The 144,179-nt window shown below is 41.4% G+C and overlaps 1 pseudogene across 1 annotated transcript; it reads right to left on the bottom strand.

Moving 5' to 3' along the window:
- Positions 1 to 43,212: 43,212 nt before the first annotated feature.
- LOC148010180 (flagellar radial spoke protein 5-like) lies at positions 43,213 to 110,295 on the bottom strand (annotated as a pseudogene). The gene is made up of 9 exons (XR_015689768.1): positions 110,023 to 110,295; positions 64,622 to 64,706; positions 64,344 to 64,460; positions 64,140 to 64,204; positions 62,146 to 62,234; positions 61,923 to 62,002; positions 61,654 to 61,765; positions 61,427 to 61,546; positions 43,213 to 43,853 (listed from the first exon to the last, which is right to left on the bottom strand). The product of XR_015689768.1 is annotated as a flagellar radial spoke protein 5-like (transcript).
- Positions 110,296 to 144,179: the final 33,884 nt, after the last annotated feature.

Genomic DNA, 144,179 nt, shown 5'->3' with positions numbered 1-144,179 from the left:
CAGCAGTATGGTCTTGATTATGAGGAGACTTTCAATCCTGTAGCAAAGATGGCTACAGTTAGAACTGTGATTGCCTTGGCAGCAGCTAGAGGCTGGAAACTATGGCAGATGGATGTAAAGAATGCATTTCTCAATGGAGAATTACATGAAGAGGTTTACATGGAACAACCTGAAGGCTATGTACATCCAGAATTTGCAGCACATATATGTCGGCTGAAAAAGGCACTATATGGGCTGAAACAGGCACCCAGAGCATGGAATGCTCGCATAAGCAGTTATTTGCAGCAACATGGTTTCCGATTGGGTGATGCTGATCATAGTCTGTTTGTAAAAAAGACAGATAGTGGATATGTTTTCCTAGTTGTCTATGTTGATGACTTAATCATTACAGGAGATGATGAAAATGGGATTGTTGAAATAAAGACATGTTTACAGGCTGAGTTTAAGGTCAAGGACCTTGGAGAGCCGAAATATTTTTTGGGGATTGAAGTTGTCTCTACACCTCAAGGCATATGGCTGCTACAGAAGCAGTATGCTCATGACATGCTACAGAAATATGGTATGGCTGATTACAAGCCTATGGATACGCCTTTGGAGCAGAATGTCAAGCTACAGATTGATGTTGGGACAGAGATTGAGAATGTTACTATGTACAGACAAATGGTAGGCAACTTGATCTATCTCACGATCACTAGACCTGACTTGAGTTATGCTGTGGGGTTGATCAGTCAGTTCATGCAGAAGCCTCGCAAACCACACTTGGATGCAGTCAGGAGAATTCTGAGATATGTAAAGAGTACCACAGATCATGGGCTGTTTTATGCATATGGGAAACCCCTTGACTTGATGGGGTACACTGATGACTGGGCTGGTTGCACGTATGATAGGAGGTCAACCAGCAGCTATGCATTTGGATTGGGTAGTAGCATGATCAGTTGGCAGAGTAAGAAGCAGCCTACAGTTGCAATGTCTAGTACAGAAGCAGAGTATCGTGGTGCGGCCTTAGCGGCCTGTGAAGCTAAGTGGTTACAGAAGTTGTTGAATGACTTGGGAGTACACTTGGACAGCAAAGTCAAGCTGTACTATGACAATTTGAGCAGTGTTATGTTAGCAAGCAATCTTGTTTATCATGCAAGATCAAAACATATTGAGGTTCACTACCATTTCATCAGGGAAATGGCTTTAGCAGATCAGATTGACTTGGAGCATGTGAAGACTGAAGACCAGGTAGCAGACATTTTTACCAAATCACTTGGTAAAGATAAGTTCATTTACTTTAGACAGCTACTTGGAGCGATGCAGATGATTTGAGTTTTTTTTTTTTAGCTTGAGGGGGAGTGTTAGAAATCAAGCTCACCATCAGTGTGTCTTTATCTATGACCGACATCTATGACAGCTAGTGTGTGCAACTGTCTACATGTGACTACATTAAATAAGTCGGGTTAGTAGTCAGTTAGTGACCTGACTAGAGTTAGTCTATCTAGTCTATACTTACACTAGGTCACTTTATCTTTGTATTGTGTGTGATTTTCAGTTTAGAGTGTGGAACATGAAGGAATGACCTTGAGAGCCTGAAGGCTCAAGAAAATAGAGTTTCCATGTCTCTCTCTCTCTCTCTCTCTCTCAACTTTGAACAAGAAAGCCATTAGTCCAAGGGCTAAGTCTATTATATAGCCTTAGCCTTCATTATTAAGTCCATTGATTGTCACTTCTCCTCTGCATAATGTGCTGATCGTCGAGCGATCATATCTATACTTTGAAGGTGAGGTTGAGCATTTTGATGGGGTCGATGTGGTGGCGATTAGTTCTTGGTCTATTCATGATGGTGGCTCAAGAAAGTAATGGAATGATTTATGACGGTAATTAGGTGCAGTTTGAATGACAATTGGTGGTTCATAAAAAGTCTACGTGTAATAACTTTAAATATTAAGGCTTATAACCCTTATTCATGTGTAAAAAGATCGTATGTACACGACAAAAGAGTCCCTTTTATGCACGAGGCCAACCACACTCTCCTCCTTAGAGGAATCAAGATGTTCTCATCTTGAGAGAAATTGAGGGTGTTATTCTCTAGGAGAGGTTGGATTGTAAGTCTTGTGGGTTAGGACCCACCATGCTTCTGCTACGCTACTCTATTTACACACAAGTTTGCAATCTTGGAAGTAAATATATTTTTTATCAAAACATATTGCAGCTCAATTGTTATTGCAAAAAGTAGGGTTCATTACAAGTATAAGGCTTATTGTATCTCATAAAGATCCTCTTAGAGTTTCTACTTATCTTCATAGGTTATAGTGGGCTCTAGGCCTTCTGATATTCTCGAAATATGCTGAATCCTAAACTTGTACTGCTTCTTTTCTCTATTGATTCCTCAACTTGTTGATCTAATTCAAGACAATTGGCTTGGATATACCCTAGCTCATTGCAATGGAAACATTGACAAGTAGGGCATCTCCTCAACATGTGCTCTAATTCTCGAAAATTGTGGCACTTCTTTCCATGGTTTTTTGGATCAACAAGGACTTCCCTAGAGCACATTGAGAGGCAGTTATCTTCAAGACATTAACATTTACTTGAACTAGTCACAACTTTGGCTCTTAAAAGGGCATCTTGGAGATCTGTAGATCACAATGCTTCTAACTGAGTATCCAATGGAGGTTTCAATCCATGGTAGAACTTGATCGCCTACTAGCTAGTGTCCATAGGTGGGGCTTACGAACTAAGAGTAATAGGCCTCCATGCTTAACCCAAGGTAAAGAACTCATGCATCTTGATAGAACAATAGGAAGGTAGCAAGTATATATACTTTATAGCCCTCTTGATATCTTCCTAGCTTTCAAGGGCTTCAGTGGTAGCATTATCCTTGGCACCACAACTTCCACCACAAATGTGTCTTGCCTACTAGCTGCAGCTTTGCAATCATGGCCTTGTTAGCTATGCTTGTTCTTGCTACATCAAATTAATCTTCAAGGATCTTGATCTAGACTTCTACATTAGTCTCAACATTAGTTCCTTTTCCCATGAATTTTGGCAATTTGATTTGCTTTAGGAGACAATTCTTCTCCTACATCTTGATAGGATTAAGGGTAGATGCAACACCTTGAATTTACAACACATGTATAAATTATTTAAGTTTTTGCTCACACTTTTACACAATTGTGATGTAAGATGCAAGGAAATAATATCAAGAAACTTGATTTTGCATAAATTAACCACACAACATGAAATGAGAATTTGTGATATCTTTATTATTCATAACTTTCCATGGGAAAAATGTAATACATCAAGATAGATATTATTTTGACCAAAGTAGGGATCTTTTTTTATTATAATGGATTTAACCATGGAAGTTAGATACATCAATTGTTTTGTAAATAGGAGGTTCAGCATAGATATCTAGGGTTCAATATTGAGACGGAAGGTCTAGGTAACTTTCTTATTGCAATGCGAGCATCCTAGAATGACAATGTTAAGATGTTGAGCTCTACATGAGCTTGCATCCACTACGTGCCTTGGTGATGTGACACAATATTATTCACTAATGTATTAGGTGACCAACATGAGGATATACCAATGATTCTATAGCCGGACTACACCCATGTAGTCCATCCTTTTCTTATTTTATCATATTGTAGACTAAGTTCTGTTGTGTGAAGAATAAGGAAGAAGAAGAAGAAGTTTGCAACCTTATCTCAATGTGTGTGCTCAAGTTTCCATTGCTTTTGTGTGTGTATACTCTTGGGTACTTCATCTCTCTCCCCTCTTGTCTATTTTTATGGTATCGGAGCCGTCCCCCCACCACAGCTATACGGAGCCCGATTGAAGGCTGAGGTAAAGGCATTGGAGCAACAAAAGCAATCAGGCAACAAATACGAAGCTCTTCCACCTTGCTCGATTTGCTTTAGGTTATAGTCGTAAGAGGCTCTTGAGGCGACTAGCAGGGTTGCAATCACCGATTATAGTGAAACTTAGTGAGCAATAAGAGTTTTGTATATACTACAAATAGCTCTTTAGGAGGCTCTTGAGGTTGGCAGTGCTACAATCTCCAATCATAGTGAAACTTAGTGAGAAAGAAGAGCTGTTTATGTACTATAAATATCCCTTTAGGGCTTTATCACTATGACTTTTAGCATATGAGGTCATTTCGATCTTTGTTTTGGACCAATAACTGGTCATGACAACAAGTTCTGAGTATACTATAGTTTTGGTTATGTCCACCATTTACAGGTGCATAGGTTATAGATTTTGAATCTATAAGGTTTCATGTGTTTCCAAGGTTGCAGACATAAAAGACATTTACATAGAGATTGCAAATTGTAGTTATTGTTGTGTAGTCACTAAAAAAGGTTGTGTGTTTAGTAGTGGTGCACTTGGTATCCGCTTATTTGCAGATTGCAGGTTTTGTAAGGTTTTAAGTTTTCTCAAAATGTCTAACAACTTCAACTAGATTGTTAGCGTGAAGCTTGATAAGAACAATTATCCTACATGGAAGCTCAAGATGACAAATTTCTTGAAGGGCAAAGGTGTTTGGAATTATGTTGAAGGAGACATGGCAGTAGCACCTGAAGTTCTTGCATGAAATGCTACTGTGCAAAACAATTAAAGGCTAAACAAGATTGGGAGCGGACACAAAGTAAAGTTATGTATTGGCTGTCTATCATTTTCATAGATAACATGATGCGCTATTTGTAGGAATCTGAAATCTTCGCTATTATGTAGAAGAACTTGGCAAGGCTGTTCGAAGTAAATACAAATGCCAAAAAGTTATAGCCCAAGTCAGAGCTGAATTAAGTGAAAAGAGAGAACCTATCCATGAAGTTGATGACAAATTTCTTGAAGAGCAAAGGTGTTTGGAATTATATTGAAAGAAACATGGCAGTAGCACCTTAAGTTCCTACATAAAATGCTACTACATAACAGTTAAAGGCTAAGAAAGATTGGGAGCAAACATAGAATAAAGTTATGTATTGGTTGTCTATCATTGTCACAGATAGCATGATGGGCTAATTGTAGGAATCTGAAATCTTTGCTATTGTATGCAAGAATTTGGCAAGGATGTTTGATGTAAATACAAAGGCCAGTAAGTTGTAGCTCAAGTCAGAGCTAAATCAAGTGAAAAGAGGGAGCCTATCCATTAAGTTGATGATAAATTTCTTAAAGAACAAAGGTGTTTGGAATTATATTGAAAGAAACATGGCAGTAGCACCTGAAGTTCGTGCATGAAATGCTACTGCAAAATAGTTAAAGGCTAAGAAAGATTGGGAGCAGACACATAGTAAAGTCATGTATTGGTAATGTGTCAGCGTCACAAATAGCATGAAAGGCTATTTGTAGGAATCTAAAACCCCTACTATTGCATGGAAGAATTTGGTGAGATTGTTTGAAGTAAATACAAAGGCCAGAAAGCTATAGCTCAAGAATCAAGTGAAAAGAGGGAACCTATCCATCAATAATTATGCCTTCAACATTAAGAGTATTGTGAAAGATCTTGTATCCATTAGTGTAGTAGTAGATGATGATGATATTGTGTGTGCATGCTTAAATAGACTTGAGATGAATACAAGAGCTTCATGGCATCTATCAATACAAGAGATGATATCCCTAATTTTGCAAACTCAATTTCTATGTCAATACTTGAGGAGAATCTTGGCTTGGATTCCTCTTCTTCTCAAAGCAAGAATAAGTCTAAATAGGTGTTCTACTCTACTAGCAGAGGTAGAGGTTGTGGTAGATGCCAAGGTGGTGGTCGTGCTCAAGGTTATGATACACAACAAAATAGAAGAGGACAATCCCAAGGAAGGAGGAGCCAAAGAGGACAAGTTGCAAATTCTAATAGGCAATAAAATTGTAATGATAGTAGAGAATGTTGGCATTATAGTCAGAAAGGCCACATTTCTAAAAGTTGCTACAAAAAGAAGGCTGAAATTAGAAATGGGAAAAAGCAGCAAGGTAACTATGCATCCAATATAATAAAACAATGATAACAAAAGTGAACAGTTGTTTTTTATGTAGCACTTTATGAATATAATGACTATTAATGGTTTATCAAAGAGTGATGTATGTATGTAGATTCAAGTACCTCTAACCACATGACTTCTCATGGAGAGTAGTTTAGGAAGATGCATAGCCCAGAGTCTACAAGCTATATGGAGATAGGGGATAACATAGCTCACCCCATTCCTCATGTTGATAATGTTCCTTTGAGTATGCAAGATGGAAAAACTAAGTACTCGACTGATGTGCTACATGTATCAAATATTACAAAAAGCTTGGTTTTTGTTAGTCAAATGGTAGAACAAGGACTGCATGTTCAGTTCACATATACTGGTTGTTATGTAGAACATCTAAAAAATGGTTGTAGATTGATTGCAAAAGGGAATGGTGCTAGCAAATTGTTTACTCTTGATGTAAGTCTACCTAAAACGGATGTTGCCATGTTTGCACAAGGTTTAGGTGTTGTGGCCGATATTGAAATTCGGCATAAGAGAATTGGACATGTGAATGTGCAATGATTGAAAGGCATGCAGTCAAAAAAAATTGTGGATGGCTTGCCTAAGTTTAGAGTTGATGGGATGGACAAAGTATGTGAAGTATGTCAACTTGGAAAGCAAGAAAGGCACATGTTTCCACATGAAAAACATGTATGCAAGAAGCCACTTAAATTGATACATTCTTATATGTGGGATCCTACAAAGACTGCAATTTTGAGTGGTTGCATGTATTATGTTTCCTTCATTGATAATAATACTTGCAAAGTATGGGTTTACTTTGTGCATGAGAAAAGTAAGGTATTCACTCACTTTACAAGCTTTAAGGCTTTGGTTGAGAAGGAGATAGGGTTGCATACTAAATGCCTAAGATTAGATAGAGGGGGAGAATATCTCTCCAATGAGTTTTTGATTTTTTATAGAAAAATGGTATCCAAAGGCAGTATACATGTAGATATACTCTATAGCAAAATGGATTTGCTGAATGGAAAAATGGGCATTTTGCAGGGGTGGCTCGTGCATTGATGTCAGAAAAAAACTTACCTCATTACTATTGGGCTAAATCATTTGCTACTGCTATATACATTTAAACAAGACACCCACTGCTATTGTACATGGTATGATATATGAAGAGAAGTTTACAAGTAAAAAGCCAAATCTATCCCATCTAAAAATATTTGGATGTATTGCTTATGTGCATATTCATGATGAGTTGTGCAATAAATTGGATTAAAAAGTATAAAAATGGGGTCCACCTCAATTCGGGTTGACTTGCATAAGCCACTGCCTATGATTAATGTTAGGTAAACTGTTAGAGGTGATCTTGGTATTGTTTAGGAGCCTTATTTTCAAGTTGATCCTCGTGGGAATAGGTCAGAGCTTCCCTTGTAAGATGGATTTCAACTATCCTAGGTAGCAAAGCCCATGATATTTCAAGGGAGTTTCGGATGGTGTCACCTAGGTCTAGGCTATTGAAATCATGCCATCAAGGGAGCATTTGATAGGCACACTTCCTCAATATTAGAGTAGCATCAAAATTGCAGTAAATAAATCTTAGGAAGATTTATTTGCAAAATTTTTAAGAAAAATTAGGTGCAAGTTGAATTATTACTAATAAATGGTAGTATCTTTTTAAAGAGTGATGAAGCTTGAAGAAGTTCCTTGTATTCCAATCTATGTTCATGTTAGCAATGCACTTTGTAATATTTGATAGGATAGATCAATTCATGCTTATCTTAGATCAAAATTTTAACCTATCTTCATTGTATTGTGAAAGACATTAGACATGATGAAATATATTGCTTCATCAATGCTTATAATCTTGCTTACATCCAAAAAAACATGAAGTGGATTTAGTGGATGGAAATGATCACGATTGTTTGCTTATTTATTTTTAAAGAATATAAAATAAACCCTACCTCTTGCATAGATGGACAATGGAATCAACAAAATCACTATGTCTATGAGCAGGTGATTTAGGTTAACTAGGTGAAGTGTTGCTTGAAAATAGACAAGATCGGAGAGAGATAAAGTATCCAAGAGTACATACACACAAAAGTAGTGGAGACTTGAGCACACACACAAAGATAAGGATGAAATTTTCTTCTTATTTAAACAAAAAAACTTAGTCTACAACATGATAAAAGACTAATATGAAAGTACCACAATGTATATACATGTGGTCACTAAGTGTGAACTTGCTAGGGGAGAAGAGATGGCATAATAAATATGCCATAATCAAGGATGGACTATGTTGATATAGTCTAGCTATAGAATCATTGGCATATCCTCATGTCGGTCACTTAACGTGCTAGTGAATACTCGACATCTCAACACTCCCCCTTGAGCTCAAGATGAGCTCGTGAACTCCAAGCATAGTCCTGAAGCATTGAAGTTTCTCAACTCCCAAGGCCTTGGCGAAATGGTAAGTTACTTGATCCTCTATGCTAACATAAACCAAGTCAATATCAACTGCTGCTAGAACTTGCTCTCGAATGAAATGGTAATGGATCTCTATGTGTTTGGTCTACGCATGATACACTGGGTCCCTAGCCAATTGAATTTTATTAAGGTTATCATAGTAGATGATAACCTTCTTATTCACCGGCATCCCCAAATCACCAAGTAGCTTGCATAACCAAGTTACCTCATATGCTGAAATTGAAGCATCTCTGTACTAAACAAGGCAACTATTGGTTGTTTCTTGCTACTCCAAGTAATAGCAGCACTCCCAAAGGAAAACATAAAACCACTAGTAGATCTCCTATTTGAAATAGTACTAATCCCATCTATATTTGTGTAACCATGCAAATCCAATGGTACACCTGCACCGTAAAATAATGCATAGTCCAATGTGGACATGCATCCAAATGTAGCTTCTATGGAAGCTACATAAATTGACTCTCCAAACCAACTGTAATAGTTTAGGTTTGGCATCAAATAGGTAAGGCTATCCACAATCTTTTGATACATAGTGACATCCTCAATCAAGTTACCATCATGTGCACTAAGCTTAGCATTAACATCCAAAGGTATAGAGATAGGCTTGTAATTAGCCATACCATACTTCTTAAACATATCTAATGCATACTATCTCTGTGACAACCATATACCCTTTGGAGTCTTTATTATCTCTATACCATGAAAATAGCGTAGCTCTCCGAAATCCTTAATATCAAATTCAACCTTGAGAAGACCCTTCACATTGTCAATCTTTGTTTGACACCCACAATGTTCAAATCATTTGCATACATAGTAATGACCACAATACTTGCATCACTCTCACATACATAGAGTGAGTGATCAGCCTATGCTTTGCGAAATCCAATGCTAACAAGGTATTATGAAATCATGTCATGCCATGCCCTAGGTATCTACTTCAGCCCATACAAGGCCTTACGAAGCCTACATACATACTTTAGATTATTCTCATTCATATAACAAGGTGGCTACTCTACATAAACTTCCTCTTGCAACTCTCATTGTAAGAAGGCATTCTTAACATCCATTTGATGCATGATCCAACCTTTCAATGCAGCCACTCTCATGATAGCCCTTATAGTGGCCATTTTAGCCATTGGAGCAAAGGTCTCCTCATAATCAATACCATGAGTCTACATATACACTTTGGCAACCAACCATGCCTTATAGTGCTCAATAGATCCTGCTTGACCTTGTAAACCCATTTATAGCCAATAGATTTGTAAGGTGTCCGCTCATCGGCGATCTAGACACGCTTTTAGTGGTCTATTGAGAAACAAATCTAAGTGTCGTTGCCCAATACTCCCATGGAATGTTTCGAGTTTTGTCGCCTAGGGTTTCTCGAATCCGCCTTGCAATGGAGCGTTCATGGCCGCAAACCCACTAGGATCTACCTAAAATTTGGGCTCCTAGTGGCCAAGGTCTCCTAACAACATTCTAGCGTCAGATCCTGGACATCCTACTTTACGCAGAGATACCCAAGTCGAACTAGACCCATGCTGCACTTGGTTCAAAGAGAATGGGAAACGAAAGGGATGTGCCACTCAACCTCTCTGCCCATAGGGCATAGTCCCATTCCAGTCCCCTAAAACGGCATGAATCGGGTTCTAACCTAACAATACCTAAAGATCGAACAACGGTAAAATCTTGTGAGAAGCCTCCCAGTTCTCTGGGACCACCCTACCATAGGACAGACCTATTGTGGGTTCCACCTACCCGCTTCCCTTAATAGCTTTAGTTTTCTAATTAGCTCCTACCACATTTATGTGTGACACTTAAAGTCAGCTTCATTAATTAAGTCTTTTAGGGAACATGGTTCGTTCGCATAACTTACATCACAGACACAAAAACAGAGCAAAGCAATCTATTGACAAACAAGTTCCTTAACTTATCTTCAAGTTAATCTTTGTCTCCCGCCCATATAGGAGAAATTATGTATCCCTTCTGTCCAACAGAAGTATCCCTTCTGCCCTATAGAAGTAACTGGTCCAAATCACATGGCACCACAAATTCAATCCTTTATCTAGAATAAGATCTCTCAACATGCCTAGACATTGGGGTCCACGGAGGTCTTAAATCCATTCTAGACCTAGCAAGGGGTGTCTAGAGCTCCACCTAACCCGCAAACTGTCTAGGAGGGAAACATCATTCTCGTGGTTGGCCTTTTCACCACTCGACCTTTGGCCCATGAATCGAGCAATGCTCTCTTCGGGTTAAATCCGCGGTGTGATCATGGAGGTAATCCACCCATGCAAAATATCATTCCTTAATTAAATCCTTTAGGAATCCAGCACAACAACGCATTCAGCCCTGATATCAGTTTCTAGGAAAACATTCCTATATTACCATGGCAACTTGTCATCATAGACCCTTGCCATGCATTTACCATAAATCGCAAGCACTTGGAACAATCATCCAAACAACAAACTAACAACCAGTTGAATGTAAAAGCATTTAGGATGTTGTTTGATCAACCAACAAAAAAAACCAATTGTATTCTTCCCAAACAATGCAAGAATAGTCACGATAATATTTCCATCGCATATCTGCTCTTCCCCTTGGGATCAAAGAGTGATTCTATGAAAAAACTACTTAACTCTTGTATGCACAATTTTTAATGTCATGATTATGCCATCCATAACCCCTAACCAATTCTTCCTTGTAATTGCTCTATCAATGAATAAGATAGTTGCAATTAACTTTCCTTAATACATGCACTTTGTAAGCTTGATCTTTTGAATACGTGAGATAAAATTTATCCCTTTTGATGACCTATACTCGTGCATCATAGTATGGGGCCTAACGTATCTCATACGAGAATCAAAACAAGCATCTATCAATTTGGAAGTACATTACTTATGACCGGAACTGCAGTTGGATTGACTGTGATGCCTTTGCCCAAAGCTTCGTTTTCCATTGTGGGTTTACCATCTGCATGCAACATTCTTTGCTTGGAGGCCATCATCTGCAAGTAGATTCAAGAGATAAAGAAGGCGGAATAGATTTGAGATGGGAGAGTGTAAGAGAAGATGGCTAAGTCAAGGATCGAGACAGAGGGAATTGTGCAGTCTCTTGGGGTAACTCCTCTCTCTCTCTCTCTCTCTCTCTCTCTCTCTCTCTCTCTCTCTCTCTCTCTCTCTCTCTCAAGCTCTCTCTCACAATCTCTTGAAGGGTGTCCTTTCCTCTACCTCTCTCTCGCAACCTCTCGGGGTCTCCTTATGTTTTTTGTGACTCCCCATGCCTCATATTTATAATGAATTAAAGAAGCGGCTTGTAGCTGAGAAGAGGAGCTCTTCGTGGAGGGGGATCTTGGAAAAATCAGTGATTTGATGCTCAAATCATAAATCTGATGGTTCCATTGGCTCCGAAAGGAGGGTAAAATCCCAAGACACTTAGTTAGAAAGCTCTCGGTTCACTGCTTTTTCTTTTCTCTGTTCGAAGTGTTGTTTTGTGTCTGTAGACTGCAATCGCGACTCGCGCGATCTCGTGAATCTCTCAATTTTTTTCTTTTTTATAAAATCTCCAAAACTAACTAAAACATCACTTGTCTTTTCTTTTAAATGACATCCAATTCTAGAAATCTCCATGTTTTTTAAAGATAATATCTAAAATATACTATTTTTGCCCAAAATCTAATATTTTTGGACCATCCAAACTATACAAATTAATACTAGTGATTAATATAGCTCATAAGTCTCGTTCACGTTGTAACTTCCATGAAGGGTGGTTACAATCCTTGTTGATCCGAGAAAAATATCGGATTTACGACTCTCATTTTTTTAACATATATTTTTAATTAAATAAAAATCCTTAATTATTAACGTTAGTTAGTTTTTTTTAATTTAGTTAGTAATCTTACTAACTTATTAATTGACTAACTAACTTTCAAACTAACCAACTTGTTGAGATATTTGCAATCACACCTACTTTAGTCCCTTTGTATAGGATAGCTAGGCTAGGAAGATGCAGATCATACTAGGAAGAGAGACAAATCCCATATGCACAGTGGATGTTAAGTGCTACCAAAGAACTCTATATAATGATGTACTTGAACTATCACTTTTTTTCTATCAAGTGTCTATGTCATTGTTGTCCATACACAAGATTGTGTTTATGAGTTCAAGTCTCAATCTTGAAACCTAATTCACTTGTATAACAATTGTCTACATTGTCATGTCAACATGAGTTGTGTCTTTATCTTCCATCCTCTATAGCTTCCGCCTTTGCCATGCTCTAGATCCCGCATCTTTGACACCTTGTCGATCCGAGAAAAATATCGGATTTACGACTCTCGATTTTTTAACATATATTTTTAATTAAATAAAAATCCTTAATTATTAATGTTAGTTAGTTTTTTTTTCTTTAGTTAGTCTTTAGTTAGTAATCTTACTAACTTATTAATTGACTAACTAACTTTCAAACTAACCAACTAACTTTTATTGTGTGGAAATATTACAAGCTTTCTTGCCTTCAGGTAAGGTTACTAACTCCCATGTGTCATTATTTATAAGTGTAGCCATTTCTTCATCCATAGCATGATCCCAATGCTCATTACCCACAACATCCTTAAAACAAGTAGGTTCTAAATCTTGCACAATCTTAGCCATGTATGCATAGTGATGAGCTACATAGCTATCATGTATCAATCAATGAATTAGGTTTCTCACTCTACTTGACTTGCATGGACTTGGATCACTACTAGGTGCTTTAGCATCCTCTTATGCCTTCTACACACCAGGTGTTTTATTAGATAGAATCCCAAACTCCTCATCCAATCTTTGCTCAGAGCCATCTGAATCAACATCAACATGAGAGAAACTTGGTGATGAATCTGTCACAATAGGTGATTCCCCAACTTTCTCTTTACCTTTTCTTGATATCTTTGATGTACTTGATTGTGTAACCTATGATCTCAATTTGTTGCTCCAATGTCTATAAATAGGACCTTGACTAGCAAACTCTTATGGTCCACTCAATGTTTGTGACTGTTGATCTATTTTTTGCACAACCGCACTCTCATTCTCATCAACCCTAATTGCATTCTGCACATTATTGTACCAGCTACTCATTTCATTAAAAACAACATCCTTGCTAGTTGTCAACTTGCGTGTAACACAATTATAACATCTATATCGCTTTTGCTCAAGAAAATATCCAACAAAGGTGGATTGTGTCCATGAAACTTGGATATGGTATTCGAGTACTTTGGATATGGTCTTGATGTAGGGACGAAACGTGGGGATTGATGTTGCACCTTGGAGAAGGTGTGGATAAATACATTATTGTCACTGTTTTCCTAAGAATTGTTTGAATATGTCCTTGTGTTGTACCTAAATAACATTTATGAATCTTGTGCTTAGTAGGCTAATTAAAGATTTTTTTTAAATATGTCAAATTATTGTGCTAGGTAATTATATAATTAAAAGCCTTCATCTTCAAAATGAAAGTCGAAGAGTAGTAGATCCTCGACAAATCTATCCTATGGCAAGGTGGTCTCTGTGACTCGATATTTTTCCTTCAAAAGGATTAGACGTAGGATGTTTTAGGATAATGTTGGGCTATGATTGTCCTAGGAAATATTATAAAGTTTATCCTTGTGTCATTTTAGGAGGCCAAGGTGTGAATATGCTCTATGGGTAGAGGGGTGGATACTCTAGCTCCTCCTTGTTTCTCACCCTCTTTGAAGCAAGTGATCCAAGCCTTCCAAAATAAATTTTATGGCCTCACAGGGTGTCTACTCTATCTAATTGGTCCACTATCAAGCATGCAATGGAAAGTACAACCAAAGTCCAAGGTTTCCACACACCTCAAGAGTAGAGTCAACCACTACAAAGAGACCTCTCATCATCCCTAGAGTCGGTCCTAGCTTCTTCTAGGATAGAACTTGATTCCTAGTGAGGGAATCCAATGAGAGACTTAGGGTTTGTTAACTCACCCCTCCTATCACACTAGTCCATGTGAGTTTGATAATAACAAAACTTAATGCAACCAAGCCTAACTCAAACTAGGAAACCAATTCTTTTCCATGCTAATAATTAAAAAATACCCTTGATGATTCCACAAGGGATAACCAACTTTATTCAACATAATCTTTCAAGGAATGCAACTACTTGAGAAGTGATGCATAACATCCCCTTTTATACTTAGGTTGTAATTCAAAGATAACATATATTGAGTCCTTCTCATCTATCATAAGTTTTCCTCCAAAAGATGTAATACTTTATCATGCACAATAACTTTCTTATTATATCACAAGGAGTCTATCTTTCTTTCTAGCATTTGACCTGGGGATCACTAGGCCCCTTATAGATGTGTCCCATACTTCAAAATCCCAGCTTGAAGATTTAGGAATCTAGCTTTATATTTAATCTTTTCAAGGGACCTAGATTTGTTTCCATTCTCTAGGTAAGGTGTTGAATAGTCATTTCTCTCCTTTTTTCTTGGGGTCTAATGATGCAATTCAAATTCAACTTAACTTCCTTCATAACAATTTTCTTAGAGTGGTACAATCTACTAGTATAAGGGGAAGTAGGAGTTCCATAATCCTTCTCATGGTAGTGCCATATCTAATGCTTCTTTGCATAATCTAGAACTTGCTATCTTTATCAACATTATTATTCATCGATACAAATATTCTTGCTCAAATTTACAAGATATCATGTAATAATTAGGATCTGATCCCATCATAGAAGAGAGTGTTCCTTCCAGAAACCCACCTCTAAGGTATCATAAATTTAGGGTCTTGACTACCGAGCTACAAAGCACGATAAGGTGTCCAAACTCAGAAGTCGTATTGCATGCATGTCTAACTTAATTAAAACTAATAACAAACTTTGGATTATGGGAAAAACTTGGGGTTTGCTTGATGTGACATTTTTTACACTTGTAACCTCTTGTCATACTCCCATGGTTTCACAAGTGGTGATCGAGACTAACCTTGGTCACAACCCGAAAACACACAAGAAAAAGGAGCACTAATAAATTGAATGACTCAACAAGAATTATTTCTCGAACATGAGTAAACCAACGAACACTTATGCATCATGTAGCTGTAGAATATAAACACATAAAAGAACAATAGATACATAAGCAATAAAGATCATACATTGAGTTCTCAACAAAATTGCAAATCCACAAAACTTGTTACTTCAACAATGCTCGAACATCAAACAGACCAAGATCAACTCAAAAATCTTTAGTCTTTGCAATCTATTTTTTCTTTCATGTGACCCTCTTCTCCTCACATAAGCATAATTGTTTAGCAAGAGAAGGGACCTTAGCTCTAACCCTTCAAGGGTTTATATAATTTCCTACTCTCTCAAACACAAACATGCTTTTTAACAAAGCTTAAAGCTTCACATTGTCATTTAAAAGCCTTAATGATTTTTTATCTTTCTTTTTTAGTTTACTTTTTGTAGAAAACAGGACGCCATACAACACCAATCAGCCACCACAATTGCAAGTACGTCTCCCTCAAAGACATTAAATGGCCAAACAGAAGAGCCTTCTCAGCATTATGTTTGCCATTTTAACTACACCATGTCCTCTTATGAATCTTCTCTTTGCTATGAGCCTAATCTATCAATTAACTTCAATTCATCCAAGAGCATTTGAATCCATAACCCCTCTGCAACCAAAGAGACTACCACATATTCGGCTGAAGATAAAGTCACATCATTTGCTTTTTGGATTGCCATGTAATCGATCCACCAAATAATAAAAAGACAAAGCCAAAAGTAGATTAACATGTGTCAATACTCCCCCCCCCCCGCCAGATAGACCACCCTACTAAAGTAGAAACATGAGGAAGGGCTTGATCATGCTTAAACTGAATATCTAGATTACCAGTGTGATGTGGGTAACACATGACATGTAAGAGGGCCTTCCAATGTTTGGAACCCTGATTGTGCATAAAATGGGATAGGTAATTGATGGAAAAGCACAAATTAGGACGAGTTCTAGTCATTAAATATAGCGGAGTTTCCCTAGCAATTTATCATATGGAAACTGACGCATATAGGCACGATCATGAGGAGTGGATGGACAATCATCTAGTGAGAGTTTGATGGAGGGAGGCAAAGGATTAAGGACAAGTTTGATGGAGGGCCTTCCAATGTTTGGAACCCAGATTTTGCATAAAATGGGATAGGTAATTGATGGAAAAGCACAAATCAGGACGAGTTCTAGTCATTAAATATAGTGGAGCTTCCCTAGCAATTTATCATATGGGAACTGACTCATATAAGCATGATCATGAGGAGTGAATGCTAGCAAGAGTTTGATGGAGGAGGCAAAGGATTAGGGACAAGTTTAGACTGGTGAAGACCAAAAGTCTTAAGGATGTCTATAGCAAACTTGGTCTGATGGAGGAGTAATGTACCGCTTGAACAATTATGAGAAATTTCTAACCCCAAAAGATAGGTTAGGGGTCCTAAATTAGTAATGGAGAAACGAGAACCCAATTCATACTTAGCTTGGTTAACTACATGGAGACTAGACCCTAGGACTACAATGTCATCGACATGGAGGGCACCAACAAGTAAGGAATCAGTAGTGTGGTGAATATAGATGTTGGGCTCAATATGTAATTGAGTGTAACCATGCTAAATCATGGAGTAAAATTTTCGAAACCATAATCAAGGGGACTATTTTAGACCATATAGGGATTTGTGGAGATGGCAAACAAAATCAAGGGTACTAGTGGACTCAAAAAAAGGGAGTTGAATCATGTAGATTTCCTCAGGAAGTTCACCATCAAGGAATGGAGTCTGTATATCCAGATGACGTAACTCAAGGTCCAAAGATACTGCCAAGGATAGTTGAATATGAAAGGATGCCATACAAAGCACACGGGAAAAGGTTTCATGATAATCAAGGCCATGGACTTGACTAAGCCCCTGCACCACAAGGCATGTCTTATAGCGTTCTATAGAACCATCAGGCCGATATTTCCACTGAAGGAGCCAACGGCAGGAAATGGGTTGGCAATCAGGTGGACATGGAACCAAGGTCCAAGTTCCATTGGCATGAAGGGAGTGGAGTTCAGACTCCATTGTTGCACGCCAGAGAGGAGCCTCCTCACTGCGAAGGGCATCATCAATTGATATGGCTCCAGCAATGTCGATAGTAGTGGGAGGAGGAAAAGTAGCTACAAACACGTCACTTGGTGATGATAGAGCTAAAGTGGATAACAAGGCAACATCATCATCAGAGTAGTGCTCATCCAAAATAACATCAAGCCTTGTAGTGGACTCATAAAGGTTAGCAAGGGAGCATTGAGGACGTTCCACTATAGGCGATGTGGATGAAGAATTAGTCGAGGAGGAAGAGGGGGAAAGAACTGAGGATGGCATGAAGTCACCAAGGGTAGTCCATGGGGAGAAGAGAGCTCCAAAATCTTTTTAGAGGGAGCTTGAACCTCATTAGGTGATAGAGGTGGTACATGTCCAAATGAAGGGGAAGGACATCACGCGGAATCACGAGAAGATGACCATTGGGTGTGTGGTCATGTGGTCAAAGGGGACAATCCATGTGCTGGATAGGGGTGTCCATAATCAAGGTGAGTATAAGTAGTTTGCCGGACATGGGGAGATGTCCTAACTTGCTTGCCTAGGAACTTTGACAAAGTGGTAGAAATTGGACGAGAGGTGGCTTCACTTGTATGACGAGTGGAAGGGACAAACACATGAGGTGGAGGCACAGGTAGGAGAGGCACAGTGGGTACTACATTAGGGCCATGAGGACCTGGGGGTAGAGCCTGGAGGAGCGAAGAAGAGGAGATGCTAGTGTGGTAGATGACTCATTTGAAGAGGAAGCAATCAAGGGTAAGACCTGGACATCTTTTGAGATAGGTGCTCCAAATGTCAATGGAGACTCATCAACGACTGTGGTCCAAGTAAAGAAGAAGGTACGGCATGTTGGACAATAAAGACAATAACCCTTGACACCATACAGTTCACCATATCCCACAAAAATAGCTTTGACATCATGATCATCCAATTTGTGTCGATTATCTGAGGGGATAAACACATAAACTAGATAGCCAAAGACACGTAAATGGAGGTAATTTAGTTTACGTTGGAACCAAAGGGTGTAGGGAATGACCTTGATAGAGCGATGATACACTCAATTTTGAAGATAGCAGGTAGTATTGATGGCCTCATCCCAAAGGAATGGAGGCAAGGAAGCAACCTTGAGCAGGGACCGAGCAACTTCCATCAAGGTTTGAATTTTGTGCTCGACAATACCATTTTCTTGTGGATGATCGGGGATGATGAGACAATGTTGGATGCTAGATGATATACAATAAGATGAGAAAATCTTATTGGCATACTCCCCACAGCTATCTAATTGAATAGCCTTGAGTTTGATACCAAGTTGATTTTCCTCTAAGGTATGGAAATTAGTAAAGGCCTTAAAAATGGTGGCAGGTGTCTTATTCTTAAGTAGTTGGACCATGGTGAAGCAAGTATAGTCATCAATGAAGGTGATGAAATAGGAATATTTGGATATGGAAACAATAGGCAATAGTCCACAAAGATCAGAATGTATGAGCTGAAGTAGAGAGGTAATGAAGTTACAAGATGGTTGGTATGGTTTATTGGATAGCTTCCCATAGATGCATCCCTCACAAAGGGCTACCTTTCCATGAGAAGGCAAAGCAAAATCTTGAGCAAGATAGTGAGAATGGATGTAATGCATGGTTTGGAGATTTAGATGACCAAGACGATAATGCCACAACAAAGTAGAATGACAGAAAGAGGGAGAATCCTGTGAATGATGAGCCTCAACTAAGGGTGGAGTTGAACCTAAAAGGTAGAGCTTTCCAATCCGAGGACATTGTGCCACATAGATACAACCATTGGAAAGGCTACGGCGGATTAAACAATGATCATGAAAAAACTCAATAGACGTGGAGTTGTCAGTGAGTTTACTAATGGAGATGAGATTTTTGGCGAGTTGTGGCACATGATATACTCTGTCAACATCGACAATATTGCCATCCATGAGCTGTATGTGGGAGTGCCAACACCAAGGGCATGAGTGACAACATTATTGCCAAATCATATAGAAAAAGGTTCGGTCAAAGGCTTATAATGAGAAAGCCAATCAAATCGAGAGGTCAAATGGCAGGTTGGACATGTATCTAGCACCCACATGGTAAAAGAGGATGAGACTGAAGAATCAATTGCCATGAAAGCAAGGAGAGCATCATCAGAAAGAGATGCAGTTGACTCATAAGAACCATCAATTTTAGATTCACATGAGTCTTCAAGGTCATCCTCATTAGTGAGATGTGTGTGCCCCCATCGACGAAAATTAGGATGCCCTTGTCGTGAGTTGCAAGGACGACAATCACGAGTCAAATGACCAACTTTGTTGCAAATTTTACAAAAAGGGTGTAAATTGAATTTTCTCCAAGCGGGATTGGAAAATTGACGGCGACGAGACGAGGTCATCCTTGAAAGGGAGGATGGTGAAGTCTGTCATGAATTGTGGGTAAACATGGCCAAGGGAGTAGTAGATTGAGATGAAGATGCATTGGATTTAGCAACAGTTTGACGCAAGGTATTATCTTAAAGAATACTTGGGATCAAGGTGAGTACAATCAAGTTCATAGACACCTTTGTTGTAATAAAAGGCTACCATGAAGGGGGTAAAGTAAATAATAAAAGCATAGCTTGAATACTAGCAGAAAGATCAAGTCCATAAGTAGAAACATGATCCATTGACTATTGCCAATTTTGGATAAACTTGGGAACATCTTCATCTTCAAAGAGATGAATTTGAATTAGGCATTTCAAGCTTGATACTTGAGCAGAACAGTCTGTAGGCTGATAAACAACCGTTAGTTGATCCCACATGGCTTTAGAAGTGGTGAGGGTTTGAAAGCTGATAGTGTTGGGCATTCACTCAGATGGAGAAGAAGCTCCAAACGAGCATTCAAATATTTTGTGATCCAATCCATAAAGGTAGCATCAGTAAGATTTGGCCGTGCTATGGTGTCGTGATGCTACGCATCCACCACTGCAAATTTGAGAGCGGAGTTTTTCGCCAAGAATTTGAAAACATTAGTCTATGTCATTAGGGATTTATTTTCCACTGTGTGCATCTTTTATGTTTGCATTTGCTTGACGCACAAAGCACTTGTAGTTAGGCTAGGCATGATTTCTTCAATGCATTCATTTTTTTTTATAAGCATCTCTCGATTGATTGCATAGCATGGATTCTAATTTGCAAATTGCATGAGTGATTGGGCGCGAAGTTCATTTTCAAAAAAATATTCTTGATAGGGCACATTGCATGGAAAAACATGTAACTCTTTTGAAGGCTCAAGGATCCAAGGAAAAGACCATCTTGGTTTTGGACTTTGCTTGTGTGTCAACACTTTGGAGAGGTTGAACTCATGGTGTTCAAAGAGGTTGCAAGATATATTGCGTGGCTTCACCAATGGGGAAATACTTTCTAGAAGAACACAAACAACAAGCTTTGAAGATGGAAGTCATGCATTTGAGGCAATTGGTTTACTGCTTGGAATGGAGGATCTACCAGAGAATAAGCAAACAAAGTTCTTGTCAGCTCTTCTGGTGCCACTATGTAGCCAAGTGGATTCACTGCTACTCAACCCTTCCATTTCAATTGTTGGCAACTCATTTTGGTGCTGATATAGCATATGGTGAAGAGATCGTGGACCATAAACTGATCAAATGTAACTGTCAAGAAAGCGGTGTGCTTGTAACTGTTGATTTTGTGAAAAAGACATCAAAAGAGGTTGTTTCAGAACTTTGAAAGTGGAGAAGCATCGAGTTGTCTATCAGATTGAAACAATAAATGCAACAAGAGCTTTATTTGCTTCTCACATTATGTGTCATAATGTGGCTGCTATTGATGTGAACATGTGATGCCCAAAATCCTTTTCATTAAGTGGAGGCATGGGCACATCACTTTTATCCTGACTAGAGATCATACATGACAAAGATTGTTAGTGCATCAAAGATGCAACTAGGAACCTATAAAGAGGAGGAAAAGCGTAAGTGCTGATGTCAATGAGAGACATTATTAAGAGGTTTTTTTTTCAAATCTTGGTGCCAGTATTAACAACGGCGCTTCCATCGATTGCTTTCTTGAAGCTTTTTCATGGTGGTGGACAACTATAAAAGACATCAGCAAGCTTTGTAGGGGGGAGAGAAAAACGAGTCGACGGCATCAGCAAACATGCGCGGCCAGTAAAAGGGACGAAGAAGACCGGTCGACCAAGCCTCCAGAAGACTGCAACGATGACAACAACGAGGTGAGATGAGAACGCATAGATCGATCGAAGGAACAAAGAGAATTGAAGAAGAGAGTTAAAGTCGACGACGGTGCTAAAGACGGAGTCGATGACGGCAACACAAGAGAGGATGAAGCGTTGAAGCAAGCTGGAAGCAAGGGCGAACTCTGCATGGTTATTCTAAAGCTTCTGAGTGAGGTGCTATTTTATTTTTCACGTGGAGAGTTAACACAAATGAAGATTAAAGAGCTGAAAGAGTCTTTGAACAGTGAATTCCATCTTATCCATGATATGTGCTTGTTTGTTCTCTCGATCTCACAACATCCGGAGCTACATTAGGAACTCTGTAAAGTGACGAAAAAGAAGCCGATGGCAGATGGGTGACAATGAAATCCCAAGGTGACAAACGTGAAGCCTGCAACTTGTCATGACTGTTAGATATGCTTAATGCCCCACCTTCATAAGGTGCCACCAATGATCTGTGGCGCTCAAAGTTGTAAGGCCCCATTATGAGGAGAAGCCAAATGTGAGCCCGGACATTGGTTGAGTCCTGACTTATATACCAGATGAGGTCTATGTGACCAGATGGCAAAAAGGTGACCATTGTGGGTCTAATCTTTGGGTTGGACTAAGTAGTTAAGTTGGTAGTAACTCGAGGCACATTGCATAGAGTTGTGGGGTAAGGGAGTTAAAAGGGGTCCCTATTTTGGGGTCTGGGGGCCACGAAAGCGGCCCCTAGCATTGCCCCCCTGGCGGGGGTGCCCGATGATAAAGGGAATATTCTAGTCGCCTTCACAGGCTATAAAAGCTAAACCCCTTCACAACCATTGATCATCTATCTTTCACCTAGTTAGAGTTGTTCTAGTTAGCCTTAAGCTCTTCACCTATCTTCTGTCTAGATCGCCATCTAAGCTTCACTGTGGAAGCACATGGTTGGACAGAGCCATCTCTATATCAGCTGTTTGGAGCTAAAGAAATTTTCTAATTCTCCTCTTATCTGTTGTAATCTCTATCTCTATCTCTTTCTCAGATTCTGTTCACTGTGCCGTGTAATTTTTACATGGTATCAAAGCCCAAGGGGCTCTAGGGATCAAAGAGTGCACAAGAGGCAAAGGCTTCAATAGTAAAGAGGAACTATGTCATCTTTCGGAAGTAGTTCTGGCGCATCAGGAAGTGATACAGGAGGTGGTGCTATTGTACCAGCTATTCAAACACTGAGGATTCGTCCACCAACCTTCAACGAAGGAAAGTTAGATGGTACAAACTATACCTTGTGGAAGTTCAAAATTACAACTATCATTGATTCTTATGAGCTTTTGGAGACTGTGCTGGGGACTGATGTAGAACCACAGCCTACCCCTGACCCATCAAATCCTAGTGTGATGATTCCTCTGAATGCAGATCTTCTACGAGCTTGGAAACGAAGGAATGCAGATGCATTGTGTGCGTTAGTTACAAGCTGTTCTAACAGTGTTCTGACTTTGATTCATCATACAGCCAAAGCATCAGAGGCTTGGAATATACTGAGTCAATATGAAATGCGAAACGGTACAAGAATTCAAAACTTGGAGAATCAACTAGCAGTGGAGAAGTTTGCTAAAGGAGAGACAATTGAAGCATTCATCACTCGGATTAAGAATCTGCGCGACCAGATGGCTGGTGCTGGGATACAAAAGACTAACGAGGAGCTAGCTTGGAGGTGTCTTTGGATTTGTCCAGAAAAGTTTTATGGACTAGTAATTGCCCTTAATACTCAGGTGAAACCTCAAGCTTTGAGTTTTGAGGAGTTTCTACTGTTAGAAGAAAGGGCATGCAATTGCAAATTGTCGCGTCAAGAAGGCAGATGAAAAAAATTGTACCCTTAAAAGTAAAGGGAAAGAGACAGCCAATACGACTGAAGCAGAGTTGGAGTTATTCATGGCGACCATTGAGGAGGTGTGCTCCTCGACGCAAGAAGAATGTACCACTGACTCATGGGTGTTGGATAGTGGGGCCTCCCGTCACATGACCAACAAGAAAGGTCTATACAGTTCTATGCAACCTCTACAAGAATCCATTACTATGATGGTTGGAAATGATGCAAAATGCCCTGCTGCGAGCACATGTACTATTTCATTTGTTGCTACAAATGGTGATGTCAAAAAGCTTTCAAATGTGTTGTATGTTCTCGAAATTAGGAGAAATCTGTTATCAGTTGTTGCCATAACTGATCTTGGTCATGAAGTGAGGTTCAAGAAGATAGGTGTAAAAACTCTTAACAATGATGGCAAAGTTGTTGGCAAAGGAGAAAGAAGGAACAACCTATATAAGCTAAGTGCTTTTACAGCCACCGTTGGAGTGGGCACAAGTAAGCTTTGGCATGAAAGGTTTCGACACATTGGATTTGTAGTGTTGAAGGAGATGCACAAGCAAGGTATGGTTGCTCACCTACCTGCAATGACTGAATTAAAGGAACCTTGTGAAGCTTGTATGATGGGCAAGCAACAAAGAAAGGCATTTTCACAAGAAAGCAAGAATAGAGCACAGGCTTCTCTAGAGTTGGTACATGCTGACTTGTGCCGAAAGAGGCCTACACAAGCCTTGGGGGGATCTTCTTATTTTATGTTGATTGTCGACGACTATAGTAGGAAGATGTGGGTGTACTTCCTTCATGATAAGGGTCAAGCTTTTGGTAAGTTTAAAGAATGCCTAACACTTGTTGAGAAAGAAACAGGGAAAAGTGTGAAGAAATTTAGAACAGATGGTGGTGATGAGTTCAACTCAAAGGAGTTTGAAGACTTTTGCAAGAGCAAAGGGATCAAGCATCAATTGACGACGCCTCACACACCTCACTAGAATGGTGTTGTGGAACGCAGGAATTGCACCATTGTGGAGATGGCAAGATGCATGCTAAAGGGAAGGGGATTGCCTAACCATTTTTGGGTTGAAGCTGTTAATACTGTAGTCTACATTTTAAATCGGAGCTACACAAAGGCTCTCAAGGAAAAAACACCTCATGAGGCTTACACTAGTAAGAAACCATCTGTCTCACACTTCATAATTTTTGAATGTGAATGTTATGCACATATTCTAGATGAGAAGAGAAACAAGTTATAACCAAAAAGTAGAAAATGTATCTTCTTGGGCTATAGTGATGAGCAGAAGGCTTACAAATTATATGACCAAGAGGCAAAGAAGATCATCGCGAGCCATGATGTGGTGTTCAAGGAGCAGCTACATACAATGGAGGAGGAGAAGGCAAGATCTTGCACTTTATCATTAAGCGATGAAGTAGTCCACTATGAACCTGTCCCGAGAGCTGTCCCTTAAGGAGGAGGAAGCATCATCTTCAGATGATGTGGAAAAAGTTCACCAACCTGACATCACCCCATCGGAAAAGCCATTGTCGCATTCGATGAAGCAGCTCTATGACCACAATAATCCTATGCCCACATCTATTGAGGAGAAGGCAAACGGACCAAGGAGATCTCAGAGAATAGAGGAGCAAAGGAGGACTTCTGCTCACATAGTCAATATGGCCTTGATGGCTAAGATTATGAGGGAAGTAAATGAGCCACCTAATTTAGAAGAAGCACTTGCAGATCCAGCATGGAAGGAAGCTACGCAAGCCGAGTATGAGAGCATAATGAAGAATGACACTTGGGAGCTAGTGGATTGGCCAGTAAAGCGGAAGGTTATTGGCACCAAGTGGATCTGAAAGGTAAAGTACAAGGCTGATGGTACTTTAGAAAAGTACAAAGCTAGACTGGCTGGACAGGGTTTTTCACAGGTTGAAGGGTTTGATTTTCAAGAGTCATTTGCCCCAACTGCCAGAATGATCGCTATTCGCATAGTTCTTACAATGGCCACCCCCAAACAGTGGCCAGTTTACCAAATGGATGTTAAGTCAGCGTTCTTAAATGGTGACCTCAAGGAGAAGGTTTACGTGGCTCAGCCACCAGGGTTTGAGGCCCCCCATTCTGAGAACAAAGTGTATAAGCTGAAGAAGGCATTGTATGGGCTCAAACAAGCCCCCAGAGCATGGTACCAATGAATAGATAAGTTCTTTTTAAGCTTAAACTTCAAAAGATGTGCCTCAGATGCTAACTTGTATATTTACAGGGATGGTGAAAAGTTTGTAGTGATTGTCCTATATGTGGACGACCTTCTTATTATAGGTGACTATGAAGATATTATCAACCAAACTCGAAAGGCTTTGAGTTCTGAGTTTGAAATGACAAACTTGGGCTTGCTGCACTATTGTTGGGGAATTGAAGTCTGGCAAGAGCCAGGAAAGATCTTCATCTCTCAGAAGAAGTATGCATGGGAGATCTTAAAGGCATTTGGCATGACCGAGTGCAAGGAGATAGCTACACCTATGGAGGTGAATGCAAAGTTATCCGTTGAGGATACATCAACACTGGCAGACTTTGGGTGGTTTAGGAGGATGGTCGACAATCTAATCTACTTGTGTAATACCAGACCAGATATCAGTTTTGTTGTTGGTATTTTGAGCAGGTTCTCAAACAAACCTCGTGAAAGTCATTGGAAGGTTGGGATGTGGGTGCTCAAATACTTGAAGGAAACTCTTGACTATGGTATCACATACAGTTCCATAACTTCTCTTGTGGAAAATTGTGATTTAGATTGGGCAGGAGACAGATTCTAGGAAGTCAGTTTCTGGTTATTGTTTCTCTTTGGGTTTAGGAATTTTCTCTTGGATTAGTAAGAAGCAGCCAACAGTGGCATTGTCTTCTACTGAAGCAGAGTACAAGGCAACTTGTTTTGCTGCATGTGAAGCAATATGGTTGAGAAGGATCCTATGGCATATGGGAGTGAAAGATGAAGAACCAACTGTGCTGAGATGTGACAATCAGAGTTGCATCACCATTGCAAAAATCCCAGTGTTTCATGCACGCACCAAACATATAGAGATCCAATATCACTATGTGCGTGATTCGATGGAGGATGGGATAGTGGAACTGGTCTACTGTCCAACATAGGAGAATGGAGCAGATATATTTACCAAAGCACTTACGAAGGATCTGCTTCAAGTTCATCTTCAGAGACTCGGAATTGGGCCGAGGAGATAGTTCACCTATGGGTGGACATTGAGGAGGGGTGTTAGATATGCTTAATGCCCCACCCTCATAAGGTGCCACCAATGATCCATGGCGCTCAAAGTTGTAAGGCCCCCATTATGAGGAGAAGCCAAATGTGAGCCTCGACATTGGTTGAGTCCTGACTTGTATATCAGATGAGGTCTATGTGATCGGATGGCAAAAAGGTGACCATTGTGGTCTAATCTTTGGGTTGGACTAAGTAGTTAAGCTGGTAGTAACTTGAGGCACATTGCATAGAGTTGCGGGGTAAGGGAGTTAAAAGGGGCCCCTATTTTGGGGTCCGAGGGCTCATATGGTAGGTCGGTCATACCGACCTAACCGCCTTCACAGGCTATAAAAACTAAACCTCTTCACAGCCATTGATCATCTATCTTTCACCTAGTCAAAGTTGTTCCAGCTAGCCTTAAGCTCTTCACCTACCTTCTTTCTAGATTGCCATCTAAGCTTCACTGTGGAAGTGCACGGTTGGATAGAGCCATCTCTGTATTAGTTGTTTGGAGCTAAAGAAATTTTCTAATTCTCCTTTTATCTGTTGTATACTCTCTATCTCTATCTCTTTCTCAGATTTTGTTTGTTGCGTCGTGTAATTTTTACAATGACAACTCTCATGCGGCTATGGTCTACATATTGGGTATAGAAAGTAATTTTATGATTGCTGTGGTATCAAGGACCTAGGGAAGCAGAAGAAGGTGACAAAGGTGCAGAAGACGAAGCTGTAGGAGAAGAAACGATCACCCCTATGTTAATGCCTCATTCGAAATGGCCTCATCATTCCCTGACCTAATGGGGGAAACAAATCTTCATCCTTACCCATCCTCTTCACCATCTAAATGACCCTTACCATGATGACAAACTCCTTTGACTACACAAACCTGAAAGCCACCATGAATTGCCGTTACTCACTACCACCCCTTCAGCATGGCAACGGCTAATAAGTCCGGCTGTGGGGATATCAAGGAAAAAGGGCTAGATGTGAAACAATAGTCCTTAACTTGTATGAAAAAGGATAAAGGAAGATTAGCTCTACATGTGCCATTGCAAGGTGGTGACAACGTCAGCTTGTTTCTGAGAAAGATGTTCTAAAGAAAAGTTGATGGTATGATAAGAGACGAAATAAATATGTCTTAAGAAAGAGGTCATTCTCAACCTTGGAACTTTATCAACATTAACACTTATACTTTCAATTTACTTCTCTTTCATGTATATCCATGACATATGATGGTCTCTTGTGACTAAACTTTGAACATCGCTTGTGATTCGATTCATTGAACTTAACTATTCTTTTATTACAAGTATTTACCTTGACTCCCATCTTGTTAAGTGTCCCTGTGAGTGACAAGTGACTTCACAAACCCTCCCGCGTGACCCTATGCAATACCTGATGAACCCGACATGAATCTAACACGCAACTTTCTGCTTGTTGACATGAATCTAATACTCCACTCACTTCATCATCGAGTGCTTCTTCCTTTTCGACCAATGAGATAAAGAATTTATTGCAAACTCTTTCTTCAACCATTATGATGCAAAATCAGTAGATGCAGTTATCTATGTAGCAGCAACAACAGTTACATAAGCAACAATTAGATCAACAACAAATGCTGCATTAAGAACAAGAGCATACACATGGTGCAACCAAGGTGATTGAGGCTATGGTAATTGAGCGTAAATTATTTGATGGCAGGAATGTCTCAGTCTATCTTAAGGTTTTTGAAAGACAAATGCACTTCTCTGGAGTTCCTGCCAACTAGAGCAACTATTTCTGACGACTTGTCACACCTGTTTTGCGGGTTAAAGTGACTGATTTATTTGTGCAAGACTCAAAATGAACTCAAAGATGAAAATTTTCTGGAGGATTATGGTATTGCTACGTGGAAGACATTCAGAGAGTGGGTCTATCAGCCCAATAAAAGACTTATTGCTTCTAAGTTATTGCGCGAGTTTGAAGAAAGTTACAACTAGTTGGATGCACTTGAGCAAAGAGCCCTAAACTTGGAGAAAGTGGAGTTGTTCTTGCAGGTGACTGATCCTGCACTTCAGGATGAGTTGGGAGAGCTTCTTGATGACCGTATCCAGCCTATGGGTTTGAAGATGGATTGGCAAGATGCTGTTGATGCGGTTTCCACATTGACGAAGGGGTGGAGATGGAAGGTTCACTTGTTGCAGAATGGTATGCAAGCACCTCTAGCGATGTCTTCTCCTACCTCGACTTCTCCTACTTCCCCTGTTGCTCCTTCCACTTCTTCTCCTACTTCTCATCCTGTGTCTATGCGTACTCCTATGCCTATGCCTATTCCTATTGCAGTTGTTAGATCATCTGCCAGACCGACTGTCAAAGACATGGTGGAGGAAATTTCAAAGAACTTGAAAGATCTTCAAATTAAGATGACCAGAAGAGAACAACAACCACTTAACCTAGCTCCAACTTCTATCCCAACCTCTTCTACTCCTATGAATTCTTCGAGAAATGATCGTGTTCGTCATTGCATATGGTGTGATAGTCCAGACCATGAGTGAAAGGATTGTTAAGACTTTGAAGAGGAAAAAAGACTAAAGTTGGTGGTCTAGAAGGACAAGATGATATGTTTTGGAGATACAGCTCAGCTGCTTAAAACAAATTTTGGCAAAGGAGGTATGAAGAAATTATTGGAGGAATCTCTTTTACGCTCTTCTTATGTGAAGCAAGAGTTGGCAAGAGAAACTTCTGCCTATGGTCTTCAATTGGAGCACTTGCCAAAGGACAAGTCCCCTTTATGTTCTTATACACTGCATGCAGAAAAGAAAGGTAAAGCTTCATCATCTGAACTTTCATCCATAGGAGATGCAATTAGAAAAGGGACTAGATGGAATGATCGCATAGATGTCTTTTCTATCTATGCTTACATTGCGAAATCTCAAGGATTTGAAGCACTTGTTGAAGAAAAGTGGAAAAGAGATAATGATCAACTTGAAGGATTGAAGAGGGAAACTAGGAGGAGTGAACCAAGTCTTCAGCCTTCTTCTTCAAGACCAGAGCAGAGTATGGCTGATGTATAGAAGCCAAAAGTGCAAGAAGATCATAAGGCCCCAAAGACAAGGGATCCGAAGCCGAAAAAGTAACCTGGATTCAAGCTGCTATCCAACACCGAGATGACCACAGACTTGAAAAAGGTACTTGAGGATCAAATTCTTAATTGCAAACTTGAATTTACTATTGGAGAAGTCTTGGGGATTACCAAAAGAGAATTTCATGATGTTATCATTGATATCATAAAAAGAAAACAGCAAGTTATTGAAGAGCCAACGCATGATATGATCCATCGAGAGGCTTTAGCTATTGCCAAGGCTATTCTCTATGGGTTGCAGATTGAGGAGGTTGATTCTGATGAGGAGACTATTGAGGAGTCTACAGATGGAGCTCTATGTATACAATCCAAAAAGTCTCTTCATCCTTTGCTTCAGCCTGTACAATATGATGAGAGTCAAGATGTGCCTAGATTAGTGCCTCATAGCCATTTTTCTTGAAGTCGTTGGGCTTGTGCGACTAGTGAAACTATCATCAAGCTTGGTGAGACTGAGACTCCTTGTGTTTTTCTTTTGGATCATGGTTCCAAGTTTAATGTCATAGTGCAAGGTTTATATGATACTGGTAGGTGGCTAGTTGATGTGGATCATGGTTGGCACATGCGTGCAACCAACAACATTGCAGGAGATTTGTATGGTGCTTGTCCAAACTTGCAGATTTCTATTGGAGATATGGGTGAGTCTTAGCATTTCTTTGTGTAGTACTCTTATTCTTATCCTATTATTTTGGGGCTGCCATTTATTTCTGAGTCTTGGATGGAGACTAAAATTTTGAATGATGGGTCTGCCTATGCACGGATCCGAAGTAAGGAGGGAAAGAGAGCTGTCCAATCCGTTTGTATCAATCATCAACAAAATAAGGATTCCTTGAGGGATTCCTATATTCCAGTAGGAGAGCCGGATTTTTGCTAGGTACCACTGTCTTGTGAGACGATGGTGGTATGAGTTAGGGAAAGCTCTCACCTCCTAGCACAGTGACAGTTTTTCCTCATGTGTTTACGGTGTATCCACTGAAAGTACTTTGTGTTTTCAATATATTCTAGATATGCCTAGAGCTGCCATGTAGTATGTAAAAAGAAAAGAAAAAGAATTGATGATTGTAAGTGTTTTGCCTGAAGAAGACCATATAGATGGTATCTAGTCACCATTGGACTCCTCAGGCTGCATGATATTTATCTTAATCTTTACGCTTGACTTTGTAGGTATAATGCTACGATCATTGGATTTCTTCTGCACTTTTTCTTTCTCCTTTTCTTTGCACTTGTCATCATGCATCTTATGGCATTGTAGTCGTATGTGTCCTGCTTTCCCACAATACACACACACGGGACTTGATGCGTTCACGTGACTTAGATTGGGACTTCTGAGAGTCCTTCCCATGACAATCACTATCTTTCTTGCCACTTCTACCACCTCTAACGGATAAAACATATGAACTGCGAGAAGTATCATTGTTTTTTCTGTTAATTTCTTCAATTAAAAGACCACTCTCTACATCTTTCAATTTCAGCCCATCAAGTTTGTTGGTACAGGTCACTGTGTGAAATACATCCCAAGACTCAGGTAAAGTGCCAAGCAGAAACAAAGGATGCCAATTATCCTAAAACTCAATACCCTATTGAAGCAAATTCTTCATGATAGAATGAAATTGGCTAAAGTGAGCAAACAACTGGGTCCCCTCCTTCATGCAAAGATCTATCAACTGCTTAAGCCAATACATCTGTGAAGCAGGGTTATGCCTTGCATAAAGTTCTTGAATCTCTTCCCATAGATTCCATGCACTTTGATCTTCATCTTAAACAACATTATTGTGGACCTCTTTAGAGAGTGATAAAATGATAGTGGACTTGCATAGTGCATCTAGATCACCCCAGTCATAATCATCCATATTCTCGGGTTTACATTTGTTTCTTAGTGGCTTAATTTGTAATTTTTGCACCAAAACCTACCATATTTGAGACTTCCAGTAGCCATAGTTGGTGCCATCCAACTTGGCAATGTTAAACAAAGCCGTATCTTTGAGATGACCGGCCATAATGAGTCAAACAAAGTTAGAGTATGTAAAAAACAACCTACTGTAATTAGCAATAAACAAGCCAAAACCATTGCCAAAACAAGCTGAAACTAAGAGAAATTACTAAAATGACAAGCTATCCACCAAATAGTACGAAAATTACATCAAAATGACATGATTAAGCTCAGTAGATACATCACGGTCCATATAAAACAACTTGTTGTAATAAATCACAAGATTGAGAAAAAAAGAGCAAACAATGAGCTAACAATGATCCAAAGTCAAATATGACTACCAGGTTAGATCCTGCATGAAGCAGGCACGTAACAAGCACTGTAACAGCAAAGAACCATGAGCCAAACACCCAAATACCTGACAAAGGTCGGTGTGTGCTCAAAGAGGAGACAGATCAAATCAGCCCAAAAGCATCCAATGTTGACAAGTATCTATCAAGAGCATAGATATGTAAGAGATCCTAGTCTCATCTACTCAAGAAGCTCAACTACATAAACCACAAGCCCTGCAATATCCAGTGATAGCATGAAGCTCCCACTGGTAGAAAGATCAATGTCAATCGAGTAACCAAGCTCAAAGATAGCATGTGACTGCATAAGGCATCATGGAGCCAAGACGGAGCATCCAGAGCAAGGGATTGGTCAAGCATCACCTATAACATCTAATACATCATGTATCAATCAATGTCAAATCTCTAACAACCCAAATGAGCATGCAAGAGCTCCAAAGTATACAAATGAACACCCAACTGAAGCTCCAAGTGTCAATCAAACACAGACAATGTAAGGAGCATGCATTTCTCGCATATGCATCAAAGCATTTATTGAAGAGTCAAGCATAGACCATAGTCATAATTACTGTCACAAAGCATGCCACTATACATCAATGTCAATCAAATGCCAACCAAGACAGAGCTCGATCAAAGCTCAAAAGGCACTCCAAAGCAATATAAGACATATGTCAACCTCTGTATATATCCATGTAGTCATATGAGTCACCCGGGAAGCACCCGTGACCAATAAGTAGAGCATACACTAACCAAATAGGCTTCAGCCGTGGTTTTTACAGTAATAAATTCACTATCAAAACTGAGTAAATCAATCCTCAAATGAAGCTCAAATCCACCTCAAATCATGGGCATATGATATACCAATGTAGTAGCATCAATGGTACAAATCAAGAGTGCATATAGAACACCCAAATCATGGCCAGAAGCAATAGGCATATAAAATCCCTGTTAAAAGAGGTTTAGCTCTATTGCGTATAGCAGTGAATACACCATCAAACCAAGCTATTTCAATACCAAAATTAGCTCCAAATCCAACCCCTTCAACATAATCGAGCATCATAAGACCAACAAACCTAACTATAGAAGCATCAAATAAAGTGTTGACCTATATTTCCAGCTAGCAAACCTCAACCAAAACAGAGTAAATGAAGTGGTTAAATCAATCCAAAATCAACTCCAAGCAATGGCATAGCATCCTTGAATATATAAGCATCAACTAGGCATAACTAGGTATCATCAAAGATAAGTGTAGACATCAAAGATAAGTACTTTCCTAATTTATGACAGTTTATGGACTATTATAATAGTCCAAAACTAAATCTTAGCTCTCAAATGGAATGCCAAGAGTGGAAGGATCAATGCCAAGCATCAAAACCAAGTGTATAAGTGCTTGTAAAGCTGCCCAATGAAGAATTTATGCTGTAGGAGATGAAAAATGTGAGTTGCTACTAAAAAACGGCCTGTTCCACACAACATGATGCTGCACCAGCAAGGTGAGGGCTATGGGGGTTGCTCCAACTTACTCAAGAAGGCTCAAAGAGTGCCCAAGAAGAATCCAACCGATAGTAAGCTCGAACGGAGTGGCTATGGCCGCCAACAAAGAGATGACCGATGTAGGTATTCAAATGGAAGTTGAGAGTGTGTCAGACCAAGCTTGAAAGCTTGCGAAGAAGAAGGCTCTGATACCAATTGAAAAGAGGTGAGCCCTGAAGTGAAAGCACGAGCGGGAGCAAGAGCTTTGGTGGAAGGAGCAAGAGCAAGAGAGAGACACACACAATGTGGGAACTCCAATAGTCACAATGTGTGACCGGCCTTCCCTTTATTCAAATGTCAATGAAATAATAAAGAATGAAGTGACAGTGATGGGCGCCCCCCGCCACTTGCAGTGTGCATGTGCAGGTACTATCAGTGTAGTAATACACAGGCCATTAGGCAGAGGTGCCTTTACCCCCAACAATATTCTCTTTTGATTTCAATGTTTCTTTTCGAAGCTTCGCCAACATAATGCAATGCACATGATCAAAATCCATCGAGAATACATATTTCACCTTCTAACCTAACTATGCATGTTTTGTAGTGAACATGACACACAAGTGAGAGACCAATTCCTCACAGATTCCTCTCATCATCGATATGCACAAACTCTCCTAACAGAATGCAAGCACCTTGGTTGGTTAATTTCATTTATCTTGGCAATGGAATCAAACTATTCGACTTTACAGACACTCAATGATAAGACACGGATTGAGCTCTTATTTGCTAAGAGTTTGGCTAACTTTGGCTAACTATCTCTCACCTACTTGCTTACCTTCCAATTCTAAGTCATTGCACTCTAATTAAGAGTCATTATCTCTTACCTACTTGCTCACCTTCCAACTTGAAATCATTGCATTCTCCTCTAACGATAACCTTACAAGAAAGAAAGCTCAATGATACAAGAGAATGTAATACACAAACCTCTCCAATACTTTCACATTGTAGCCCTTACTTGAAGATAGAAGGAGATGGTCACATGATCCTTGCTGATATGCCTTACAAGCCAAGTTTTCAATCCAACACCTTTGAGCCTCCCCCCAAGCTTTAGCAATGCACATTACAAGAAGAAGAGGGGGAGATATGTAAGAGTGTTTCACACACACACACACACTCTCTCTCTCTCTCTCTCTCTCTCTCTCTCTCTCTCTCTCTCTCTCTCTCTCTCTCTCTCTCTCTCTCTCTCTCTCTCTCTCTCTCTCTCCACACACATACACAATAGATTGATGGAATAGTTCATGATTTCATATCACAGATTGATAGTGCTTAAGATAATATATTGAAACCTAAAATTTAATTCCATCTTTAAATAAGTATTGAAACTTGTCTTGCATGCTTGTTCAGTCTTCAAGGGTTAATACAGAAACTCGTCTCGCATGCTTCTTCACTTTCAAGGGTTAATACCTAGAGACCCATCAATTTGGTATCAAGGCCTAATCTTCATGGGTTTATACTTATTTGATAATAAGCATGTGAGCTTTAATAAATGGCCCATTTGATACACAAGATTCTTCTAGACATATATTTCAAATATGTGACTATGTACAACTAGCTAGTTATGGTTATTTATATGTATGATCACTAGGAAAACCAAAGAGCAACCTATGGGCATCTGCTCATATTCATCCAAGGAGATCGAATCTTTCCACATGACTTCAATCACACTATACTCTTTGGAATCAACCAATTATAGAATATGTATTAGCTAGGCATATTTAACAAGTCACCTTAATACTTCTACAAGATCGTGAAACAATACATGGGGACTATATGACTGAGGTAAGATTCCAACCACCTTCATGGATCGTAAGTAGATGACAATTCAACTCATATTATGCAACATGACTACTCAAGCATAAGTTTTGAGGATATTATTTTTCTCTACCATACTACATTTTGTAGTGCAAAGAGATATACAAGTATAACTTCATGACACACAAACCACCAAGTTGTGGGAATTATGTGGTTGGGATCATTAGTATGGGATATATGCTTGTTTTTTAGGTAACTTAGCATAAACCCTTATATTTTTATAGCTAGTTGAGTACCACCTCATTACCCTATATATGATACATTGATCCTCTCTAAAGTTCACAAATATGTAAGTTGCAATAGAGAAAATGCTATCTTGACGAAAGATCCGCCACTTTTCTTAAACCCCTAATGGCCATAGAATTTAAAGCCTTCATGCTAGGTAACTTGCATCTATACATTCAAACGTACAAACTTTAGCATTTTACAAATGATGTTTATGCACACTTTTAGGCAAGTTATGTATGTGTGTTTAGCACATATATCACACCATCAAGTTTTTATCACCCTATCTTTGCCCACTTAGTTTAGAGATCATTTAAAGTTTACATAGATATGTCGCATCTATTATATGAATCAAAATGTGTTTAACTTCTTTATGAAAATATAAATCCCTATTCAATGTTGAAATGAACTTTGAAGTATGTGATTGTTGATTATCATTTTATATAATCGATAATATACGTTGATATTCTAGGAGTAAGATTGATTAGGTGGTTGGTTACCATAAATAGTATTTCATGTGTTATATACCCATTAGGGTACACAATTGCTCAATGATGGATGCTTAACTATGGACCATGTATATCGAATTCTTGCACTCTCCTATCCTGAAGAATCATATCAATAATACCGCGGATACCACTTCTTTGTCTAACTCATAGTAAGAATAGGGTAGACACTAACCTTATGTACATTCAAATGGCATAGCAATTTCTTGTGATATAACCATTCATACTCTATTCTCTTGTGCATTTGTGATGTAATCTTAGCTCCACAAATATGTCACATATACAAATAAAATGTTCCTTTTCTTCCAAAGGATAGTAGTATTGGTGAGATCCCTTAGGAATTTCCTAATATTGCCAGTATTTATCAGCATCACCATTTGGACACTTGGGAAGCTTCCCTTCATTCCTTTAGACTAGATAAGGAGTGAGACCATTGGTAAGAGATACTGGATTATCATCCTTGTGAATTTTCTTTTTCTAACTTGGTGCACACCGCTTGTGTCAAGTTTCCTTCACATATTCTACATATGGTATTTTTTATCCTACCATACTTTTTGCAAGTGTGTTTTACTTTGAATTTTGAATCAAAGAATACAAATCACTCTGAGATATTAGATTTAAAGAGGTTAATGTGTTCTAACTAAAATCTAAAAGTGAACAATTGAAGAAACGTTAAGATTCCTACTTTTCACTAAACCTAAAAAGGGATTTTCCTTCCTATCTCAAATGAGAAAATGAAAATACTATTTACTAAGCTCATATCTAAAGGGAGTACACATGCACACACACACACACACTCTCTCTCTCTCTCTCTCTCTCTCTCTCTCTCTCTCTCTCATTTCCATGCATTAGATGATTTAAATAGAGCTAAAAATAGTAGTTGCATGGATGCATACAAAAGTACTACAAGAAGTGTACTATTCAAGTACTTAGTATAAGGCGCTTTTAGCTCCAAGGGGAATTTTGAATCTCAAAACGTGGGCGATGACTTTCCAAACAAAAATATGTGTTTTAAGAATGCCGATTTCACCTCTCAAGAATTGATTCATGTGAGAGAATTTCGATTGCCTCTCTCTCCCCCCCCCCCTCTCTCTCTCTCTCTCTCTCTCTAGTATAGGAGGTAAGTTTCTTCCTTGAGACCTTATTAGAGGAGGTAAGTTTGATCTCCCTCATCTTAGAATTCTATGATTGCTTTGCAAGGACATGAGTCATATTGCAAACCCAAGTGTGAAAAGGTCAACCAAAGAAAAAGGCATATCCTATGATGAACTAGCTCTTATTGAGGAAGTCAATCTCATTGGACGATGGAAACCTATTTCCTTTTTTCAAAGTAGAGGAGATGAGTTTTGATTTTTCTCATCCTAGAATATCGAGTTTGCTTTGCATTGACACAATATAGTATAAAACAATACATATCATTTTCAAATGCATAAAGGAGAATGACAATTTTCCCTATAATTATGGGGAAAAAAAGAGTGTTATCTTGAAAACTTTGAGCTAACTTCCACATTTGTTTGTTGTTAAAGCTTTTACCTTGAGAACTTTGAGGAACTTTCATGTTTGTTTGTTTTAAACATACCATTCACCATGAGGACAACACATGCTTCAAGAGAAAGGTACCAAAATTTGGCTGGCTTCATTTCATTGTAGGTTCTTTTTAGCCTATGCACACCTAATATCATAGTCTAGAATAAAATGCACCTCGCTTTCACCTTGAAGGATGCCATTAACTAAACCAGACTGCATGTGTCTTACTAGTTGGTCCAGACATCTTGCACTACTAAAGGCGTTGCAAGATATCAAAAGAAAAATTTTAACGCATCAAAGAACCCCCTCTGTCACATGTGCACAGCACAAAAAAGGCTTGCCATAGGAGTTTGCTTACACTAGGTGACTACGACATCCACAACCAATAGAGTAGGTCGTAATTGAGGTTGTTGGAAAGGTGAGGGGGTAGAAGATGTGCAAAATTCACCCTGATTTTCACAAATCCCAGATGTTAGCTACTCCTTGGAGTGCCAAGCACATCTACTATAGTTGCTGTTGCATCAATCCAACTATACTCTTGAAGAGTGTACAAACAAAACTTTGAGTTCTTCATTGCAATCCACGCATAGCCACAACTACTGCTATAGTACAAACATGACATGCATGTGCTAAGTTTTGGAATGCCTGGTATTTAGATATCATGTAACAAGTATGTTGGTTCTGATTTCTAAAGATCGATCCACTTGCAAGTTGCACTGTCTCAACATGCAGCTGGTTGAGTATACCATTTGGTGTGTACAAGTTTGGGAGACTGACTTGACACAACCAGCATATGGCATTCGTTTTGGACACTAGCACTAATGATGGGCTCTTCCACCACCCTAGTCGCTGGCCCTACTGATCTCTCTATGAGATAAATCCACCAGTCTAAGTATCAAAGAGTTGCTGTTGGTCCAAAATACAGCAAATCTGTCACCTTTGTGTCAATGTAGGGGGCATGGCATTGTTGTTGCATGACTGTATCAGGGTTAGATTACTTCATACAGCATTGCAGTTCAAAGATGAACCTCAAAACTTCTCTAAAGCTGGCTCATCACAGAAACAGGTGGCTCAACTGCATTGGACTGAAAAGCACACAAGAATCATAGAATCTAGAATCTTAATTTCATCACAACCCTATTTTTTGTGCCCTAAATTCTGACATTGTTCTTCATCCACTGGTACATCGTAGTATACCAATATTTTGCCTTCACAAACTACAATGACTTTCAACATGCCTCTTATGCATTGTCATGACATTTCAAGTTTACATAAGCGAACAAACATAGTCCATAGATAAAATATCTAGGAAGACCATTGGTTTGAAGACCAACTAGGTGCCTGTTGGGTATTTGACTCACGCCTCACTTACGCCTACGCTCATATAGGAGTGTCGGTGATCAGTAGGACACTGGGGCACTTTTTACTCTCGGTAGGAGAGGTTTTTCCCCCAGACTTATAGTCTTATTGTCGTATGTGCTTATGTGCTTATGTTACACACTTATGGGCACTTAGTGTGTGTCGGGTGTGAACACCCCCTACAACCCTAAGGTTTAAGGGTTGTACTTTGTACTTTCTTTGTACACTCTTTCAGTCTATTGGATTGGGTGTCGTGCTTCACTCTGTCTCTCTCACTCTCACACTGTCTACTGCACTCTCAGCTGCATCTCGATCCTTCCATCCTCACATTTGGTATCAGAGCTCAGCTCTGAGCTCACCACCTGCCTGCAATCTGCAGCCCACGCCAGTTCTGCCCCAGCCGACAGTTCAGCCCAGCGTGCAGCTCATCTGCCTACTCCTGTTCGTCAGGTCCACCCGTCCTGCTCGACAGCTCCTGTTCATCAGGCAAGACCTGTAGCTCGTCACCCGTACTGTTCCTCCGCCCTCACCTGCCTGTGCAGTCGCCAACAGGCCTGGGCGTCGCCTGCCTCCAGCACGCCTGACTCCAGCGTCGCCTGCCTCCAGCACACCTGCCTCCAACTCGTCTGCCTGTGGCCAACACGCCACCTGTCTGGTCGCATCGTCGACGTTGCAGCGCCACGTCATCTGCATGCGAGTTAACTGTCCGCCTTGTCTATGCTACCCGCCCAACTGCCCTGTCTGACCAGCGACCTGAAATTCGATCGTCCGCCTGCAATCCACGCCAGCAACCAGTTGTTTGACCGGCGTCCGCCCTGACCACGTCAGGTATATTTTTTTTTAACAAAAAAAAATATATATATATCACTTTATTCCAAAATAAATTGCTAGCACACCTGACTCCAGCGTCGCCTGCCTCCAACACGCCTGCCTCCAACTCGTCTGCCTGTGGCCAACACGCCACCTGTCTGGTCCCATCGTCGACGTTGCAGCGCCATGTCATTTGCGTGCGAGTTAACTGTCCGCCTTGTCTATGCTACCCGCCCAACTGCCCTGTCTGACCAGCGACCTGACATTCGATCGTAAGCCCTGCAATCCACACCAGCAACCAGTCGTTTGACCGGCGTCCGCCCTGACCACGTCAGGTATATTTTTTTTAAACAAAAAAAAATATATCACTTTATTCCAAAATAAATTTCTAGCAAAGAGGAAGAATCGGTCACTCATGGAGATGGCTAGATGTATGCTGAAGGCAAAGAGCTTGCCTCATAGTTTTTGGATGGAAGCAGTCATGTGTGCTTGCCATATTTTGAACAGATGCCCTACCAAAGCCTTGAAGACCATCACACCTTTTGAGGCTTGGAACAGTCGTAAACCTTCTGTTGGCCACTTCCGTACCTTTGGGTGTCTTGCCTATGCCCATATTCCACAGGTACTTAGAAAAAAGTTGGACAACAAGGCTGTTAAGTGCATTTTTATGGGATATAGCAATGAGAGCAAAGGCTATAGACTCTATGATCCCGTTACAAAGAAGGTTTTTGTCAGCAGGGATGTTTTTTTTAATGAAAAATCAGAATTATCCTTGGCTGGTTTGGACACATATCAGGCTGCCCGTGATGTTTTTGAAGGGCTGCTGCCCATTACTTTTGGTGATTCAGCTGGAGCTTCAGAAAATGAACCTAATATTCAGCCAGCTGCTCCTATGGAAAGTGCAGAAATTCAGCCATTCGCTAATCGGAATATTCAGCATAATGCTAAAACTGAAATTCAGCAAGAGCTTGCACACAGTCAGGAAGCTAGACAATTACCTAGATGGTATTTGCAGACTATGCAAGATAGTCCTTTGGATGCACCCATGGCTGGTCGTACTAGAAGGCAAACTCGTTTGCATGATTCAGCACATACCATGGAGTTTGTTATGGCAGCAAGTACTTTTGATAATGAAGAGCCTGAATGTTTTGAGGATGCACAACACAGTGTGCATTGGATGGCAGCAATGCAAGCTGAATTAGATTCTATTACTAAGAATCAAACTTGGGATTTGGTGTCCTTGCCATTTGAGAAGAAAGACATTGGAACGAAATGGATCTACGAACTGAAAAGGAAAGCAGATGGATCCATTGATAAATACAAGGCACGGCTTGTAGCTAAAGGCTACGCACAGAAAAAGGGCATTGACTATGAGGAAACATTTGCTCCTACTTCCCGTATGACGACCATTAGGTCTATGATTGCTTTGGCTGCACATTATGGTTGGACAGTACATCAACTGGATATCAAGACTGCATTTTTACATGGGGACCTTCAGGAGGAAGTTTATGTACAGCAACCCATTGGTTTTGCAGTTGAAGGCTCAGAACATTTGGTATGCAAGCTCAAAAAGGCACTATATGGTTTGAAACAAGCTCCTAGAGCTTGGTATGCAAAAATAGATGCTTTCTTGCTTGATTAGGGGTTTCTAAACAGCTCATCTGAGTCTACCCTTTACGTATGTAAAGAAGGGGGATCTATGCTGATTATATGTCTTTATGTTGATGACCTTTTGCTCACTCGAACACATGCTGATCAGATTTCAGCATTCAAACAAAATTTGCAGCAAACTTTTGACATGTCGGACATGGGAGTTTTGCATTACTACTTGGGCATCCAGTTCATACATGATGCTCGCAGTATTGGGCTATCACAGTCAAGGTATATTGAGCAGCTTCTTGAGAAGTTTGGCTTACAGGATTGCAAGCCAGTTTGTACCCCCATGGAACCTGGACTGAAACTATCATTACATGATGACAGTGATTTGTTTGATATACATACATATGCTCCTACAGTTGGATGTCTTATCTACCTATGCAACACTAGGCCGGACATACAGTTTGCAGTTTCAGCTTTGAGCAGGTATATGCATCAGCCACGTATGTCACATTCGCAAGCTGTCAAGCGTGTTTTTTGTTACTTGCAAGGTACTCAATCTCTTGGGTTGCTTTATGCCAAGGGGGGACCACTATAGTTACATGCTTACAGTGATTCCGATTGGGCTGGTGATTATGATACACCTCACTCCACTAGTGGCAATTGTTTCTTTCTTGGCTCTTCTTGCATTTCTTGGCTTAGCAAGAAACAATCCACTATTGCCACATCGTCATGTGAAGTTGAGTACAAGGCAGCTTTCACTACCACAGTTGAATGCGTATATCTTAGACGCTTGCTAGCTGATCTGGATGTATCTGTTACGGAGCCTACTCTTTTGTTCACTGACAGTCAGAGTGCCATTGCAGTGGCACGGAACCCAGTGTTTCATGCCCGTACGAAACACATTGAGATCCATTATCACTTTGTCAGAGAGAGGCTACATGCAGGTGATATCAGCCTTGTCTATTGTCCTACCACCAGTAATGTGGCAGACATCTTCACCAAAGCTCTTCCTCGTGACAAATTTGAAGCATTTCGTGATGCTTTAAATTTGATATCCTTTGGTGGCGGATGATCCTTGTACTCTTGATCACTCTTCACTCCAAGGGGGTTTGTTGGGTATTTGACTCACGCCTCACTTACGCCTACGCTCATATGTGAGTGTCGGTGATTAGTAGGACACTGGGGCACTTTTTACTCTCGGTAGGAGAGGTTTTTTCCCCCAGACTTATAGTCTTATTGTCGTATGTGCTTATGTGCTTATGTTACACACTTATGGGCACTTAGTGTGTGTCGGGTGTGAACACCCCCTACAACCCTAAGGTTTAAGGGTTATACTTTGTACTTTCTTTGTACACTCTTTCACTCTATTGGATTGGGTGTCGTGCTTCACTCTGTCTCTCTCACTCTCACACTGTCTACTGCACTCTCAGCTGCATCTCGATCCTTCCATCCTCACAGTGCCCCCAAGAATGTTTGAGATCCTTAAGAGAGAGTTTTTCTCATTTGCATTTGGTTTTAACAGTACACAAATTTCGTATTGTTAAGCACTTTTAGGAAGCTATTACTGAACCATTCAAGCAAGTTAAAAGCCACACACTGCAAAACTATCTGGATATTCCATGTCCAAATATAGTTTACAATATTAAAACAGATATTTTGCAAAAAGGGATTTGTAAATGTACACATTGGAACCACTCTGTTACATGAAACCCCCCATCTCCATACAGTCCTTGACCTGAACTGGCCAATCTCTACTACCAGGAACATCATCTTCCCTTGTTGACCTGATATCATCTTGACAATACTTGTATATGAGGACTTTGAACCATATGGCTTCAATGTCTTACTTCAACGTCTTGATCCCACTGAATTTTGAAACAAGGTGTCATCTATGTGCATGCCTTGGTATACCATATTGGGTGGTGGTATAGTGCAGGCAGGTTATGGTAAGACTGAAGAAACTGATGAAAGGTTATGATGTACCAACTTCTGGGCAGTTATTGACACGCTTCATCCTGTTTTGCATGATGTTAGCTAATCCATTTTTGCTGAGCATTGAAAATCAGAACTCTTTCTCAGACCCTCCTGTATTCATCACCACAGTCACCAATAACTTGCAGTAGATTTCTGCCACGAGTGGACACCTGTTCTATGCTTGCACAGTCTTCTTCATCGAGCTGCAGGCTGAAAATTGATCGTGTATCCTTGATATGCTCTGATAAACCCAGTCTTACTCCTATCATTGAGCCTGCCACTGCTGGCTGAAAAGGAAAACCATGTTAACAAAACTCTTGCCCTCCCTCCCTATGTTTATGTTTTTATTCCAAAGAAAAGGAAAATTACATTGATGACACCTCAGAGAAAATAACCCCAGAGGATAAGTATGAAGTACAAAGAAGACCATGTAAAGAGCAGCTGAGTACTTTCATAAATACAATGGTTGTGTGAACAATGGATCTAGGGGGCTATATTGCCAGATCAAATGAGGGGATAGGTAAAAGAGATGCCTGAATCCCTTGTCCACATGAAAGCATCTCTCCTGCTCCTCATAATCTCAGAACCACTCTACAACCTCTCCCATCTCTCGTGGAGAGTATGGATTATCTCTATCCAAATCCTAGAAGAGTCTCTGCAGTGGAAACATCCCAGAGGTCAATAGCATGGCTACACCTCACAGTCCAAATATACAAGCAATAAGCTCCCATTTTTGGCAGTCTCCCTGAGTCAGTATTTGGAGTAATCTGGATTGGTGGCAAAGGATTCCCCACATGCCATAAGAATCCCCTTGCTAGCACACAGTTAATAGAGGCCTATGTGAGGTTCCCCTAGTTGGGCCACCAATACCATAGTGCCAATCCAAACGGCAAGGAGCCCCATGGAGCCCAGCATTAGCTACAAGACTATCAATGATTGGCCATATGGCATACACTAGCCATGATGTTTGATTCTATTTAGCATTGGTGAGCAAATAGGCTTAAAAGCCACGGGAATAGATTAGTTGGACAAGATGGCTTCAAACAAGGATACTCCACCCTTGACCATACTCCACCCTTGACCATATTGGTAGGGCATAAAGATGGAGGATATATTGCAGCTTTCTGGATGTCCCTAAAGGCAGTTGATGCAGTAGCACAGCCAGGCTGGTACACCAACTTTGCATAGAAGTAGCATAGAGATCACATGGGAATGTATAGGCCCCAAGTGGGATGTTAAAGACATAGTCCGAAGCATGAACAATGTGAAGCAGGGTTACCTCTTCACCCATTCTCCTTGGACTATACATTATGCTGATAATTATTGTGCTGATTTCAGATTCTCACAAGGGATTATAGCTCCATCTTGATGTCCTGCAGGCTTTCTACTAAGAAAGGGACCTCACTATCATCTAGGGAAGAAAAACTACATGACCTTTAATATCTCAGCTACTTGAATTGCCACCTCAGCACCACAAGTCATCTACCAGGGGGACAATGAACCATCCTCGTACAGCCACCTTCTTTGGGCTCAAGTTCTCCATGAGGAAAGCTGCAAATGCTACACTAACACAAGGATTTGTAGCCCTCTCTAGCTGGTAGAGAGAATATACCCAGATCCAATTTAAGGGGAAAACGTCAAAGCTATAGCTTTTTGACACTCTCATAACCCCAATCTTGATGTATAGAGCTACCTTCTAGGAACTAACCTCTAATGACAACAATCTTCTTGTATGGAGCTACTTTCTAGAAACTAGCCTCTACAATGGATCAGAGTGGGAGAGTGCACAACAGAAAGAGGAAAGTGAACACAGAGAGGAGACAAAGAGAGAACATGATAGACAGAAAGAACAATGTGACTGCAATGGCTGAAGCTACAAGGCTACAACAGTCAGCCCCAACATGCAACTCCACATGTGAGTGTGGGCACCAAACGATAGCAAGGGGATGAGAGAATGAGGGCTGGCTGATCACGAAGGATCAATGATGGAAAATGAAAGTGGGAGGGCAAGCCTATATATAGGTAAAAACATGGCAAAACCCTAAATAGAGTCAAGACCCTAAAAATGGACAAAAGTGCACAAAAAGAAATGCACTAATATGCCCTCCCTCTAAAGTGTCTAAAACACATAAATGACAAACAAAGACAATGTCAAAGCTCCTATGTCCTCGTCTGACTCGGATTGAAGCTCACAGACAAGAGATAACCACACAAGACACACGACTATTAACACCTACTCTCAGATCCTCGATGTGGCAAAAGGCCAAAGGAGATGCAAATCTGAGGGTGGCAAGAAGAGTACCAATGCCGATGAAGTCCATCAATGAAGAAAGCTAGCCAAGGAGCAAGATTCCCTCTCCATAAAAAAATCTGATCATACAGAGGGCCACCAAAGGTCAAGGGAAACAGAGAGGCCTCGGATGGATCACTCTTGTAAACTCCAGTCTCGAGAATGGGTGAGCCAAGCCTCGAACCCAACTATGAGATGATAACGAGGAACTATTGAAGACACCATAAGCTACATAGAAACAATAGGGACCAAGGGCCAAGTGGCAAGGGATGGTGGCTTGATGGCAAAGAAAAGAGATCGCCACATAAAGAAAAGGCCCAAAGTAAACTAGAAACCCTAAAGAAACGCCTCACAATTCTAGAAAGTCCCCCTCTCAAACACAAAGGGCCAAGGAATCCACAATCACATCATTATTATTGTCCCTCTTTGAAAGGGATGGAAGGTACAAGAGAACCACCAAAGGAGGTAGTGGAGGAGAGGATGGAACATGTGGGATAAATGATGCACAATCGAGAACGGGTGCGGCAATAGAAAGTTGCCTCAAAGGGCCTTGCACAAAGGAAGGGGCATTCAACATAGATAGCCCCTTCTCTTACTAGCTTGTCACAAAAGCGGCTCCTGTAGTAGAATTCTCAACAAAGACAGTCGGCTCGATGAAGACGTCGTGGGTCCCGAGTCTAGGAAGGCCATAAACTGAGAGAATGGGAAAGTCCAAGTCAAAAATATTTAGGGCCTCAAAAACGGAACTCAATGGACGGTCAAACAATAGAGGCAAGGTGCCAACACCACTAATAGGCACCGAAGAGATGTCACCAATAGTGACAATATCCTCTGACGGATGGAGATCCTACAACAAATCACCTAGAGGAGCCGTAGAACTACATATACCACTGTCAATGAGCCAAGGTTTCCTAGAAGACAAGACACTTTAAGAAGGCTCCTCCACTTGATAAATGTGTAGAAACACGGACTCAATGGTAATAGCAGGTGACGAAGAAGAGGTAGACAAAGGCTCCGATGTAGATCCACCTTCGCTCTGGGACAAAGGTGAGGGTATATCCTCAAGACTTCTCATCAAGGTGTGAGGTCTTCCCACAATGAGGACACATGGGATATCCTCTACGCTTCCCCACAAAATCTATATCAAAGTTGGAATATGACTCCAACTTCTTGCTCTTCCTTTTCTTTTGCTTGGCTTGTCTTGTACCTATAGATAAGGCCACATTAGCACGGCCATGTGCTCAAGCTTTGCAAGAATCCATCTCATTATGACACGCATCCTGCTCAAGCACCAATGGGACTAGCTCCTCCCAAATGAGAGTCTCCCAACTACAAGAAGTGAGAAAACTCGTGTAGAACACATCAAATGTCGATGACAAAAGATGGGAGAGAAGTATCACAGCTAGATCCTCTAAAGAGATGGCTGTACCAAGGGATGGAAGCTCTTTCTAAAGCTCCTTCATCTTATGGATATGATCCCTCATCGTAGGGGAATCTGCGACAAAATCTGGACTCGGAAGAGAGATCCCAATCTTTGCCAAACCGCTACAACGGCGCGGATACATCTAGCATGCACGAGCACAGAATATCTATAGCTCAAAAAGAGAAAAGAGTCGACTCTGACATTCAACTAATCCCATAAAGCTGCTGAATCCATGGTCACACCATCATGAGTATCCACGGTAGGCTGGGGTATAGGGATAGTAACAAAATCCCAAAGGTCATAGTTCCATCAAGCTTGTCGAATGCGGATAGAGAAGGTAGGGCTGGCACCTGCTTAAGAGATGCCATCAATGCCAATTGGGGACTAGAAGCCTTAGAGAAATATAACGGGAAGGAGTGATAGAATGGTGGTCAGTTTGAATAGTCCCAAACAACACAATCCCCCATAGCAAACAGGTCGGCCATAGATGTCCTTTAATAAATACCTGCAAAAAAACAAAGCAGATGTTTCCATTAGAAGGAAAGCAACCAATAAGAGATGTCCTCGGGATAATTGGGGTCCCTTGGGCCACCCTATACAAGGAGACTAATGGAGGCACTATAGACGGGGAGTATTCAAAGCTGAAAGGAACACACAATGCCAAGCAAAGAGGGCTGGCTGCTGTAAATGCAAATATCTAGCCAAGAAGAGAGAAAGAAGACTCGTCTCACCTTGCAAAACACACATCAATGGTTGTGTAGGTCGAAAGACCCAACCTAGTGATAATACAGCAATAAATAGATCTGTCCACATGTATAACCTGCAGAAAAACAGCCGATAAGGACTGCAGATAAGCTGCCCTGGGCTGATTAGATACCACCAAGACTGAAAGGCTGCTGACCAGCTCACAAAGGTGTCGCCCAGCCTTAAAGGCTGCCCCCTGCAGCAAAATGCAGATTGGAGAGGGGGCTGCCTGCAATAAACACAGGTCTGATCCTGCAAAATGGTACCGCCCAGCCTGTCAAAAGCCTCCCAAGTGCAAGAATAACGTTGCTCAACTGGTCAAAGGCTGCCTGAGGTTAAAAACGAAAATCTGCCCCTAGTAAATGTTGGGGATAAAGGCGCATGTGCCTAGCCGCCCGTGTATTACTACACTGACAGTACTTGCACCTGCACACTACAGGCGGCGGGCGCTCATCACTGTCATATCATTCTTTATTCTTTCAGTGACATTTGAATAAAGGAAAGGCCAGTCACACATTGTGAATATTGGAGTTCCGACATCTGAGTCTCTCTCTCTCTTGTTCTCTTGCTCCATCTGCCATAGCTCACCTCTCTTGCTTCCGCTTGTTCATGCTTTCACTAGGACTTCTCCCTTCAACTAGTATCAGAGCCTTCTTCTCCGTGAGCTCGAGCTCAATCTGGCATTGCTTCAACTCTCATTCAAGTTACCTACAGCAGGATTCCACTATTGGTAGCCATAGCTCCACCTCTTGAGATTCATATTGAGCTCTCATTGCTCTAGGACTTCTCAAGACCTATTGGAGCTATCTCATGGCATTCTTGAGCCTACATTGAGCTTATTTCAAGGAGTATTTAGCTCCGTATTCAGGGCTGGAAATACAAACACGCTTTTTCAGCTATGGCCATTTTCAAGCACTTATGCTTGCTCAACCACTCCCCGGCATTGGACAATTGCTCTGGCATTGTTTGCCACTCCTTCAGCATTGACTATTATCATTAAGCATTGGTTTTGAACCATTGAGCTTCAGCTATTAACTGTGCAAACAGGACAGCATGCTGTCATAAAATAGGGACAGCCATATCTTCAATGTTTGGAGCTCATATGTGCTTCCCGGGATGCCCATATACCCATGTTTTGTTGCCGGATACTTGGGGGATCATATGTCATTGGTTTGAGATGCTATTGGACTGATTTGGGCACTCTTTTAGCTCAGTTTTCTCATAGATATCATTGCTGTCATAATAGGGTTGAATGCTATTTGTCTGGGAAATGTGATGCTCCCGAGATGCTCATTTGATGCTGGAAACTTGGGGAATGTTTGGCCAATGTAATAGAATGCTTTTGGATTGATTTGAGCCCATATTTGGCTCATTTTACTGTCATTTTTACTAGTGTAATAAGTAGGGCTGAACTATTGTACTATTTATAAAAGCAGTCCCCTCCATTTGGTGCTATTTCGGTCATAGTTTGTGGAAAGCTCATTATTTGGTCTGTACCTCTTGTTTTCAGCTTGTTTTGGCAGTGGTTTTGGGGCTGTTTGCAGGTATTATAACAGCCTGTTTGGTCTGTATTGTGCCTCTTTTTCCTGCAGTATGGTTGGTCATTCAAAGAACAGTGCCATCTTCAACATTGAAAAGTTGGATGGCAGCAATTATGGCTACTGGAAGACTATGTATGGGATGACTTAGATGAGCTTTGCAAGTCCACGATTATCCTGTCCCTCAACAGGCAAGTTTATTATAATGTTGTCACAGATGGGCAGTCTGCATGGAATCTTTGGGAGAAAATCCATAATCTCTATGATAAGCAAAGCCCTGCTTCTCAGATGTATTAGCTAAAGCAGCTTATGGAGCTTCGTATGAAGTAAGGTACCAATGTTTCTCAGCATTTGAGCGAGTTTCATGCTATCATTGGCTAGCTGCCATCGCAGGGTATTGACTTGAAGAACAATCTTCCAACTTTGTTCTTGTTGGTCACACCGCTTGAGTCTTGGGACACATTCCGTACTGCTGTGTGTGCAAAAATGACTGAGAATGGGCTGAAATTGTCTAGTGTAGAGAATGCACTCCTAACAAAAGAGATGAATAGAAAGAATGTGAATGCTTCTCATGCTTTAACTATTTGGGGTCGCCATAATGGCAATAGCAAGAATGACCGCCACGGTAGAGACTCACAAAAGTCTCATTCTAAGTCCCGTGGATAGTCTCGTAGTAAGTCCTGTGGACGTAAGTTCGATTTGACATGCCATTATTGTGGGAAAGCAGGACATATTAGGCCGTAGTGCCATAAAATGCACAATGACACGCACAAGGAAAAGGGCAAACGGAAAGCGCAGGACAAGTCTAACGATCACAACATTGTCCCTGCTAAGTCCAGTGATAAGATTGAAGAGATCAATGTAGTGCAACAACTGGGCTCTAATGATGACTACATACTTGCAACTTCTTCATTGGAGGAGTCAGCATTTTTGACAAAAAATTGTATGTAGCTTGGCTATCTATCACCATCACATATCTAGGCGGCAGCCCCTTCTCCTTAAACCACTCTCCTCTCAGCCCTATTGGAATAAAGGCTCGATTTAACCCCCGTGTTATAGTACATGCACATTGTACATGTGAATGCACCCTTTACGTGCCCTAAGTATAAATACATTTTATTCTTTGTATACCAACACATTGTTGGTATACTCTAATCGAATTATACTTGACTCTATTCTCACTCTTGCTTTCTAGTCCTTACACTCTCATGCTTACTTCTGCTTGACTTCCATCTCTCTCAGCTGTGCTCTTCGCCCAACAACTAGTATCAGAGCCAAGACTCTGCACGCTTCCCAAGACCTAGGCGGCGACTACTGGGCTTGCAGTAGCAAGTGTGTGGCAGCAGGCGTGCAGTAGCTGGTAGCAAGCGTGTAGCACTAGGAGTAGACGACAGTTGCAAGGACCTGCGATGAGCAACAGCCAAGCAACGGGGACATCCAATAGGCAACGTGTCCAAAAGAGAGCACATCGTCAACAGTTAGGTAGGCGACACCAACTGGTAAAAGGCCCGTGTGACGTTTAGCGGGTAACACAGGGGTGATGGCAGCTGACGAAGCGGCACCAACACGACCAACGACAGTTAGACGGTGTCACCCGACGTGACGTCTCACAGGTCAACGACCCCCTCTCTCTCTCCGGTTTCCTTTTATCAGAAATCCTTTTTTTCAAGAATCTCTTTAATTTCTGAATTTCCCCTTGTCTTCACGAGGGTTCGCACATTGGAAGCACAATTGACAATTCTGTGCAAAATAAAACTGAAAATTTGGAGCTTTTCCCAGATTTGACATCATTTATGCCTGCCAGTGATTTCGAGTCAGAAATTGTTGACATTGCGAGTGGTGACCTCAATTAATTTGAGGATTTTGCAAAATTAGTCAAAATTTTGCTCTTTTGAGTAAAATTTCTTAACATTCGATCTCAGAAATTTGGGGCTTTTCATGTATTGGCAAAATTTTGTTCAGCTGTGTCAGATTGTTTGACATTTATACAACATTGGACCTGACATTTTCGGGGTTTGTGCAGAATTTGGTAAATTTCTGCATTTTTGCCCGTGTGGTGGCTGGTTCATGTACAAACAGTAGAGATTTATTCCCGATTGAGAAAAACAGCTGTGTATTTAGCTGGTTCAGCTTGTGCTTCTGCAGTTTAGTGCATTTACTCTTGTGTTCATGATAAAATTGCTGCAACTTCTTCCAATTCAGACATCAAGAGTTTGATGGAAATCAAATGGTTTGATGGTCATGGCTTTGACCTTTGGAAAGACCGTATACAAGGCATTTTGTTCCTAAAGGATTGTGAGGATGCTTTGCAGGAAGATAAACCTGCACTAATGTCTGATGCAGATTGGGCCAAAGTAAATAAAAAGGTTGTGGCTTACATAAAGATGGGTGTCACTGATGACATCTTGACAGACATTAAGGCTTTAGATACATGTTATGCAATATGGGAGAAGCTAAAAACTACTTATGAGATCACCACACTTGTTAATCAGGTGCATTTAATGCAAAAGTTGGTGAATATAAGACTGGATGAGTCAAAGCCTACAGTTGAGCACTTGAGTGCATTTACAAGAATTCTAAATCAGCTCAAAGATGAAAGTTTAGACTTTGATGATAAGTTGAGGACGATCTTTTTTATCATGGCACTGCCTGACTCTTGCAATAACCCCAATCTCTCATATAATGGGGTGAGGGCTTCTATCTTGAATGAAGAAATTAGACGTATGTCTAGTGGACAAGGCAGCAACTCGGCTTACAATATAAGAGGCAAGGCTGAAAAGAAAATTGCAAATGCAGGATATAGAACCAAGAGCAAGAGCAAAGAAAAGGAAAAGAGTGACAATACTTGCTTTTACTGTGGTCGGAAGGGTCACAAGAAACCTGATTGTAAATATTACAAGAAGGAATAAGAGAGAAAGAAGAATGCAAGAGATAAAAAGAAGGAAGAAAAGAAAGATGCATCGAAGACAACCAAAGGCAAAGAAAAGGCCAATGTGGCCTCTAGTGTGGACATAGAGGAGCTTTCAGATACAGAGACTGATATATTATGTGCAACTGATTATGATGCCCTTGTATGTCACATGCAAGATATGCAGATTACCAAGGCTGATATGATTAATGCACTCTTGTCAGTTGATGATAATGTCACTCAAACTTGGATTGAAGACTCTGGTGCCTCTTTCCATGTAACTCCTTGCTCGGAGTGTTTTGCTATATTCAATGCAGGCAATTATGGAAAGATGTATCTTGGAAATAACCATGCTTGCGGCATTGATGGGATTGGCACTCTACACTTGTCTTTAGACAATGGTTAAGAGCTTGTCTTAAAAGATGTCAGATATGTGCTTGGCATTAAAAAGAGTTTACTATCTGTTGGTCAACTTGACTTGCATGGCTACACCACATTTTTTGGTGGTGGTTTGTGGAAAGTGAAAAAGGGTTTTCATGCTAATTGCAAAACTAACCAAGAAGGGCACTTTGTATTGTTTGCACTGTAAAGCCTTGAATGGCAAGTTTCTTGCAGTTGTTGAAATTTGCAGCCACTTGGAGTTATGGCATAACAGATTAGGCCATATGAGCCAAAAAGGACTTCATGTCCTTACCTCTCTGAAGAGGGTTGATGAAAAAGGCTCTAAACTTGATTTTTGTAATGAGTGTCAGTTTGGAAAGCAAATAAAAATTTCCTTTTACTCTGGTGCCTCTAAAGTCCAATGTCTTAGACTTAGTGCATTCTGATGTATATAGTATGCTCGTGAAATCGTTGGGTGGTGTTGCATATTTTGTCTCCTCTATTGATGACTGTTCCAAGAAGATTTGGTTGTACTTGCTAAAAAAGAAAAGTGAAGTGTTTGTTGTTTTTAAAACTTTTCATGCATTTGTGACCTCTCAGATAGGTAGAAAGCTGAAATGTTTGAGAACTGATAATGGAGGTGACTTCACATCGACTGAATTCAAGTCCTTTTGTGACTTGCATGGTATTAAGAGGGAGATTACAGCCCCTTACCAGCCCTTCTTCAAATGGGGTGGCTGAAAGATATAATAGGACTTTATGTGAAAGAGTGCGGTGCATGCTATCCACTGCTAATCTCCCTCATGAATTTTGGGGAGAGGCACTCAAAACCGCAGTTCACATTTGCAACCGCTCTCCAAACAAGTCCTTAAATAATGGCATCCCTGAGGAGGTTTGGTCTAGCAAATCGGCCTCATATGACCATTTATGCATATTTGGTTGTGATGCTTTTGTGCATATTAGGGATGAGCTAAGGAACAAACTTGACCGAAAATCCACCAAAGGCATTTTCATGGCCTATGGTGATGAGGGTGAATTTGGCTACAGAGTGTGGTTACCTCAGTCTAAGAAAATTATTCGCAATCGTAATGTTGTGTTTAATGAGACAAAATTGCTAAAAGGTACTTTAGCTTCTAATGAAGATATGAAAAATGTGAAATTTCAGAATTTGCAGCCACCTATTACTTCAGAAAATGAGCCTCATGGTACTGTACCACAGGCTGAAACTGATGATTAGCCGGCTATTTTTGAGCCAAATGATGATGGACAGCAAATAGGAGCACAAGGGGACCACAAACAGCAACATAGGCTTACTGATTATGAAAATGCATGTGCTCGTATTGAAAATGAAGGTGCTGGTAATGAAATAAGGTGTTGTACAACGTGAACAACATGCTGAAAATGGCTTACAACAGCCAATAAATGCTGAAAATAATATACCTACATACGTAAACCCAATTCCTGAAAATGTTGATCATTGGGTACGCAAGTCTACACGCGTAAGAAGGCAACCATATAGGCTTGACCCCTCCTTGCATTATGTAATGCTTACAGATGAGGATGAGCCTCTTATATACAAAAAGGCCAAGCCATGTAAATTCAGCAGTAAGTGGGAGCTTGCTATGCAGGAAGAGATTAAACTTGGGATCTTGTATCTCTACCCAAGGGAAGGAAGCCACATCCAAATAAATGGGTGTACAAAGTAAAGATAGTTGATGGAAAACCCAAGTACAAAAGCAAGGCTGGTTGCCAAAGGATATGCACAAAAGCAAGGGATTGACTTCCAAGAGGTATTCTCACCTGTTGTGAAGATGACCACTCTACGTGTGCTTTTTACTCTCACTGCTATACTGGACTTAGAGCTGTATCAGATGGATGTAAAAACAGCTTTCTTGCATGGTGACATTGATGAGGAAATCTACATGAAACAGCCCGAGGGCTTTGTAGTTCCTGGAAAAGAGCAGATGGTGTGTAAGCTAAAACACAACCTGTATGGGCTGAAGCAAGCACCACGGCAATGGTACAAAAAGTTTGACACTTTTATGCTATCTCGTGAGTTTACACGCAGCCATGCAGATCATTTACTTGTACATGAAAAAGGATACAAATGGCAGTCCCATCATACTTGTTTTGTATGTGGATGATATGTTGCTAGCTGCGAAAGGAAAGACTAGCTTGGATGCTCTCAAAAATCAGCTGAAATCAGCCTTCTCCATGAAAGATTTAGGGAATGCAGAGCATATTTTGGGCATGAGGATTCATAGAGATAGAATGCAGAAATTATTGTTTTTATCTCAAGAGAAGTATAATTAAAAAGGTACTGGATAGATTTAACATCTTTAAGGATACCCTTACCTCCTTATCTCAAGCTTAGCAAAGCCAACAGCCCAAAAGATGACATGGAAGCAAATGCTATGAAGGGAGTCCCTTATGCATCAGCTTATGACTCTCTTATCTATGCTATGGTTGCTACTCGTCCAGACATTGCTCATGCAGTAGGAGTTGTTAGAAAATTATGTCAAATTGTGACAAAGCACATTGGGAGGTTGTCAAGTGTATTCTTCGATACCTAAGGGTACACAAAGAAAGTGTATTTGCTATGGGCTGGGTGCACTTAGTTTGCAGGGTTATTGTGATGTAGACATGGCAGGTGACTTGGACACTCCTAGGTCCACCAGTGGGTATGTCTTCATAGTTGTTGGTGGAGCTGTTTCTTGGTGTTCCAGGTTGCAGAACATTGTTGCACTAAGTACCACTGAAGTTGAATACATATCAGCTCTTGAAGCTTCTAAGGAAGCTATATGGTTGAGCAAACTTGCAGAAGATCTCGCCATGTCTATGGGTACTACAGTTTTGGGATGTGATAACCAGAGTGTTGTGTATCTGGCTAAGAATGCCATGTATCATTCACGCACAAAGCATATAGATGTGCGATATCACTTCATCAGACAGATTCTAGAAGATGGTCAAATCACATTGACCAAGATTAAAACACAAGATAACCCTGTAGATGTTCTCACTAAAAGTCTAAGCAAAGCTCAGCACGAGCATTGCATTCGACTAGTGGGAGTTGGTTAGCTAGAGGTTCACATCGGACCTTTAAGTGGGTGGTTGTTGGGATAAAGGCTCGGTTTAAACCCTCGTGTATAGTACACGTACATTGTACATGTAAATGTACCCTTTACGTGCCCTAAGTATAAATACATTTTATTCTTTGTGTACCAATACATTGTTGGTACACTCTAATCGAATTGTACTTGACTCTTTTCTCACTCTTGCTCTCCACTCGTCACACTCTCACGCTCACTTCTGCTTAACTTTCATCTCTCTCAGTTGTGCTCTTCGCCCAACAAGCCCCTCCTTCCTAAAACATTGCTCCTCCCTAAACCGCCTCTTAAACCTCTCTTGTAACCAAGTTACATACAATTTTTGGCATTTTTTGAGACCTTTGGGACACCCGGATTGTCTGCGTCAACGCAAACAACTATCGGGGATTAGGCGCAACCCCATTTGGACAAAGAAGGAGGAGAGGGGGAAGGTAGGGAGGGGGAACCCTCAACACCCCCTAGCTTTCTATCCGCAGGGTGTTGTTGGTATAGTTCAAGGAGTTGTTGGTTTGAGGCCGTGGTGACCGTAGGAGATGGAGGAGGAAAACAAGACAGTGCTCTCATATGGAAGTAAAGGTGGAAGGAGGCACAGCTATTTTGAGACCTCTATGTTGTAGGCCTCATGAAGATGTAAGGCTACGGCATAGTTATAGGCGGCGTTCTCTATCTGCCATGTTGTCTAAGCAGCATTTTTGAAGTCGTATGCTCCTAAAGTCGTCTGCAAATCTAAGCAACACTTTTGGAGGGTTTAAGAATGGCCATCTATCACCATCACATATCTAGGCGGCAGCCCCTCCTCCTTATACCACTCCCCTCTCAGACCCTCCTTCCTAAACCACCCCTTAAACCTCTCCTATAGCCAAGTATGCAGTATGTTTACTTTGCATAATGTTCGACATGTACCGACTCTCACGAAGAGTCTTATCTCTACTAGCACACTGTATGTAAGGGCTACTTTGTTTCCTTTCGAGATTCTTGACTAGTAAACATCTTCCGTCCCTTGACAATGCTTACTCGTTTGCAATATCTTCCGTCCCTTGACTAGTGTTTTGAGTCATGTGATCATTGTTTGTATGGTAGGCAGACACGTAGTATGTATAAGAAATCTCGCACTCTGTGCATGGGTGAGTCTTTGGCTCCTGTTCATTCAGATGTCTGTGGACCTATACATTGTCAGTCGTTAGGAGATGCAAAGTACTTTGTCACATTCATTGATGATTACTCACATAAGGTCTAGGCATATCCCATTAAGCTGAAATCTGATGTTTTGACTGCCTTTCCGCATTGACTTGCATTGGTTGAGAACCAATCTGGGTATAGGCTAAAATGCATGCAATCAAATAATAGGAGTGAGTATGTCTCTAAAGCCTTTGAGTAGTTTTGCCATGAGAGGGGTGTTAAGTGTCCATTGACCGCCCCATACACCCCACCTCAGAATAGTATGGCTGAGCGCATAAATAGGACAATACAGGAAAGGGTCCGTAGTATGCTTAGCCAAGCAGGTTTACCACAGCAGTTTTGGGTTGAGGCAGTGACTATTGCCATACACTTTGATCAATCAATCTCCTTGCAGTACTATTAACTTTCAAGTTGCACAGGAGGTGTGATCTGGAAAACCTCCCTCATATGCTCATTTGTGTGTCTTTGGTTGTGAGGCTTTCTGCCATGTACCCAAGGACAAGCACACAAAGCTAGATCCAAGTCTATGAAATGCATCTTTCTTGGTTATGGGGATGCAGGTAACATGGGCTATTGCCTATAGGATCCACAGGCTCAGAAAGTCATCCGCAGGCATGTAGCTTTCCATGAGGAAAATATGCATAAGCAGCCTGAGCGGATAGTCGAGATACGTAGGCTTATATTTAGAGAGGAGCCTCTTGCTCTCGTACAGCCAGCTAGACAGTCTGTAATAGCAGCTGATGCTCCAGTGGCCCATGACAATGATGTTAGATAGAATGTGCAGGCTCCTCAACCTGGCCTTGAGAAAGCTCGTGATGGCAGCCTTTTGATTTTGTCACTCTGTGTGGATGACATGTTGATTGCTAGGAGAGCTCTTAAAGAGCTAGATACTTTAAAAAGTCAACTCAAGAAGAGCTTTGAGATGAAAGACATGGGATAGGCCTCACATATTCTTGGGATACGCATTATGAGTGACTGCTCTCAAGGGCTCCTTTACTTATCACAAAAGAAGTATATCCAAAAGATCCTTGAGCGGTTTCATATGCACAATATTAAGCCTATTGGTTGTCCTTTGCCTTCTCATGTAAAGGTGACCCAAGCCGATTGTCCGCAGTATTATGAGCAAAGGGCCGAGATGGCCAAGATCTCTTATGTATCCACAATGGACAATTTGATGTATGCCATTGCAGTAGGAGTTGTGGCACGCTATATGGCTACACTTGGCAGTCAGGTAGCATTGGGATACCGTCAAGGGTATCATGAGGTACCCTAAGGGCACAGCAAATATGTGCATATGTTACGGTGGCCAAGATACAGGAGTCATGAGATACACTGACTACAATTATGCAGGACATGCAGACAATAGAAATCCACCTCTGGATATGTGTTTACCTTTGCTTGGGGTATTCTTTTTTAGACATCTAGGGTGCAAAAATACACGGCCCTCTCTACCACAAAGGCTGAGTATGTTGCAGCCAACTACTAAGGCTCTCTGGTTAGGCCGTCTGGTGGGAACCTTAGTATGACTGACATGGTCCCTACACTACATTCGGATCCTATGAGTGGTATCTAATTAGTCAAGAATCCGGTCTTCCATATGAAGACGAAGCACATTGAGGTACGGTACCACTTTATCAGAGAGGTCATTGAGAACAAGTCTATTGACCTTGTCAAAATCTCAACTAACCAAAATCCTACAAATCCACTCACGAAAAGTCTCTCAACAAAGCATTTTGCCTTCATTAGGAAGTTGATGGGTACTGGATGAGATGGACTCTTATTCTTCATCCTATTATACTCTATGTACACATTGTACTTTGTTTTTTTTTTCTTGTTCCCTCTTCACTCGAGACACATTTGCCTTTAAGTGGAAGGTTGTTGGGGATAAAGGCACTTGTGCCTAGCCGCCCGTGTATTACTACACTGACAGTATTTACACTGTTAGATATGCTCAATGCCCCATCCTCATAAGGCGCCACCAATGATCCATGGTGCTCAAAGTTGTAAGACCCCCATTATGAGGAGAAAACATATGTGAGCCCGGATATTGGTTGAGTCCTAAGTTGTATGTCACATAAGGTCTATGTGACCGGATGGCAAAAAGGTGACCGTTGTGGGTCTAATCTTTGGGTTAGACGGAGTAATTAAGCCGGTAGCAACTCGAGACACATTGCATTGAGTTGTGGGGTAAGGGAGTTATCAAGGGCCCCTATTTTGGGGTTCCCCAGCCCCTAGCTAGAGCGTCCCAAGGGGGCCAGCAGCCCCCTTGGCAAGGGTCTAGGGACAGCATTCCCGACCCGACGGTAAAGGGAATATTTCCTAGCCGACTAGTGGAGGCTCATATGTTAAGTCGGTCACGCTGACCTAACCGCCTTCGTAGGCTATAAAAGCTAAAACCCCTTCACAGCCATCAATCACCTATCCTTCACCTAGTCAAAGTTGTTACAGCTAGCCTTAAGCTCTTCACCTATCTTCTATGTAGATCGCCATCTAAGCTTCACAATGGAAGCGCACGGGTGGACAGATTCATCTTTGTATCAGTTATTTGGCGCTAAATAATTTTTTTTAAATTTTCCTCTTATCTATTGTGTACTCTCTATCTCTTTCTCAGATTCTATTTGCTGCGCCATGTAATTTTTACATGCACCTGCATACTGCAAGCGGCCGGTGCCCATCACTGTCACTTCATTCTTTATTCTTTCAGTGACATTTGACTAAAGGAAAGGTGGTCACACATTGTGACTGTTGGAGTTTCCACATCTTGAGTCTCTCTCTCTTGCTCTCTTGCTGCATCCGCTATAGCTCACACCTCTCTTGTTTTCACTTGCTCATGCTTTCACTTGGGCTTCTTCCTTCAATAAATGCAACGGTAAAAGACTGGAATCAGGCTGCCTTGCCCTATTTGACTCCAAACGCAAGGTTTGCAGCACATAGGGATGGTGCCTGGCAAGTTTCATCACGGACAGCACGCTCATCTTCAAGATCTCTGTCTCCCACACGTGGCTCTAATACCATGTAAGAGTACGCAATGGAAAGAGGAAAGTGAACACGAGAGAAGAAGACAACAAAGAGAAAACGTAGGAGAGAGAAGAAACAATGTGACTATAATGGCTGACGTGTAACAGTCAGCCCCAACACGTAGCTCTACACATCAGTGTGGGTGTCAAACGGTAACAAGGGGATGAGAGAATGAGGAGGGCTAGCTGATCACAAAGGATCAATGATGGATAATGATGGTGGGAGGGCGGGCTGCCTACATATAGGTAAAAAGGTGACAAAACCCTACATAGGGTCAAAACCCTAAAAATGGCCAAAAGTGCCCAAAAAGAAACACACTAATGTGCCCTCCATCTTTAGTGTCTAAAACACACAAAATGATAGACAAAGACAATGTCAAAGCACCTAATGTCCTCATCTAACTCAGACTGAGGCTCACACACAAGAGATGACCACACAAGTCGCACATGATTACTAACGCACAAAAGATGACCACTAGGTAAGACAATAGTCTAGATAATACGTTGCAAACCATCAGTACCACATAAGATAAGAGTGGAGCTAGCTGCTGCCCCCACAGCCATTGAGGCTCTCTTCCAAGTGGTCACAAACATTCGTACACTAAATGGGCTGACTCAACATACGCATCCAGAGTCACTGCAACTAAATACACTTAGTACAGCTTAGACACATTACCAAAGAGCTCAGCCCTGCCGAGCTGAACTAGGTCATCGAGATAGATATCACCAACATAGACATCACATGCCTGGTAGCACTGCATTATCAAACTGGAATACATGGACATGCATAAGTCACTTGGAATGAGACATGCCATAGGCCAAATGCAAACTTCTGCACAAGACAAGGACATTCTCTGGATGAATTAGGATAGAACATGTCCAAAGGCACCACATGCAAGAGGTGGAGACAAAGGAGCACTAGATATGCAAATGCCTTACCTACCATGAGATATGAGGCCGCTACCATTCTCCAACCAGATATGCCCAGGACTCTACCTTTTGGAGATTTGTAGCCAATGAGAGTCATTTATCAGATGAAGAGCAGCGACCAGCCATGGGAGCATGGGCGGCTGACACTCCTAGACTTTTTCAAGGTCATAGCACCACTAGCACAGGCTGACCACCAGGACCAGCTCCATCCAATAGAGGACTATCCAATATGAATTTGTGTGCATTGCAGATAAAAATCAGGTCATAACAAACAAGAAGTTTATCAACCTCATGTTAAACCTCATATTAACTTGGTCTTTTTAAAACCAAAGTGTTTTAATACCTGGTCAAGCACGTATTTAACAGCAACGCTAGAGATGGAAACTCCATGCTTCAAGGATATTCCTTTCAATGTCCTCAGAAGCTCTTGAAAAAGACTCCATCCTCCCCATGCATCAATCATCTAGAAAATTAAAATCAGAATTGAGTAGCAGGACACTGTTATAACCCACATAGCCTCAAATTAAGTCCAAAATTTAATCACAGAGAAGCTAACAATGGAGTGCACACCTGTTTGTATTTGTTCAATGATGGGGTGTTCAGGCTAGGGCCAAGCAAGGGAATAGACACATTGGCATCCAAGAACTTTTCAGAAAGCAGACCGCCCATGACAGTGCCATACCTGCTCTCATGAAAGGGAATCATATAAGCTGGTCCTCTTTGTTTCAAAAGAGCATACGTTAGCTAAATTTATTATTAATGCAAACAATGCCTGGTTAGATAAGACTCAATATGTTATTTAAGATGCTCAAACAATCTCAACATCAAGAAAGACATACGTTATAAGTTTGACCCCGGTCAAGTTACAGAGCTCTTCCATCCTTTTGTGAGGCCGGGTATCCACAACTGAATATTGAACCTTGCACAGAAGACTAAGCACCTGATTAGTCAACTTAACATCAACAAGCAAAGAGCATGCCAAAGTAAAAGAGTTCCTGGCCGCTTTTTGCCTTTCCCCAGAAACTGTTTGTGATAGGACTATCAGAAGATTGTAAAATTTACCTGGTTGCTAACTATGGGTATATTGTTTTCCAATATGGTCTGCAGCCTTTGAGTGTCAAAATTGGTCAACGCCAATGTCTTGATTTTCCCTGTCAGACAATTAGGCATCAAAAGTTCATTAGGTAGAATTCTTTTTTCCTACTTGATCAGTAACCTATGATTTTCTATTATTATTAGCATCCTTTTTTCGTACTTGGGCAGTGACCTATGCCTTTTTCCTGAGCAGAAAAGAAAATTTTTTTCTGACCCAGGAAACAATCTCTCTCCTAGCTTAAATAAGACTTGCCTTAGGCATTACCAAGAAAACCTTTTACAAGCAGCTAAATGGAACATGGAAAGCCTGTTGGCCACTCTTAAGGTCTGACAACTCAACTACAATGTGAGGTGCCATACCATAATGCAATATAAGTGCACCCTGCCTCTCATTTAAGACAGTCTGGTTTTTAGTTGCCAAAAATTCAGTGGATGCCGTCACTTAAGGAAGGCATAGAAAGTGCCATATTGTCTCTATTAGAGAAATCATATTCTGACAGCCTCAAATTGTTGATTTTCTGGCACACCACCTTCAAGCCATCTGTGCTGATGATGCTTGAAGAGACTTTTAAAATACCAATGCCAGAAAGAGCTATTTGCATAAATTGTCATTTACAATGAACATGTTGCAGCTTTAGATAGGATTATCTCTTTTAATAAATCAAGACTATGCTTTTAAGTGATGAAGCCAATAAAAATCCTGCCTTGGATGCTTTGTCAAAAGGGTTTCTTGCTTTCTAAACTCTAGGTAAGCAGACATCAGAGAGGCACTCTTTTCTCTTTGTAAGTTCTACTTGGACCAGGGCTCATGGACAAGGGCTCACAGGATCAGAGAGGCACTCTTTTCTCTTTTTCAAAAGGGTTTCTTGCTTTCTAAATTCTAGTTAAGCAGACATCAGAGGGGCACTCCTTTCTCTTTGTAAGTTCTATTGGTAGCAGGGCTCACAGGATCAAGAAAAATAGGGCTCGTTAGGCTCTTATCGAAGCAGTTTGTCTATGAAATCATTTTCCATTTCCATCCTGATACTTCAATGGGATTCTTATATAAGCTTTCATTGGTTTGTAAAGGGCACATCACTTTGAGAAATTCTTTTCTCCTCATGAGCTATACTATGCGTTCGAGATGACTAAGGCTGGAAAGAATTCTCCCTGATATCTACTACAGCCCCCAAAGAAAAAGACTTAGGCAAACCATCCAAACCAGGAGTCTTACCAGCCAACAGGAAGTGGATGACACAATACAGTCCCAAGTTAACTGATACCTAATCTCAATGTCCCTTGCCAAATGCTCTCCTTAATGCCAGTTAAAGTTTTGTCCAGGATCAGAGGCATGATATATGTGCAACAGTAGTCCTTCACAGGCCCATATTGCATGATATGCAGATTTTTCTGTAAAAGCCTGCATCAGTCTTACAGCTTGTATTTTAGCAAACCTTCAACAAATAAGACACCAACAGGCAACAGCTTCACAGACTGATCTCATAGACCCTATGTTCCTTCCTTTTAGAGGCTGTTGATCAAGTTCACTTTATTTTTTCAACAAAAGATATGATTAAATATGCAGAACTGAAGGTTCATCAAACGTTCAAGACCTCAAGGTTATAAATACAGGAGCATCCTGTGTATACTTCATTTGCCTAGTTGTCCCAGTAAGATGAGAAAAATCTCATTTTCTCAATTTGGACTTCTACCATCCAATACAATCAAAAAACAACTTGGTTTCTTTGGCATACATATACACTTGCTTATTTTGCATTGAGATACTACCACTCAAAACTTGATCTTTCATGTTCAATTTGAACTCCAAATTAGGCCCGGCAAAAGGCTGATGAACTTTAGTACCAACAGTTACAAAGATGAATAGTCACAAGGCATGCAAAAGGCTGATGACACTTTGCTAATGATTACAAAGACGAATATTCACAAAGCGCAGTTCATTCCACTTATAGTTGTGTCCTTGCCTTCTTCCTTGAGATCTGTCAGATGTTTAAGAGCATCCAAATAACCACGATCTGAGTACTCCCACCTACTCCCGCAGCACACAGATCAAATAGTGATTGAGCAAATCATAAAGAAAGAAAAGTGTCTCGATGTTGCACTTATTTAACAGGCAAGTTACAATTACTGGCTCAAAAGGTATTGGCTTGTTCCTGAAAAGGCCATACCAATGAAACTGAAGCATATCCAAAGTCTTAACATCCATCCGTTTTCTAGAGCGATCAATGTTTGCCTCAACAAAAGCTCTGGTCATTTTCACTGGTCGTGGAACCCATTTTGTGAGCCTGTTTTAGCAAGGACCCTAGCAGTTAAAAATTTAAGCAAAATATATTTAATTAGATAGAAATGTCTGCAATTTTTATCGCAAAGCTCTTTACAGCTGGCCTCTAAGATCTCGTGTTTCATGCTTTCCTTACTAAAAATGTATTATGCACAAGTACGATACCCCTTGACTTTGGCTTCAATCTCTTCTCCACGCTCTCGGCGAACCCTATTGATGAATAACCCGTACAGATCCTCTGCTGGGCCATCTGCATAAAATCAATGTGATGTAACCAGAAGGAAGTAGAGGCTATAATGCAAAGGTATTGTAAAGGTCAAGGAATTAGATGACAAGAGAGAAAAGGAAATAACTAGATGTAAAATTCCATACCAATGCATCAAAGCTCTAGAATGGTTAGAATAAAACTTACACTCTATGCCAAGTGACAACTGAACACCTTGGCACATTTTGAGCATGTTGAGCATTTTAAACAAACAGAATACTACCTCAGGATTTCAGAGAGAGTTTCAAAATGAACATATCACATTTAACAATCAACATCCTAACTAATCTTACATTTTTACTATACTGGTAAACAGAAATATATTGAGAGCCTTTAGATTTTTCTCATTAGGTCATGTTGTTATTATTCACTTCCACAAATCACTCCACAAGTATGAGTATACATAGTCATGCATAAAGGTTATGCATATATGTATGTATGTTTATTTGCGAATGCATGCATGCACATGATATATAATCTGGAAATATTTGTGTAACTAGACAAATTTAACCATGTATGCATGTAGACAACACAGTTACACATAAATATGAGTCCACACATGCATGCTTAAGTAAAAGGTCAAAAGGGTGTCAAAAGTCATATGAGCCAAAACCCTCTCTTGTTTCTTCTTTTGTTGTGCAGGATCCAAATGATTTTCAGTATGTTAACTTTAATAGAGAAGGCTCTCGAAGCAAACACCATCAGGTATATCTCTACCATCTGTTTTATTTGAGCAAGTAAACCACACTTCTCAACTCCCTTCCATCCCACCACTATCTCCTCCGCATTCTAGTCCACTCACATCTTCATTCCAAAATCCTAGATTACATTCCATTTCCGCTCAAAGCACACCATGGGTTGGATCTTCCATCTCAGCTCCTAGCAACTTCTCATTTACCATCCCACAATCGACCTACCCCCACTTTACCACCACCTTTCCCTCTAGGACAGCTGGGATGGGCATCCCCCTCACTACCCCTAGACACTCACAAACCCCCCACACGACCTTTCAAACATAAAGGATATCCATCCTATACTTATGGATTGTTGTCACACAACCCTTGAGTCACTCCTATGCAAGGGTTTCCATCTTCTGCTCCATATATCCCTATCCCTCCACCTTGGGCTATTTATGCGGTTACCATGCCCATACCTAGTCCGCCCATGTCCACCTTTGAGGCCAATGTGCACACTTCTCGTACGCATGGTGGGCACTCTGGGATCACTTCCCAAGTATACTCCACTCCATCTCTGATACCAAGAGGCATATTACACGGTGGATTCCGCGCCGCGGTGGATTCCGTGAGGTTTTACGGTGGATTCCGTAAACTTTTATTACCGGGGCTCATACACAAAGTGGATTCTTTGTGCGAGAAGTCAATGGGGACGCCTATCCTTTTCGGGCATTTTGTTAATTTAGTGTGTACATGGGTGATTCCATAGTGGGTGATTCCGCAAAATACATATTTAAATTAATAAACGTTTATGAGTTTAGAGTGCGCACTCCTGATAAATTAAGGTTAGTGATTTCTAACCAATTGATTTATTTATGCAGCTGAAGACTGCTAGGTATTCACTTTTGTCGGTTTAATTGTATTATTTTACTAACGATTGTGAATGCTTCAGTTGATGTGTAGAGATAGCAGCAGTGGCGGTGGAAAGCATTGGAGAATAGCGTATATTCCACTTATCGTCAATATTTTGATGGGCGCATACCTTAGACATGGCACCTATATTTTGTCGTGCCTATTTATCAAGGCGTTTGACATTTATTTATTATTTTTGCATGCACATGGGCACACGATTTAGATATTTGTATTTGGACATTGTATTGGGTATGCCTGACTTCTTGGGCGCCTGTCCATTAGCTTTATTTCTATTTGGCACAAAAGCAAACTCAAAAGCCAAAAGCGTGCTATTTTGTAATTTGGGCTATTATTATTTGAGCTTGAAAATGATTAATACATAAAATACATGCTTTGTGGAGTGCTCACACAAGGCATGGGGGGAGATTGCACCCAATTGGTCTCTTGTTCATGTCATGCATGCTTTCTACATTGATTTGTGTGCAAAAAGTAGAGTTCTTTTGTTCTTAGGGACCTTCTGATGCTCACTACGCGCGCTTACAGCATCCGATCTGTGCACCAATCTCCCTATCCACCCTACCCCTATTACACACATTCTCCATCTCTTAGCACTATCGCTCCTATTGCAATGGCCAAGAATACCTTCACGAATAAGACTCGTTTTAACAAGTTGAATTTCACTACTTAGTCAAAATTCATGGAATAAGTACAAGAATCTCAAGGACTTTGGGACCTCGTCATTGGTATTGAGCCTCGATTAGCTCACCCTAATCACATCCATAAATGAAGAGCCCACAGCACTACAACCAATGTTGAGTTAATGCAAGGGTTGCTTTTTGAGTTCCACTCTCAATTACAACATTTTTTCCTCGCATCTGAGCGTGGGAGTCATCTCATTGACCACTATGTAGTTCGAGATCGCACTCCACATATCAATCTTCAAGAGTTTTCTGTTAAGAAAGGGGATGATCTGAAAGTCAAGTTGACCGAGTATCGGCGTTTACTAGCCAAGTTTGCCACTACTGGCTCCTCGAAGTCAAGATGACAATCAAGTCACGTTCTTCTTGAACAAGTTGCCCAATAAATACTTCCATTTTATCCAGCACAATATCTCACTACCTAGATTGCCAACCTTCTATGAGTTCGAGTGTCAGTTCTTGCGTTATGCAAGGCTGCATGATCAAGTCTACAAGAAGTTCTCCACATACATCCATTCAAAGAGGTAAGGGTTGGTTACCTCTTCTTTAGGAGGGAAAAGCAACAGTGCCAAGAACTCGCAAGATGCAAAGGCAAACCAAAACAAAGGTGACATCACTTCCTTCGACAGAAACAAAAAAACATGACCCCTTTGGCATCAAATTCCTAAGAAAAATAGGTTTTACACACACTGCCAGAGGTCAAGCCATGCGGACAAGGAGTATCGTACCAAGGCCCAAGGTCTTCCTCCTAGAAAACCACAGCTGACTGCTATGACTACCTCCACTCCGGCAAGCCAATCCATTGGGGTATGCCTCCCGCTATTGCACCATCTACTCTACCTTTCCTAGTGATTGCTGGATATGTGGCACGCGGACAGCCTTAGCACTTTACGTATCCATTCCTAGGACATCCACTACACCTTCTAGGATTGCTTCCCTACCTCACCGTACGCGATGGTGGCCACACACTTAGCCTTTTTTAGACTTCCGCTACATACTTACATATTGATTGCATTGCACTTAGCTTTGCTTTCTTTTATTTTATTTTCAGTTTTGTTTTTTGGAGTATCTCACTACTCACATTTGTGCTTGCAGATTTTGATCTCTTTTGCAAGGTTTTGTATTTCAATGTAGGATTAACATGCAGGCTTGCACCAGTCCTTTTTGGGCTGGAGATAGAAGATGCACGCCGTTTCTTTCATGGTTCCATCTACTTGGAAGTTTTGTTCTTCTACTAGCATAGAGGCTTCCCCTCTCGCAGTGGATCATGCAACATCTCTCTCGATGCTATCATGGCTGTGACTTCTATCCTTGCTCTTCCAGTAGGAATGCTTCATCATCTTTCTCTACATGGTTCTCTGCACCACATGAAGATCGACATCCTCAGGCTCCTCTTCCTTCTTCGACATCGATATCTAGGTTGAGAGGGGGTTTCTACCCTTCTTGGTATTCTACAAGTTTCGGCACTTGTCTTCGACATCAACCTTTCACCCCCCCTCCAATTGTACCTTCACCTATGCATTACATGATTTCATCATCTTTGTACTAGGGCACTTGGACAAGTGAACAATTTGCCCACAAGGGACACTATCCAAATGGCATCTGCTACATGAGCATTCTTCATCATGTAGCATACTATGCATCCCATTGTGCAGAGTACCACTAGATGGATCCTAAGCTGCTTCCATCGGCGAATTACACCACCATTCTTCTTCACACGATACTTCATCACCTTTTCCTCATCATCGGCATCCTCAAGTGGTTGGATAAGCTTGTATTGTTTTGTGATATGTTAGGTGTAGCATCCCTACTCCCATCTTCTAGGTCATTATTACTTAATTGGTTGCCACTCCTAAAATTCACTTTCCACAAAACTTTAAAAAAAACATTCAATGTGGTTCCATCCACCTTTGTGGGGCTTGGTAGGCCATCATGCAACCAACGAGCACCCTTTGTCGGATGCCCTATCCTCTTTGGGTGACCACTTGGACTCCCTTGGTAAGATAACCATCCCCTTTGCAGTCTTGGTAGGCCACTAGGCAACGGACGTGCGCCCTTTGTTCGATGCCCTAGCTACTTTGGGGTGGAATGCCTTGGGGTAAACAATGCAGGCCTTCCCTTTTAGGCTTAGTTTTAGGCCCAAGAGGGGGTGTTGCACTAAAACACGCTTTACCGCTAATCAGTATTTTTTTTTAGCCCCAAAGCATGCTTAATTAAAGAAAAATGTAAATTTGGTACGTTGTTCGAGAGAGCTTCAATGGTCCTCCAAAATCCTAATTTTCTAGAATACCCTTCAACATCTATAAATAGACTGACTACCTACTATTCAACCTCATCTTTTTGTGAAGGTTTCTCACTCTATTGTATAGATTTCAACCGTCAACCACCTACCATCTACTGTTCAGCCATCAACGAGACTACAGCCATCACTATCCAGCCTTAGACGGCCTGTTTTCAGCCATCGCCTTGCTATTTGGAGGTCTCCATCTATTGCGTCATCATGGCTCCTGATTAGCCTGTGTTTTCAGCATCTGGTGCTAAGCAATAGGCTGCTACCATCTCTCGCACCAGGCAACTGCTACAGTACCTCTCCTGTTGTCACTTCAATTCCCTGACACTCTAGTGATCAACATTTGATGTTTCTTGCACTCCGACTCGTGGTCACAGCACTTGGAATCTGTCTTCGACGGACGTCACTCTCCAACACTACATTGCTCTACCCTTGGGAATTTTGCACACTCTTACATCCATTTACAACATTCATTCACTTTAGAGTTTCTTCTCTCTGTGTCTCTGTGTTTGAGTTTTGAGTTTTTGTGTTTTGCATTTAGGGTTTGAGTTTTGCTTGTCTCTATCTAAATCTTTGTGTTTTAATCTTAGTCGTACATACTATGTTTCCTCAGTGCAAACCCTAGCATATCTTCATAGGCCCCACTTTCTGAGCACTCTTTCCAAGGTGGCTCGTAAACCCTAATTTCAGCTGCAAATTCAAGTTTAGCAATAGAAATTCTTCAATTGCACCCTAGTGGGCTTGAATTTGGTTCAAATCTTTTGAGGGAAGCTGTGAATTTGCCAAGATAATAGAGAGAAAGCTAGAGAGAGAGAGAGAGATTCAAGGTTTCATCACCAAAATTGGCTGGAATTTAATGCTGCCCTACTATGAATGACTGATTGACTGCAATCCACCATCATTAGGAGCCCCACATGTAGTTGGTTTCCCTTGTGGGCCTCAAAACTTGCTTCCAATGGCCTCCTAATAAGATAGGGGGAGCTCTTTGACAGCCTCCAATGGCTACATTGATCGCCAATAGCTAGAAAATTGCAACATCTCTCTCTCATCCTCTGCTAACTAACTTGCACCTTCGACATCCATTGACTTTTCAAGGTCCTTGACCCATCATTGTGATCTAACTTGCACCTCACATTTGCACATTTGATTAATACTTAATCAAATGCTAAGCAATGCATCAAAATTCTATATCTACATGGTAGATCTCCCCCTTGGAATCCTTGCAATTGCCCTCGGTTGCACTGCAAGTTGTCAAAAGCATCTGTTGCCACTGCTAGAATTGCATGCTAATATCATAGTCAAACAATATGTGCACCTATTAGTTAACCATGCTCATGCCCTCTACATGCCTGAAATTCCAGTTACTTAAACCAATTAACGATCCACACACATTAATCATAACCACTATCAGAACCATAAGGAATACCTTCACATCACAGAAACATAGAACTTTGCTCCAGCTTGTAGAAACGGCCTAATGCATTCCAAACTCCCAAGATGTGAAATGGCTATAAACGTTCCTTGCCATTCCCACCCAGTCCTTGTGTAAAGACAGAATCTCAGCAAAAAGTAGAGAATACACAACAAATATGAGAAGAAGAAGAACTTCTTTGCTTTCAAACAAATTAATACAAAGATGGCTCTATCCACCCATGTGCTTTCACTGTGAAGCTTAGATGGTGATCCAAACAAATGATAGGCGAAAAGCTTAAGACTAGTTAAAAAAACTCTAACAAGGTGAAAGATAGATTGATGATGGCTTGGAAAGGATCTTCCTTTTATAGCCCAGAAAGGTAGTTTAGTCGGCTTGTCCGACCATATTATAAACCTTCCCTACTCAACTAGGAAATATTTCCTTCATCGTCAAGCTGAGGGCATTGCCCCTGAATCTCAATCAAGGGGGCCACTAGCCTCCCTTGAGACCTCCCAATCAGGGGCCGCTTCCACCCCCTTTAAACCCCAAAATAGGAACCCTTGATAACTCCCACACCCCATATCTCGATGCATTGTGTCTCGAGTTGCTACCAACATAGCTACTCTATCTAATCTAAAGGCTAAATCCACAATGGTTCACATAGATCTCATCTAGCATACAAGTCAAGATGTCAGAGCTCACACATGGATTCTCCTCATAATGGGGGCCTTACAACTTAGAGCACTATAGATCAAGGGTAGGGCATTGAGCATATGTAACACCCCCCCTTCAATATCCATCCACAGCCAAACTACATCCTTGGCCCAATGCCAAGTCTCTGAATATGAACTCCAAGCGGATCCTTCATATAAGCTTTGGGAAAGATATCTACTCCATTCTCCTCTGTTGGACAGTAGACAAGCTTACTATCCCATCCTCCATCAAGTCACGCACATAGTGATACTGAATCTCGATGTGTTTGCTACATCTGAAACTAACATTTTTATATATGAATTGTTACCAAGATATATTGGCTCAATGATTCAAATTAATTTGACGATCATATGCTTTGAAAATCGATTTATATTATTTAAATATTTCAAATATATCGTTAAATATTTATCTTTCTAGTCAAGGGTGGCCTACGGCTAGAAAACATCCTAGAATTACACTTAGGGTCATCATTGACGAGATGCCCAAGAATAATGATAAGTTCAGTCAGATGCTCAAATTGACCACAAAGCCCAGATAACTAAGACTTTTGCGCTCGAGTAGTAACATTGACTAAAAGCCTATATAATGAGTGGTTTAAAAAAAAAGCAAACCTAAATGCTCATGATCAAAGAACAAACCATGAATCGGTAAACCTATACAATTAAGCTCTCTAGAATCTAAATCTAGTAACTCCTAAAATTTAGGAGGTTACTATTTTTCAAAGTTGCTCAGATGGAAATTTTGTTCATATCAAAGACTCCGAAAATTCACAAGAAATAATTTTATCTCAAGGGCTATCTCAAATTCTTAACCATCTGAGAGATTTTTAGACTAGAAGATTTAGAAGCTTCTTTCTCTAGAAAAGTGACACGTGGCATCTAGAATAGGATGTGTTATTTTGAAGAGACAAGTGTCTCTACACTTGTTATTTTCAATAAACACTTGTCATTTGTAGCCTTTACTTTCCACTTTTAAGCACCCAAGCCCCACACCTATGAATTGGAGGCTTCTCTCTTCAATTTAAATACACTCTAATGCTGAAATTCCAATCACATGGTTTGTACTCTCCTATCTATCACTCATCCAAGAAGCACTTTCTACTTAGCTTGATCTAGTCAAGTACTAAAGAAGAAGATCATCTTGTTGCCCGAAGTATACAGAAATTACTACTTAGCTTTATCTAGTCCAGGCACTAAAAAAGAAGATAAGTTTATTGCCTGGAGTATACAAAATTAGGGTTTCAAAACCCTAATTTTCAGAATTGCATCAAATCAACCCTTTGTATATAGTTCAAGCACTTAGTGCTCATGGTTTGTTTCAATAAATTCCTATAAAGGAGGAGGGGTCGGTTCCTCTCTTATCATGGTATCAAATCTCTTCTCTGTGTGTGTGTGTGTGTGTGTGTGTGAGTGTGTGTTGATTTTCATGGTGATAATTGATCAAGTTGTTTAAGTTCAAAGTATTGTCATTCTCACATTCTTCCCCGCACTTACATTGATATCAGAGCAAGGACTTCTTTGCAAGAACTTTTCTGAAGCAACAAGATCTTTGGACTTAACTTTCTCATCATGTCAAGAGGCGAAGAGGAGAATTTTGATAAGCAGCCAATCAAAAGGCTCACGACACTTTGTATTTGTATGTTTCTTTGCTCGTAAGGAGATACAAAGATACAAGGAGTTGAAAATGGATCCAGAAATTCAAGCTTTGATATAGAGAAGGGCTAAAGCACAAGCTAAAGTGAAGGTGTTTGAAGATTTCCTTACCAAGAAGGCTCTTGAGACATATGGTATTACCATTGCAAAGGCCTACCTCAGCATGAAAGATATCACTGTTATGGATGCAACTAAGTCTATGAAAGGTAACACATCACCAATCAATTGAGCATCCACCCAAGCAGAAACTTCAAAGTCTCATGATACACAAGCTGCCTCCTCTTGTTCCAAAAATACCTCCATGAAGAAGGACAAGGAGAAAGTCAAAGAACTAACTATTTCCATGGTAGCTGAATCTCCAAATATGCTTTTAGCAAAGGAAAATGATGCTAAAAGAGACTTCAAGCTTGGGGAGAAGAGTGTCAAGTTTGACATTTTCTATGGTAAAAGAGATTCTCAAAAAGTTGTATCTTTTACCGGACAATTTGATGCTACTTTTGGTAGCAAAGATTACACATAAAAATCAAAGATTAGGATGTTTAAAATGCATTTGCAGGATGCAGCTTTAAATTGGTGGCTCAAAGTTATTCAAGAGAGAAAGAAACCAAAGTCTTGAAAAGAGTTCAAGAAAGTATTCAATAAGAAATTTTTGCCTTCATCCTTTGAAGCTGATATGCAACATGAATGGAATGACCTACAATAAAGTCAAGGAGACAATGTTGAGATATATATCAACAAGTTTGCAATTGATTATCTTAAATTTACATCTCTTAATGAAGTTCCTTCCAATATGGAGATGAGAGAGTTTATCCATGGGTCACATACAATGATATGGTGAGCTATCAAGATGACAAAGCATGATACTTTGGAAGCAGCCCAAGATGCAGCCCTAGAAGCAAAAAGACTACATATGCCATGGATGCTTGGTAAAGCCTTCAAAGAAGAACCACAAAATAAAAAGACCAAGATGTTTAACCAAAAGGATAGAGATACACCATCTTTGCCATCAAAAAAGAAGCTAATGTACTAGCAATTAGCAAAATATACAAGAGAATGATGATGTTTCTCTTGTGGAGGAAAAAAACACATGGCTAGTCAAAAAGAAGGAAAACCAACCCCAAAAGACACCTCAAGCAAATGTTGTACCTAAGGAATCCTTGCAACGAGGTGAAACTTCCATTAGAGGAAAGGAAGCTTTTTACACCTAAAACCAAATCATTTCTTTGTGAAATGTGATACTTCAGGAGATTGCATAGATGCAATCTTAAACCAGTAAGGGCATGCACTTGCTTATGCAAGCAAAAGGTGCAAAATGCAGAAAAGAATGCTACTACCTACTATGAAAAGGAGTTGATAGCTATTGTTTAAGTTTAAAAGATTGAAAACGCTACCTTTTAGGTGAATAATTTCTCATCAAGATGGACCGTGACAGTCAAGGATATTTTCTCAACCAACCAAAGATTTCTAAGAAGCATATTCAATGGGTCAATTATTTAGTTCAATTTAACTTTCAAATATTACATATTTCTGGAAAGCAAAACAAGGTAGTTGATGCCTTGTCAAGAAGACCTTAGACTTATGCAATGTCCATGCTTTATTATGTAGATTTCACTAACATAAGGGACATGTATGCTTTTGACGAAGAATTTAAAAGCATTTGTAAGAGTTTACAACCCGGTAAAAAGGTAAAAACTCTTATCTTATCAATGATAGATTTCTTTTAACAGAGAATAAGTTGTGCATTACTAAAGATTTCATGCCTAAAGTAATGAAAGAATATCATGTTGCTCCTTACATGGTTCATCGTGGTATTTTGGCCACAAGGCACTTGAAATGTATTTCTTTTCGTGAAGTCTTTGACGAGACATTGAACAATTTGTTAAAGAATGTCTTGTATATCAAAAGATAAAGTTTGATTGCCAAAAGTCTGCAAGGCTTTTGCAACCATTGCTAATTTCGAACCAACCTTAGGAAAGCATTACTATGGATTTTATTTTTCGCTTGCCAAAATTAGCAAATGACAAATGATAGCATATTGACTATTATTGATTGGTTCAACAAGCTGGCTCATTTCATTCCAATCAAAAAGACTATCCAATCTCAACATATAGCTAGAATATTTATTCAACAAATCTTCATGCATCATGGGTTGCCACAATCCATCGTGGATGATAGAGGTCCACAAACTACTAGTCTATTTTAGCTAGCTCTTTTTGAAAATTTCAGTACAAAGCTTACCTTAAGTGAGATAGCTAATCTCACAATATTGAATCTTTATCGCATAATTGTATTGAAAGTTGAGAAGGATTGAGTAAGAGAACACGGAGATGAGAGCTATGGCGGATGAAGCAAGAGCAAGAAAGAGAATCCAAATGTGGGAACTCCAACAGTCACAATGTGTGACTGGCCTTCCCTTTATTCAAATGTCACTGAAAGAATAAAGAATGAAGTGACAGTGATGGGCGCCCGCCGCCTATAGTGTGCAAGTACGGGTACTATCAATGTAGTAATACACGAGCAGCTAGGAGGAGGCACCTTTACCCCCAACAACCTCCCACTTAAAGGTGAATCTGCCTCAATGAGAAGTGATAAGAAAAAAGAAAAAAGACAATACAACATGTACATAGATACAAGAGGATGAGAAAAGATATCATCTCATCCAATGCCCATCAACTTCCTAAGGAAGGCAAAGCGCTCTACAGAGAGGCTTTTTGTGAGCAAGTCTACAAGATTCTGGTCAGTTGAGATCTTAACAAGGTCAACAGACTTATCCTCAACGACCCCACGAATGAAGTGATACCTCACATCAATGTGTTTTGTCTTCGCAAGGAAGACCGAATTCGTAGCTAACCGGATAGCATTCATAGAATCCAAATGCAGTATAGAGATAGCATCTGCAATACCAAGGTCAGTGACCAAACAACCCAATCAAATGGCCTCCTTGCAAACCTCAATGGTTGCAACATACTTGGCCTCTGTAGTAGAAAGGACCGTGCATTTATACACCCTGGACATCCATGAAACACCATCTCCAACAAAAGTGAACACATAGCCGGAGGTGAACTTCCTCCTATCTGCATGTCCTGCATAGTCAGAGTTACTGTATCCCACGACTCCTGTATCCTAGCTACCATAACATATGCACATATCAGCAGTGCCCTTCAGGTATACGATACCCTTCACGGCATCCCAATGCCTCTTGCTAGGTGTAGCTATATAACGTGCCATAATACCAACTGCAAAAGCAATATCTTGACGGGTGGCTATTGTGGTATGCATAGAACTGCCCACTGCGGATGCATAGGGAATCTTGGCCATCTCGACCCTTTGTTTATTTGTCTACGGACAATCGGTCTGTGATACCTTCACATGAGAAAGCAATGGACAACCAATAGGCTTTACATCCTGCATACGGAAGTGCTCAAGGACTTTATGAATGTACTCTCTCTATGATAGATAGAGTAGTCCTTGATGCCTATCACGTGTAATGCACATACCAAGAATATGAGAGGCATATCCCGATCTTTCATCTCAAAGCTCTTCTTGAGCTAAGCCTTAAGAGCATCTAGCTCATCATGAGCTTTCCCCGCCAAAAGCATGTCATCCACATAGAGTACCAAAATCAATAAAGATCCATCACGTGTTTTCTTCGTGTACAAGCACGGATCCATAGCACTACAGCTGTAGCCCTGTGACTGCATAAATGCATCGAACTTATGATACCATTCACTAGGTGCCTGCTTCAAGCCATAAAGACTTTTTCTCAATCTACACACTAGGTGTTCCCTGTCACGCTCTACAAGCCCTTAAGCTGCTCCATATAAATCTCATCATGCAAGTCCCCATATAAGAAAGTCGTCTTGATATCCAACTGATACAAGTCCAAGTCAAGTTGTGCAACCAAAGTCAAGACTAAGCGTAGGGTGGTCATTTTCACCACACGAGAGAAAACCTCATCAAAGTCAACACCATGCTCTTGCTTAAAATCCTTTGCTACCAATCTAGCCTTGTATGCCGGCCTGGGATGTCCAGGTACTTTTCAACTTGTACATCCACTTGCAAGGCAAATCCCTCTTGCCACATAGCAAGGAAAACAAATCCCACATACGATTCTTATGAAATGAGTCAATCTCAGACTGCATAGCCCTCTCCAAGGAGTCCCTCACCCCTGCGCATAGCCTCATCATAGGTAAGCGGCTCTCCTGCATTTGTAACCAAGACATAATTTATGGAGGGCTCATAATGGTCACGAGGTCGTCTATCTCTAGTAGAACGCCTCAATGCAGGCTATGCTGCCTGTCCAATGTCATGTCTAACATCCTGTCTAACATCCTGGCCATGAGGATCAACTGGTGCAAGTTATCTAGTTAGTTGTGAGGGTGTAAGGGGGCTTCTCTTAAAACATAACCCTATGTATCTCAACAACTTTCTCAGGCTACATATGCATTTTGTCCTCATGGAACACAACATCATGGCTGTGGATCAATTTCCATGCCTGCGGATCCCAAAGATGATATCCCATCTCATCTGCATCTCCACAACCAAGGAAAATGCATTTCATACTTTTAGGATCCAGCTTATTGCGGTTATCCTTGGATACATAGCAAAAGGCCTCACATCCAAAGACACGCAAATGAGCATATGAGGGAGGCTTTCTTGTCCCTACCTCCTCTACAACTTGAAAGTCAATACCACTGCAAGGTGACATGTTAATGAGATGCACAGCAATAGAGACTGCCTCAGCCCAAAAATGTTGTAGTAAGCTTACTTGGCTAAGCATACTGCAGACCCTCTCCTGAATAGTCATATTCATATGCTCAGCCATATCATTCTGGGAAGAGATGTAAGGAGCGGTCAACTGACGCTTAATATTCCGCTCGTCACAAAACTGCTCAAACACACACGAGACGTATTCACCCCCGTTATCGATTCTTAGGCATTACTAATTCTCTACTAAAGCAAGCCAACACTGAAAGACAGCCAAGACATCAATTTTCTGCTTTATGGGATAAGCCCTAACCTTACATGAATAATTATCAATAAATGTGACAAAGTACTTCGCATCCCCTAATGTCTGACAAGACATGGGTCCACATACATCTGAATACACAAGAGCCAAAGGCTCACCCATGTGTGGAATACCAAACTTTTTATGCGAATTCCTAGTCTCCCTGCTATATAAACAATGATCACACCACTCAAAATGCAAATAGTCAAAAGAAGGAAGATACTGCAAAGCACTAAGCATTTTCATTCCCTTAAGTGACATATGCTCGAGACGAGCATGCCATAGAAATACATGTGGGATAGAACCCACTGACAAAACATGGTCAATAGTACCAGATATAAGCAAGGGGTAGAGGCTGCCAGACTTGGCACCTCTTGCAAGAACAAGCCTACCACGAGTTATCTTCCATACAAAATCGCTAAAGCATATATGATAACCTGCATCATCAAGCTACCCAGCAGACATAAGGCTTTTAGTCAATGCGGGTACATGACGTACATTATGCAAAATAAAAGTGCTACCAGAGGGAAACTGTAGAGTGGCATCACCAATGCCAACAATAGCAAGAGACCAATCATCACCTAAGCGCACAATACCAGATACACTACGATAGATATGAAACCACTCACGATAGGAGGTCACATAAAAAACGCACCTGAATCCAAGAGCCAACACTGTGCATACATAGAGTGAGCCTTGATTAGCTGAGAGGCATCACATGAAGAGGCTGCTAAGATGTAGTCCGTCGGACTCCTCTGTTGAGCTAAAATATGCATTACTTGTTGATTAGCCTCTTAAACAGCCCCAAAACACACTAAAAATACTCTTTTAAAGTAAAACCCTAAAACGAGGAGCGGTTCGAGAAAGTTTAGTGGAAACCCTAATTTTTGGGGCGCCCTTCCACATCTATAAATAGACAGGCTACCCCCATTCAGCCATCATCCTTGTTTTGCAGGTTACACTAGCCCACACACCCTCTGCTGCTGTTGGCGCCCAGTTTCCAGCTTGCAGCCCACCTCCATCTGCTGTCCAGCCATCATCGACTGCAGCCACATCATCTTCAGCCTGTCCATTGCTGTAGACGACAGCTCTCAGCTGCTGGCAACTACTCCAAACTGTCCCAAACTGCTGTTCAGCCTGCTGTCCATCATCTCCAGGGTCAGCCAGCCTGCAATTTCAGCATTGCAGGCCCTAACACTCTCAAATATTGTTTCAGCCTGCTATTTCCAGCAGACTATGCACAGTTTCCAGCCCCCGATCGGTGGTACACTGCTGCGTTTACCAGTTTCCAGCCTCCAGACTGCTGCGTTTTGGTAACCAACCTGCTGCCATTCACTATTCAGCACTCCTACACTCCGACTGGTAGTCACAGACTTGGGATCCGTCTTCGGTGGACGTCACACTACAACATTGCTCTGCCCTTGAGCACACTGTACACTCTTACATTCATTTACAGCATTCATTCACTTCAGAGTTGTGTTCTCTCTCTCCCTTCTTCTGTTTGTGTTTGAGTTTTGAGTTTTACATTTAGGGTTTGAGTTTTGAGTTTTGCGTTTAGGGTTTGAGTTTTGCCCTCTGTGTCTATGTCTGTGTCTTTGTGTTTCTGCCGTGGTCGTACACTCTGTGTGTCCTCAGTGCAAACCCTAGCACTCTTCTTAACATGGTATCAAAGCCGATGCTCTTGTAAAGAGTATCCTGTGGATATTGTTGAGAGCTAGTCTTTGTGCGAGGCACACAATACGACTCGTAACCGAATCACAATGTCCCAAACACGTTCTCTAGTTCCTATGATATCTTATTAGGTTTCTCCATCATTGGAGGCCCTGAGACGGCATTATGGACTCGATAAGGAGGACGACACTCCACCTTTACCATATTTCACTAACATGACAGAGGAGGAAATTGAGGAGTACTATCGCAACAAGTACGGTGATGTTTATACCCTTGCTTCCAGTTCTGCTACCACATCCGGACCGGTTGGTGAGGCTAGCCACCTCTTCAATCATGGAAGACATACATCTTTCGGAACGTCTGGCGATCCATCTTCATCATCTCCGCCAGGTCCAATGTCAGGTTTGTACAATTATTTTGTGTTGCATGAATCAAAACCCTCGCCTGTTTTTTATTTTGAGGTACAGGATCCGGATGGCTTTGCGTATGTGTACTTCAATAGAGGGGGCTCACGAAGCAGACGAAATTCAGGCACATCCACAGCTTCTATTTCATTTGAGCATATTACACACACTTCTCATTTCCCTCCCATCCCACCCTCTTCTATATCACACCTTGATCATCTCTCATCATCTTCCCAAAATCTTGGATTATACTCCACATCTGCATCACACACCCTGGGGGTTGGATCTACCATCTCCGCTCCTAGTACATTTTCCTTCTCCACCCCATTCTCTACCTCTTTGCACCATAGTACTTCGTTAGAGGAAATGCCACCCTTCAACACAGTGCCTCTCACCTTTCAGCCAATGAGCACACCCATCACTCCTGGGTCGACTGTGACGGGTATCCCCCTCACTATCCCCAGCTTCACATCTCCCATGACCACTCATACGCAAGGGTTTCCATCCTCAGCTTATAGTCTGTCTTCACACTCTCCTTGGGTTACACCTACGCAGGGATTCCCATCTTCTGCTCCATGTGTTCCCATCCCACCTCCTTGGGTTCCTCATGTGGCTACCATGCCCATGCCTAGTCAGCCCATCCCTACCTATGGATCCACCTTGCACACTATCTGCATGCCCGGTGGGCACTCTGGGACCCATTCCCAAGTGTACTCCACTCCCCCATCCTACCCCCACTACACTTTTTCACACTATCCATCTCCGAACACTACCACTCTTGTTGCAATGGCCAAGAATGCCTTCATGGATAAGACACGTTTTAACGAGTCAAATTTCACTACTTGGTCGAATTTCATGCAACAAGTGCTTGAGTCTCAGGGTCTTTGGGACCTCGTCATTGGTCTAGAGCCTATGCCAGACCCTCGACTAGCTCACCCTAACTACATCCGTCAATGGAGAGTCCGCAATGCTACAGCCAATGTTGAGCTGATGCAGGGATTGCTTCCTGAGTTTCACTCTCAGTTGCAGCACTTTCCACTCGTGTCAGAGCATTGGAGTCACCTTCTCGACCGCTATGCGGCTCGTGATCGTACTCAGCGCATCAATCTCGACTTTGGGCTTCAAGAGTTCTCTCTTAAGGAAGGGGATGATCTGAAAGTCAAGCTGGCTGACTATAGGCGGTTACTTGCCGAGTTCGCCACTATTGGCCATCCAAAGTTAGATGACGATCAGGTTACATTCTTCTTGAATAAGTTGCCCGCAAAATACTTCAACTTCATTCAACACATCATCTCCCAACCTCGATTGCCAACCTTCTACAAGTTTGAGTGGCAGTTCCTACGTTACGCAAGGCTGCATGATCAAGTCCACAAGAAATCCTCATCACAGCCTTATTCATAGCAGAGGGGGTTGGTTGTTTCTTCTTCGGGAGGAAAAACCACCAGTGGCAAGAACTCGCTAGATGCGAAGGCAAGTCAATCAAAGGGTGACTCATCTTCCTCCGATGGAACCAAAGACTCAAGATCTATCTAGCAACAACTCCCTAAGAAAAACCAGTTTTACACACACTGCCAGAGAGCAGGCCATGTGGACGAGGAGTGTCGCTCCAAGGCCCAAGGTCTTCCACCTAAAAAGCCTCAACAGACCGCTGCGACTTCACAATCCAATGGGGCTACGCCTTCCGCTGCTACCTCATCTGCTCCTTCAGTCCCCACAACGACTGCTAGACATGTGGCCCCTGCACAGCCTCAGCGGCCATCCTTCTCTACTCCTGAAGGATTGGTTGATTGGTCTGCATGTTCCGATCCCGTTGCACTTCATGCATCTATCTCACCTTCCTTCCCACCTCGTCAGGCGTTCCCTTGGCCGAGCCCTACTACTGGACATACGCAATGGTAGCCACCTTCTTAGACTAGCATGTCTCTAGGTCCTTTCGAATACCCTAGGTCAGTCTAGCATTCATTTTTCGCACTCTTAGAGTCAAGCCCATAGGATTTTTGTCTCTACATTTTAAGTCTTCCGCTGCATTTACTCACACACACATACACATTTGCATCTTTGCACTTGTTCCTTCAGTTAGCTTTTCATTTTAGTTTTGTTTTGTTTTTGGAGCATCTCACTACTGACCTCTGTGATTGCAGACTTTGATCTCCTTTGCAGGTTCTGTTTTCAATGTAGGGCTAACATACAGGTTTGCCCAGTCCTACCTGGGCCGGAGACTTGGGATGTGCATCGTTCCTTCATGGTTTCATCATCCTTGGAGTTTTACTCTTCTACTAGCATGGAGGCTTCCCCTCTCGAGGCGGATTGCACAGTATCTCTTTTAATGCTATCATGGCGGTGACTTCTACCTAGCTCTTCCAGCTAGGATGCTTCCTCCTCCTCTTCATTCCTTATGGTTCTTGGCACCACATGAAGGCCGAAATCAGGCTCCTCTTTCTTTTTCAACATCTACATCCCGGTTGAGAGGGGGTTCCTACCCTTCTTGGTATTCTACAGGCTTCAGCACTTTGTCTTCCACATCAGCTTCTCACCCCTGTTGTACCTTACCTTTTTGCATTACATAATTTCATCATCTTTGTACTAGGGCGCTTGGTAAGTGAACAATTTTCCCATGAGGGACACTGTCCAAGTGGCACCTGCTGCATGAGTATTCTTCAACATGTAGTATACTTTGCATCTCATTGTGCAGAGCACCACTTGAGTAGATCCTAAGTTGTTTCCACCAGCGACTGTTGTTACCACACCACCATCCTTCTTCATCACATGGATACCTCATCACCTACTTTTCCTTGTCATCGACACCCTGAGTGGATGGGTTAGCTTGTACTGTTTTGTGATGTATTGGCTGTACCCTCCCTACTCCGGTCTTCTGGGTCACTATTCCTCAATCGGCCACATCCCATAAAATTTACCACACTTATTTTTTTAAAAACACACAAAAGTTCCATATAGTTCCATCCGCCTTTGTAGGGCTTGGTAGGCCACTGGGCAGTCGACGTGCACCCTTTATCCGATGCCCTGTCCTCTCTGGGGTGACTACTTGGATTCCATTGGTAAGATAACCATCGCCTCTACAGTCTTGGTAGGCCACTGGGCAGTCGACATGCACCCTTTGTCCAATGCCTTGGCTGCTTTGGGGTGGGACGCCTTGGGTAACGTCAACATCACAATGGTTGGCCTAACCTTTCGGCTCAATTTTGGACCTAAGAGGGGGTGTTGAGCTAAAATATGCATTACTTGCTGATTAGCCTTTTAAACAACCCCAAAACACACTAAAAATGCTCATTTAGAGTAAAACCCTAAAACGGGGAGCAGTTCTAGAAAGTTTAGTGGAAACCCCAATTTTTGGGGCGCCCTTCCACATCTATAAATAGACAGGCTGCCCCCATTCAGCCATCATCCTTGTTTTGCAGGTTACACCAGCCCACACACCCTCTGTTGCTGTTGACGTCCAGTTTTCAATCTGCAGTCTGCCTCCATCTGTTGTCCAGCCATCATCGACTGCAACCACATCATCTTCAGCCTGTCCATTGTTGTAGGCAACAGCTCTTAGCTACTAGCAACTGCTCCAAACTGTCCTAGACTGTTGTTCAGTCTGCTGTCCATCATCTCCAGGGTCAGCCAGCCTGCGTTTTCAGCATTGCAGGCCTTGACACTCTCAAACACTGTTTCAGCCTATTGTTTACAGTAGACTGTGCACAGTTTCCGGCCCCCGATCGGTGGTACACTGCTGCGTTTATCAATTTCCAGCCTCCAGACTGCTGCGTTTTGGTAACCAGCCTGCTGCCATTCACTATTCAACACTCCGACACTTCGATTGGTGGTCACAAACTTGGGATCCGTCTTCGGTGGACATCACACTTCGACATTGCTCTGCCCTTGAGCACACTGTATACTCTTACATTCATTTACAGCATTCATTCAGTTCAGAGTTGTGTTCTCTCTCTCCCTTCTTCTATTTGTGTTTGAGTTTTGAGTTTTGCGTTTAGGATTTGAGTTTTGCCCTCTATATCTGGGTCTGTGTCTTTGTGTTTCTGTCATGGTCGTACACTCTGTGTGTCCTCAACGCAAACCCTAGCACTCTTCTTAACATCCTCAAGCTACATGATATTTATCTCCTCAATCTTTACGCTAGACTTTGCAAGTATAATGCTGCAATCATTGGATTTTTCCTACACCTTTTCTTTTCCCTTTTCTTTGAGCTTGTCATCGCACATCTTATGGCACTACGGTCGTATGTGTCCTACTTTCCCACAATAATGGCATGTAAGATCAAACTTACGTCCACGGGACTTGCTACGTCCACGTGACTTAGACCAGGACTTCTGAGAGTCCTTCCCATGACGATCATTATCTTTCTTGTCACTTCTGCCACCTCTAACGGATAAAGCATGTGAACTGCGGGAAGCATCATTGTTTTTCCTATTAATTTCTTCAGTTAAAAGAGCACTCTCTACATCTTGCAATTTCAGCCCATCAAGTTTGTTAGTATAGATCGCAATGCAAAATACATCCCAAGACTCAGGTAAAGTGCGAAGCAGAAACAAAGGATACAGATTATCCTGAAACTCAATACCCTGTTGAAGCAGATTCTTCATGATAGAATGAAACTAGCTAAAGTGAAAAGACAATGGGGTCCCCTCCTTCACGCGAAGATCCATCAACTATTTAAGCCAATACATCTGTGAAGCAGGGCTCTACTTTACATAAAGTTCCTGAATATTTTCCCATAGATTCCATGCACTCTGATCTTCATCTTCAACAATATTATTATGGATCTCTTCAAAGAGTGATAAAATGATAGTGGACTTGCATAGTGCATCTAAATCAGCCCAGTCATCATCATCCATATTCTCAGGTTTAATACCTTTGTTTCTTAGTGGCTTAATCTACAATTTCTGTACCAAAACCTGCCATATTTGAGATTTCAAGTAGCCATAGTTGGTGCCATCCATCTTGGCAATGTTAAACAAAGCCGTATCTTTGAGATGACTAGCCATAATGAGTCAAACAGAGGCACACTATGCAGAAAACAGTCTGCTGTAATTAGCAATAAACTGGCCAAAACCACTGCCAAAACAAGCTGAAAATAATAAAAACTGCTAGAATGACCAGTTATCCACCAAATAGTACCAAAAGTACATCAAAACAACATGATTAAGCTCAATAAATACATCACAGTCCGCATAAAACAGCTTGCTGTAATAAATGACAGCAATGAGTAAATGAGAGCATATAGTGAGCTAATAGAGATCCAATGACAACAGTGACTGCCAAGTCCAATCCTGCATCAAGCGAGCATAACAAAGGCACTATGACAGCCAATGAACATGAGCCAAACACCCAAATGTGTCAGGAGAGTCCGTCAGTACAACCGATACATCCCCTGAGTAATAAGCAAGATGTACACACCACTAGCAAGACCTGACAAAGGTCGGTGTATGCTCAATGAAAACGGATCAAATTAGCTCATAAGCATCTAAGAGCAGACATGGAAGCATCCAATCCTGCATCAAGCGAGCATAACAAAGGCACTATGACAGCCAATGAACATGAGCCAAACACCCAAATGTGTCAGGAGAGTCCATCAGTACAACCGATACATCCCCTGAGTAATAAGCAAGATGTACACACCACTAGCAAGACCTGACAAAGGTCGGTGTATGCTCAATGAAAACGGATCAAATTAGCTCATAAGCATCCAAGAGCAGACATGGAAGCATCTACCAAGCAAATATCATAGTCAAGGACATGTAAGAGATCCCAGTCTCAAATCTCAAGTAAAAGCTCAAATGCATAACCCGCAAGCTCTAGGTAAATCCAAGACTATAAGCATAAAGCTCCCACTGGCACAAAAGTCGATGGCAAATGAGCAACCAAGCTCAGGGATAGCATGTAAATGCATAAGACATCTCATTGCCAAGACCGTACATCATGACAGCACCAAGAGCACATAAGCGGTCAAGCATCTGATAGCATCCAAGTACATCATGTATGAACCCAAGTCAATCTTTGACAAGCCAAGAAACATCCAAAAGAGGTTCCAAAGTATCCGAGTATAAGCCCAACTGAAGCTTCGAGTGGCAAAGAAGCTCAAACAATGTAGGTGTTAGAGATCAGTGATCATAGCCTGCACAGTCGGACCAGCAGCTGCACAGTCGGACTGTGCAGTCGGACTGCCACGTGGCAGTCCGACTGTCTGCAGCCCAGTCGGCTGCATTTAATGCAGCCGACTTATTCCAGGCTGCGCCCTATTTCTGGCGCCCCAGTTCGTGGCAGTTTTCGACTATTTATAGTCGACATTTCCAGCAGTCTGGTCACTCTTCTCTGTCGCAGATTACAGACCGGTGCCGCGCAGTTTTCTGTCTCTGTTCACAGATTTCAGATAGCAGACAGTGCAGACTGCAGCAGACTTCGAGGTGGACAGCAGGTCGCATCATCGAGGTGGAGACACGCAGTCCAGCACACTGCGCCCGTGTATATCTTTGTATTCAGCATTCTTTATACAGCAGATCTTCATTGTCCACTGTCTCTTTCTCTCCCTTCTCTCTCTGCGTTCTCTCTCTCTCAGTCCTACGCTTCCGCACCGCTGCACTCTGACATGGTATCAGAGCAGTGTTTGAGGGCTGACTGAGCGCAGAATCAACCTGAAGGGGAGTTTCCATCGCGACACAAATTTGCGTTTTTTGCGTTTAAGGGCAGACAGGAGGGCTGCGCCTTGGAACAAGGCTGAAACGAGTGTGGGCGCACAGGAAAGGAGTACAGGTGGTGGATTTGCTGCTGTTTACTGCTGTTTGACGCGGAGGAAGTTTGAGTTTTCAACCTAAAAGTGCAGGTTTTGCTTTTTCATCGCCTCCGGCGGGTGAAGAAGCTTCGGGACACGGAAGAGCCTTAGCAGGCTGAGTTTACCCAGTCAGAGGGGGCTGCTTTTGCGTTTGAGAAGGCATTGCAGGTGAAGATGTCTACAGAGATGGACTTGGAGTTCCAGGCGATTATGGACCAGAAGGTGCCTGTCTTACCGGCTCTTCCTACAGATCAAAAGCTCGACGGCGACAACTACCGCATTTGGCGCGTTATGATGTTGGCCATCCTTGAGTCCTATGATTTGGCGGAGTTGGTACAGGAGGATATTGACCGGCCTTCGGTAAGAGATGAGTCCAAACTCTCTTCCGATGCTCGTGCGGAGTTGGCCAGGGCCCAGTCTCATTGGGACAAACTGAATGCCAGGATTCGATCCTTTCTCTTTCTATCATGCACTACAGCCGTGATCGCTCACATCGAGCACTTGACGGTGGCTCGTGAGATATGGCTGGAGCTTGATCAAATGTACAATCGGATGACCTTGATGAAGAGGGTTTCTTTGGAGGTACAGATGCGGACCTTGTCCGTCAATAAGTCTTCTTCGCTAAGGGAACACATTAACAAGCTAAGGCAGCTACAGATGCAGGTTCAGAATGCGGGGAAGCCGATTTCCTCCGAAGACATAGCGATCACACTATTGTCCCAGTTGCCGCCACGATTCGGTACATTTTACTCTGCCCTTATTGCTTCGGGGCGAGAGTCTACTCTTCGCTGGGAAGAGTTGGTTCCTATGGTCTTGGACCAAGAGGAACAGTTAAAGGGACAGAATGCTTCCAAGTCGGAGGCGTTGACAGGTCAAGCCTCTCAGAAGAAGGGAAAGGACCAAAAGAAGAAGAAGGGGGATAACAAGTCCAAGAAGGACAAGGAGAAGGACAAGGACAAAGACTCCACATGTCATATTTGTGGAAAGACTGGCCATTGGAAGAAGGATTGCCCTGACAAAGACTCGAAGGACACCAAGAAAAAGGAAACCAAGGATTCTGGAGCAGTGGCTGCACCCTCATCAGCTGCATTTCTACATCTAGTTGTCATTGAGGACGCTTCACCGAATGCTTCTGATGCTGCGATGACGGCTCCCCAAGCTCGAGAGTGGATTGTTGATAGTGGTGCCTCACGGCACATGACTCCTTCATCAGATGGTGTTGCCCAACTGCGACCTTCGCGTGGGCAGGTTCTCATTGGAGACAGCTCTTCAGTTTCTGTTGCAGGTCGGGGTAAGATGCAGCTTATTCCGGATGGACGAGGTGACACCCATACCTCAGAGGTTTTGCATGTACCAGGATTAGGGTACCATCTCCTTTCAGTCCATAAGATTTGCTCCCTTGGTCTTTTGGTGGAGTTTGATAGTTCTACAGCGCGAGTCCTTGATCGTGAATCGAGGAAGGTTCTATCATCTGGATATGAGGAGAACGGCATTTACAAACTGAAGTCTTCCACTGCCCTCTCTACTCTTCTTCTTACCTCACAGTCACAGTCTGAGTTATGGCATGCTCGGTTTGGTCACCTGAACTATGACTATCTTCGGAGGGCGTCACGTGGACAGCTTGTTCGAGGGTTGCCGGATATAGTGGTGAGCCAGCAGCCATGTGTCTCCTGCATACGGGGGAAGCAGCATAGGGATGCCATTCCCCACACAGCTTCGCGGCGGTCTACTTCACTGATGGAGCTAGTATCTACGGATCTATGTGGCCCTATGAGGAATGAGTCCCTGCGTGGGAGCTCGTACTTCATGCTGATCGTGGATGACTACAGCAGGATGACATGGGCCTACTTTTTGGCACTAAAGTCAGAAGCTTTCTCGCACTTCAAGGATTGGCTTCTCTTTGAGGAGAACCGATCAGGCCGGAAGTTGAAGACCTTGAGATCCGACAAGGGAGGTGAATTTGTGTCTAATGAATTTGCTCGGTTTTGTGCAGATAGAGGAATTCACCAGGAGTTTGCCAATACCAATACTCCTCAAGAAAATGGTATTCTAGAACGGAAGAACCGCAGTGTGATCGAGATGGCGCGCACCATGATGGAGCACCGACAGACCCCTCAGGTTCTGTGGGCCGAGGCTGTGGCTACTGCAGTCCACATTCTTAATCGATCCCCTACTTCGGCCGTGGAAGGGATGACTCCATTTGAGGCTTATTTTGGGACGAAGCCAGATGTTTCTTACTTTCGAGTCTTTGGGTGTGATGCCTATGTTCACATTCCCAAGGCTCACCGTGATAAATTTGAAGCGGCTTCCCACAAACAGGTATTTGTTGGCTACAGCTCCCAGTCCCAAGGCTACCGACTGTATGATCCCGTCAAGCGGGATGTGTACACTAGCCGTGATGTCCGGTTTGTAGAGGTTCCGGCTTCTTCAACGGGTGAGGAGCATCCCGTTCTTGGAGATCCAGGGGAGAGTTGGGCTCCTTCTATAGTTCCACTGGAGCCCGTGCCTTTTGATTATGATTCTGTTTCTGACACAGAGTCTACTGTTCCACCGGACCCTTCTGAGGAGTTACCACCGGTGGATATTCCAGAGTCTTCTGCTGATGGAGAACGACAAGGGGAGGTTCGGCCTCCTCCTCGCTAGGCCCGTGACACACTCCATGATTCAGGGATCGAGGGGGTTCCTGAGGAGTGGGGACTGCAGGATGGTCCGCGGCGGTCACGGAGGCACCAGGCACATTCTTCGGAGCTTGTTTGCTCCAATTATTGTTTGATGTCCCGTGTTATGCAGGACCGAGAGCCCACCTCCGTAAAGGAGGCTTTACAGTCCACCCCATGGAAGAAAGCTATGGAAGCTGAGTTGGAGGCTATTGAGAGGAATGGCACTTGGTCACTTGTGCCACGCCCCCCGAAGAAGAAGGTGATTGGAGTCAAGTGGGTCTTCAAGACCAAATATCTCAGTGATAGTACTTTGGATAAGCACAAGGCTCGCCTTGTTGCTAAGGGTTTTGCCCAGCGCCCAGGGATTGACTGTCATGACACCTTTGCCCCCACAGCTCGTATGGTAACCATTAGAGCTGTTCTTGCTTTGGCTGGCCATAGGAGATGGCCTGTTTATCAGTTGGATGTGAAGTCGGCCTTCCTGAATGGTGATTTGAAGGAGGAGATCTATATTGAGCAGCCTCCTGGCTTTGGTTCTTCAGATGGGAAAGTCTACAGGTTGAAGAAGGCCTTGTATAGCCTCAAGCAGACTCCGCGTGCATGGAATGAGAAGATTGATTCGTTCCTCCAGTCTCAGTTGGGATATCGGCGGTCCAAGGCCGATCCACAGCTGTATGTTCACACTTCCGAGGATGGTTGTGTGCTGTTTGTATTATATGTTGATGATTTGATTGTCACAGGTGATGATGCACAGCAGGTCCAGGAGACAAAGTCAGCTTTACATCGGACGTTCAAGATGACGGATTTGGGGCTACTCCATTTCTTTTTAGGCCATGAGATTTATCAGTCTCAGAGGGGGATCTTTCTCTCCCAACAGAGATATGTACAGGAGCTCTTGGTGTCTTTTGAGATGGAAGATTGTCGGGCCCTCTCTACTCCTATGGATCCGAACTGGAAGGCCACTTCCCATTCAGCTTCTCCTTTGGCGGATGCGTCCCGCTATCGACAGTTGATTGGGTCTTTGATTTGGCTTCTCAACACGAGGGTTGATCTATGTTTTGCTGTTGGGCTCTTGGCAGGATTCATGAGTGAACCTAAGACGGTGCATTGACAGGCTGCTCAGAGGATACTTCGGTATCTGAGGGGGACGTCTAATTTAGGGATTCATTACCCCGCAGGGACAGATGGGTCAGATCTTGTACTTGCAGGTTGGAGCGACTCGGATTGGGCCGGTGACGTGGACCACAGGCGGTCTACAACAGGTTACTGCTTTACTTTGGGTGCAGGTGTTATTTCATGGAGTAGCAAGAAGCAGCCCACGGTAGCCCTTTCGTCTACTGAGGCGGAGTATCGGGCCGCGTCTTCCACCACATGCGAGGTTGTGTGGCTTCGGAGATTGTTGGATGAGCTTGGGTGCCCCCAGACTCGTCCTACATTGCTGCGATGTGACAATGAGAGTTGCATTGCCTTGGCAAGGAACCCTGTCTTTCATGCTCGGACGAAGCACATTGAGATTCAGTACCACTTCATCCGAGAAAAGCTTCTGGATGAGACCATCACTGTGGAGTATTGCAAGACGGAGGACAATCTTGCGGATTTGTTTACGAAGGCGCTTCCTCAAGCTCTACTTCGGCAACATTCCAGATCCCTCAGGCTTCTGCCCTGTCCAGGCTCTGAGAGGGGGTGTTAGAGATCAGTGATCATAGCCTGCACAGTCGGACTGTGCAGTCGGACTGCCACGTGGCAGTCCGACTGTCTGCAGCCCAGTCGGCTGCATTTAATGCAGCCGACTTATTCCAGGCTGCGCCCTATTTCTGGTGCCCCAGTTCGTGGCAGTTTTCGACTATTTATAGTCGACATTTCCAGCAGTCTGGTCACTCTTCTCTGTCGCAGATTACAGACCGGTGCCGCGCAGTTTTCTGTCTCTGTTCACAGATTTCAGACAGCAGACAGTGCAGACTGCAGCAGACTTCGAGGTGGACAGCAGGTCGCATCGTCGAGGTGGAGACACGCAGTCCAGCACACTGCGCCCGTGTATATCTTTGTATTCAGCATTCTTTATACAGCAGATCTTCATTGTCCACTGTCTCTTTCTCTCCCTTCTCTCTCTGCGTTCTCTCTCTCTCAGTCCTACGCTTCCGCACCGCTGCACTCTGACAATAGGTAGCATGCATCACTAACATATGCTTCAAAGCATGTACCAATGGGTCATGCATAGACCTTAGGTATAGCCTCTGTCACAAAGCATGCCAGTGTAGACCAATGTCAAGTAAGTGGCAACCAATACGGAGCTCAAACAAGGCTCAAAATACATTTTGGAACCATACAAGACATTTGCCAACCTCCATTTGAATCCAAATAGTCATAACAAGCATCCAGGAAGCACCCGAGACCAATAGACATAACATAACCCGAGTTAAATAGCTTCAACCTGCTCTATTACAACAGTAAATTCACTGTCAAACTGAGCATAAACAGGGCCAAAATCAGCACCAAATCAATGGCACATCATATGCATAGCTTGCCATAACATCCTGGCATGATTCGGGTACCAAATGGCATCAATAGCTAGAACCAAGCAAGCATCAACATTAAATGCTAATGTAGCACTATTTGGGGCTGCCTGTGGACTGTTATGACAGTCCTGGACTGAAATATATCAGACCCAAATGTCAATGCCAAGCTCAAACCTTCAATGCCATGGTTGAAGCATGCTCCTATGCCTCAAATGAAACCTTAGTAGAGTGCCAATGGCCTAAAGAGGTGCTGGAGATGAAGGCCACATTTTTTATAAGCTAAGAAAATGGGGCAACCTACTGAAATCACGTTTTTTAATATTGCTGAGGGAACTGGGCACTACTTGATGGTTAGGGAGCTTTTATGGCTCCCAAAGAAGCTCCCCAAGAGACCTTAATAGGCATAGAAGAGAGAGAGCTCAATTCCAAACCTTCATGGGTTAAGCCATGGCTGCCTTGTTCTTCAAACCATGTGGACTGAAATAAAGAGTGGAATGAGAGATCCAGTACTTGTAGATGAATGCCCTGAGGTTGCCCAAGAAGGCCCAATGCTTGCCCGAGAAGGATGAGACCGACTAGAAGCTCGAAAGGTGTCGCTATGGCTGCCAAGAGTGAAGACAAGTGTAGGCATTCGAATGGATGCTAAAGGAGTGCCCAACCATGTTCAAGACGTCGAAGAGCCAAGCTCTGATACCAGTTGAAAGATGAGAAGGATCAAGCAAGAGAGCACGGAGGTGAGAGCTATGGCAAATGGAGCAAGAGCAAGAAAGAGAGAGACTCCAAATGTGGGAACTCCAACAGTCACAGTGTGTGACTGGCCTTCCCTTTATTCAAATGTCACTAAAAGAATAAAGAATGAAGTGCCAGTGATAGGCGCCCGCCACTTGCAGTGTGCAGGTGCAAGTGCAGGTACTGTCAATGTAGTAATACACGGGCAGCTAGGTGGAGGTGCCTTTACCCCCATCATGTATTTGTATTCATATGTTAGGGTGTTTCTTTACATGGTATGAGAGCTAGAATCTCTCTAAAGAACCCTAGGCCTTTGATCTAAAAGCCCTTTGCAAGAAGCAAGAACAACAAGAGGGCAAGATGACTTCGAATACGACATCACTACTTCATTCTCCCGAGCCAAATCCATCAAGAAACGAGCAGGAGTGGGCCTCATACTTGCTCTCCAACATCCAACATAGCCAAAGAGACATCAAACTACCATGGAGTCCAAAGATTAACAAGATTTCTAGAGCCGAGTACAACCTCATTCTCATGTATCCGACTCAACAACAAATTGAAGGCAAATTTGAGTTTTTCCCTTTGGATTTGGTGCATTGGTCTAATGATTTTGCAGGAGGGACGAAAGCTTCACAAAGGACTAGCCATCCTAACGTGAAAACTAGCGTGGTGCACAAATCCTTCATTTCTTTATCACTTTCATCTCCATCTCTACCTCTTTCATCTATGCTTTTACATATTCACCTTCATTTACTCCTATGTAAAGTACGCAATACTACTTCATCTTTTGATTCTACTTCCTCTTTTCAGCAAGACATAGGTGATTCTCATGAAGAAAGAACTATGCAATCACAATATTGATTCATAAGTCCAGACTTTTATTCATGAACACTATGAAAGATGATGAGTACAAAAGATTAATTCAAAAAGATGTAAATTCTCTCCATTCTTTTCCTTCAATTTTTTATTCTCAAAGTCATTTTGAAGTAGGTGAACCATCTTCATTTTCATTCAATACATTTAATGGGTAAAAGGAACCAAAATCATTTCCAACAACTATATCAACCAATCCATTTAATCTCCCATCCTCTATTTCTGTTGCACCTTCCTTTCCATCTCAATTAAGAGCACCTCTTATATCTTCACACATCACGTGGAGGGCTCCTTTACACTTAGGCACAACCTTCAGGACCTCGTCGTTTTCTCCATTGGGTGGTGTATCCATGATGGAGGCTCATCCTCCCATCCATATACTTTCAGATTTTCACGGCCTGAGAATACCACCCAGCCATTATCGAGTGTGGACCAATTCAGATTTTCACAACCTGGGAATACCACCCAGCCATTATCAAGTGTGGACCAATTGGTTCCACAATTTGACACTGTGGCATTACCTAATGTGCCTTCTAGTTATTTTGCCATGCCCCAATCAACATTTGGACAAGGCTTACGAGTCCCAATGTCTCCATCTCCACCAATACCCTATGGAAACATTCTCTTGCAGTGCCTCTGCATCAATCAATATCCATTGGACACTTCTAGCCTATTTCTGCCTATGCACCTCCTCCTCCTACAATCTTCTTATCCACCTCCACCACATCTTTCTTATTCATTTTATTCCACCTATCAGACATCTCACGGTTCATCTTTCTCATCAGCTAAATATGCCTTTACTGATAAAGACTCGTTTTAACAAGTAAAACTTCACTACTTGATCCAATCTGATGAGACATATTCTTAACTCCTAGAACCTATGGGATATTGTGCAAGGGTTGAAAGCCCAATCTGATTCTGTTCTTGTTCCATATGAGGTTGTCTGCTCATGAAAGGCTAGGAATACCTTTGCTATTGTTGAGCTGATATAGGGCTTATTGTTTAAGTTTCATTCTCAACTTCAGCATTTTGATTTGACATCAAAGTGTTGGGCACACTTGACTAACCACTATGCAGCTCACGATAGGATCCATCGCATAAATCTTTACCATGAGTTTCAAAACTTTAAAATCACAAACCATGAAACCAGCCTTCCTTCCATGGATGGGTGGTAATTCCCTAATTACAACTTAGTTATGGCAATAACTTTTATTACAAAACTAAGAAATGCAAATTAACTTACAATCTTAGACAATGGACAACTTGTTGGCCCCAAAAATGATGCCCCCTTTAGTATTTCTTCAACTTAATTGAAAAAAAAGTTAATGTATAATGAGGCTCTCCTAATCCCTTTCGGTATTCCAACTCCCCTTGCTGTCCAAATGACCAGCAAGTCTTCAATCTGATTTGCCCCTTGATTCGAACAGTCAATTGGTCTTCATCCGCTTTGATGGCATACATTAATTGACCCTTGGACAAGCATTAATCAATTAATTAATGCCTAGTCCCTAGTGTCACCACTGACACTTAATGGCCAATTAATGGTCCTAGGGGCAAACTGACACAAAAATTCACCTAGAATCTAACAAGTGTAACTTGTTACAACTTTTGCCTTTGACACCCATCTTTTTCACAAGGTCCTTCAATCTTCAACTGTGAGAAAGTAGCTTGCACCTCACATGTGCAACACATGTGCATCTTTTAATTGTACATTTGATTAATCCTTTAATCAAATGTCAATTAAATATAAGCAAAGTATCAAATTTTCACGTCCTCGTGATAGCAACATATCCCATCTATCAACATAGAGATCCTTAACCTTCTGCAATTTATCCATACCCTCAATGCCCTATATCTTTTCAATCATACAATCTATTAGCTCATACACAAGCCCCATTATTGTGTCTTCCCTATCTACAAGTTTAATATAGATGCACATATCTTCAAAATAATCCTTGCATCCTACCAAAAAGTGAACCCTAAAATGATACTAGCCACTTGCATTGCTTTATTCGTGCGGCAAACTCTCCTCTTGGTCCAATCTTCACTCACAACCATACATCGCAAGCTATTATAGCATCTTTCATCTAGTAAGTTTGCCGACATGATAAACATGTAAGCAAACCTTTTTTGAGCTAGCTTTACTAGCTCCTTTGTGCTGAATTTGCAATATAAAGCCAAGGCTATATGTTTCCAAGTTATGAAAGTGACAACTTTTGTAGCATCAATCAATACAGGAGCAACCCAAGATAATTGAGCAATATCCTCAAAAAGAAGATCCAAGCAATGACAAGCACACCTAGTATAGAAAATATTAGGCCATTGTGCCTCTATCAATTGTCCAACTCGCACACAATTTGCTGCATTATCCAGACACTTGCATTATATTTTCTGGCCCAACATCCAAGATTACACCATGTATTAATAATGGATCTATGACGAGTGTCGGACCATCCATCACATTAAACACTACATCCATATTTCTTCCACTTATCTCAAATGTTAAGCAACTCTCTATCAATGCATTTGACTTCATCATTAAGTTGCTTTATGCAAAGCATGTGATGAGAGGGGGGCTTGTAGCTTGGCCCAACTTTCCCTATTGCTTTCAACATGTCTAAAAAATATAGACTCCTGACTTTTCAATGAGGAATATCTCCACCATAAAAAAACCTGCGAAGAGCAACATTAGCATTGTGCCTTGCTTGCATATTCTAAGATTTTTCCAAAGCTCCCTACGATCTGCCCACTTTTTGCTTCTTGGAGCTTGATGGCTGAACACTATATGAAGCGAAACCACTTGCACCAGAAGTTGAAACATTAGGGACATTTGCACCTGCAATGCTTGCCTCCCGCTTTCCTCCCCATGTGAACCCTCTTCCAAATCAGCCACAAACTCATCAATAGATACAAAAGGATCAACAAATCTTTGCTTCTAAATCCAATCGTCAACATGTCTCCTTCACATGTGAAGGTGGCTGTGAGCATTTATCTACACCAAAACCTTTAAGCCCAAGAAAGTGGGCTCTTATGCAAGATGGGCCTCCATGCCAGGTATGCTGGCACCACTTGCATTTGCAAGTAAATTGCCCCCTTCCACATTGCTTGATAGTTGTTGCAAATTTCCACTCTGCTTTTTTCTTTCTTGCCATTTGTGTCAGCTTGATGCATAAGAATGAGAATGAAGCTTCATCAGATGAAGATATAATAACCAATAAATCTTGCTGAAATGTCAATTTCAATCATAAAATCTGAAATTTCAAAGATTTTTAAGCCAATACCAAAGGGCAAACGAGCTCAATGGCTATCTCAACTTGTTAATGTCTAAAAATTCAGATATGTTGAACTTCTAACAAGAAATTGCAAAGATTCTCAACCCAATATTAAAGGGCAAAAGCATTCAACGGCTGTCTCAGCGTATTAATGTCCGAAATTTCTGAATATTTCAGATATTTCAGACTTTGAACAAGACATTTCAGAGATTGAAAGACCACTACTAAAGGGCAAAAGAGTATTTCTGAATAATTTGAGAGTTTACTAGCTGTTAATGACTGAAATTTCAGACCTTTACTCAAGAAATTTGCAGGCTGCAGTAATCAGCCACTCAAGTCTTAGACGAGAGAGAGAGAGAGAGAGAGAGAGAGAGAGAGAGAGAGAGAGAGAGATTCAATCTGAAATTTCAGACAAGCAAAAGTAGTTACAAGCTATGGCACATGTGAAAGTGAGAGAGAGGGAAAAACCAGGAAGAAAAAGCATTTTGTTTAACTTTGAAGCAGTCTTGTCAAGGCTGAAGGCTGAGCAGACCATGTGCGCAGTCCACGAAGCTATTTCTCCACGATCTGGGGTAGAGAGAAGGTAGACACCAATGAGGCAACACCTTTCTGGCTGAAATCACAATGTTTTTTTGTGCTTCCTACCAGGTGATAGCCTTTTGGCTGAAATCGTCACGTTTTTAACTTTCATCTACCCTTTTTTTTCCCCCCAAAAGTTGGTCACATCTATCTGAAATAGCATTTCCTACTCCTCATATCATATATTTTTCAAACAATTGCAAACAGAATCATGTGTCTAATAAAAACTATGGACATTGTCATGAAGACATGTATTTTTGAAAGCTCACTTAACATGTGGATTAATTTTTAATCACATAGTCAAGTAAATGTTGCACATGTGAGATGTAACTCGGGTTAGAGTAAATTTACGAGCCCAAGACCCAAGGAAATCACGGGATGTCAAAGGCAAAAGTTGTTATAAGTTATGTTGCATAGATACTTGGTGGTATATGGTGCCAATTGTTGGCCTAGGTCATTCATTTGGCCATAAGTATCACTTGGTGACACTAGGGCAGTGACACTAGGAAAGTGGTGTTTAATAGTACCTAACGCCAATCTGATGGTCAAAGATGGCACAAAGACACTCAGGAATAGAAGTTGCCTAGCCAATTTAATTATTGGCTAATCAAATTATTTTTCAAGGCACCAAAATAATTATTAGATTAATTTTTAGTATTTAAAGATTGAATTTAATATTTAATTATGGATAATACTAGAAAAAACACTTGGGAAGGCTGCCACTTGTCAAAAATGCTCGTGCAAGACTGAAAAACGTCTTTAGAGGCTGGAGAGACATTTTTAGTGTATTCAATCTACAAGAGAGAGGAAGGAGATACTACTAGTCTGATTTGCAGCCATTGGAGGACCTTCTAAGGTAGCCATGGACAGGAGAAGACCAATCAACAGCAGGTAACAACATCTACAGGCTGTTGAGACAGGGCAGCAACAGTAAATGACAAATTTTCTTCAATTATTCGTAAAGAAAGTCTGAATTTTCTCTCTCCTCGGCATTCTCTCTCATCTCCCAGCCTTTCTACAGCCTTGCTCCAAAGATTGCAACATTGAGATCACCAGAGGCTCAAAAATTTCAGATTTCTCTGTTGTAAACTCTAATCTACAACAAAAATTAGGGTTTAGCAACAGCCTTAAGAAACGTGCCAAAAATTGAAAGCTGCAAGACTTGGATTCAACAAGGCTGAAGCTCTTTTTAGCCTATTCAAGTGGAGGGACCAGCAAATAATTGAATTTGGGGCATTTTCCATCTCCATCAAAGCGAGTGAAGGCCAATTGATTGCCCAGATCAATGGGCAAATCAGATTAAAGACTTGCCAGTCATTTTGGACAACAAGAGGAGCTGGAATACCGAAAGGGATTGGGAGAATCCCATTGTACATCAACTTGTTCAATTAAGTTAAATAAATACCAAAAGGGGTGCCAGGTTTGGGGCCAACAGGGTGTCCAATGTCCAAGATTATATGGTAAAGTGTACTTTTCAGTTTTGTGGATTTGTTAATTGCTATAAATAGTGCTTAATCAGGTTATTTACCATCCTATCCAAGGAGGAAGGCTGGTTACCGACATCACACTTAACGGGATCATATAAACGGTAACCTTGGGACTGCAAGTTGTAGCCCACAACTCACAGAATCATATATGTTTGATAAAACTATGGACATCACGCTTAACAGAATCATATAAACGATAACCCTGGGACTGCAAGTTGTAGCCACAAGCACCTGTCTTCGAGAAGTTACTTCAAATTTATCATACTTTGTCTTCGGGATATAAACATAGATGTTACACCCAAAAACCCTGAAATAAGAAACATCAAGCTTAGACCCAAAATACACCTCATAGAGTGTCATATCAACGACACCCGAAGTGGGGGACCGATTAAGGATGTAGACTATAGTAGTCACAACCTAGCCCAAAGACACTAAGGTGTCTATCTATGCTCCATCATGGTGTGAGCCATCTCAATCACACTTCAGTTCTTCTGCTCTAATATGCCATTCTCTTGAGGGGTGTTTGTGTTTGCAAACTCTTGGTGGATACCACGATTTGCACAAAACTTAGTAAGCTCATTAGAAACAAATTCTCTATCCTTATCTAATCGTAATGTCTTCCATTTTCAGCCTGATCAGCTCTCCTCAAGAGCAACCAATCCTTGAAGTGCAAGAACGCCTCCAACTTCAATTGCAAAAAATAAGCCCATTTCATCCTACTAAAATCATCCACAATCAACATGTAATACAAGCTCCCCTTAAGGGACTCCGTGTTGAGATATCGAGCTCCACTCGTAATACGCCAGGGTGACCGTTGTATATTTATGTCACCGACTTGTCAGTTGCAGATGCGGTTGGTACACCGCCCCTGAATAATAGCTACATGATAGCTATCCTTATCTACTCTAGTTCGTGGCTCAGTTAGTATGCCACCTTAGTTAGTTGAGTTTGGTTTGAGACCCATATAGAGGGTTCTTCTATTTCTTTGTACTTGAGTTCTTTTGGCTTACACAACTAGGAAGAGGAAAACTGTTTTCAGCCTCCACCCTTGTGTGTCTTCCCCCATTGTGCAAGCAAGAAAGCTTCAAGCGAGACTCCTTCCTTCTCTCCCACAATCTTGACATGGTATCAGAGCCTTGTTCGTGGTAAGGAGCTCAAGAAAGCAAGCCAAGCTCGCGGTGTTCTGGTAAGAGGAGCAGTGTTGCTTTCATTTTCTGTTTTGGGAGCAGATCTCTGCAGGTAGCACAGCCGGAAAGTGCAGGAGTATTGTCTCAGGTTGAGACGCCCTTCGCGGTGAAGCAAGAGGGCAGTATATGCTGCGGGAGATCGGGCTTTAGCCCTCGGCAACCTTGTTTTTTTTATTTGAGGCCATTTCGGGGCCTGTTTTGGAGGCGGAAGTTCTCTGCACGCACTCAGAAAAAGGCCCAGTTTTATGCTGTGCAGCCACTGTTCTACAGGTCGGTGAAAAGTTACTGTAGAAATTGCATCGTATGCTTGTGCGCAGAGACATTGGGAGTTACAGAATCATCCCTGTTGCCTGTTGATGCAAAATCGTCACTAGGAAGTGACTGTGTGGTCAAATACCACTTTCGCCAGTTTTGCAGATTTTCCCTTGTGAGGGTGAAGCTGTGTTTTTTGTAGTGACAGAATTTTTTGCAGTGTTCTGTAATGGCATCTGATTCTCTTTCACAGATTGTCACTGAAAAGCTTGACAAGAACAACTTCCAAGCATGGAAGTTTAGAATGACGAATTTCCTTATGGGAAAATGATATTGGGAATTTGTTGCAGGAAATGAAGAAGAACCAGTTCTTCCTAATGTTCCCAATCAACAGCAAATGCAAGCATTTAAAACATGGCATGAGAGAGCCAGAAAAGTTATGTACTGGCTGTCTATTAGCATTTCAGACTCTATGATTGTGCATATTCAGGATGCAAGTACGCCAAAGGAGGCATGGGATACTTTGTCAAAAATGTATAGCACAAATACGCAAGCCAGGAAAATGCAGCTCAAGCAAGAGTTGCATAATGTGCAAAGAGAAAATATGAGCATCAATGACTACCACATGAAAGTGAAGAAGATTGCAGATGCACTTGCTTCCATCGGGTCGCCAGTGGAAGATGATGATTTAGTTTCTGTGACCTTGAATGGTTTAGGAAAGGATTATGCACAGTTTCGGACATCCATTTCAGTTCGTGAAAGATTTCCTGATTTTGAGGAGCTGATTGCTCTTCTAATTTCTGAGGAGCAAAGAAATGGTGGTGCATCTTCTTCAGGAGGAACTTCAAAAGAAGATGTCTTCTACTCAAATGCTGGAAGGGGTAGAGGCAGAGGTAGAGGAGGCAGATTTGGAGGCCGTGGCAGAAATCAGAATATGCAGCAAACTCAAGAAAACCAGTCCTATGGAGGAGGACGTGGTAACTCTAGAGGCAGGGGGAGCCAAAGAGGTCGTGGTGGATGGCAAAGAGGTCAAAATGCAAACAGTAATGTTGAATGCTACTACTGTGGTAAAATGGATCATATGGCTAAAGACTGCTATAAAAAGCAGAATGACATCATGAATGGAAAACTGCAACAAGGAAATTATGCATCTTCTAGCAGACAGGGTGATGACAGAAATGAGCATTTGTTCATGGTGCAGCACATGAACAATTCTGTGACAAGTGCAGAAGAAAGCAATGATGTATGGTATGTTGACTCAGGTGCATCAAACCACATGACAGGTCATGCAGAATGGATGGAGGATGCAAGGAAAATGGAAAAACCAGGATTTGTGGAGACTGGTGATGATACTGCACATCCTATTGTGCAGATTGGAAAAATTTCCTTGTCTATGCAGGATGGGAAAAAGAAATACCTGTCCGATGTATTTCATGTCCCGAATATCACCAAGAATCTGGTTTCTGTCGGTCAAATGGTTGAGCACGGCTTGCAGGTCAGATTTAATCCTCATGGATGCTTTGTTGAGGATATGAAAAATAAAGGTCGCTTGATAGCAAAAGGAAAGAAGAAGGGCAGAATGTTTACATTAGATGCAGACATGTCTGAATTGAGTGCAGCAATGTTTACACATGGGACCGGTGTAGTTGCAGATATTGATATATGGCATAAACGCATTGGTCATGTTAATGTACAGCGACTTAAATCAATGCAGGCCCAAAATATTGTTGCAGGATTGCCAAAATTCAAGGTTGCAGAAATGCATAAGGTATGTGAAGCCTGTCAATTTGGAAAACAAGCAAGGAGACCATTTCCTAGACATGTTCAAGAGAGTAAGAAGCCATTGGAATTAATCCACTCTGATGTGTGGACAACTAAAGCTGCATCTCTTGAAAGCTGTCATTATTTTGTCAGTTTTATTGATGACTATAGCAGAAAAGTTTGGGTGTATTTTATGAAAAAGAAAAGTGAAGTTTTTGGGCATTTCAAAACTCTTAAAGCGATGGTTGAAAAAGAAACAGGCCTGCAGATAAAATGCCTAAGGTCAGATGGAGGGGGAGAGTACCTCTCAAATGAGTTTGCAAGGTTCCTACAGGAGCATGGCATAAAGCAGCAATATTCATGCAGTCATATCCCACAACAAAATGGAATTGCAGAAAGGAAAAATAGGCATATTGGAGAGGTATCTCGTGCCATGCTCAATGAAAAAGACTTACCAGATTTTTATTGCGCTGAAGCAGTTGCTACAGCAGTCTACATAATGAACAGGACTCCCACTGCAGCAATACATGGAATGACTCCAGAGGAGAGGTATACTGGTAGGAAACCAGATATTTCTCATTTGAAAATTTTTTGTTGCATTGCCTATGTACATGTGCCAAATGAGTTGAGATCCAAGTTGGATCCAAAAGCTGAGAAGTGCATCTTTATTGGTTACTCTCTGAAGACTGCAGCAGACGTGTGGAGAAAGCTCGCGTCTCTCTATCAACAGAAGACGTTTGCCCACCGGATATCTCTCGAAAAGAAGTTGTGGATGCTCGCTATTGATGATAGTCCTTCTATGAAGGATCACATCAACAGATTACAAGATATAAGGGATGAGCTTGCATCTCTCGGTCGGACAATATCTTCTGAAGACATGGCTATGATTCTTTTGACTCAGCTGCCATCGCCTCGGTTTGATGTCTTCTACACCAGCCTTCTTACATCGAGAACCCGTGAGAAGCTTCTATGGGAGGAGCTATCCCCCCTTGTCTTGGAGCATGACAAGCGACTCAGAGAGGTCAGTGCTAGTGGATCTGACTCCACTAGAGCCTTTGTTGCAGGTTCGGGAGGATAGAAGAAGAAGAAGATGAAGTCAAAGGCTAAGAAGAAGGACAGTTCTTCAGGCTCTGATTCAGATTCAGAGAGACCGAAGTGCCCACACTATGGAAAAGGGACACATCCCGAGGAGAAATGCTGGAAGAAGTACCCTCACCTTCGTCCGGGAGTGAAGCGTGGATCTACATCGGAGCCTTCTTCTACCTCTACACCAGCTATTATCCATGAGTCAGTGTTCCTTCATATCCATGCTTTGGAGGAGGATCCTTCTTCCGTGGCTGCAGTGTCTTCTGCACAGCCTCGGTTAGTGGACAGTGGTGCTTCGAGTCATATGACTCCCGAGGTGATTTGTTACAAGATCTCCGTCCATCAGAGGGTTCAGTCACTGTTGGTGACATTTTATCGGTGCCTATTAGTGGTGTTGGCACATTGCCTTTGTTTACTGACCGACCTTCGAGCTCCTTTTCACAGGCCCTACATGTTCCGGATTTTGGCCTTCCCCTCCTCTCAGTTTATGGCCTTACGAGGCTTGGCACATGAGTGATCTTCACCGAGCATGCCGTTGTTATTGAGGATTCTTTTACAGGAGTTGTCTTATCTACAGGTTGGCAGGAGAGAGGGCTTTACAGGCTCCATTCCCCTTCTTTGATGCAGGGTCCTCCGAGGCAGTCTATTGCTACACCCCTTCCCGCTTGTGCACCTTCGATTCCACAGGTTTCTTCCCATCCCCCACCTTCTCCTCCGGTGGTTCCCTCATACCCCCTATCCCTTTCAGAGGGGCACGATCTTGGTGATGTGGCTGTGGATTCATTCCCTAGCCCCTAGTGTTTTAGAGGGGGATTCCCAAGATCGTGAGGAGCTCCTTCATCGGCAATCTTCATCGACGGACTACATCGACCTTGGCATTCCTCTTGCCACCCTAGGATCTGTTTCTCCCTCGGCCTTCAGCCACATCCAGGATCTGAGAGGAGGTGTTAGCAGTCATGTTTGTCATGCCTTGTCATCTCCTGCCTATGAGCCTCAGTCTGAGTTAGACGAGGACTTTAGGAGCTCTGACTTGTCTATCACTTGTTTTGACGGAGGAGGTAGCTCATTCTAGAGCACTCAGTTTATTGCATTTCAATGCATTTTCTCCTCCAGTCGGGATTTTATGTGCATTTCCCGGGGAAGTTTCTGCATTCTTCAGTCTGCCTCACCTACCGAGCATTGTCCACCTTTTCTGGGATTTTTTTGAGCATTCCTGGCATTTTTACCAACATTAAATGCCGGTTGGACATATTTATGGCCTCAAATTTCAGGTCGGCCAGTTTTTGGGTTTTTTGGCTATTTATAGCCATTTTCCACTTAGCAATCAGTTGTATTATCATCTTCCCTCCTTCTTTGGCAGGTGCACACTCCGACTCCGTCATCTTCCTCCATCTTCGGTGCTGCCGTCATCATCAGCCTGATCTGGTGCCCTCACTGACGCTTCGGGCTGCGTGCAGGGACTGATCAGTCCACAGTTTTGTATTCAGCATTCATTGCAGTCAGTGCAGATTTTCTTCCTTCATTTTCTATTGTCTCTCTCTCCTCCTCTGTGTTCATGTTCTTCCGTTGCGCACTCTCACAGTAGACTGCTCAGGATACAAATCTTATGTACTAAAAGCAAATGGTAACCCAAGCTTGGCACATAAAGCACCTCTGAAGTTGAGCACCACCTTGCCCATTTAGAATAAGTTGCATATTACCCCTCCCTTGAATAGCGATAGAAGAGCTATTGCTGATGAGAATCTCTCCATGCGAAGGTTGCAAATCTACAACACCTGTTGCAGAAGGAGTCATATGCCAAGAGGCACCACTGTCAACAATCCACTCCGGAGGGTGTGGGGCCGTCAATGCAACATCAAAAGCCCTATGGATCAATGCCTCAATCACCTCCAAGTGGAGAAAGGCAGCTCATGAGGGAGCAGCCACCACTCCCAAATCCTTAGAAGACTTCTCTTCTTCTCCTTGTCTTTCTTCTCCTTGAAGGGGCAATCCTTCTTCCACTGACTTGTCTAGCCACAAACATGATAAGTGGAGAAAGGCGGCTCATGAGGCAGCCACCACTCCCGAATCCTTAGAAGACTTCTCTTCTTCTCCTTGTCTTTCTTCTCCTTGAAGGGGCAATCCTTCTTCCAGTGACCTGTCTTGCCACAAACATGACAAGTGGGATCCTTCTCTTTGTCCTTCTTCAATTTGTCCTTCTTTTGATCCTTCCCCTTCTTCTAAGAGGATTGACATGTCAATGCCTCCAATTTGGAAGCATTTTGTCCCTTCAATTGCCCCTCCTGGTCCAAAACCATAGAAACCAACTCTTCCCAACAAAGAGTCTCTGTCCGTCCTTAAGCAATCAAGGCGGAGTAAAATACACTGAATCGGGGCGGTAACTGAGAAAAAAGAGTTATCGCCATGTCCTCCAAGGTAATCATCTTCCCTGCATTTTGGACCTACACCTGTAATTGCCGAAGCTTATTAACATGTGCCCGCTTAGAAGAAGACTTATTAGGACTCAAAGTCCTCATCTGAACCTCCAAGGACACCTGCTTCATCACAGTCATCCAATTGTACATCTAATCAAGCTCCAGCCATATGTCCTCAACCATAGTCAAGTGCTTGATATGAGCAATGATGGCTAGAGTGCAGTAGAGAAAGAGGAAAGAATGGATGCGGACATTCAATTTGTCCCACTACGCCTGTACCTTCATCAACTTGGCTTTCTCGTCTGAAGAAAGCTTGGAGGGATCATAAGTTGTAGAACATCTATAACCTCGATCACAAGCTCCGCCAAATCATAAGACTCCAAGCTAGCAAGCATCATTACACGCCAGATGCGGTATTTCTCCCATCAAGTTTTTGATTTGAAGGAAGAGCCAGTGACACAGGGACCTCACGGTCCATAATAGCCTTAAACTCCGTGTCAATTCTGGTCAACATTGTAAATAGAATGACCTGCACAAAAACAAAGGCAGTCCCCCTCAAACTCCATGCATGGTGTTGGTGCCTACTAGGGCTTCTTCCGCTTGTCTTCACTGAAAACGAAGCCTTTCCTCCTTCATGATAGCAAGGACCTGCAAAAAACAGCAACTTTGCTCCTTCTCCGTGCACAACTTGTTCACCACAGCCTCCAAAGACTGAAAACTCAAACTTTTGTCATGAATAATCCTCCTGATCAAATCTACCCACGATCAATCAGCCCTTCTACGCTGCTCTGATACCATGTTAGAGTGCCGAAATGCAGAAGCGTATGGACAAGACTAAAAGAAAATGAACAAAGAGAAAGGGAGAGAGAAAAGAGACAAGAATGCAGAAATCTGCAGTCAATAAATGCTGAAATGAAGAGGGCAGATATACAAGGGCTGTAGACCTACCTCCTCAAGCCGAATTGCTCCCACCAGCACCTGAAAAACAAGTGTGTGGGGCAGGCTGCCAAGTGGGCCTAAATAGGAGAAAAGAATGCAATAAAATAATGCAGTTGACCGGCAAAAATTGGCCAACCTGATCAAAAAACTGCCAACTACAATATAAATGAATAAAATAATCAGCAACTAGTCCTCCAACGGCGACATGGCACCATCGCTTGCCTAATAAACTCCCCGTACATTGTGTTTGCTGAAAATGCCCACTGATTGACAAGAATGAAGAATAATGCCCTCTGAGAGTACCTCCGAGACAATTGACTGCACCAATGGTAACCTGAGAAATGCTAGTCCGGGGGATGCATAATCTCCAACATCAAGATCCATTGAAGTACAACACTCTCCCACCTCATTACCTCTACCTTGGTCCTCAGAATACAATATTCATTCACTGCGTAGTGTGTTTGTTGCATGAGCATTGTATTATATAAATTCATTCATTGCGTTTATTGTCTTTGAGTTACCCTAACCCTAACTGTGTTCTATTGAATTTGTGCTTTGTCGTATATTGTATTTGTGTTTTTGTGTTAGGGTATTTTTTACACCTGCTGCATTTTGGGATCCATTTAGAGTACAACACTTTCTTCATCTCATCTCTCTATCCCAATCCTTTTAGAGACACAAGAGTTCGAGGTTTTCTACTCACTTTGCAAAGTGTGTTTACTACATTAAGCATCGTATAGTTCATTATTCATCCTTCATTATTCATTTTCTCTAAGTTACTCTTCACCTTTGAGTTCTATTGTTATCACTCTATGCTTTGACTAAGATAAGATTTGTGTTTATATTCTATGTTCAAGTATTTCTTTGCATCAAGGACCAAAAGGTATGGAATAGACATGCTAGTGACAAGGAAGAGTGGCTCGGAGAAAAGGGAAAGAAGTCATTGCATGATGAAAAAGCCCTATGAAAATAGAAAACCCTAAAAGATCTCCTCATGACCTTGGGAATCTACCTTTGAAACTTAAGAAGGCCCAAGGAATCCAAAGCACATCACCAATGTTAGCATCCCCCTTTAGGAACCATGAATGGGGGGAGTAGGAAATGGTATCAAAGGGGTAGCTTCATAGGAATAGGTGAGGCAAATAGCAGGCCAAGGAGTACTCTACACGAAAGGAGTAGAAACATAGAAATATAGCCATTAAAGCTTGTGCTCCCAATAACCTATCCAAAGGAAGGCCCCTAAGGTAGCAACCTTGAAAAAGATAGATACAAAACTCAAATGTGGATGGTCAAGGAGTAATGGCATGCCCACCACACAAATAAACATGGATTAAATATCACCTATTGTGACAGAGTGCTTGTGATGATAGAGATCCTAAAGTCAATCACACCCAAATGTCATATCACTAGATGTGCCGCTTTCCATGAGTCAAGACTTCCCAAAAAGTGAGCAAGCTGAGGGAGAATCCTCCACTTGATGAATATGAAGGAAAATAAACTATCAATAATAGCAAAGTAGATATGGATGAAGAGGTTCCGTAAACCCCACATTTGACATCCAATCAACATCTCATACACTGAAAGAAGATAAGAAAAAAGATGCACTGTCCTCCTCAATTGAGAGAATAATATCGCCTTATGGCCGAGAGGACTGAGACGACACCATAGGCTCCAAACAAGGCAGGTAGAGAAGTGGACTGGAGGCTGAAAATTCAAATGCAGCTGACTGGATGATGTGGAGTGCTTGCGACAGCAGGAAGGACCATCGGACAGGCTGATATAGGTGACGGGCTGCCAGCAAGGGGCGGGGCACCTCCAGGACATAGGCAACAACTCCAAGAAGCAGTGGTGGCAGTAGCTGATAATGAGGGAATGATTATTGGAATGATAATTGCAGCAGACTGTGGGAATAGTGGTGATGAGTGATGTGCACATCGAGTCCCTTTTAAGCATGTTGGAGCCATAACAAGTCAAGTGTCATACAAACAGTGTAGAGTGTCAGACAAAGGTAAAATTGCCTTTTGGAGGCTGTTTAATAAACTTGAACAATGCTAGAAAAATATGATCATTTAATAGGTAAATTTAGGTACCTCAACACCCCCTTAGAGCTTGTTCACATTGAGCTATGCAGATCCATGTGCATGCCTTCATTGTGCAAGGCTCTTTCTATGATGGTAATCATGGATGGTTACTCAAGGGTGTGTAACAAAAGACCCTTGCCTGCTTTCCACTATCCTATGGCTGTGAACAACACCCATTTATCCTTATCTCCATTCATAGTCACTGGATTGAGATCAAAATGGTTGACATTCTAACATAAATCTCTTGGTCCCCTGTATACATTTGATCTTCACTTTTTACAAGTTTAGTTCAGATTACCCAAGACTTTAAAAAGTAGATGAAGGAAGGGGGTTGGGTTTAGGCCATGAGCCCAATACAATATACCACAGCACTCAAGTAGAAGTCCATTTTCAGCCACAGTTATTGTTGCTTGCCCATTGGTAGCCTGTTTTCCACTTGGTTCATGCCATTAATCACTGCATTTTGACTACCCCCAAGCTACCAAGATCTAACCTCATCATACAGATGCCTACCTAGAAGGCCTGCAAATTAGCCTTTGACACTTCACCACGGGTTCACTGCATTGTTGGCACCTGCATTCAAGTTTGATTGGGTTTCTTTTGCACAAGTTCTCACCAAAAATCACTGCCACCTTGCTGCCCCTGCTAGTGTTTTGCAGCGAGGTAGATGTAGCATCAATCCGCTAAAATCAGTTTAGAACTCAACTCCCAAGGTGAAATTTTTTAAAAAGACACTGAGATCGGATCATGCATGTAGAGAGCAAATGTCCATGAGAGCTCAGCACACCAATGCATCAACTATGGGAGAAAGCTTAAACGGTCATATGGAGAGTCGTAAAGCATGCCATGCCACTACAATAATGCACAATGGCAAACTGCTAGAAGCACTTATGGAAAGACAGCAAATCAGAATTTGGATGAGTGCTAGACCAGGCTAATCATATGAGCGTAAATTTTGTCCCTTGCACCATAACCTCAACGAATAACTCTATGTAGAAGGCCCGTGCTTGCTTTCCACTATCCTGTGGCTATAAACAACCCCCCATTAATGCTCATCTCCATTGCAATTAGTGAAAAGATCCTTAAGATTTGGAAAGTGTCATGTAAAGTAAGGTATCCATGCACTATCAATCAACGGATACAAAGTCACACTCCAAAGGCAATTACAAACGTGAAAGCTATGAAAGCATTGCAAAAGGCTAAGTCCGGTACAAATAACGGGAACTGGACCAGGGAAATACAGATATCAGCCATGTCAAACGTGGAGAGTCCAGCATCGGAGTAGCGAAGCATGGCGTCGACAGCAAGTTGAGGATCCATCTTGCCCCAACCGCCGCTGGTCTGCCACATGCCGTTTATAACCCTGCATATCTCCAGCTTATCATTGCCACTCTGGACAATGGCGGTGTGCGAGTCCTGTGTTTGAAGCTGGCAAGACGTGGCCCCACTGCATCTTCGTCGAGGCTTTCCCAGGAGAAGAGGCTTGCTGAGGAAAAGAAGGCGGCCATTGCAGCTTCTCCGTGCTGCTTTTGCGTGGAAAATTCGTGTGTCTGGACATGCACGACAAGGGAACGGTGTCGCAGCCATAGCTGTAGAAGCAGACTAGTTAGTAAGGAGGTGATGAAACGGCTTTTCATATAAACCTTCCAATCTCCAGCCTTTTAATATAAACCTTTCAATCTCCGAACCGCCAAGGAAAGTGATGGAGATAGATATGTATAAACATTTTTTTATAAGTGTATTTTGATATATCTACAGTACTTTATTATTTTGGCTATAGGTTTGGGATGCATCAAAATGCCAAAGAGCTCCCCAACTTGGAAAGATTGCCAAAGTTAAGGACGGCTTGAATTTTCCAATCATCACCAATTTGAATTTTCCAATGATTGGAAAAGTGATGGGTATGTCCCCCCCCCCCCTCTCTCTCTCTCTCGGTTTTCCTTGGCACCATCTCTCTCTCCTTGTTTGCTACGCCCACCGATCAAATCCTCCGTTTATAGGGTGTCATTCTTGCCAACTCCGCATCTCACCAATGCTTGTAGTGGTCTAATCCCTACCATACCTTCCCCTTCCATGCTCCTACTCATCCTCCTCCTCATGAATATCCCATGCTCTTAGCATTACCTACTTCTAAGCTCGAACCAAGTCATGATTATCGTCCTTGCATGGATCATGATTAGAAGCCTTCATTTTCACTTCAGATCCACAAGCATGATCAGCAACTAATTCGAGATATAAATTTTGATCATGATCCATTCAATGTTGCAGTGCCTTTACTCGATCATGTACTAATAAGCTTGCAGCAGCCCTCCTTAAAGGATTGTAGTAGCCGACAATGGACACAACAATGATCAATTAGGGCTCTATGCTAGGGTGCAACACTGAGGTAAACGATGAGCATTGGTATGCCTTCAATATCAACATCCACACCCAACAACCTCTGTTTGCAAGGCATTCACCCCCACCTGCCAACCAGACGCTCCCGCCCACCTAGCAAACCCACCAAACCTACTCGTCAGACTCGCTCACTAGCCAACCTTGTGATCTCCTCCTTGGCATAGAGGAGAGAGAGGGGGTGAGAGGGAGAGAGAGAGAGAGATCCTCCTCACCTTCATTCATTTGTGGCTAGCACCCAGCTGCACTTGCTTGAGCCTAGTGCTCGCAAGCCAGACGCTTCTGCCCACCCGCTAGACCCACCTGACAAATCCACTTGCCGACCAAACGCTCACAACCTCCTCCACAACATGAGAGAGAGAGAGAGGGGGTGATAAGAGGTTAGAGAGAGAGAGAGAGAAGGGGGTGGTGAGAGGTTAAAGAGAGGGTGGGTGGGAATATGTTGGTGGGGAGAGAGAGAGAGAGAGAGGCGGTGAGAGATTAGAGACAAAGGGGGGTACGAGATTAGAGAGAGGGGTGGTGGTGAGAGGTCAGAGAGAGAGAGGGGGGAGGAAGAGGGTGGTGAGAGGTTAGTTGGGGGGAGAGAGAGGCGGGTGGGGTTAGAGAGAGGGAAAGAGGGAGAGAGGGAGGGGGAGAGAGAAAGATGTTGGAATATTTTGACAGGGGAGAGAGAGGGGTGGTGAGAGAGTGAGAGAGAGAGAGAAGGGGATGGTGAGAGGTTAGAGAGCAGAGGGGTAGTAAGATTAGAGAGGGAAAGAGAGGAGAGTGGTGAGAGGTTAGAGACAGAGGGGGGTGGGAATATGTTGGTGGGGAGAGAGAAAGGGGGGTGTTAGAGGTTGAAGAGAGAGAGAGAGAGAGAGGGCTGGGGTTTGAGAGAAAAAGAGAGGGTGAGGGAGATGGTTGGGGTTTGAGAGAGAGAGAGAGAGAAATAGATAGAGAGAGAGAGAGGGGGGAGGGCTGGGGTTTGAGAGAGGGAGAGGGAGAGGGTGAAAATGTTTTGGTGGAGAGAGAGGGGTGGTGAGAGAGAGAGGGGGTTAGAGAGAGAGAGGGAGGGGAGAGGGAGAGGGAGAGGGAAGGGGAGAGAGAGGTTAGTTAGAGAGAGGGGAGAGGAGAGATTAGTTAGAGAGAGAGAGGTATGGTTAGTTAGAGAGAGAGAGAGAGAGAGAGGGAGAAGGGGAGTGAGAGGTTAGTTAGAGAGAGAGAGAGAGAGAGAGGGTGAGAGATTGGTTAGAGAGAGAGAGGTGATGGGAGGTTAGCTAGAGTGAGAGAGAGAGGGGGAGAGAGAGGTTAGTTAGAAAGAGAGGGTGATAGATTAGTTAGAGAGAGAGGGGGAGAGAGAGAGGTATGGTTAATTAGAGAGAGAGAGAGGGAGGGAGAAGGGGAGTGAGAGATTAGTTAGAGAGAGAGGGTGAGGGTGAGAGGTTGGTTAGAGAGAGAGAGAGAGAGAGAGAGAATGAGAGAGAGGGGTAGGTTAGTTAGTTTGTTAGTTAGGTGGGAGAGAGAAAAAGAGAGAGAGATGTGGTGAGAGAGTAATGATTTCTAGTTTAGTTGATTTAAGTTTTAGCTTAGTTTGGTTGTTAGTTTATTTATTATTTGTTGTTAGTTTGTATGTTAATCTTGTTGGAGGTAAAGGCGCCTTTGCTTAGCCGCCCGTGTATCACTACAATGACAGTCTCCGCACCTACACATTGAAGGCGGTGGGCACCCGTCACCATTACTTTATTCTTTATTCCTTTAGTGACAGATGAATAAAGGGAAAGCCCATCACACATTGTGACTATTGGAGTTCCCACGTTGTGAGTCTCTCTCTCTCTCTTGCTCTTACTCTCCTGTGCAAGCTTCAATCCTTCTCACCTTTCAACTGGTATCAAAGCATGGTTGCTTGAGCATTCGAGCTGGGTCTATGACTTCTTAAGCATTCATTCAAATCCTTACACCATCGGTTCTCACTCTTGGTAGCCATATCCGACTTCTTTGAGCTCTGATCACTCAGCTTCCAAAAGCATATTTGGAGCCTGAAATTGAAGCATTGAGCATTAGTATTGATCTGGATCTAATTTAGCACTATTTTGGGACTGTCATAACATTCCACTGGCTGTTATAAATAGTGTTACACTGACATTTGATGCTATGGTTTGGTTGGCATTGACATTTGATGCCTAGTTGGTCCTGAATGGTCCCTGAATATTAGGGGAATGTATCCCAATTGATTGGTCATCATTTGGAGCTCATTTAGTGGCCTGAAATACTCACTTTTACATAATAAATCATTGTTGTACACTCCAAGGCTGAAGCTTATTTAGTCACTTTATACTCTGCCTATTGGTTCACAGGTGCTTCCCGGGTGTTTCATATGACCATTGGGATGCAAATGAAGGTTGGCAAAAGCTTTGGATGGTTCCGAAATGTATTTTGAGCCTTGTTTGAGCTCTGTATTGGTTGGCATTTACTTGACATTGGTCTACATTGGCATGCTTTGTAACAAAGGTTATAGCTATGGTCTATGTATTACCTATTGGTACATGCTTGATGCTTATGTTACCTACATATGCTAGGTACATTATTTGGAATTGAATGCTACTGGAGCTTCATTTGGGCTTGACATTGGATATTTTGGAGCTTATTTTGGTCTTGCTTTGGCTCGTCAGAGATTGATTGGGATTGTCTTCATGACATTGGATGTTATCATTTGATACTTGACCGCTTATATGCTCTAGATGTCTTATTGATGTACGATCTTGGATACTCCATCACACCGGTGCTCTTACATGCTTTGTTTGAGCTTATTTGCTTGATAATTACAGCTTTTGTGCTAGTGGGAGCGTCTTTGAGCTTTTGAATCTTTGAGACTAGGATCTCCTCGTGGATGATGTATGTTGATATACCTTGGTCTGCATAGATATATTGGGCTGATTCGGCTTTGTATTAGCTGAGCAAACACCAACTTGTGTCAGGTCTTAGCACTGGTATGTACATTTTGCCTTGTTGATTGGGGGGTATACCAACTTTACTAATGGACTTTGTGTGACATGGTTGGGTGTTGGGCTCATGTCAGATTGACTGTTACATGCTTGTTTATGCCCGCTTAATGCTGGTTTTGCATTGAGAATCACTCATTGCACTGCTGTCATAAATTATAGCCAGCATATATCTCCGGACTGCCATGTATTTTTCATGCTGAATTATCCTGGTTTGATGTACTTTTGATGGTACTTGGTGGGCAACATTATTAAATACTTGTTTCTCACCATTTTGTCTTGGTTTTGGTGGTTTTTTGGTCATTTTCTGTTGTTTACAGCAAGTAGTTTTGAACTGTCTACACTATTTCAGCTTGTAGTAAGTCATCTTCTTCCATTGACAATGCTATCTTCAACATCACTAAGCTTGATGGTACAAATTATACCTATTGGAAGAGCCAAGTTTGGTAGGTATTGGTACAAAAATTGCAGATAAAGCCACGAAGGTTGAGTGGACAGTAGCCTGCAACTATGACTAATGACGAATAGATGGAGCTTGATGAGTTATGCAAGTCCACCCTCATGTGGTTGAGGAAGCACAGAGTGCTTGGCAGCTTTGGGATAAGATCAAGAACCTCTATGACAAGCAAATTCATGCAAGTCAAATGTATTGGTTGAAACAGCTTATTGATCTCCACATGAAAGAGAATGTGACCATGTTAGCTCATCTAAGCCAGTTTCATGCTATTCTTAAGATTTTGATTTTATAGGGCATTGATTTCAAAGAGGATGTCACTTCGTTGTTCTTGCATGAACACCATATTGGGGAATATGGAAATTTCCCATAAGTTTGGGGCACATGGTCAAATCTTTATATTTGTCATAACTTGAATACTATAACTCCAAATGAGTACTCTAGAGCTCAATAGATTCCATTTTTCAAGTGCTTTTTAATGATAGGTCACATCATATGGTTTTGAGAAACTTATGAGCATGTTATTCGGGTGCCACCTTTTTACTATTCAAAAAATGGGAATTGGGAGATTCCCAAACTCATTAATATTGTGTTCCTAGAACTCTTAATAAGTATTGGGATGTATTCTGCATTGCCTTATGTGCTTCTGCCACTACTCTGAAAGCTATCTGATGTTAAGAGCTCTCTTCTGCAGGAAGAGATAAACTGTAAGAATTTGGATGCCTCTTGTGTGTCTCATGCTTTGACAGTTATAGGCAGACATGATGGAAATGCAATGAATGACTGTGGGTGGTAATGGCCGTGGACAGGATTTGCAGAAATCTCAGTCCAAGTTGCGTGGCAAGTCGTGCAGTAAGTCTCGTGGGAGAAATGCCAATCTAACTTGTCATCATTGTGGGAAGAAAGGCCACAGTGTCATGAATTGCGCAATGAAAGGTGCAAAGACAAGGGGAAAGAGAGAATGCAGGAAAAGTCTTTTGATCGTAGCATAGTACCTGCTAAGTCAAGTGTTAAAATTGAAGAGATCAATAATATGTAGCTTGAGGATAGTGATGGGAATTATATCCTTGTAGCAACTTCATCTAATGCTTTGCAAATGACAGAGATACACTCTATGTATGCACAATATTGGCTCTTGGACTCAGGTGCATCCTTTCATGTGACACCTTGCCGAGAGTGGTTCCATTCATACCATTGTGTTTTAGGTTCTGTGCGCTTGGGTGATGATAGGTCTCTTGAGATTGTCGGCATTGGTGATGTCAAACTGCAGTTTTCTTCTAGCAGCAGCTTTTTTATGCTTGATGTATGCCATGTACCTACATTAACATGTAGTCTCATGTCCGCTAGATAGCTTGATGATGTAGGATATCATGTATCTTTTGGAGACTCTACATGGAAGATTATATTGGGGATAAAGGCACCTCCGCCTAGCCACTCGTGTATTACTATACTGACAATATCCATACCTACACACTGCAGGCGACGAGCATCCGTCACCATCACTTTATTCTTTATTCTTTTATTGACATATGAATAAAGGGAAGGCCAGTCACACATTGTGATTGTCGGAGTTGCCACATTGTGAGTCTTTCTCTCCTGCTCTTGCTCTCCTGCCATGGCTCTCCCGTGCAAGCTTCGATCCTTCTCACCTTTCAACTGGTATCAAAGCATGGTTGCTTGAGGATTTGAGCTTGGTCCGTGACTCCTTCAGTATTCATTTGAATCCCTACACCATTGGTTCTCACTCTTGGTAGCCATATCCGACTCCTTCAAGCTCTGATCACTGCTTGGCTTCTCGACCCGACCCATTTGGGCATCCTCAAGGCATTCCTTCAGAGGTATTGAAGCATTCTTTTGAGTGTTTATTTTAGTTTGAAGGGTACAACAGGAAGGGGTAGCCATAGCTCCAACCATTGAAGCTCCTCCATTTCATATCTTGGTTCCTTCTTGATTAGGCTTAACAAGGCTTTGTGTAGGCCTTCTTTAGGGCCTACTTGAGCCCCCTTTCCACCCCATTAATGCCGCATGACCAATAGCATACCCAATAACATTAGCTCTATTTGGGCTAGCTTGAAGACTTGCAAAATTCATTTTTTTACTTCAGTCCTCCATTGGCACTCATTGGCAGCTTGAAAACACTTCATTTGGCACTTGGAAACACCCCCTTGATGCTCGGCATCGGTGGTTTATCATTAGCATTGATTTGTGGACTAATTTACCTTAGTCTAGAACTGTTTTCCATAGTCCACATGCAACCACAAACAATATTACATCAGCACTTTATGTTTATGCTTGGATAGCATTGACATTTGATGCCCGATTGGTCTCGAATGGTCCCCAAATGTTAGGAGAATGTATGCATATTGATTGGCCATCATTTGGAGCTGGTTTAGTGGCATGAAATACTCAATTTTACATAGTAAATCATTGTTTTACACTCCAAGGTAGAAGCTTATTTAGTCACTTTATGCTCTACCTATTGGTCACAGGTGCTTCCCGGGTGTTTCATATGACTATTGGGATACAAATGAAGGTTGGAAAATGCTTTAGATGGTTCCAAAATGTATTTTGAGTCTTGCTTGAGCTCTATATTACTTGGCATTTACTTGACATTGGTCTACATTGGCATGCTTTGTGATAGAGGTTATACCTATGGTCTATGTATGACCCATTGGTACATGCTTAATGCTTATGTTACCTACACATGCTAGTTACATTGTTTGGACTTGAATCCTACTGGAGCTTTGTTTGGGCTTGACTTTGGATATTCTGGAGCTTATTTTGGACTTTCTTTGGCTCATTAGAGATTAATTGGGATTATCTTCATGACATTGGATGCTATCATTGGATACTTGACTGCTCATATGCTTTGGATATCTTACTGATGTATGATCTTGGATACTTTGTCATTGGTGCTCTTACATGCTTTATTTAAGCTTATTTGCTTGACACTTATGGCTTTTGTGCTAGTGGGAGCGTCTTTGTGCACTTATCAGACATTGAGCAGTGCGGGTTATGCATATTGAGCTTTTGGATACTTGAGACTGAGATCTCCTTGTGGATGATGTATAATTGATATGTCTTGGTCCATATAGATGTACTTGGGCTGGTCCGCCTTTGTATTCACTGAGCAGACACCAACTTGTATTAGGTCTTGGTAGTGCTATGTACATTTTGCCCTGTTGATCGGGGGGTGTATTGACTTTACTGACGGACTTTGTTTGACATGCTTGGGTATTGGCTCATGTCAGTTTGACTGTTACATGCTTGTTGATGATGCCCGCTTGATGCTAGTTTTGCATTGACAGTCAATGGTTGACTTGGAATATATATTTTTATCTACTGTCAGCCCTCATTGTACACTGGTCTCATGATTTGATAGTTAGAGGTTGACATGATGGAAATGCAAAGAATGACCGTGGTAATGGCTGTGGATGGGATTCACAAAAATCTTGGTCCAAGTCATGTGGTAAGTCGTACAGTAAGTCTCATGGGAGAAATGCCAATCTGACTTTGTCATCATTGTGGGAAGAAAGGCCACATAAGCCCACATTGTCATGAATTGCGCAATGAAAGGCGCAAAGACAAGGGGAAAGAGAAAGTGCAGGAAAAGTCTTTTGATCGCAACATAGTGTCTGCTGAGTCAAGTATTAAAATTGAAGAGATCAATGTTATGCAGCTCGAGGATAGTGATGGAGATTATATCCTTGTAGCAGCTTCATCTAATGCTTCACAGATGACAAAGATATACTCTATGTATGCACAATGTTGGCTCTTGGACTTAGGTGCATCCTTTCATGTGACACCTTGCCGAGAGTGGTTCCATTCATACCGTTCTATTTTGGATTCTGTGCTCTTGGGTGATGATAGGTCTCTTGAGATTGTCGGCATTGGTGATGTGAGGCTGGAGTTTCCTTCTAGTAGCAGTTTTGTTATGCACGATGTACATCATGTAGCTACATTGACACGCAGTCTGATGTCCGCTGGACACCTTGATGATGTAGGATATCATGTATCTTTTAGAGACTCTGCATGGAAGATCACTCGTGGCAGGCTTGTGCTTGCAAGAGGTGCCAAGGCTGGCAGCCTCAACCCCTTAGTTTTTTCTGGATCTACAGTTGATCATGCTTTGTCTGTGGGGTCTTTACCTCATGTATCTCTTTGGCATGCCCGTTTAGGGCACATTTCCATTAAGGGAATGAAAATGCTTTTTGGTTTGCAATAATTATCACCCCTTGATGACTATTCTCATTTTGAATCTTGTGATCACTGCCTTTATGGCAGGCAGACTAGGTCTACATATAAAAAGTTTGGTATGTCACACATGAGTGAGCCCTTGGATTTGGTTCAGTCTAATGTTTGTGGGCCCATGCCCTATCAATCTATGGGTGGTGCGAAGTATTTTGTTACTTTCATAGATGATATTTCACATAAGTATGGGCTTATCCCATAAAGTAGAAGTCTGATGTATTGGCAGTTTTTTAGAGATGGCTTGCTTTGGTAGAAAACCAGTTTGGGCATAGGCTGAAATGCTTAAGGACAAATAATGGGGGTGAGTATGTCTCACATGCTTTTGAGCAGTTATGTGATGAGAGGGGTATTGAGTGTCAGTGGACCACCCCCTACACCCCTCCCTAGAATGGTAAGGTTGAGCAGATGAATAGGACCATCCAAGAGAGGGTTCGCAGTATGCTTAGCCATGCATGCCTACCCCAGCACTTTTGGGCTGAGGCACTTAGGACTACTGTGCATATCATTAATAAATCACCCTATAGTGCCATTGATTTTCAGGTTGCAAAGGAGGTATGGATAGGAAAGCCTCCCTCTTATGCGCATTTACGTGTCTTTGGATGTGAGGCATTTTGCCATGTGCCCAAGGACAAGTGTAACAAGCTATATCTTAAGAGTGTCAAATGCATATTCCTTGGCTATGGAGATGTAGGAGAGATGGGTTACGGTCTATGGGACCCACATGCATGGAAAGTCATCCGTAGCCGTGATGTAGTCTTCCATGAAGACAAGATGCACAGGTAACTTAAGAAGATAGTGGAGATATGCAAGGTTATATTTCAAGAGGAGCCACGAACTCCTGTACAACCAACTGGATAGCTTGCAGCAATAGTAGGTACTCATGGCAACGGTGTTGGATAGAATGTTGGGTAGGCAGCAGAACCTGCAGTGCGGTGCTTTACTAGAGATAAATACCCCCTTGACAGATTTCAGCCCTCGATGCATTATGTCTTGGTTACAGATGTAGGAGAGCCTTTCACTTATGATGAGGCTATGTGCAGGGGTGACAATCACTCCTGGGAGAGGGCTAGGCAGAGTCTGAGATAGACTCCTTGTATAAGAATGAGACTTGGGATTTGGTTTCCTTGCCTAATGGCAAGAAGGCTCTGCCATGCAAATGGGTGTACAAGTTGAAGAGTACCCCTGGACACCCCAAGTTGGCTTATAAGGAAAGACTTGTTGCTAAGGGTTTTAAACAGGAGCATGGAGTTGACTTTGATCAAGTTTTTTCTCATGTGGTTAAGATGACCACGCTCTGCCTGGTTTTGGCCTTAGTCGCGTAGCTTGACTTGGACTTGTATCAGATGGATATCAAGACAACATTTTTACATGGAGATTTGCATGATGAGATTTATATGGAACAACCTAAGGGCTTTGTAGAGCCTGGCGGGGAGCACCTAGTGTGCAGGTTGAAGAAAAGTCTTTATGGCTTGAAGAAAGCACCTAGGGAATGGTACCATAAGTTTGATGCTTTTATTCAGTCATAGGGCTACAACCGTAGTGCTATGGATTCGTGCTTCTACATGAAGAAAGCCTGTGATGGATCTTTTCTTATTTTGGTACTCTATGTGGATGACATGCTACTAGCAAGGAAAGCTCATGATGAGCTAGATGCTCTTAAGGCTCAGCTCAAGAAGAGCTTTGAGATGAAGAATCTGGGATATGCCTCTCACATACTTGGTATGCACATTAGACGTGGCAAGCATCAGAGACTCCTCTACTTGTCACAGAGGGAGTACATTCATAAAGTCCTTGAGCGCTTTCGCATGTAAGACGTGAAGCCTATTGGCTATCCATTGCCTTCTTATGTGATGGTATCACATGCCGATTGTCCGTAGACAGATGAGCAGAGGACAGAGATAGCCAAGATTCCCTATGCATCCGCTGTGTGGGCAATCTTATGTGTGCCATGATAGCCACTCATCCAGATATTGCCTTTGCAGTTGGTGTTGTGGCACGCTATATGGCTACACTTAGCAAGAAGCAGTGGGATGCCTTGAAGGGTATCATCAAGTACTTGAAGGGCACTACAGATATGTGCATATGCTATGGTAGCCAGGATACAGGAGTCGTGGGGTTCACTGACTCTGATTATGTAGGACATGTAGATAGTAGGAAGTCCACTTTTGGCTATGTCTTCACCTATGCTGAAGGTGCTGTCTCTTGAATATCCACGGTGCAGAAGTGTACGGCTCTTTCCACCACTGAGACAGAGAATGTTGCAGCCACCACTGAGGCTTGCAAGGAGGCCATATGGTTAGTTTGTTTGGTTCATGACCTTGGTATTGATGCTATCTCTATATTGCATTCGGATTCTATGAGTGCTATTTAGTTAGCCAAGTGTCCCCGATCTTCCATGCGAAGACAAAATGCATTGAGGTGAGATATCACTTCATATGTGGGGTCATTAAGGACAAGCCTGTTGACCTTGTCAAGATCGCAACTAACCAGAATCCTGCAGATTTGCTAACCAAAAGCCTCTCTATGGAGAACTTTACCTTCTCAGGAGATTGATGGGCGTGGGATAAATGATGTCTTTCCTCATCCTGTTGTACATGTGTACATGTTGAACTGTATTTTCTTTTTCTTTTTCACTCCTCATTAGGACAGATTCGCCTTTAAGTGGGAGGTTGTTGGGGGTAAAGGTGCCTCTACCTAGCCGCCCGTGTATTACTTGACTGATAGTACCTATGCCTGCACACTATAGGCAGCCGGCGCCTGTCACCATCACTTTATTCTTTATTCTTTTAGTGACAAATAAATAAAGGAAAGGCCTGTCACACATTGTGACTGTTGGAGTTCCCACATTGTGAGTCTCTCTCTCTCTCTCTCTCTTTATTTTGTTGATTTATTTATATTTATTTATTGCTTGGTTGTTAGTTTGTTGTTTGTTATCAGTTTATTAATTTGTTTGTAGGTTTATTAATCATTGTCAAAATTACACAGTGCAGCAAACAGAATATGAGAAAGAGATAGAGAGTACACAACATATAAGAGGAGAATAAGTAACATTCTTTAGCTCCAAACAACTGATACAAAGATGGCTGTGTCCACCCGTGTACTTCCACTATGAAGCTTAGATAGCGATCTAGATAGAAGATAGGTGAAGAGCTTAAGGCTAGCTGGACCAACTCTGATTGGGTGAAAGATAGATGATTGATGGCTGTGAAGGGGGTCATGATGGATGACCTTCCATATGCACATGTATTTGTTGACCTTCCATGTGCCCATGTGTTTGTTGGCCTTCCATATGCACATGTGTCTATTGACCTCCATGTGCACCTCCACTAGTTGGCTAGGGAATATTCCCTTTACTGTTGGCTAGGGCCCATGATAACTCCCTTACCCCTCAACTCGATGCAATGTGCCTCAAGTTGCTACCAGCTTAACTACTTCGTCTAACCCAAAGATTAGACCCACAACGGTCACCTTTTTGCCATTTGGTCACATATACCTCATCTAACATACAAGTCAGGACTCAACCAATATCCGGGCTCACATATGGCTTCTCCTCATAATGGGGGCCTTACAACTTTGAGCACCATGGATCATTGGTGGCTCCTTATGAGGGTGGGACATTGAGCATATCTAACACACCCCCCCCCCCCCCTCCCCCCCAATGTCGACCCACAAGTGAACTATCTCCTCAGCCCAATGGCAAGTCTCTAAAGATGAACTTGAAGTAGATCCTTCGTATGTGCTTTGATGAAGATATCCACTCCATTCTCCTCTGTTGGATAGTAGACCAGTTCCACTATCCCATCCTCAATCAAATCACGTACATAGTGATACTAGATCTCTATATGTTTGGTGAGCACATGAAACACTGAATTTTTGGCAATGGCGATGCAACTCTGATTGTCACATCTCAACACAATTGGTTCTTCATCTTGCACTCCCATATGCCATAGGATCCTTCTCAACCATACTGCTTCACATGTAGCAAAACAAGCCGCCATGTACTTTAGTTCGGTAGAAGACAATGCCATTGTTGGCTGCTTCTTACTAATCCAAGAGAAAATTCTTGAATCCAAAGAGAAACAATAACCAAAAACTGACTTTCTAGAATCATTGTCTCCTGCGTAGTCTGAGTCACAGTTCCCCACAAGAGAAGTTCCGGTATTGTATGTGATACCATAGTCAAGAGTTTCTTTCGAGTATTTAAGCACCCACATCCCAGCTTTCCAATGACTCTCATGAGGTTTGTTTGAGAACTTGCTCAAAATACCAACAATAAAACTGATAACTGGTCTGGTGTTACACAAGTAGATCAACCTCCTATACCTCCCAATGTCTGCTAGTGCTGATGTATCCTCAACGAATAGCTTTGCATTCACCTCCATAGGTGTAGCTATCTCCTTACACTCAGTCATGCCAAATGCCTTCAGGATCTCCCATGCATACATCTTCTAAGAGATGAAGATCTTTCTTGGCTCTTGCCAAACTTCAATCCCCAAACAATAGTACAACAAGCCCAAGTCCATCACTTCAAACTCAGAACTCAAAGCCTTTTGAGTTTGATTGATTATATATTCATAGTCACCTATAATAAGAAGGTCATCCATATATAGGACAATCACTACAGACTTTTCACCATCCCTGTAAACATTCAAGTTAGCATCTAAGGCACATCTTTTGAAGTTTAAGTTTAAAAAGAACTTATCTATCTACTGGTACCATGCTTTGGGGGGTTGTTTCAGTCCATACAATGCCTTCTTCAACTTACACACATTTTTCTCAGAATGGGGGGCCTCAAAACCTGGTGGCTGAGCCACGTACACCTCCTCCTTGAGGTTACCATTTAAGAACACTAACTTAAAATCCATTTGGTAAACTGGTACTGCAAGTACTGTGTGAATAGTGGTCATTCTAGTAATTGGGGCAAATGACTCTTGAAAATCAAACCCTTCAACCTATGAAAATCCATGTTCAACCAGTCTGGCTTTTTACTTTTCTAAGGTACCACTAGCCTTGTACTTTACCTTCCAGATCCATTTGGTGCCAATAACCTTCCATGTTGCTAGCCGATCTACTAGCTCCCAAGTATCATTCTTCATTATGTTGTCATACTACTCGGCTTGCATAGCTACCTTCCATGCTGGATCTGCAAGTGCTTCTTCTAAGTTAGTTGGCTCCTTTACTTCTCTCATAATCTTAGCCATCAAGGCCATATTGAATATGTGAGCAGAAGCCCTCCTTTGCTCCTCTATTCTCTAAGACCTCCTTGGTCAATATGTCTTCTCCTCAACAGATGTAGGCATAGTATTATTGTGGTCATAGAGTTGCTTCACCCAATGCGGCAATGGCTTTTTCGGTGGGGTGATGTTAGGTTGGTGAATTTTTTCATCATCATCTGAAGATGATGCTTCCTCCTCCTTAAGGATAGGGACAGCTCTTGGGATAGGTTCATAGTGGACTACTTCTTCGCTTGATGATAAAGTGGAAGAACTTGCATTCTCCTCCTCCACTGTATGTGGTTGCTCCTTGAACACCACATCACGACTTGCAATGATCTTATTTGCCACTTGGTCATATAATTTGTAAGCCTTCTGCTTATCACTATAACCCAAGAAGATACCTTTTATGCTTTTTGGTTTTAACTTGTTTCTCTTCTCATCTGGAGAATGTGTATAATATTCACATCCAAAAATTTTGAAATGTGAGACAAATGGTTTCTTACCAGTGTAAGCCTCATGAGGTGTTTTTCTCTTGAGAGCCTATGTGTAGCTTTGATTTAGAATGTAGACTATAGTATTAACAGCTTCAGTCCAAAAATGATTAGGCAATCCCTTGCGTTTTAGCATGCATCTTGCCATCTCCACAATGGTGTGATTCTTGCGTTCTACAATACTATTCTATTGAGGTGTGTGAGGCGTCGTGAATTGATGCTTGATCCCCTTACTCTTGCAAAAGTCTTCAAACTCCTTTAAGTTGAACTCGCCACCACCATATGTTCTAAATTTCTTCACACTTTTGCATGTTTCATTCTCAATAAGTTTTAGCAATTCTTTAAACTTACCAAAAGCTTGAGCCTTATCACAAAGGAAATACACCCACATCTTTCTATTGTAGTCGTCGACAATCAACATAAAATAAGAAGATTCCCCCAAGGCCTGTGTAGGCATCTTACTGCATAAGTTAGCATGCACCAACTCTAGAGTGGCCTGTGCTCTATTCTTGCTTTCTTGAGGAAATGTCTTTCTCTATTGCTTGCCCATCATACAAGCTTCACATGGTTCCTTCAATTCAGTCATTGCAGGCAGGTGAGCAACCATACCTTGCTTGTGCATCTCCTTTAACTCAACACTGCAAATCTGATGTGTCCAAACCTTCCATGCCAAAGCTTACTTGTGCCCACTCTAGCGGTGGTTGTAAGAGCACTTAGCTCATACAAGTTGTTCCTTATTTCTCATTTGCCAACAACTTTGCCAGCATTGTTGAGAACTTTCTTGAACCTCACTTTATGACCAAGATGAGTTATGGCAGCACTGATAACGGATTTCTCCTAATTTCGGAAATGTACAACACATTTGAAAGCTTTTTGACTTCACCATTTGTGGTAACAAACGAAATAGTACTTGTGCCCATAGCAAAGCATTTTGCATCATTTTCAACCGTCACAATGATGGATTCTTGTAGAGGCTGTATAGAATGAATAACTCCAACTATGCTTCAGCCGTATTGGTTGTCTCTTTCCCTTTACTTTTAAGGGTACCATTCTTTTTATATTCCTTCTTAACATGACAATATGCGATTGCATGCCCTTTCTTCTTGCAGTAGAAGCACTCTCCTTGAAACCTCTTTTTACCGCCCTTCTTCTTTTTGTCACCATCATTTTTGGTGAAGGAACCACCTTTGCCTTTTGCATTGGCAAAGAATGCAGCATCTCCATTGTTGCTTCCTTCTCGGGTCTCCATTGTTGCTTCCTTCTCGGGCTTTTAGCCGCAACTCCTCCTCCATCAATAATGCACAAAGCTCCTCAAAAGTCAAAGATTGAGGTCTCACTTGAGTATTAAGGGCAGTTACTAGTCCATCAAAATTTTGTGGACAAATTCGAAGACACCTCCGAGCTAGCTCCTCACTAGTCTTTTGTATCCCAGTGCCAGCCATCTGGTCGCGTAGATTCTTAATCTGAGTGATGAATGCTTCAACCATCTCTCCTTCAACAAACTTCTTCGCTGCTAGTTTATTCTCCAAGTTTTGAATTGTTTTTTGGTTTCATGTTTCATACTGAATCCTTAGTACATTCCAAGCCTCTGATACTTTGGTTATATGCTAATCAAATTTAGAACACTGTCAGAACAACTTGTAACGAAGGCACACAATGCATTTGCATTTCTTCGTTTCCAAGCTCGTAGAAGATTTGCATTCAGAGGAATCATCACACTAGAATTTGATGGGTCGGGGATAGGTTGTGGTTCTGTGTCAATCCCTAGCACAGTCTCCAAAAGCTCATGAGAATCAAGAATAGTTGCAATTTTGAACTTCCACAAGGTGTAGTTTGTACCATCTAACTTACCTTTGCTAAAGGTTAGTGGACGAATCCTCAGTGTTTGAATAGCCGGTACAGCAGCACCACCTCCTACACTGCTTCCTAATGCATCAGAACTGCTTTTGGAAGTCGACATAGTTCCTCTTTGTGTTGAAGCCTTGGCCTCTTGTGCACTCTTCGATCCCTTGAGCCCCTTGGGCACTGATACCATGTCAAAATTACACGGTGCAACGAACAGAATATGAGAAGAAGATAGAGAGTACACAATAGATAAGAGGAGAATAAGTAAAATTCTTTAGCTCCAAACAACTGATACAAAGATGGCTTTGTCCACCCGTGTGCTTCCACTATGAAGCTTAGATGGCAATCTAGATAGAAAATAGGTGAAGAGCTTAAGGCTAGCTGGACCAGCTCTAAGTGGGTGAAAGATAGATGATGGCTGTGAAGGGGTTTAGCTTTTATAGCTTGTAAAGTGGGTCATAATAGATGACCTTCCATATGCACATGTGTCTGTTGACCTTCCATATGCACATGTGTCTGTTGACCTTCCATATGTACATGTGTCTGTTGACCTTCCATGTACCCATGTGTCTATTGACCTTCCATGTGCCCATGTGTTTGTTGACCTTCCATATGCACATGTGTCTGTTGACCTCCATGTGCACCTCCACTAGTTGGCTAGGGAATATTCCCTTTACTGTTGGCTAGGGTCCATGATAACTCCCTTACCCCACAACTCGATGCAATGTACCTCAAGTTGCTACCAGCTTAACTACTTTATCTAACCCAAAGATTAGACCCACAACGGTCACCTTTTTGCCATTTGGTCACATAGACCTCATTTTACATACAAATCAGGACTCAACCAATATCTGGGCTCACATATAGCTTCTCCTCATAATGGGGGCCTTACAACTTTGAGCACCATGGATCATTGGTGGCACCTTATGAGGGTGGGGCATTAAGCATATCTAACAATCATTTATTAGTTTATATATGCATTAAGTTTATGTATGTGAGAGAGAGAGAGAGAGAGAGAGAGAGAGAGAGAGAGAGAGAGAGAGAGAGAGAGATGTGTGTTTGTCTGCTTTTTTAGTTTGCTTGGTGTAGTGTACTTTATTGTATCACTCTTTTTTGGTGTTTTGGTTGCATATTTGTGAGCAGAGGAGTTTTGTGTGCAAGGCTTGGTCTTTTAAGTAGTTTTTGATCACTATGGTCCAAGTTAGTAATCTCTCTCTCTCTCTTCGCATAGATAGAGAGAGAGTGTGTGTGCATGTGTGTATTTGTTAATTTTTTAGTTTGGATTAGTTTTGTTAGTGTTATCAGTTAGAGAGAGAGAGAGAGAGAGAGAGAGAGAGAGAGAGAGAGAGAGAGAGAGAGAGAGAGAGAGAGAGAGAGAGAGAGAGAGATGTTTATTTTGTTTATTATTAGTCTATGTATTTTGTTAAGTTGGAGAGAGAGAGGGGATAGGTTGGTTAGTTTGTTAGCTGAGTAGGTTGGAGAGAGAGAGAGAGAGAATATATATATATATATATATTAGTTTGGATTAGTTTTGTTAGTGTTATTAGTTAGAGAGAAAGAGAGAGATATTTGTTTATTTACTTTATTGTTAGTTTATGCTATTATTAATGCTAGTGTAAAATCTCTCTCTTCTCACCTCTCTCTTGCTTTCTCATCATCATCATCTTCTCTCTCTCTCTCTCTCCTCACCTCTCTCTCACTCTCATTCTTCTTCTTCTTCTTCTCTCTCTCTCTCTCTCTCTCTCTCTTTCCCTCTTTGTCTCACTTCTCACCTCTCTCACTCTCTCACTCTTTCTTTTTCTCTTCTCTCTCTCTCTCACTCTCTCACTCTTTCTTTTTCTCTTCTCTCCCTCTCTCTCTCACTCTCACTCTTTCTTTTTCTCTTCTCTCTCTCTCTCTCTCTCTCTCACTCTCTCACTCTTTCTTTTTCTCTTCTCTCTCTCTCTCTCCCATTCTTCTTCTCTCTCTCTTTTTGTCTCACTCTCTTTTTCTTCTTCTTCTTCTCTCTCTCTCTCTCTTCTCACCTCTCTCTCACTCTCTCTTTCTTCTTCTAACCTCTCTTCCCACCTCTCTCTCTCTCTCTCTCTCTCTCTCTCTCTCTCTCGCTTTCCCTCTTTCTCTCTCTTCTCACGTCTCTCTCACTCTCCTTTCTTCTTCTCTCTCTCTTTCCCTTTCTCATCTCTCTCTCACTCTCTCTTTCTTCTTCTCTCCTCTCTTCTCACCTCTCGCTCTTTCCCTCTTTCTCTCTTCTTACCTCTCTCTCACTCTCTTTCTTGTTCTCTTCTCTTCTCTCTCTCTCTCTCTCCTTTCTTCTTCTCTCTCTTTCTCTCTCTCTTCTCACCTCTCTCTTGCTCTCTCTCTCTTCTTCTCCTCTCTCTCTTTCCCTCTTTCTCTCTCTTCTCACCTCTCTCCCGCCTTCATTCTTCTCTATCTCTCCATCTCTCTCTCTCCTTACCTCTTTCCTCTCTCTCTCTCTCTCTCTCTCTCTCTCTCTCTCTCTCCAAAAGGACTTGATAATTATCAAGTACTTGATAACCTCCTTTCAGGTCAGTGTGGGTGTAGATGTAAATGGTGGAAATCCAATCAATATTGGATATTTACATTGATCATATGATATTTTGGGTGATAAAAAACATGTCATTTGATGTTAATACAATGTAAAAACTTTCATTATATGAGCTAAGTGAGATGCTTTGGAGATTCACTTAGAAAATCACTTGATAATCTAGCCCCTTAAGACTTTAGAACTTTATCAAAATTAGATTTAATGCATTAGATGACTAATCCTATGCCATCTAGGAGTTTTCATTATTTCTAAATTTTGAGAATAGTATATATGCCTCTCAAGGTTAACATATATGTTTTGTACAGTATGGAGGCTTCAATAACAAAAAAGAATGTGTGTGTAGCAAATGTTTTATAGTGCATTCCTAATGTGCAAGTGAATATGTGCAAAATGAAAGAGATCACAAGGAAGAAGATAGTTCGTCAAGCATGTTGGAGGGCATGATAGTTCTCTTTGTAGAAATTACACAACATAGTGGATAGAATCTAAGCAAGGAGTAGAGAACACACATAAAATATGAGAAAAATAGAGAATGCTTTAATTTCTAATGAACTAATACAAAGACGGCTCTGTCCACCTATGTGCTTCCACCATTGTGAAGCTTAGATGGTGATCTAAACAGATGATAGGAGAAGAGCTTAAGGGTAGTTAGAAGAACTTTGACTGGGTGAAAGATAGATTGACAATAGCTTTAGAGGGGCCTTTATTTTATAGCTTGAGAAGCTAGAATAAATGGGACCTAAACACCATGTTTAATTCAAGTACAAAGCCTTGTGTCAACATACTACAAAGCTAAAAGTGAAGTCAAATGCATGACTATACTAAATATGATAAGCTAACAAACTTAAGACAAATGCAAGCCTACACTTATAATGTCTCTTTAGTGCCATGCGTAGGATCTAGACACCATGTTTACTGTAGGTGCAAGGAAAGCCTTATGTTCCTTTGTGCCAGGCAAGGCTTGTGACACCAACAAAAAGTTTGAAGTACAAGCTATACACCACTTAAGAGAGATGCATGACCACATTGTTCGAATGTAGGCATGGGAATCCATCCTAAGCAAGGGTCTATAAGGGTAGATGTATGTGAATGGCCTTAAGGGGTAGGGGAAACCATGACCCTAGCATGGTAGAGGCTATATAAACAACCTATGGGTCACTATCAAGAGTGAGAGAGTGTAACCAAGTTGTACTCTAAGCAACTTAGTAAACAAGATTTTGTTCTTGTACTTTGAGCTCTCATCTCCCTTTTGCACATCCTTTTTGCTGCAAACTCTGAGTATTCACATGGTATCAGAGCCTCCTTTGATCCTTTTAACTTCCTCTATCCTCAGCTTCACTAAGTGCACATGATTTTCCATCATCTTTATCTTTTCCCTCTTAAGCCAAACCTTGATCGCCTGACCTTGGAGGACTTGGGGATGCCAAAGGAGAGCATTTAAGCTCTGACTTCTACTGAGGACTTCTTCCCCATCACAAGGTGACTTGGCATGGCACATCATAAGGCAACATTATGCATCGTGGAGGGCAGCATTGAAGAAATCGCAGATCACACAAAGAATTTGTAGCCTCCTGTTCATCACCATGGCGCAGCTTGTAGAAGATGCAATAATGGTGGGCATCTTGGGGCAATGATAGCCCCCCAAGTGGGCTTCCTAACCCTAAAAGGGTTTGGCAAAATTCCATCACTGCTGGCCACACAGAGGCAAACCCTAACTGCCTATCTCCTAGCGGCCATAGCCAAACCTCAAGCTTGCTTCAAATTTCAAATATTTCACTACTGCTATCATTAACAGTGATTTTAATCATTGATTGATCTTCTCCAAAGTCACTTGATGCTTTGGAAGCTCTATTTCAAAGTCTCTTACCCTTGGTGGACCTCCCAAGTTTAAAAAAAAACCCACATCTCACATCTCAAGTGGCATAAACTTTGAGATGAGTGCTTGTAAGTACTAATGTTGCATTTTACAATCATGTTGCTAGCTGTATATTGACTCAATCTAGTTTTCTATGAGAAAATTATATCCATCAAGTGATTTATGTCATTTATCTCTTCTTGCTTGGTTGTAAGGCTATGTGTACAATTATAAACACATAGACCATATCCCAATATTAGTCTACTGCTAGTACATCAGAGGTATGAGTGTTATTGTACTCTCCTCTGATTCATCCAAGAGCTTAGATTTGATTGATAAGCTGTACTCCACTAAGAATTCCTCAAATAGGCCACATTATCAGGAAGAGCCTGAAGTCCAGTCAAAGCTCACCTCGTTGAAACCCAGGAAAACAGTAAAGCTTAAATCAAGAGTTGTTCAAAGAATAGAACCTCCTAAATCCTATCTTGAGATATTGCATATGTATGATTTCCAACCATTTTCAACTCTACAACTTTACAGTTGGCTATCAGTTTTGCTATTCGGTTGTACTTGGCCACCTGTAAAGGATTAGACATTGCCATTGCTTAAAGCAATAGATAAGACCTTCCTAAAATGGCAATGGCCTATGTAGATGTAAGGCCTCAAATTTGCAAGTTCAATGGAAAAGATTTTCATCCTTGGTAAGTCTTGGTAAAATACAAAATGATGGAAATAGGCTATTGTCCCTTCATAAAAGGAACCAAAGTTATAGACCCATCCAATTCCCTTGATGTAGAAGATGATGAAAGAGCTTAGGCCATCATCATGCTTCATTTAGATGAATCTTTAATTCATCATATTGACCAACTCTCCACTACCAAGGAGAAGTGGGATGAACTTGAAAGATTCTACGGTGCTATAGGAAAGAACTCCAAAATCTTTCTAAAGATTGAGTTTTTCAGCTTGGAATACAAACATGGAGAAGATCTAAGCATGTTTATTTCACATATGAAGGGGCTTATGGCACAGCTTGCCTTCGTTCAAACACCCATTCATGATGAAGATGCCATTGCCATCCTTCTGAAGTCTGTGAAGAAGGTTTTTCCAACCCTTGTGACTACCCTAACTAACATTCCAAACCCAACCTTGGCAAGTACTATACAGTCTTGGTTGGATGAAGAGAAGAGAAACCATATTGAAGGAACTTTAGCATTCACTTCCTGTGAGCAAGTGTTAGTTCATACTGCTTCTACTAAGTACTCCTTCTGTCACAAAAAAGGGCATATTTTAAGCAATTGCCGAAAGAAATACCCTGACAAAATGAAGTGCAATAAATGCAAAAAGATTAGGCATATCATTGGTAAGTGTCGTAGTGTTCTAAAAGTAACTAAGGAATTGGAGGTCAACTTTGCCTCCCAATCTGCAGATGACCGACTCTTTTGAGACTTGTAACATCCTCTACCTATGAATATCCTTGTGGCTTGATTTATAAAGGTATTCCATTTAATTGGGGGGAACTTTAACATGTCTTGTGATGCAATGCCACCCTGGCATTGAGGGGGTGTTAGAATGTAGGCATGGGAATCCATCCTAAGCAAGGGTCTATAAGAGTAGATGTATGTGAATGGCCTTAAGGGGTAGGGAAAACCCTAACCCTAGCTTGACAAAGGCTATATAAACAACCTATGGGTCACTATCAAGAGTGAGAGAGTGTACCCAAGTTGTACTCTAAGCAACTTAGTAAACAAGATATTGTTCTTGTACTTTGAGCTCTCATCTCCCTTGTGCACATCGTTCTTGCTACAAACTCTAAGTATTCACACACACTAAACATGTTGTTTCTTTAGTGCCAATCCATGAGGACCTAGAACCTATACACATTATTTACAACAATCATAAGGAAAGCATTGTGTCTCTTTGTGCCAACCAAGGCTTGGAGCATCAATACGAAGCTAAAATTTTAAGCTAACAAACTGAATACAAATGAGAGCCTACACTAATTATGGTGTCCCTTTAGTGCCACACCATGAGAGCATGGGACTCTAGACACCATGTTTAGTCCATGTACAATGAAAGCCTTGCATCTCTTTACATATGACACCAACATAAAGCTAAAAGTACAAGTTGTACATCCATTGTTTTCACAGAAACATATGTAATCTCCCTTTTCTGTATGCAAAAGGTAATAATGTGTCTACACCAAGCATAATGCCTCTTAGTGCCAAGCTATATGGTCATGGGACCTAGACACCATGCTTAGTGGAAACATGTCATGACGTTTTATCCTCTATGTATCATTTTTTCCTTTATGTGGTAATGTTCTATCCTTTATGCATCCTTTATGATGAGAAAACATAGCTATGTCTCCAATATTACTTTATATTACTTTAATACATGTAAGATAGAGTATTGCCTTAACTTTGATCTATAGTTGGTGGGCATATGACTTTGTTGATTACCTTTACCATTACACATTTTTATGATTCTAGTAGGCATGATTAATTGTGATGAGGTAGAATGCAACAATATGGATAATTTCTTATATATGGATTCTACCTAAGTTTCCAATCCTCTGTCCTTGGGGATTTGAGGATGGATAACTCCCCATAACAAGACTCACACATGAAGGCATGATGCTATTCTTTATGGAGCCATCAAATTCATTGACAACTTTTGGAGGGGAGGGATATGTTTTCATGTATAAAGTTTATTATTATTATTTTGTGGCATGTCCAATGCCATATATCAAAATGTTTTTTTTTTTTTGGGGGGGGGGGGGGGGTAGATGTAATCTATGTGCATACTCCATCATATTGAGGTAAATGCCTATTCACATGATGAACTGAGAGAGACATACAAACAAATAAAGAGGAAGAGAGTGTGGGTTTAATAGCATGTATTTATGCCCATTCTCCTTGGCTTTATTGCTAGCTTGGAGTTTCTTTTATGGCATCTCATGGACAAACGATCACTTACTTAGAATCTCCCATAGAAGAGAATCAAGCTAAATTATATTTTATAATGTATATGCCATTAGAGATACAATGTCACTTCTACATTTATTTAGGGTAACTAACATGGAAAATGCACAAAAAATTTATTTGATAGTGAGAACTCAAGAGAGATAAGTGTATGAAAGCACAATTGTATGTTAGTTATCATAGGATATGTGCAAAAAAAAAAAAAAAGATAGAGAGAACTTAAGAAATAAGTGTATGAAAGCATGTCAAATCTATAACTCAAATTCAAACTTGTGAAAAGACTCTTTCAAAATAACACAAAGTGATATTATTGGCCATATAGCGATCACTCAATGATTAATTCCAAATAAACACCTAAGGCAAATTTACATAATTGATATGCAACCATTATATGTCATTAAATACTTACCAAATTCATAAAATAGGAAATGAAGTATGATGCTAATGACTAGTTGAAGAAAGTGATGTGTAACAAATACTTCAAGATTGAAGACACTAACTAGTATTCAAATTTGAAGCTTATTTTGGGCATCATGATGATTTTGAGCTTTAATACTAAAATTAAGTGCATGATGTTAATATGGAAGCCAAAAATTAGAATGAAGGTATCAAAACATAAGCTAATTTGGGGTAAGATTTAAGTGCCAACTTTCAACTTATAAATTTAAGCAAATGCAAACTCTTCAATTAAAATGTAAAAAGCTATATCCATGCATCAAACTAGGTCTAGGCTCCATCCCAATGTTTGACTAAATATTGGAGCTCTATGTCCCACTATCTCAATTTCATTAGTATTCTTGTGTTGATCATCCCTTGATACAAAATGACAAAGCATCTGCAACTAAAACCATTTTGCTACACTTACACATACTAAGCTACTAGGCTTACAAGGTAACACTAGTCAAGGGTGCATGGTTTGAAGCTTATAAGTTTGTTTGTTATGAAATAACTCTTGTTATAATTATTGATTCATCCATTTTTATGCCTAAATAATAGTTTCCATGACACTTAGAGAATTGAATGATGAAGATTCAAAAGAAAAAAGGTATTGGTGCATTTATAGGCTCAGTGAAATGTCATGGGGTTTAGGGATGAGGATACCAAGATAGGATATTGCAATAGATGTACAAGCATGCATATCTCAACAAATTTTCATCGCATTTTTATATCTCAAAAAAATTCCATATCAGTTTGCTATGACTTACTGAGGTTGCAGAAGCTTGCTAGTAGTGTGGACTTTGAAGATACTATCTATCCCTTAACTAGATATCTAAAAACCAGAACTTTGTTGTATTAGCTATCAATGATCATAATCATCTGTTGTACTTTGAGTTATGCTTAATACATTTCTCCCTTTCATGGAAATATTTAAGATGTCCAGGGGAAACACCAACAATAAATGGGGGTAATTTCAAAGCTCTAGCTAATAGCATGCATGGTTGAGAAGGTTCTGTAGCTGTCTTTGTTGGTCAACCAGATCCCATAGTCACTTCTTGTCCATGTTCTTTGCTAGTTGCCCACAAAGATTACAATCCCACTTTGTTGGTCACTCATGGTAGTAACATGACTACCAAAGCATAGCCAAGAAGGGCGAGTGAAGCATGTAAAGAAAATCCCAGTATGTCCCACCGTAATAACTCACTTTTTAGGGAGCAAAGCATTGAAGGAGCGAAGCCCCACTTTTTAGCGAGCAAAGCATTGAAGCAATAGGTCCCACTATAATAACTCACTTTTTAGGGAGCGAAGCATTGAAGTAGTAAAGCCCTATAGTTACGAGCTACTTTCTGCCCACATCTTGTAGCCTACTTTGGTTAGTGGTCAATGTCTTCTATATCACGTAACTAAGAAGGGAGCCTGCTTTAGTTCATGGGCATGACTCACCCATGCTCCACAGTCTACTGTCTCATGTAGTAGTGAAAGGGGGAGTGAAGCACATGCAATACATGTGCAAGTCTCAAGAGTGAGTGAGTGAAGGGAGCACTAAAGGGCGAGGGGTAATACACATCCAAGTCTCAAGAATAGGGAATGATTCAATGAAGCACATGAAAAATGATACCAAGAGGAGGTGTGGAGGGCGGCAACTATGGGAGATTGGAGAAGGGTGTAATTGCAGAGAATGCTACCAGCAAAGTGGGGATTTGATATATGTATGTATGTATGTATGTATGTGTGGAGAGAGAGAGAGAGAGAGAGAGAGAGAGAGAGAGAGAGAGAGAGAGAGAGAGAGAGAGAGAGAGAGAGAGAGAGAGAGAGAGAGAGAGAGAGAGAGAGAGAGAGAGAGAGAGAGAGAGAGAGAGAGAGAGAGTGTGTGTGTGTGTGCACAAGTGAGTAGTGATAGAGACAAAGAGTCTCCTAAAAGGAGCATTACAACCCCTTGCTCTAATGTGTTTGTGTGAGTTATCTAAAAGCAACATTGTTTTTTTTTTTGCTACCATTCACTTGCAACCTGACTTGCCCTGAAGCCTTCTCCCCATAAAGATACCATGAGACACAATACATTGTTTCTTGGTCACCAAGTATCAACAACAAGCTACACAAAACAATAATGGTCTACTTCAATATACTTCTAATAATCATCATCATCATGGAATTGAATTCAAGAAAAGGGAGAGAAAAAGAAAAAGAAAGCCTTACAAAGTGCTATTAGAAATAACATTGGTCACTTTTTTGCATGGTTGTGTTATTTTGAGAAATATGAGTAATTGTTAGTAAATTTTTAAGGTCTAGCACCAAATCATTTATAGAAGAGCACATGGCTTGTGTTTGTTTGAAGGATTGACTTTTTGAGTTGTGTCTATTTGCTATTATGAGGATAATCTCTAAATTCAATCTACATATCTAGGTTATTAAGTTTTTACATATCTTAATATCTAGGTATCTAGCTATGACTAATTTATTGAGGTATTAGTAGACGACTTGTTGAGAAAGTCCATGGTAACAAAATTCCTAGCCATTGTTATCCCAAAATTTGATGATGTAGCCATTATCCATACCAAAATTCTACAAGAGGACATTGATAAAATCTAATGATTTTGTAAGAAGCTGGGAATAAGGATTTAGTGTAAAATAATATTGATATTATGCCATGTCACATTGACATTGGTATAAAAGGAGAGGACATGTAAATTTTCAGATATTTTTGACACATTAATACAATTACAGTCCTTCTCTTCTACCTTGCTCACAACTTCCATGGCTTTTCTCTCTTTCTTGTCTTTCTCTCTCCAAATCTAGTCTTTCTCTCTCCTTGTCACTCTTCTTCTCTCTCTTCTGTAGTCTTCTCTCTTCCTACTTCACTCTCTGACAAGTGGTATTAGAGCATTAGTCTTTGATCCATTTTCCTTCTATTTTCCAGTCCTATTTTTCTCCATCAAAATCAATTCCATACAAGTATTGTACAAGACAGTGACTAGTGGAGTGATGCAGACCATCTACAGTTAGTAAGAGACTACATTTGGAGATCTCCAAGGTCAGATATGGCAGAGGATGGCTAAAGTGATAGGTCGTCATCAAATTTCATGCAAAATTGGAGGTAACTAGGGTAAAGGAGAGTTAACCGGTTTGGGGTTAAACTATGGTTGCTTTTCAAAAGAGGTATTCCTTTCCTCTTTCTCCAAGCTTTGGCCAAGCTTCCATGGAGTTTTCCATTTGAGATATTCTCCTTATTCATTGATCATTTCTCTCCTTCAACAATGGCTTATATAATGGCATTCTAGGCAACAAATGCAACAGATTGCATACCATTTCATGGATTGGAAGATCAGCCATGTGTGCAGGACAGTAGCCTGAAATTTGCGCTGATTTTTCCAGCCCTATTCTTCATCAATCGTTAGCCAATCTTCAGCAATGGTGCTTCTAAATGGTCTTTGGTAGTGATTTCAACTCCCTGATGTGTAGACTCCAAAATGGGGGTATATTCTTCATCCTTTCACTCTCTTGAAACCCTACATGAACAGTCCATGGGCAGCCATGAAAGCTTCAGCCCAAGCTTTCATTTCTCAATAATTTCTTGAAGATTCTTCATCTTTTCAGCCCGTGGATCATTTTAGTAAGGATTCTTCAACAAATTGCAAGGATTAAGCATGATTGGTCAAAAAATGAAGCTCAAGAGTTTCCATGGAGGTAAAATTTGGGAGAAACGGGTTTAATGCTTCAATCTCAAGCATTTAAAGCTTCAAGATTGTTCTTAAGCATTGAATACACAAGTCTTGAAGATTATTTTAGCAACATTGAATCTAATCCATTGATTGGCTGAATTCTTTTACCCAAGCTGAAATATTGTAAAAGGGTAAATACTAGCAATCAGTGAGTCACTGAATTGCATTGGTAAGGCCCTTTCCCTATCTAAACTTTCAATATTTCATTCAATTGCATCTCATGAAAGGGGCTGAATGAATATTTCAGAAATGCATTTCATGTTGATTGATTAGATTAGCAAGCTACTACCATGTTGATATACCCACCAAGGAAAAAGGTGGATGTTGGGGGAGATAGTGGGACAAAAGAGAGGTGACCCTCCCTCACTATCAAAGATCCCGAAGGGGTGCAACCAACCGACCCGGGGGAAACTTTGCCCACCTCTCGGTGATTCGGAGCTTGTGTAGGGAGCCTATCATGCCATTTTATCCCTCACATAGGTACAATGAGTGGAGAATTGAAGATTGAAGACTTTCCAAAGGCTCAAGTATCTTCAAGTATAAAACAGGGTAAAACAGGGATTTTACAGGGCATTTACAGGTTGTCACAGGTACACCCTTCATTTTTAAAGTACATGTGCAGGTACTACAGGGTACCCATAGGTCCTATTCAACCTTCTACAGGGTTTGGTAACCATTTGGGGTTATTATATTTCCTTACAGGGTCAAAACAGGGCACTTATAGGTTAAAATAGGGTGCATGCATGGACAGTTCAGACTCAGAAATTGAGTTGCAAAATTTTATGTCCTAAAATTTTTATAGTGTGCTATAGCTCATCTCGAAGAGGGCATTCTTGGCTTTGATTTGAACTAAAAATTTTTGAAATCGGAGTTCCCTAGCAAAAGTTATAGCCATTTTTCTAACAGGGGGTACTACAAGACTACACTATTATGGCAGGACATAAGGGTAAAAATAAGGTCCACAAAGATTATGCTCGGCAAATCAGGGATTCCATGTTGGATAATGCACCTCAAGAGAGCTCTAAAGAGCCTCAACAACAAGGGGAGTTTAGTATACTCAATAATACCTTGTGCATCCATGAACAAAGACATAGGGAATGTCATGAGGCTATATTATCAAGAATGGAGCAAATGGTTTTGTCTACTGATCAAACAAAGTCTTCCATTGAGAAGTTAGTGGATTCAACGACTCAATTAAATACTTCTATTGATAAGTTGGTGGAATCTAATGCTCAAATTATGGCACAATTCTCTCAATGGATGCAAATGCAAATGGGATCTAAAGAAGCTAAGGAGAAAGCTTATTCAAACAGTGAGCCTTCAGTCCCACTTTAGCCATCTAACCAAAATGGTCATGGTCATGGGATTATTGGAAGAAGAGGCATCCTAAATAGCCAATATAAAGTGGGTGAGGCTTCACAACGGCATGATGACTATTTGGAAAGTTTGAATGGAGCTAACTCTCAAGCTTTTGGGATGAATACTCAAATTCCTAGGGGTCCTCTACCAACAGGAAGATTGCGTAGTGGTTCTTAGCCACCTATTGGGAGATTTCCATCTCAACTTGGGGGTTCCATACATGGTACTCATGATCAACCTATTTTGGGACATCAACCATTCCATGAAAGAGAGCTAAAGGACAAGATTGTTCTAGCCAAATTTAATGGTCAGTTATCTTCACCATTTGATTTAGACGAATGGACCTCTAAGATGGAATCCTACTTTGATATATTCCCTAAAACTGATGACATGAAGATTCATTTTGCTTCCTTGCATTTGCAGGGATTTGCCCATACTTGGTGGAGGTATATAAAAAAAGAAAACATACTTGTAGAGAATTGGGAAGCTTTCAAGGCACTTATGTGGCTGAAGTATTTGTCTCCCCTCTTGAAAAAAAGAAATTGGCATGGAGATGGTATGGTTTGGAACAAAGAGGCCTAAGTGTAAGAGAGTACACTAACCAATTTCTCAACCTGACTATGTATGTAGAAAGCATCTGTGATGAGGCTAAGCTCCACAAGTATATGTATGGTTTAGAGCCATCTTTATCACCTGATGTTATGGCACAAAACCCTACTTCCCTCTTTAAGGCTATTGAGCTTGTGGAGCGCTATGGAAGAAAATATAGAAGAGAGTCTTCATTTCAGCTTGGTTTTGGACAGCCAAGGATTGTTTTTAAACAGGGGCAAGTTGGTAACACTTATGGCAGCAATCATGTGCCAAATGGGAGCTTATGGGTATCAACTTATCCACCATTCAATGCTACCGCAAAGTAATTTTAGGACAGCAATTAGTCCTAGAGTTGACTTCAAACAAGGGGACATCAAGCATAAATCCATTTCAGCCAACACAAATCCTAAGTCTATTCCTATGGATCTTTACAAAGAAAGAAAGAAGAAATGCTTATGTTTCAAGTGTGGGGAAAAGTATACACCTGATCATCCCTCAAAGTGTGTATACAAAAATGCCAAATCCAAGCTTCAGAGTATGTTAGTCTTTGAGGATTTTGAAGATGAGATAGATGAAGCTAATGTAATTGCACTTAATGCTGAAAAAGAAGATCTTGAGGAAGAAGTTGGGCAAGAGTATTTCTATGATCCAACCGACTCTTTTCCTTTTGATCTAGGTGGAAGTGTTCCTTTTGATCCAGGTGGGACTTGTCATGAGCCACCTATTGCTACTAATTTTTCTATTTCCATGGATGCTTGGACAGGATCTAAGAGTCCTAATACACTCCGTATGAAAGGAAACTTTTGTGGAAAGCCAGTGTTCATTCTGATAGATAGTGGCAGTACTCACAATTTTGTGAATAAGTCCATCATGGACAAGTTGAATTGTATTCCCACATATTTACAGTAGCCCATTAGAGTTCAAGTGGCCAATGGTAAGGAGGAAATCAGCACACAGATATGGGAACAGGTTTCTTTACAGCTGGCTGAAAATTTTGAAGCCTATTGGTTATGGAGCTAGTGATGATGCAGATAGGATCAGGACAGCACGCTGTTTTAGAACAATTTTTATCGTGCCTAATTTTCAGAATTAAGCTATCTACATGGCCTTAAAGCACTCTTCAAGAGCTCCATTTTGATATATGCCATGCCTCATTTGGACACTTCTACTAGAAGTTATGGCAGATTTGGTCCAGTAGGGTCTGTTTACACATCAAGCTGTCTACTTCATTTTGAGATGATCTGTTGAAGATTTTATGGTTCCATATACTTTTGAAATATTCCAGATCATGAATATAGTTGAGGCCTACTCTTGTTCTTCAATTTTAGTCCATATGGTTGGTTATATTTCATTCATTTTCCCATTTGTAAAGCTGTAAAAACATAGTAGTACTCAATTCTATCCATCTTTTCTAGTCTTTCAGGTTTGTTTTTGAGGACAAAAACTTTTGGGACAGGATGGATTGTAAGAAGCTAGGAATAAGGATTTAGTGTAAAATAATATTGATATTATGCCATATCACATTGACATTGGTATAAAAGGAGAGGACATGTAAATTTTCAGATCTTTTTGACACATTAATACAATTACAGTCCTTCTCTCCTATCTTGCTCACAGCTTCCATGGCTTCTCTCTCTTTCCTGTCTTTCTCTCTCCAAATCTAGTCTTTCTCTCTCCTTGTCACTCTTTTTCTCTCTCTTCCTGCAGTCTTTCTCTCTCTTATGTAGTCTTCTCTCTCCTCTTTCTCTCTCCCTAGTTCACTCTCTGACAAATTCCTAGAATCTAAATATCTAGAAATAATTTGAGACTATAGGCCACTGATAGAAATAGTATTATTATGATATAAATAAAATTGATCCCTAAATTTGGTATTTTAAGGATAAGATAGCCTTATTATGTTTACATATTGAGAGAGGAGGCTAAAACAATTGAAAAACATCCAAAAATTAAGATAGCATCAATAAATTTGTACTCTATAAAAGATTTGCAATCATGATTTTAGATTGGCAATTCCTTCATTTGTAGATTCGTAATAAAAATGGTAATATCTAAAGTAATGCTTGACAATGACATGACCACAACCAGAATTAAATGAGTATCATAGGTATCCACGGAAGTATAGAAATCATTCTATTAAAGAATCTCAATGGATTCAAAAATTAGTGTTAACTCTAACAAATGACATCTAATAAATGCCTACAACTCAATCACATTAATGTCCCATAGCCACAAATTCACCACATGAGGTAGTCTTTCGCAAAAATCCATGGTTCTCTTATTTTCTTAGAAAAGATGTAGATTTGTCACATGAGGTAGCACTTGGATGTGGCTGATTATCAATGTGTTTTTGCTTCTTTTATCAACTAAGGGCATTTTTAAAAAAACCCCTAGGAAATGTAATAAAATTTTGGAATATTTTTGTAGATTTTTCTACTTATCATGTGATTTGAGACTTACTACACGAGCATGCACGTGTGGTACTAGTTACATCATGCATGGTAGATAGATGGAAGGATACTGATGTGCTTTGTGTTGTGGTGAGCGAATTATTAGATGAAGTTACACAACATAAATATTTTGAGGAAGCACATTTTAATGCATAAAAATGAATTATGGGTGAATGCTTAATAGCATAGAATTATTGTATTTTTGCACACTTCTTAGTGAAAGGAAATTATAGGTGTGTATTTGTAATCTATTTATTTGGATACAATTATTTTGTAAGGCCTAGAAGACTTGGTTATTATTTTTGTAAACCTTAATTTAGATGTACTTGATAGGAGTTAGAAAATGTTTGAACAAAAGCATGGCATTTATGTAAAAAAAAGCAACATCCTAAAAAGGAGATACTTTGGGGTGCATTTTGTATGGAGAGACACTTAGCAAAAGTCTTTTGAAGCATTGAAGAAAATGTTGGTGTTGCATCCACTCTATAGCCCCCTAATTGGAACCTCTCTTTTCATGTTTTTGTGGATACTTCCGATGTGGCAATCGGTGCAGTTTTAATGCACGATGAGTTTCCAGGATGGTTCCAATGAGTTTATTATGCAAGTCAAAGGGTATGGTGTTTTCCCTACAAAAGTTTAGGTATTATTTGCTGGTGAATAAAGTTGTTTTTCATGTAGATCGTCAGGCCTCTCAGAGGAAGCAACATAGCCTATACTATGTATCAAGGCACTTACAAGGCTACTTGGTTCTTCTGGGTTATAGTACAATGCACACAAGGTGATGTCTTTGGAGAAGACTGCGGCAATTAGGATTTTTGGTTATGGTCCTAATTTCTCTACTTCTAGAGCAAGATACTTTATAGCCCTCTCATCTTATGCTTTGGAAGCAAACCGAACTGATATAAAATCAATAGTTGACTACAAGAGAAGAAAATTTTTGCATTATAGAGGAAATATCCCGAAGGGGAAGGATGATGTAAAGGCTCCTAAGAACTAGTGTTGTACTTTTCTTTCTTGAAAAATACTATGAATTCTCAAGTTGAAGTATTCATTCTTTGAAGCTGTCGTCGAAAAAACCAATTGAATAGCTCCTCAAGAGCATTGCTTTTTGTAACTCCTCCATGTCTTGTGCTTCGAAAAAAACATGTACCTACTTGATAGTGAGATTTTTCCATGCCTTGGCCACTATAAGTTGTTAGGGAGCCTTGCTCCTCCACAAAGTAAGGCCCATGGATATCAAGGATATGCTACAAATTCATAAGAGTAACGATCATTTTATGCCAATGGAAATTTTATCGAAGAAACCTTGGATTAAATATTCTCTCTTACCAAATAAAATGTGATATCTTTTTCTCCCCATGCCTCCTTTATTGCTTGAACAAGATTTGTAATTGAACATTTGAACTCTTCTGGATACGTGTAGGTTTTTGTTTGTTGCTTGAGGAGCTTTAAGAAGACATTGAGGTGTCTCTAAACCTCCATCATTAGAAATGCAAGTCATGGTGTGCTTGCAAAATTTATTGTTATCTCACACAGCTCTCTCCAATGCTCTCAAGTAATGCTCACCTATTTTCCCGTATGATTTCCTAAAAAACGTCTAGCTTTTGAGCCTCCCATTGAGACATCAGCCAAGACATCTCTTGTTTTCCCTAAAAGTGTTGGATCTTTTCTTAAGTGAACTTGACCTCCATGAAAACCCATTTTGGAGAGTAATGCCTCACATTTGTCAATACACTCATCCGATAAAGACAAAGGCTTAATTGAGTATGCATAGTCAAGATGCAACCTAAGAAGTTTATCAATAATTCTAATC

The sequence above is a fragment of the Lygodium microphyllum genome, chromosome 30, assembly GCF_053477565.2.
Source record: "Lygodium microphyllum isolate KBCC chromosome 30, Lygodium_microphyllum_v1.1.10, whole genome shotgun sequence".
Taxonomy (NCBI): Eukaryota; Viridiplantae; Streptophyta; class Polypodiopsida; order Schizaeales; family Lygodiaceae; genus Lygodium; species Lygodium microphyllum.
The sequence above is the reverse complement of the archived record's forward strand: the minus strand, read 5'-3'. Positions and strand labels throughout refer to the sequence as shown.